Here is a 113,931-nt window from a genome sequence, read left to right as displayed (position 1 = left end):
ACCCATAAGTCTGTGCATTGCGGTCACGCTGAAATGAGTGGGATGCATTGTACAGGGCCAAGTCAACTGACAAACTTGTGTCCTGTTTTTTATGGACTGCATGGCTCAGACCCTGCGGGAAAAATGACAGCTGGAACAGGGAACAGCAAGGCTGGGAATTCCACTGGCATCATCTGAGATGAACAGATGTGCTGCATGGGCTTTGATTCTAATGAAAGTGTTGTTTTCTTCATCATCACTTGTTGTCAGTTTAAAATGATTTCTCTTCAAACTTATTACTATACATTCAATTCAGTCTTAGGTCAATCAATTCTTCAATCACTTTTAATTCATTCATTCCTCAATTACATAAAGGGTTAATGACAAACCATGCATGCAAGGTTTTTATATTGTATATCGTTTTCAAACATAAAATAGTTTTAAGGTTTAAATTTGGCAAAATTATTACTATTTTAGCTAAATATTTTTTTTTCCTCAAGAAATAATTCTAAAAAAAAATATGCTTTTCGATAATTCTTTAAATAATAATAATTAGTATTTTTAATTGCTCAAAAGGGACAAATTTAGACATTTATAATGTCAGCACTGTAAAAAAAATATTGTTGGTTTAACTTAAAAAATGAAGTAACCTGGTTGCCTTAAAATTTTAAGTTCATTGAAATGGAAATATTGAGTTAATACAATGAAGGTATTAACTCAATTGATTTAATCATCAGAAACTCAAATTGATTTAATCATCAGAAACTCAAAATATTATGTTATATGAACTACATAAATGATTTAAGTTGATTTGACAAAAGAAAAAATGTTGTGATAACAAATCATAAAAATATTGTTTTAGAGTTTTCTCTTCTTCTTTTTGACTTTATATTCATCTTTTTTAGCACCAAATCAGCATTTTAAAATGATTTATTTCTGAAGGATCATGTGACACTGAAGACTATAATAATACAAGTATATTAAAGTATAATCAAATAGAAAACATAAATATTTTAATCATATTTCACAATATTACTGTTTTTACTTTCCTTTTTGATTGAATAAATGCAGCCTGGGTGAGTATAAAGTATTGGATTGACATCTTTTGATCCTGGAAGAACATTCCTGTCCAAAAATATTCCTAACCCTACCCATAACTTATCCCTAAAATCAGCGGGAAATGATGAATAATAATGGTATTGAAGAACCCTTGTTGTAAGACTGACTAAGCATATACATTATAAACCTATCCCTCAAATATGATTGGTTGAATGGACTGTGGTTCCTGGATCAACAAGGATGTTGAACCAGGAACATGTTGTACTTTGAGAAATCCCATTCACCGAGCACAAGAGACTTTAAAAACATTTACAATTTTTCTGATTTTCTGATTACAAGTTTTCTGATTTCTTTTATCAGCTTTAATTCCCTCATCCTGTCTGTTATTGGACCCATGACCTTACCATTAGAAAACTGTGTGTTCTCTCTCATTTCGGAGAAGTTAATCTGCGTTGACATATTCAAATCAGCATGTTCATTATATTTTAATCTTTACAAAAGGGCATTTTCCCTAATCATTAAAAGCTTCATCTTTCACTTTAAATTCTTAAATTTGATCAATAAATTAGAATAATAAGACTCTATAGGGCTAACACAGCATGAAGCCAATAGTGTCCCTTACTGCAGAAACATCTGGAAGACGATGACTTGTTTTGTTCTGCTAACAAACGACAACACGGCCCAAAATCACACATAAGTGTATTGATTTTAGTCATGTAATATATGAAAACGTCTTGAGTTTTGCAAACCATTATAACGTCACTTCTGAATAAAATATATGTCTAATAGATCTATTGATTTACAGAAAAAAGTGCCACAGTATCTCATCAAAACACCCAAGTTGGAACCACTGTCCATGATTGAATTATGTTCAACCAAAGAGTTATTTTTTTTTGAGTACATGCTGCTAGTGTTTTAACACACACACACACACACTGACATATCTCTCTTGACATCTCAGTCAACTGCAGCAACAGAAACTGATCTCAGTCAAAATTCTGAGGCAATAGCGCCCTCTAGACGCATTACTTTGGCATCAAAACATTCTGTCTTTCAATTGCTTTTTGCTGTCTTTGTTTGTGAAGTAGGCCTACGTCAGGGATTTTTCCCAGTATACATATATTTTTTTAAATAATTAGTTGATAAAGGACAAAACAGCCGTGTTAATATTTAGTTCTACAGCTCTATTGAGAGTGTAATATTGATTTCCTAAAAGTTCTTGAAACAAGTAATTATTAATTGAGTAGCTTGACTTACGTTTCTTGGCCGCCAACTAAAATAGTTCCTTCCCAGAATCCGAAAGCATCACGCTTTTGTCATAACCAAAGACTGTAAAAACAAATAAATAAATAAAACCCGACCAAAAAAACATCAAGCCTGTCACACCATTTTTATTTATTTTATGGTCACCACCAATCAACGAATAGATGAAAACGCGGTCTGGAGTAACGACTAAAATTGGAGCGAAAGAGGTTCCCTTCCGCCTCTCAAAGCGCTCTACAGTTACTCCTCTCGAGATCCATTCCATGTTTTCTATTCAACACCAAGAGGTGTTTTTTCGTGGTGCCATCGAGTAACGCAAAATATTTTTGGGGGGTTAATTAATTTGATTAAAAAAAGGCTGTTCTTATCCTTTGAGATGGAATATATAAGACAAAAAATCCTTATCAGTCAAACACATGGTCTTAAGTAGCTTATTGTTTTTGACTGTACACAGTAGGCTACAATAAAATATTTCGACAACAAATCACCACAAAATGTTTATTCAATGAGCAGATACAATTCAAACACACACAAACATATATTGTTTTTCCAATGTTTCAACAAAAAAATCCATGTAATTTGACATCAAATAGATTATTTACCCAAGATGCTGCTAGCTATACAATATTCGTCTCTTTGTTATCTCGAATCAACATTTATTTGGATACACAGACACTCCATTTAATTAATTCAAATTTACTATTGATGCACCATTACATCAAACCATATCTTTATATATTTGTATGTATTAATACATTCAATAAATTAAAATTTATTATTGATGCACTGTTACATCAATATATATTTTTAGTGTGATACTGGCACTAAATACTCATAATACAACCAGTCATACTCCAGAAAATCTCATTCATATAGTCAAGATCTGTTTCAAAAGTAATTATCACAGCACTCTTTGGATATGGTTTGAGGCAACATTTCAATCGATCTAAACATGTTTTGATGGACAAAAGGAATTACAGACTCGGATTGCACTATATTTTGTGGACATTGATGGTTAACATTATGAATACAAATACTGAGATTTTTATCTTGTTCCCAAATTTGTTAATGTAACAAACAGCTTATGTTGTTTCTCACAAGCACTTACATTTTTCAGAAAAAAAAAAAATGCAGTTAAATTCACCGTTGGAAAGTCAGTATATTCTGCAAAATTACTCTGAATAAAATTGAAAGGTTTTAAAAATACTTGCTTGAGCAACTATCAGTGTTGATTTAAAATAATAATCAGTGTCTGATTTAAATATCAACGTTTATTTTTAAACTCGTAAAACATATAAAACATTAAGATAAAGATGCTCCATCATTAGAGGGAGTTGAACTAAATACAATTCTTTGACACGCAATGAGTGCTTTTCTTTGATTTGTACTGTATGTACACACACAAACAAGCAACATTTTTGTCATCCATCCCTCAAAATAACAGAGAGATTTCCTGTTAGATTTGACAAAATGAGAGCACAAATACATACCTGCAGATCCCATAGGTATGATTGACATATCTCACACATAAGAACCATAGTATTTAATTCAACATCCATCTGGAACACATATTTCCCACACCCCTTAAGTGCAAACAAAATCTCCCGGGCTCCGTGTATCTCATGCCATGTAAACTGATAATGGCTCTTTCAAAAAATAGAGTGACAAACCACATACTATATACAACCAGTAGATCTCTTACACTTCAACTGATTCCAGGTTTACAAGACAGAGCAGAACATGACCGGGAGTCTATCTGAAGGCAGGGTTGACCTTTAAATGGTAATCCCAGGCTTGGATCGGAGACCCAGGTGTAGTGAACGGTGAGAAGGCGAAGTGGTTGTAGGTCAGAGGTGCGGCGGGACCGTCTGTAGGGCGTCCTCGGCAGTACGGTGCACATTAACGTTCTAGGAAAAGAACAGAAAATGACAGACTATTATATGGTTGATTTTTCTAACGTAACTTAAGACTTTTTTTTTCTGAACTGGTACTGGTTATTTAAAAAAAAATAAAGCAATAAATGTAATCACAGGGGTCAAGGGACAAAAGCTTGTATCAGCTTAATGTCTCCCTTTGACTTCAGGTCAAAGTTCACTGACACAAACCACATTGCTGCCTTTTATCACTGTAATTTGGTATCTGCCATGTTCATGTTATCATTTTATGGTAGTTTCTTCAGAAGAATTTTTTGCAGTGTATTACAAATATGTGTCAGAAGCTGTTCTGTCTTTGTTTTTTAATGTTTGAGTGAATGTAAAGAGAGACAGGATATCACTATTCAAATACATTTTATTAGCATCGCAAATGGACATTACAGTAGATATTTTTCCTCCTCAGTAAACAGAAGAGGACAGTTTCACATTATGACATTCCTTAGTGTTTCAAATAATTGAAAAAATGACTATGAATTAGTACGTAAAATCTAAAATGTCTTTCTTCCAAGAGCACAATAAGGCTCAGCCAGCTACAAAACTTCACCATTCTTATAAACACAATACACATTCCTGAATTAGGAAGAGACGAATAATTAAAATGTAAAATTAACCAGCTAAAACCCAACCTAATTTACAAATGCATTCATTTACGTGCACGATAAATAAAATGCACGTGCTACTGGAGTGACTGGTGTTCCCTCATAGCAGCGGTTACATTCATGTGCAGCAGGAACTGAAAAACTTCAGTGTGCATTTGTGATAAAGTGCGGCTTAGTATTAACACATCAATGAACAGAGGAACACAAACTGAATAAATTCATTTAAAAACAAGTTCATTCTGTACATAATTATCTCAGAGTTCATCGCATCCGAGTTGTAATTCAAAAGGCATTTATTGAGCTGTAAAATCTGCCTATGTTTTTTAGGCAATGCATTTTAGAGTGTCTATGGGGATGGGGGATGGGGCAATGGTGTGTGAGGAACAAGGATCTGTCATTGATGATCTGGCACTGTTAACAAAGCCTCTTCCGCCTGCCGTGACACATCTACGTTCTGTTTGAAGCAAACACAGGGAATGACGTCACGTTAATAAATGAGGTGAGTGCGTGGCGACGATGTAACAGAACCGTAAAACAAATGCATCAGTGCACACACAAATCAAGAGCCGGATAAAATATGGAAGCTTGTCTCTGCCATGAAATACAAAGATAAAAAAGGTAATTGCAACTATTTAATCACACAATTTGGACTTTTTTCCTCGCAATTGAAAGTTTATATCTCACAGTTCTGAGAAAAAAGTCAGAATTAAGAGCTAATTGTGAAATGGGAGTTCTAAAGTATGAATTGCAAGATATGAACTCACAATTACGAGAAAGAAAAAAAAGTGAATTTTAATGCAACTTTTTTTCGTCTCAATTACAAGTTTATATTGCACAATTCCGACAAAAAAAAGTCCATTGCAGGATATAAACTAGAAAATTCTGAAAAAAAGTCATAATTGCAGGATATAAAATAGAAAATTGAGAAAAAAAGTCATAATTGCAGGATATAAACTAGAAAATTCTGAGAAAAAAGAGAAACTATGATAAAAAAAAGTCTGAATTGTGAGATAAATGCTGAAAAAAGTGAGAACTTTAAGTTATAAAGTCTGAATTGCAAGATATAAAAATCACAATTGGATGGGGGAAAAAAATCTAAATTTTGAACTGACTTTTTTTGGCGCAATTGCCAGTTTTTATCTGACAATTATGAGAAAGTCAGAATTGCAAGCAAGAAAAAAAATTTGAATTTTAATTTAACTTTTTTTCGTCGCAATTACAAGTTTATATTTCACAATTCTGACAAAAAAAAGTCATAATTGCAGGATATAAACTAGAAAATTCTGAGAAAAAAAGTCATAATTGCAGGATATAAACTAGAAAATTCTGAGAAAAAAGCTAAACTATGATAAAAAAAAAAGTCTGAATTGTGAGATAAATGCTGAAAAAAGTGAGAACTTTAAGTTATAAAGTCTGACTCTGAATTGCAAGATATAAAATCACAATAGGATGGGGGAAAAAAATCTAAATTTTGAACTGACTATTTTTTGGCGCAATTGCCAGTTTATATCTGACAATTATGAGAAAAAAGTCAGAATCCAGAGCTAATTGTGAAATAAGAGAAAACTTGGAGTTCTAAAGTTCGAATTGCAAGATATAAACTCACAATTGCAAGCAAGAAAAAAAAAGTGAATTTTAATTTAACTTTTTTTTTCGTCGCAATTACAAGTTTATATTTCACAATTCTGACAAAAAAAAGTCATAATCGCAGGATATAAACTAGAAAATTCTGAGAAAAAAAGTCATAATCGTGAGATGTAAATTTAAAACTATGATAAAAAAGTGAAAGCTGAAAAATGCTGAAAAAAGTGAGAGCTTTCAGTTATAAAGTTCAAATTGCAAGATATGAACTCACAATTGCATGGGGGAAAAAAAATCAAAATTTTGAACTGACTTTTTTTAGCGCAGTTGCCAGTTTATATCTGACAATTCTGAGAAAAAAGTCAGTGTTGCAAAATGTAAACTAGCAAATTCTGAGGTTAATAAGTCATAATTGCGAGATATAAACTTGCAACTATGAGAAAAAAGTCAGAATTGTGAGATATAAACTCAAAACTATGAGAGAGAAAGAAAGAAATAGTCACAATTGTGAGATATAAACTCAAAACTATGAGAGAGAGAAAATTGTGAGAGATAAAAACTCTGAATTAACTTTTTTATTTTTATTTTATTCTGTGGCAGAAACAAACTTCCATAATAGAAAGGTATGTAAACTCTTGAAAAAATGATATGTTTCATAAACTGGCATGCTGCAGTAAACCTAATAAAGTGTTTCACCCTGGGTAAATTCATAAATGAGCCCAAGACCACATTTATCATGCAACGGCTGAGGCCCAGGAGACCACAAGGCTTAATCACTTTATTACACAGAAGAGTTCTCAAGTATAACTACAGACTGACTGCACACTTTCCCTTAAGCCACAACAGATGGGGAGGCTTTTAACCACCTAAGTGACTGCATTTATGAGTCTTACCGTAGGTCTGTCTCTGTGTGTATTAACAGCCTCCACTTTCAAACAGACTGACTCCACCTTACAGCCTGGAGACACAGGACGATTCACAATCACAATCAACGCATTATTTAAAGAATAATGTCCATGTTAGCTGAGAAAGATTTCCTGTCTTACCATAGGCCACTGGTGTTAACTTCAATACTGTGTGTAGAGGGCATTTCAGATAAGGAAGTTCCTCTGCAAGAGACGAAAAGATTTTAGACTTTAGATGACTTTGTGCAACTCTGTACAAGTGAACTGGGATTTAAAAAGAGATACGTTGATCCGTCTCTGGTGTCATGGTGGTCATCACCTGCAGTCTTGTCCAGAAAGTAGGCCAGCAGGCATCTCATGACGGCTTGATGACAGATGACCAGAACGTTTTCCTGCCGCTCTAACTCCATGATCACGGGCTCCAGACGCTGGACCAAGTCTTCATAGGACTGTGAGGAGGAGAGAGATGTTCATTATTATACGATTCTTCAAATCCAAAGATTAATGTCTCTATTAATCTATGCATTTTTCAATGAATTGAGTCAGATGATTTTCACTAAACACTGATCGTTAAATCCATTAAAACTAGGGATGGGCAACGATTAATCGCGATTAATCGCATCCAAAATAAAAGTTTGTGTTTACATAATGTGTGTGTAGTGTGTATAATTAATTTCTATATATAAATACCCACACATGCATGTATATATTTTATATATATTTATTCACAATTAATATTATATATAAATATTTGATATATTAATAACACATTTTTTCTTACATATATACATGCATGTGTGGGTATTTATATATACAAATTAATTACACTACACACATATATTATGTAAACACAAAGTTTTATTTTGGATGCGATTAATCGTTGCCTATCCCTAATTAAAACTCATTATATTAAATAAGAGACCTATTATCAAACACGACAAACGTTACAGTTCAAATCATACGTTCACAGAAACTGCTCTCACAACTGAAATATTACAAACTCAATTGATATTAAATGATGTGCAGTCCTAATCCACACACCCTTAACCTTACACCACACACAAACTTAAACATGTGACGAAGACCTTGCACCCAGTCTTTATCTAATACAGTGAGAACAGTGTGCTGCTGTAACACTCTCCGAGTAAACAGCTTTGAGATATTGATCTAAATGAGAACTGCTTGCTCTGAAGAACAGAGGAGCAAATGGAAGCGTGGATGTGCGGGCGGAGGGTAATTGTGTCTGATGTGCTTAGTCAGAGTAATAACACCGAATGAAAATGTCAATAAGAGGCACTTTGGGAACAACTTCAATATACAGCCTAAAAAACAGACTTGTTTACTCCATTTGGGAGGATTTGGCCATGAGTAATAGAGAGCCTAGCAACCAACCAGCAACATTTATTTCATGAGTGTTTAATGCGAGGATGTCGCCAAAGGGACATAAAAGAGCAATACAAACACTGAATGATAAAATATGAAAGCTAAAATACATCTCGTTATGATGTATGTGGCAAATGCACTGATTCATGTAAACTGACCTCTCCTTTGGGATAGCGATAACGATATTTGTCCTGGTCTCGTAATGCAAACTCCAGAGGAAACTTCAGCTGGATCTCCTCATACATGAGCTCCTCGCAAACACCCTAAACACACGGAGTCCATTAACACAATATCTCGAAAATAAGGGCATTTCAGTCATAAACAAGATACTTACGGCATCTATCTCATTGAGAGCTTTCCACTGTTCATATGGTACATGCACAGCTTCTGCCGTCTGTATGGTCCTCTTCATCTGACTCGTCCACACCTTCAAATCACTGATATTCTGCGACTGGATAAACTGGCCCAAAGCGTCGGCAAACTGAGAGGGGATGAAAAACAAAACTGGTTTTAATTGCTAACTAACACAGAAGCACGGAAACTTCAGTTGGACTGATGATTACTTGCATGTTATGGCTAATAACTAGGGTTCAGTGTTGTGTCTGAACGCGTTCATATTTTGGGCGAACATTAACTGATCGTACTGTATTACTGCCTTAGTGCTGCCAACTCTCACGCACTGAGCGTGAGACTCACGCAATTGAGCCAATTCTCACGCTCTCACGCCACACCCCCGATTTCTCACGCTTAAGTGTCATGTCAGTCGGCAAAATACCTGAAAGATGAGTTTATCTATAGATCCATCAGTTGAGCGACTAGTTTTACCGCAAATTAGTTAAAATATCCTCTAATCTAGAGCGATCGTGCATGCGAGACAGATGTTGAGCTCCTAACGGCGCAGACGCAAAACCAGGACTGGAGTCAAAACACGTTCCTCTCTGCACTCTAAGCCTTCTGTTATCACTCCGATGTCATCCACTACGGGTTTTCCAGTCTTACTCACAGGAAAAACTCCTATATTTTAGTATTTTAAGTATATTTTTATTTTTTTAGACTAAAAAAGTCTACATTACACTATAATACAGTCCTTATTTCTACACTTGCAAGAAATAAACGCTTGAGCTTTTAGTTAGGAGAAAACACCAGATAACCATACTGATCGCATGAGCAAAGTGCACACTTTTCTTTAAATCACCCAGCACAAACAGAATGCCTATTCTTAAAGTCTTGTGCTGTTTTATGAAGGCAAAAAATCCATATCATGGTTTCGATTTTAGTTCATTGGCAAAATATAACGCTAGAGACCTTCATGTTAGTTTATACCGTACTTTTTACATCTCATATGTTCGGCAAAAGGCGGATTCGAACTCGGGTCCGCATCAAAAGCTCTTTTACGAACTACAAGCTCTACGATTTACACCCCTGTAGCTGTTCTGAGACTAGCGTGTTTTTGTTAAAAAGAGTTCAATCCAGCTGTAAAGCAGCTCTAAAAAGAAAATAATGTCACTGTTTTTGTTGAAATAAATAAAAAATAAAATCAATCATTTCACCTGATACTGAAGTGTTCAATTCACACTGTTGGATTCTGGATCCAGTGCAAAATTGAGTATTATATCCATTAATCTACACTACTGTTCAAAAAGTTTGGGGTCAGTAAAATTAGTTTATTTCATCATTATTATATTTAATCAATTTATTTAATCAAAAATGCAGTAAAAACTATTTTAAAAAGTAGTTTTCTATTTTAATATATCTTAAAACGTAATTTATTCCTTTAGTCTTCAGTGTCATGATCCTTCAAAAATTATTCTAATATGCTGATTTGGAGCTCAAGAAATATTTTGAAAACAATATCTTTGTGGAAACCGTGATTTTCTTCATTTTATATGAATGAAAAATTAATTTGATGATGGATGGCCTTGGTGTGATTTTATACACTTATCTGACATTAGATTCACATATTAAGAGTATAACAAAAATTTGCAATCACCAAACATTGCTATAATTAGGCCTTGCTCTTACTTTGCCTGATGCTGAAAGGCTAATTTGCACATTTTGCACACAGGCGTGCTTTATATTTTGCATTGGCTTCCTGTTCAGTCGTGTGTTGTTTTTAAAGGAGTTCGTGTGTCGTTTTTAAAGGACTTTTGCTGATAATTTACTCACCCCCATGTCATCCAAGATGTCCATGTCATTCTTTCGCTTATATGAGCGATTGTTACACTTGATAAGACCCTTATTCATCGTGACACGGGGGTGAGTAAATTAAAAAAAGTTTTTTTAAAGTGAACTACTCCTTTAAAACTCTCACACTAACATACAAGCTAGGCATGGAATAGCCACTCTTATATCTGTGACTTAGTCACCCTGAACACGCCTTGTCGTTCTCTTTGTTCTGCTGACTCTGCTCCTCTTCAGGAGCCTCCTTGTAGATTAAAATGAATGGGGGAGAGAGCTTTCTCAGTCGCTGCACACCCAGGTTATGGAATGCACTTCCTCTTACTGTTAGAAATGCATATTTCAAGACCGACAAGAGCTTAAAACAATGACTCGATGTAAATAGGCCTTTACAGCTTACCTGCTTTCCCCTTGCCGAAAGGCCCGAATCTCCTCCGATACGACCTTTGACGTTCAGATCACTCTCTCCATGCCGGCACAAGTAGATGGAGCGGGGTGTGATATGGATGTTCATGAGGTAGTAAACTATTCGGCTCTGTATGTGGTCCTGAACCCGGTTTACTAGGTACCGCCTTCCCACATCGATGATCTTTATGAACGAAAGGTCCCTGAACACACACACACACACACAAAAGATGTTAAATTCATGGATTCAAGATAGATTGGATTTAATTCAACAGCACCAAAATGGCATTTACCGGTCCAGTTCCTCATCCAGTGGCTCATAGGAGTTTTCATAACATTTTATCCTCTTCATAAAGTCTGCTACAGCCTCTTCTGTGTTACAGTGTGTGTAGTCTGGGCTGCCCAACTTCACTTGCTGAAAAAAACCAAACCCACAAATTTAGACCAAAAACAGTCAAAACAAGGTGAATAAAACACTCTGCTTTTCTGAGACTTACCACAATGTTCTCTGCAATAACGTCAGGGTCTTCACACACAGATTCTACAAAGAAAACCTGTGATGTGAAAAGACTGTTTTAAAACCACTGAAGTGAGAAACACATGAGATAAATATCGTAGATGAATTATCCCATTTCCAGCACCTTGAAACCATTCTGCTCTGCAAATCTGATGATTGTCTCTCTTCTTTCTCTTGTTGTGTTTGTGGCATCAAAAACCTGAGAAATGAAGATCAACATGGCCAGAGGTTAAATTGGAGCTAGAGACAATAGTTGTGGCCTAAATGACGCACTATACACTTATTCAGTATATGCTGTGTCCAACATTCCACACTTCATTTTTTAGGTTAATTAGGTGAATCATCCAGGTGTTTAAACTGCAGTGAATAAGGTCTGCACACACGCTACAAAACGCAAAAGAATAATGCATAAGTGCACATATTGGGGACACACCTAGTCAAGTCAAGTCATCTTCATTTATATATCGCTTTTAACAACATAGTTCCAAAGCTGCTTTACAGTGATAATAGGATATTTAAGTAGCAGAGATTGTTTTGGCTTTATGACAGCTCTAGTCTAGAATAAAGTGATTTTACAGCTTAAGTTAGTTTTAATTGATTCACGTCCGTCATCTTTTCTGTCATCATTGCAGGAATATTATATTAAAGGGATAGTTCACTTTGAAATTAATTTTTGGTATGTTTTAGTTTACCTCGAGGGCATCCAAGATGTAGGTGTCTTTGTTTCCACAGTAGTTTCAATTTTGATATTTTTAGGTCAAACCGTTCTTGTCTGTCAGTCATATAATGGAGGTCTATGGTCACCACCTCAAAGAGCATGCACAGAGAAGTCCAAATTAAACATGATTTAATGATTCGTAAATGTAAGTATAACATTGATGGCCTAAGACACGAAACGAGCGGTTTGTGTGAGAAAACGAACAGTATTTATATCGTTTTTACCTCTTGTAACCACAGCCACGTCCAAGTGATCTGAGGGACGCCGGCAAGCGCCGGAAGTGATGTCTCGCGCGTGTACGTCACTCATTGTTTACACAAAGATTTCGGAAGTGTTACCTAAACATATTTACATATAGAGGAAATCACAATGGAAGATGATTTCGATATATCAACTAACGACATTGTATTTTTCCGCAATAGTGTGAGAGATCACTTCCGGCGCATGTGCAGACCGAAGCGCCCGCGCCCTCAGATCACTTGGACGTGGCTGTGGTTACAAGAGGTAAAAACGATATAAATACTGTTTGTTTTCTCACACAAACCGCTCGTTTCGTGTCTTAGGACATCAATGTGTACTTACATTTACGAGTCATTAAATCATGTTTAATTTGGACTTCTCTGTGTATGCTCTTTGAGGTGGTGACCTCTATTATATGACTGATAGACATGAACGAAAATAATGTGGAAACACAGACACCTACATCTTGGATGCCCTTGAGGTAAGCTAAAACATATGAAAAATTAGCAGGCCCATTCCGGTACAGCCATAGATATCTATAGGTATAATATGCATTTCATGACTAGCTATCATCTAGTCATGACTAGACTAGTTTCATGATAGTTATCTTAGTGTGGATGAAGGCCTAAACTTACAGAAAAGATGCGTATATTAATGTTAACTTAGCCAAGATAACTTACTTGAGCACAGTATTTGTATAACAATTCTCTGTTCAATTCAATGTGTTCCTTACCGCCACTTGGCCGCCCTCATCTGTGAGGTACTGCCGAACGTCATTGAGAGCTGCCAGTGCACACTGCCTAAAAGAGACAAGAAATCACATGAGCTTTTTAAACCTGTGGTTTTATTTTATATTGTAATTGACCACCATTGATAAACTATATGTCTTACTTCCTTATTTTAAGCCCCTCTTCATTATCTGGCCTGAAGAACTCAAAGGATTTGTATATCTTCACACATTCACGTCTGTACTGCCCAACGTTAAACTCTGCGGAAGTGAAAAACCAAGACAAACCAATTTCGGGATCAGCAAAGCCACACATCTGGAACAAAAAACACTTGGCCAGCATTTAAACAGCCATCACAAATCATCATTTTATTTGAGAATCACACTGCATGTGCTTTGTACCTTTCGTCGGAACATCAATCCAGTTGAGGTAGCGTGTCAGTTTCTTGGAGATGTAGGTCTTTCCTCTGGCCGGGAGACCCACGGTTACTATAAGTGTGGGGCAGTTGGTCATGCATACTGGAAGAAAAAAGAAAAGCAGCTCATGAACATTATTTTTGACAATAATATTCTTCACATATACTACAGGTGAACTGTCATTCATCACACCAAATGGTGTTTACACAGAAATGTTTTAATCTCTGTGCAGTTTAGCTGACCTTTTTATTGCATTAATAGATTCTGAGTTGTCATTGTAGAGCAGAAGTCATTTTGGTATCTCCACATCAAATTGCATAATATCATACCAATGTCCACAGAGTCCTAGAAATTGCTGCAATCTAAAATGTGTGGGAATTATTGTTTTACATTTGAAATGATAAAGTATTTAAAGAAATACACCAATATTGATATTAGAATAGCTTTTGGGAGCTGAACCAGTTCTTTAACAGAACAAGAACAATAGTTTTACAAGAGCAATATTTAGCCGTAGAAATATTTTTAGAGCAGAGCATAACTGATCATTTGATTTACATGACTTTTAAGATGTTATTCATTTCCATGACTTTCCCTGGCATAGAAAACATTTTTTTTTCTAAATTCCCTAATTTTACAAGTTTTTACCGTGAGAATGCTGAACATATGTGATGTGAAATAATTTCATTTTTTAAATTATTATTATTATTATTCGGCTTTTATTTCTGTTATTACTATATATTTATAGTTTATTTGAAAACGCATTTACTAGTGAACTGCGTAATATTATGTATCAATTTACATTGTTATAATGACCATTATTTACAAATATACATAAATAACTCAATCATTCACTTCAATGTATGAAACGTTAATCTTCTTAAATCGCATTTAATGTTTAATTTTAAAAATGCAATCACACGAAAAGCCTCTAGATTTGTTTCAGACACTACTAAATTGTATCACCATTGAAGTGTTGCATCAGAAAGCCCCTGTAACCCTCATCCGACTCCAGCATCAGTGTCCGGGTCTCATCCTTTCATCCATACTTACCCTTTCTTTGACTAATGTGTCTCTCTGGAAGGCCGTTTTTGGAAGATGGCACCCATATTTTCTTTAAAGGATTCTGTGTGAGCTCTCGGGTTAGACTATTGCCGCATTGCTCCGTGTTGTTCTCTATTACACTCATTATATTCGTCGTCTCAACACACGAGCTTTCATTACCGTCAGTGCGCACTAAAGACAGCGCGGGGAAGAATGTCATGAGACTGGAAGAGAATGGCCCTACCGTAACGGCACGAAGAGATGCGTAGATAGGATACTTTACCGTAATGCCAAGTTAACATTATTAACATAGTGATTAAGCGTAGGAGAGATTCAATGCTTCCTAAAATATGTGTTTTACTGGATTTATATTATATTTTCACCTCAACAGTTATAATTGTTCGTCGGTCGGTGTAATAATCATTCTATATCCATTCTGTTGAATAGACGTCGTGGTCACGTGGTATGTGTTACTTTTCTCAGCGCTGTCGAGGATAGACCTATTGGATAGACTAGTCATCAGTCGTTTGTGGTTACTGGATATTGCACAACGTTGCGGGGGAAGGGTTAGGATTAGGGTGGGGTTAGGATTAGGCAATCTTCAACGAGGGGTCAGTCAGGGGTGTAATAATTTGGCAAGGGGTCGAAATTCGAGACAATACCTGCATATATCCACATCCCGGCATCAATTCAGGGACAATTTCCCGAGATCAACGCGATGTGTGAAAGGGGCTTTAATTATTTTGGATTCTCGATTTAAATTGTTATCGTTTTTTGTTAACAAATTTCTTCAGTAACTAAGCCAAACTGTTTAGTTCTAACAGCAACATTTGCATTATGTTTAACCCTGTAAAGCCGGACATTAAATAATAGTAAGAGGAAAATATATACTTTTAAATGGATCGTTTACTGAATATGAGTTGTTACTTTCCTAATAATGTGTCTTATAAGATAATATTTAAATGCTTAGTTTTATGAAAGTTCTGCAGTTTTAATTGTGGGGGGCAAAAACATAATGCAATCCAAAGATTTAGATATTTAAAGCCTGTTGTATCGTCTTTGATACATAGCCTACATTTTAACGTGATTTTCCAAAAGACAAATGAATGAATAATCATGTAAACGGCAGTAGCTTCTGTCTATTAAACATTCATCTTGTAAAAAATAGCTTTTATATTGTTATTAATATTTAATGTTTACTAATAATTAATGATTTCACACCAAAAAGGAATGCAAACCAAAACCTGAAGAGGGACGTTTTTAGGATTAAACTAAAAGGCCTTTTACTTGTTAAAAAAATAAAATAAAAAACATTAACTGCATCAATCTGATGATGACATAGTATATTGTAATTTTTACAGATTTTTAAGCTAATCTAAAGGCCTTATAAATTTGACTTTATGCACAGCTGCACTACTTCCTGAACTTAAGCCAGCTCCTTGTTTCCTGTCTGCCATTATTGGCCAAACTTGATTAATTCAGGTGTGACTGACCTCAGTAGTCACGGCAACAATAATCAGACACACCTGAATTAATCAAGTTTGGCCAATAATGGCATAGACACAATAACAATAATGGCACAATAAACAAGGAGCTGGCTGAAGTTCAGGAAGTAGTGCAGCTGTACATAGCACCATGTGGTACTGCTTATTTGAATTATTTGATTTTACTTTTTTATTATTTGAATGTTTTATAGAAATTTTGAAACTATTTACAAAATTAACATACATGTTTGAGACTTAAACCCTTAGATTAAATAAAATGCACACAAAAAAACATACTGTACTGTTTCACACTGATCATGGACATTTTCAATGGCCTTTGCAGTGTGTTGGCATGTTGTAACATGGATAGATCAGTAAGACAACTGGTATAATCTGACTATCTCGTAAAACCTGTTGTCCAGGGGACATTAGGATCTAAAGATGATGCTCGTATTAAACGCAATTCCAAAATAATGTAAAGTAGGTCAAAGGTCACCATCAAAATTCGCAGTGTGAAAGATCATAGACTCAGCTTAAACCTAAAACATCAAACCACTGCCCTTCAAAAACAGCAGCCAATTACAATAATATATATTTTAAGGCAAAAACAAATGTCAGAACCTTCTTTTTTTACATTTTGGAAGTTAAAGTAAAGCCAAAGTCATGATACTACACACAAATTATCCACTAGATGGCAAGAAAGAGACATGTTGGCTACGCACCCTATGGATTGTGGGTAGGGGATTTGACTTCAGCTGTGAGAATAGCTTCATAATAACAGTGATTTGTGAGAAACGTCATGTGTTTATATCAGTGCACAATGTCTTGGCACTGAAATGTGTTAACAGTTCATCTAAGGAAGAAAAACAATGAGGCTATGCAATGTTAGAATGCCTTTTCAGCTTAAGTTAAAGGACAGTTTCTTATTTAACAACACATGCATATTAGTAACAGATTTTTCTCCTGGTACCGTAGACATTTTCTTAAAAAAACAATGAAAAAAAAAAAACAATCATGACTTGCAACAGATCTTTCAACCGAAACTAAGCTGTTCTGGATAAGGAACTAGTAAACCACAAAACCTCTACAATCTTTCATTTCACTCCCAATTCTAGATTTTATTATACAATAGAGTCTATTGTCAAACTATGAATCATATTTTGCAGGTAGTAATCAAACGCATAAATCACCATTCAGATGATCTGGTAGTTCGAGGAAAAAGTGGGTGTGGAATATTGCAAACAACAAATCATAATCTCTCAAAACATATCACAATCACCAAAAACAGCTTATCTTGTCTCCGTATGATAGCTTGAAATATCTGACTTGTGAGTTCCATTGGCTTTAGTTAGTTTGGAATCTGTCTTTCCCATCACAATGGGTTTGGCAATACTTTAGGGATGGCTACAAACCTACACACCATTTAATTATCAGCCCAAATTGCTATGCATTACTGCAAGCCAAGCTCCTCATTTTCCTGTCATTTGAACAAATCTGGAAGAAATGCTTCAGTAGCTGTGTTCATTATAATATTTATCCTTTGCTGATAACCTTAATGATATAATTCTGCTGATTTTTGTCTTCTCTCTAGGCCATAGTATTCTATTTTTACAACTGGACAAGCTGCAGTTTACCTCCATTATCTAACAAATATGGCCAGGATTTGACCTCAACTCCTCCACAGCATGAATGACATGTCCAACACAAACACAAAACGCTTCACAGCCCAAATGAAATCGATCTTTGGTGCACATACCTCAATGCATGCAGCACATGACCTGAACACTACGTGCTTATCTTCATTCATTCAATGCATAACACAGAACACAGCTCCAGTTTATTTTTAGACCACGCGCATGGTTTACAGCAATGTATAACCATAGGTTATGTGAGTATATTATTAACAGACCATATATATATATATATATATATATATATATATATAATTATGCTCAAATAAACAGCTCGTGGACTGTTGAGTCCAACACACACGCGCCTACGTGACAGAGTCTTGTTTACTTCTTCCTCGTCGCGTACACAATACCAGCTGCTTCCGCCATAGAACAGCCATAACCTCATGTTCCTTACCCCTTTTATCCAGATTCTGCGTGTTTTTGGACCGGCTGGCACCCCTCATTGTCCGCGTTTTGTGTGTTAGTGCTTTATTTTGATGCTCGAGCCTTGAGGTATAAAGGAGAAGTATGCGAAAACACAAGCGCACACGCCCACTGATTGACAGGTGGCTCAGCCAATCGCTGCGAGGCAGAGGTGAGCGGACACACCCACCCTTCATTAGAAAGAATCAGGGGAAAGTTTGTGTTGATACTGTTGCGCAGTGTTATGCAATTTTTGTATGTTACTTTCGCGGGAATGTGATCATTTGTTTTCGTTTTGAACACGCCCAAAACAATTTAATTTTATATGACAGTTTTTTTATTTTATTTAACTACATAACTATAATATAGTAGGCTAAATATAGTTTACTATGTATAAATGATATAATCGTATATGGAAGTTCTAAAAATAACAACATTTTGTCACTATTATAATACTATAATATCTATCTATCTATCTATCTATCTATCTATCTATCTATCTATCTATCTATCTATCTATCTATCTATCTATCTATCTATCTATCTATCTATCTATCTATCTATCTATCTATCTATCTATCTATCTATCTATCTATCTATCTATCTATCTTTCTATCTATCTATCTATCTATCTATCTCTATCTATCTAATAGCAGCACATACCAAAACATCTTATACATAATCTTGAATTACAGGCTGGATGGATAGATGGATAGATCATAAGGAATTAAACCATTGTGGAGAATCAATTAAAATCTAATTCAACAAGGCCTACATATGCCTACTATTATAGGAGAGGTGTTTTAATCACTCGCTGTCTCTAAGGAAATGTCTCGGCTATATTAGGAACATCTTGACCTGCTGGACTATGCAGTGATTCTGCATTCAAAAACATTTTTAGCCTGTACGGCTGGAACATGTCAGTCACGACCCAACACATACCATGACGCCACAGTAAAAACAGATAAGAGCTGTGTGAACACAGGCCAAGTCAGGAGATAGGTCACAGCAGGTCTGTGCATGGTGATAATAACTATTCACATGGTGGGTGAATATCAATCAATAAACAAAGTTGAAATGGTTTGAGCTTGACTTGCTTTCGGTATGAGAAAAAAGTCAAAAGTGTGACATAGTTACAGCGAAGTTCAGTCTGGGACATGAAATTCTGATGACGGCATGAAATTAAGAAGGGTCCCAGGACAGGATGTAATTGTGATCTGATGGAAGCAAACACACACTTGTGATCTTTCCATCAGAAAGTGTACTATTTTTACAAAAGCACAAATTGTTAAAAACGTGGGAGGTCTGAAAATATATTTACAGTGTCAATGGAAAAAGTGGAGTATAACATATGTAAACAAGAAAGTAGGGAAGGCTGAAAATAAATACACAACTTGTGACAACAGATCGTGACCTTTACGCGTCTATCCGGAACATTCTTTATAAAGGCCATAGTGAGTGACCCTGGCTCAAGCCTTAGTTTTCCCCATTCCTGGCTCTCACGGCACAGGCAGGCACTTGCTTTCTGTATGTCAAATACAATCAGTTCATTCCATAATATATAAAAAATGAGATACAGTCAGGAAATTGAAAGAACATCCCTCTCATGTAAACACATTGATCTGAATATCATATTGTTAATGGGTGTTTTTTTAAAGAAAAAAAAAGAGATTGAATTTTGGGGTAATAAACAGTTTGATTATATGCGTACGCAAATGTAGATTTGTTAAAATTGATACAAGTTTTGTCATTCTATTTTTTTTTAATCCTTAAAACTAAGTGCCTTAAACATCTGTTTTAATTTGCTTCCAATATTTTGTTATTTGTTTTTTGTAAGTAATTATTGTGTGTGTGTGTTTTATTATATTTACTATTATAAACACATAATTTAAGTACAATAAAATAGTAGTAAAATGTATTTAAAAAAAATACTAAATAACTACCAAAAAGTACAAAAACGACCAAAAAATAATACATAAAAATAATAAAAACTAAACTACTAATAATGACTAAAACTTTCATTAAAATTAAAGTAAAAACAGAAAAATTAAATAAATAGACTAATATAACAGAACATCAATGACACTAAATTTACACTGTATAATAAGGTAAAAAATATAATAAGGGTCTTATCAAGTGAAACGATCGCTCATTTAAAAGTTTTATAAGCTCAAATGGTCGCCTTGCACTGTTCTGTGACGCACGTTTGTGACTCTCCTGCTCGATCTCGTTCATCAAAATGAACGAATCTTTTCCCGAGTCAATTCGTTCATTTTGTTCGTTGAATGAACCAAATGACACGAAAAAAGATTCGTTCATTTTGATAAACGAGTTCGAACAGGAGTCACGAACGCATTTGAGCTTATACATTTTTTAAATGAATTCATCGTCTGGAATCGTTTAAAGCCCTTTGAACAGTTTGCACTGAAACTGTCTTTCGGACCTTGAACCGTTTGGTTCCCATTGAAGTCCATTATATGGAGAAAAATCCTGAAATGTTTTCATCAAAAACCTTAATTTCTTTTCGACTGAAGAAAGAATGACATGGGCATCTTGGATGACATGGGGGTGAGTAAATTATCAGCTTTTTTTTAAAGTGAACTACTCCTTCAATTTAACAACCTAGTGTCCAAATACCTGTTTGTCTTCACTTTGAGCAGTGTCTCTATTATTTTATCATTTTTCAAATTCGTTTTGATGAATGTTGTGCTTGACTTATTTTATTTCTTTAAAATAAGTATAATTTGTTTTGATATTTTGTTATCTAATGCAATAAGATTCATAGATTTTGAGTGTGGACTGCATTTTGTAAATATTTCTTCAGATCATGTTGCACAACATTTTTGAAATAATTGTTCATGATTAATTGAGGTAGCTAGCTCATTCGAAAGGCACTTGTTCCTCAAAGATCAGGTGAGCATTTGTTTTAGCGGAGCGCTGGCAGAAACTAGGGCAAAGGTCAAAGTTAAGTGGTCATCTAAATATGTTCACTAGAAAGTGGCCCACTATCAGCCAGACTAATCCTGGCTTTGCACCAAAACGCTGTGTGATACGTGCTATTTATAAACCACAGTGCCTGACCACAAAGAAAGCAGGGGATTCAGTACAGGCTGCTTTCAAGTCATAAACATTTTTTTTTCAAAGTTAGAACGGGAAAACATACCTTCTCAGAATATACTCAGTTTTACAGTCAGAATCGACTCAAACAGCACACGTACCTGTGAGAAATCTCAGTATTTCATCATAATGAGCTGAATAGGTAATTATGGGAATTCTGGTAAGCGATTATTCGGATGTCACCTTCTCTAATGTTATGAACACTCTGACTGGTCCACTAAGGAATGGAGACTGCACAAAATGTTCTTTGGGACTGATCTGAGGTCAGGGTTTTAGTCACTTATGCAGACGTTGAGTAGTTTGGGTTGAGGAAGTGACTCACTGCACCAAAAAGTACCACATCTCGCAATATTTTCAGTACGGACATACGGTTCTTCGGGAAAACTTATTGAAAATGTTTATTTTGCAATAAAAAGGGCCGATAACAAAAGCCAAAAATCAACAACAAATGACGTCTCTGGAGTGAACTGCACGATCGGACTGATGACTAAAACACATCTTAAATACACATAACATACACAGTGCGAGAGGTGCGCATCAAGTAATAGATCAGTACACAAAAAAGACACATATAAAGTAAATGAACACTCACAAACGGTACACACACACACACACACACAGAGCTGAAGCAGCTTTTTCAGTCCTTCAGTGCTGGTGGTAGAAACAAGGACTTCCTTTGTGTACATGTGCATTCCCTCCAATTATTCCACTTTTTTTCCTGATTATCAATGAAATTGTCTGCTTTTCTTGCCTTTTTTCTATTAATCCAGCCATCTTCTGTTCTTCTTTGGAGAGCCCATCTCTCCCTCTGTTTCCGTTCCCTCTGTCTGATCTTGCACTTTCCTTCGTGTCATTGATCTGTCTATCGTCCATCTCCAGTCCCTCATTGGCTACTGCATCCGCTTCCTCCACTCTTCTCCCCTGTCGCCGCTTTCTTGCGTCTCTTGTTCAGCAAGGGGTTACTGGAGGCATCTAAGTCTTTAATCTTCACCTGCTCATAATCTACACGCATGGTGGCCAACGCACTGGTTAACTCTTCCTACAAACCAAGAGAAAGAAAGAAGAAAAATCATAAATCGTACAACATACTTAAAGGAGTAGTTCGCTTTTGAAAAAACTTTTGCTGATGATTCACTCACCCTCATGTCATCCAAGATGTCCATGTCATTCTTTCTTCACTCGAAAAGAAATTAAGGTTTTTGATGAAAACATTCCATTTTTCTCCATATAATGCACTTCAATGGGAACCAAACGGTTAAAGGTCCAAAAGACAGTTTCAGTGCAAACTGCAAACGGTTCAAAGGGCTTTAAATGATTCCAGACGATGAATAAGGGTCTTATCAAGCGAAACGATCGCTCATTTTAAAAATAAATAACAATGTTTAAGTTTTATAAGCTCAAATGCTCGCCTTGCTCTGTTCTGTGACGCACGTTTGTGACTCTCCTGTTTGAACTCGTTCATCAAAATGAACGAATCTTTTTTCGAGTCATTTGGTTCATTCAACGAACGAAACGAACAAATTGACTCGGAAAAAGATTTGTTCATTTTGATGAACGAGTTCGAACAGGAGAGTCACAAACGCGCATTTGAGCGTATAAAACTTAAACTTTGTTATTTATTATTTAAATGAGCGACTGTTTCGCATGATAAGAGCCTTATTCATCGTCGGGAATCGTTTAAAGCCCTTTGAACAGTTTGCAGTTTGCACTGAAACTGTCTTTTGTACCGTGAACCGTTTGGTTCCCATTGAAGTCCATTATATGGCGAAAAATGCTGGAATGTTTTAATCAGAAACATTAATTTCTTTTCGACTGAAGAAAGAAAGACATGGACATCTTGGATGACATGGGGGTGAGTAAATTATCAGCAAACTTGTAGCCAATCAGCAGGGGGTGTGTCCAGTGATGATGAGTGAGAAAGAGGTGAGTTTCTTCCAGTGCTGGAGGTTAAACCAACCTTTTATTTTGACGAGCTGCCGTGTAGACCTTTGAGTCTCTCAGTGTTTTTATGATATGACGATAGTTTTTCTCAAATCAAGCTAAAATGCTACTAAAGGGACTCTCAGAGCGGCTGTGTAGATGAATTCATCCATTAAGGTCCTCATATAGACTGAAAACATCGCAAGTGTCATGGGTGCTTCAGTGTGTGTGAGTGTGTGGTAAATGAATCCGCGCGTCTGCGCCATTCATTCACTCGAACATGCATGATTCCTTTTTAAATAGTCTTTTTGCGGTTTATTATTCACCGACACAAGTGAATATCGCAATTTTATTGAAGTTTACTGACCTACTTTTTATCCAAGATCTGACAAATTCGATGAAATTACACATTACACAGTAAATCCTGTTTTCATGCCTGGATTCCACGATTCAGTCCATGTTTTCCGCATAGCGGGAGTGAAATCGTATGGTTGCCGAAACCGTAAAAACACGAAGAACAAGTCACCGTCACTTTCTGATCCAGCATCAGTGATACTTAGCAGTTGTATTTCTGATTTGAGCCAGAGCTTTAGAAATGCTTGAGAAAATGTAGCTTGGGTGGATGAAATAAAAAAAATAGCTTTCAAAACAGCGACTTTATCACCATTATACTGAGGAACGTAGTTAAACTAGTACAGCCCAACACTGATATCCGCTTAATTTGGCTTTGCTTGAAATTTGATAAAAACACAATCCACCCTTGCTTTGTGTGTTCGTGCAGAATGGCGGAGCGTGTTTGTTTGGGTTAATTGGGAACAGGTTCAACAATGATTCTCAGAAATCCCTTACTGCACCTTTAACTGTTTACTCACAAAAAATGTTGATTGTATTGTATTACTTTCATTTTATTTATAACGTAACACTTCATCCACTACATCCCTTAATTCTAATCAATACCTAAACTTAACTACCTTACTAACTGTTAAAAAGCAGTAATGTGGAGTTTTTTGAAGCAAAAGTCGTAGTAGAGTGTTAAAGTGTGTATATACTTGAACTAGGTAAACTGGGTAGAGTTGCTTTTGTTGTGTATGTGGCTCCCATTTGAGGATAAGGATGCTATTACAGATAATAACGCCTTAACAGATTGTTTCCAATCTTCAGATTGTATGAGATCACATAAATAAAGAAGAAAATTGGGTTACACTTTATTTTAAGGTGATGTAGTTACACTGTACTTACTCAAATATGTACTGAGTAATATTAATGAACTACATCATTACTGTAATATTGGCCTGGTTTAGGTTTAATTACTTGCAATTATGCATAATTTATTGTTATTATTACTATAAAAAGTGCATGTGGTAAAATCAAATGTAACCATGTCACCTTAAAATAAAGTGTTAACATAAATAGAATTGAAAAGACACTGAAATGGTATTTGATATTATTCTCAACAGGTACTGTAATTCATCCTGCGCTCACCTTGACCTCGTCCCACATCTCGCTGTCCTCCGTGAGCACTCGTGTGGTGTGGAGTGGCGTTTGGGGAACCACCATGGATTGCTGAAAGAAACATCTCAGTGTTGGAATAGATGCAGTGAAATGATATCCAAGAAAACAGGACAGATCAGCTGAAATACTCACATTGATCCAGGGGTGGTTCATGAATTGTTCAATGGTCATTCTTTCATTGGGGTCAGTCTTCAAAAGTTGGTTAATCAACTGTTTGGCTGGAGGAGAATATTATATTATTATATATTAGTAAGAAGAACATGACTGGTCCCCATCATCTAGATTAGTGTTTTCAATATTTTATTATTTGTAATATTTTATTGTATATTGAGTAACATAACTGTTTTTTTTTTACCATATATATATATATATATATATATATATATATATATATATATATATATATAATGATTATTTTTTCCATAATTCAGTGCATATTTTTTTTCATTTGAATTAATTGTTTCTTTTTTTTTTTAATTTTTTATCCTAATTTTTATCCTTTTTCATATTATAATCTTTAAAGCATTAGAAATATCATATATCCATGCAATTTAAAAGAATATTAAATATGGATATATAATTATAATAACAATAGTTAATTTATTCGTAAATAAATATATTAAAATATTTAATTTAATTTACAATGTACAGACACACACATATACATATAAATATATATATATATATGCAGTACACACCAAAAAAACTATATATATATATATACATACACACACACACACACACACACACCAAAAAACAACATATATATATATATACACACACACACACCAAAAAACAACACATATATATATATATATATATATATATATATGTATGTGTGTGTCAGTACATTGTAAATTAAATGCTTTAATATATTTAAGAATAAATATAACTATTATTATTATAATTTTATATCCATATTTAATATTCTTTTAAATTGCATGAATATATGATATGATTTATAATGCTTTAAAAATAATAATAATAAAAAAGCACAAAAAGGAGACTAATTCAAATGAAAAAATATGCACTGAATTATGGAAAAGATAATCATAGATACATAAAACAGGTCCAAATGATAACACGTAGTTGCTGAAATGACAAACAAAACAAAATCGACACTGTCCTCTGGTGGTGAACAGCAAACATGAAGTTTGACAGGGTGCAAAATACACATAAAATGCACCGTACCATCCTCAGACACGTCAGTCCACTCTGGTTTGGGAAACTCGTACTGGCCCATGCGGATCCGCCGCTTCATACCCGGTGAAATGGCCTGTCCTGTGTTGGAGTAGAACGGTGGGAACCCACACAACCTTTGTGTAGCATGAAGAGGAACAAAGCAGTTTCAGCCAGTTTAATAGAAGCTAAAAAAAACGAACATCATAGCATTTATTTAACACTTAAGGTAACGCCCAAACAGAATCATTATACTCACAGGATGTACATGATCACACCAAGAGACCACATATCACATGATTTGTCGTATTTCTCAGGGCCTAAAACCTCCGGTGCTAGAGAAAAGATCATACGATTGCTTTAGCAGACTTCTTCAAATAACTCTCTCTCTTTCCCTGTGCCTTTCACTCATCTTAGTATACTGACCTACGTAATATGGCGTGTAGCAGGGCGTCTGTAACAGGTTATGCAGTGAAGTCTCTTTAGCGAAGCCAAAATCGGTTAGTTTGAGAACTCCAATGTCTTCTTTACTGTTGTAGAGCAGGTTCTCTGGCTGAGGAGGGCAGAACGACGCGTATTGTGAACACTCATTCTTTATCCACTATCCCAGTTTACTCAATATATAACTTGAATATGTTACTCTATTTCTTATAGTTGGTGAAAACAGTTGATTTGTTACCTTGATGTCTCTGTGTGCGATGTTCATGTTGTGAAGATACTGGATGGCTGTGCCGATGTCTCTCATGATCTCAGAGGCCTCTGCGGGGACAGTACAGACAGAGGTCAACTATATATGACCTTTTCATGATTAGAAGTGTAAGAGAATGGGGAACTTTAATTATCTCCACTGTTACTTGCCTGCCAACAAAAAAAAAACATAGCAAAAATTAATTTCAAAGTGAACTATCCCTTTAAATAAGAAACCTACTTACTAACAGAAAGTATTATACTTGTTATATATTTATTTATATATATTTATTCATTTTATTTGAAATATCTACGTTTATAATATATAGAATGCATTTAAATGACATGGAAAAATAACTTACTAACAACTATAAATAACTAAATAACTAAAAATAACTAACTAACAAATAACGGAAATTACATGGTAAATTAATCTCATCATAATCATAATTGTAACATTAATCATATTGAAACTAGATAACCAACTAATAAAATAAATAAAGGAAATTAACCTCATCATAATTATAACCATAATTAAGTTCATAGTAACTAACTAACCTATGGAAAGTGTATAGGAAATTATCCATATTTATTGTAACCCATAACTAACAAAATCAACTAAATGGAAAAATATCTGGGAAATGAACTAAAATGAAATGAAAATAAAGCCTACATTATTAGGACCAAATGTCCCCAAAAAGATAATAATATTAATAATAGACAATTATTTGTATAGCACTTTGGAACGCAACTCATGCTTCACAAGCATAAAAACAAATAATGAAATACAAATTCACACAATGTCACTATTAAAATATTCACGACTATAAAAGGTTCACAATGTAAAATAAAGGAATTGGCAATATAGTTTCACATCAAATATCAATATAAAATAATATAGATAAAATATTTTTTTAAACTATTAGAGAATCAGAAGGTAAATGCCAATAGTAATTTTTGTCCTTGTAGGGACAGTTTTTGGTCCCCATGAGGAAAACAGCTTATAAATCACACTAAATTATTCATATATAAAATATTTATATAATATAGATTATGTATTTATATATATATATATATATATATATATATATATATATATATACAGAATTTAAGCGCAAATAATTCTTAAATATATACATTATTTATATATACAAAATAATTATATACAGCACACACAAATATATTATGTAAACACAGACTTTTATTTTGGATGCGATTAATCGCAATTAATTTTTGCACAGCCCTAATATATTTACATTATAAATATGTCCACGTAAAATATAAAAATAAAATGTGTGTGTGGCATTGTGTGGCATATAAATTCTGCATATAAAGTGTGCGCTATAAAAACAAAGAGTCAGATAAACCCACCTCGCTCAGTGAAGGCCTGGTCTCCTCTGGCCTGAATTCTGCTGAAGAGCTCTCCCCCCTCCATACTGACACACACACACACACACACTTACTAATTATACAGCTTAATGCACAAATTCACAATCACAATAAGCTGAGTTCTTTCCCAGCTTAGCATGTGAAAAAAACAACAACAACTTGAATGACGTGAATCATTTTATTGCCAAAATGTCCAAAAGCAAGAGGGAGCGAGGAAATGAGCTCTAATTAAGGGATGTAACGTTTGTCTCTGAATCTCGGACCATGACAGTCTATCTCTCTCTGAGTGATGCACTTACACTCGCGCTCTCAGTCACCCCAGATAAAGCACATCACAGCCACTTAATATAGCACTCAAAGCCAGCGTTTGATTAAACACAGCATGGAATACAAATCAAACATTTGTGGCTTTGAGTCCATGTCTGTTAGCTTTAAAGTTGCCTATGGGGAAGGAATAAACTTTTATCATTTAGAATTTACAGTCTGTCTTTGTTTAACCAGAAGCTTACCCTATAATACCACACATGCAACAATCATGATTCATGACTATTTATTATTAAAGGAGTAGTTCACTTTTAAACAAAAACTTTTGCTGATAATTTACTCACCCCCATGTCATCCAAGATGTCAGGATTTTCTCCATATAATGGACTTCAATGGGAACCAAACGGTCCAAACGTGCGTTTCAGTGCAGCTTCAAAGGGCTTTAAATGACACTAGACGATGAATAAGGGTCTTATCAAGCTAAACAATCGCTCATTTAAAAAATAAATAAAAAAGTTTAAGTTTTATAAGCTCAAATGCTCACCTTGCTCTGTTCTATGATGAGTGTTCGTGACTCTCCTGTTCGAACTCGTTCATCAAAATGAATGAATCTTTTTTTGAGTCATGACTCGAAGGGTCCTTGATAAGACCCTTATTCATCGTCTGGTGTCGTTTAAAGCCCTTTGAAGCTGCACTGAAACTCTCATTTGGACCTTGAACCGTTTGGTTCCCATTGAAGTCCATTATATGGAGAAAATCCTGGAATGTTTTCATCAAAAACCTTAATTTCTTTTCGACTGAAGAAAGAATGACATGAAAATCTGAAAATCTTGGAGGACATGGGGGTGAGTAAGTTATCAGCAAAAGTTTTTTAAAAAGTGACTGGCTTTATTTTAAAGGGACGAGCCCTTTAAATGTTTTTATGGCTTGATTTATGTTGTGGTGTTTTTTAAGTGTCTTGCTCTTACTGAAACACTACAGTCCAAATGGGGGAGAATAAAATGGAAAAACCAGTGAGGTACGACTCGTGAAAGGGAGAACTGAAACCTTCATTCAGAGCAAGACGTGACTCAGGATCACAAGATTTCACTCTCGTCTTTATAAAAATGTAATGTCACTAGTCAAGGACATTGACTGACTGCTTACAAAGACCTGTACTATTTCATGATGGAAAATGACAGGACTCACCATTCCATAATTATGAGAAGACATTTTTTCCCACGATACATGTTTTCATAGATGGTGAGGATCCGAACTATGTGTGGCCCTCCGGATACTCGCCAGTGCAGTTCCACTTCTCTCTGGGCTTTGGGACACTCATATAGAATCTAAACAAACAAGACAAAATATGCACACTGTCACCTTTTTTTATATATATATATATATATATATATATATATATATATATATATATTTTTTTTTTTTTTTTTTTTTAAACGTATAACCCAGAACCATTCAAAAGTTTTGGGTCAGTATTTTTTTTTTATTCTGCAAAGATGAACTAAATTGATCAAAAGTGACAGTACAGACATTTATAATGTTTATAATGTTACAAACTTTCAAACTTTCCATTCACCAAAAAAAACAGTCTAACAATATATTAAGCAGCATAACTGTTTTCAGCATTTATAATAACAATAAAAAATGCTTCTTGAGCAGAAAATCAGCATATTAGAATGATTTCTGAAGGATCATGTGACACTGAAGACTGGAGTAATGATGCATCACAAAATAAATGACATTTTTATATATGTTAAATTAGAAAACAGTTATTTTAATTGCAATAATATTAATTTCAATAGGTTTATGAACACACTTTTGAATGTTTATATTTATTTATATAAATATATTAATACAATAATATAATATTTACCATATACATTCTGTTTAATGTAGTATTTAATTTTTAATATTTATACTATTATTTACAAATTATTTATTGCTTAGTTGACAGCATGGCCTTTTTTCGTCTGCATAATCGACGGCATGTCACATATGCTATCAAGAACCTTAAATTGTTTTCAACCTGGAACATCGCTTTATTAAAAGTGCACCGCTTTCCAGACACTTGCTGTCCATTAAAGAAGGTTATGCAAAAGCTTGTTTCATATAAAAGAAAAGAACATTTCTATTCATTTTATGCAATTTACCACACTGTTCGCAGTACAGAAAATCTTTCTGTGTGTCCGTCCTTTCTCTCTCCCTAATTGGGATGTCTCTCACACACACACACACACACACACACAGCGTGAACTGGAACAGAGCGAGACCTTGACATTGTACATGCATCCCATCAGAGTGTATTTTAGGGGCATTAAAGCTTCTGCTGCTGTAACTCCCAATGTTACCTCTTGGTTTAGAGTCTTTTTTTTACCATTTTGTGTTACTTTTATAACATGATGTCTTTGATACTGACTGTAGTAGTTTACTGTTGTCACAGCAGCTATTTACAACAACAAGCTTATATTCACATGGGACGTCTTAAAGGGACAGTTCCCCCAAAAATGGAAATTTTGACATCATTTCGAACCTGTGTGCCTTCCTTTCTTCTGTGGAACACAAAAGAAGAATAATAAAAAAAAATTAATCAAACTTTTTTTGTCCATTAACTGGAAGTCAGTCATTGACTATCATTGTGTGAACAAAATTTTTTAAAATATCTTAAAGTATCTGTTTATTACTCTCTAATTAAATTAAATATTTTTGACACAAATAAAACCAGTTTAAAAGGCAGATGTCACCATATGAAACAATTACTAGCAAAGAAATGTGCTATCCATTTACACATTTTAAATAGTTCAGCAATTGCTTACATGCAAGTACACAGAAATGGGAGTCTGGTATTCATTTCTATCAATTAAAGCCCAAAAGCTGTTTGAACCACTTGCGGAAGTGTGAACTGCACTCAATTTGATTTGACTCCCACCCACATGAGTCTCTGTCTCTGCAGTTGATAAACTAAAAGTTCAGTGTGTGTATAGATATGTGTGGGTGAAAAAGAGGTGCGCTGTGTTTGCTCTCAGACTAACAGCAGCCGAGTCATTTAACAGAGATGCCCGTGGGTAGGAGTTTCAAAGGCAGCGTTGTAAATGACTGACTGGGGTAACCTTTATAGTTTAGATTCACAGAGACACAGAAACCACCTACAAAAAAAAAAAAACCAAGAAAAAAAAACCTGTAGCTGTAGAATCAGAGGGAAAGAGAAGTCAGGAAACTCCTTTTACAACAATAACACAGAACAGAAGCTGTGGCTGGAAGAAAACCATGAGAGTATCAGATAACACACACACACGCACACACACACACACACACACACACACACACATTAAATCACATTTGCACTGGTTTTGCTGCATAAGCTTTTTTTTTGTAAAAGTATTTATTTCTAAAGGAAGAAGGCATCTGATGAGAGCACTGTAAGTGTATGCATTTGTTAGCGCTAGACAATGAACACTTAGTGGTGTTTTTATTATTCCTCACACCTATAATTCAACAGCCCAGAACACACTACACGTATAGCAATGCCTTAGTATCACCTAACACCCTATAGGACCTGCATAGCAATGCCCTGGCAACAGCCCAATACACCATATAGAACCTACATAGCAACACCCTGGTAACAGCCCAATACACCCAATAGAACCTGCATAGCAACACCCTGGTAACAGCCAAATACGCCCTAGGACCAGCATAGCAATGCCCTGGTAACAGCCCAATACACCCTATAGGACCTGCATAGCAACACCCTGGTAACAGCTCAATACACCCAATAGGACCTGCATAGCAATGCCCTGGTAACAGCCCAATACACCCTATAGAACCTGCATAGCAACACCCTGGTAACAGCCTAATAATACACCCTATAGGACCTGCATAGCAACGCCCTGGTAATAGCCCAATACACCCTATAGGACCTGTGTAGCAACACCCTGGTAACAGCCCAATACACCCTAGGACCTGCATAGCAACGCCCTGGTAATAGCCCAATACACCCTTTAGAACCTGCATAGCAACACCCTGGTAACAGCCCAATACACCCTAGGACCTGCATAGCAACGCCCTGGTAATAGCCCAATACACCCTATAGGACCTGCATAGCAACGCCCTGGTAACAGCCCAATACACCCTATAGAACCTGCATAGCAACACCCTGGTAACAGCCCAATACACCCTATAGAACCTGCATAGCAACACCCTGGTAACAGCCCAATACACCCTATAGGACCTGTGTAGCAACACCCTGGTAACAGCTCAATACACCCTATAGGACCTGCATAGCAACACCCTGGTAACAGCCCAATACACCCTATAGAACCTGCATAGCAACACCCTGGTAACAGCCCAATACACCCTATAGGACCTGCATAGCAACGCCCTGGTAATAGCCCAATACACCCTATAGAACCTGCATAGCAACACCCTGGTAACAGCCCAATACACCCTATAGGACCTGCATAGCAAGCAACACCCTGGTAATAGCCCAATACACCCTATAGAACCTGCATAGCAACACCCTGGTAACAGCCCAATACACCCTAGGACCTGCATAGCAACGCCCTGGTAATAGCCCAATACACCCTATAGGACCTGCATAGCAACGCCCTGGTAACAGCCCAATACACCCTATAGAACCTGCATAGCAACACCCTGGTAACAGCCCAATACACCCTATAGGACCTGCATAGCAACGCCCTGGTAATAGCCCAATACACCCTATAGGACCTGTGTAGCAACACCCTGGTAATAGCCCAATACACCCTATAGGACCTGTGTAGCAACACCCTGGTAACAGCCCAATACACCCTAGGACCTGCATAGCAACGCCCTGGTAACAGCCCAATACACCCTAGGACCTGCATAGCAACGCCCTGGTAACAGCCCAATAAACCTAGGACCTGCATAGCAACACCCTGGTAACAGCCCAATACACCCTATAGAACCTGCATAGCAATGCCTTACCTAAGAATAGGGGGAAATCTGGAACGGCGCGTTTGGAGAGATTTTATTTTAGGGGGTTATAAAAAAAGTATTGGTGGATTTTTACCATTATAGGCTGGTTGTTTACACACACATCTGTGTTCAAACACCTTATAAAAGTGAATTTTGTATAATAGGTCCCCTTTAAGGCCAGTAATATGTAAACTCTCTGGCGATGATAAAAAAAACTTTAAAAAAAACTTCAGACTGAAGCATTAAAAAACGTATAATCGTTTAAGGTGGAAATTTCCTTTTCAGGTTCATGCTCAAAAAGTGAATAAATGGATTATTACCACTGCATAAATATAATTTAGTACCATTAAATCCCTTAAAAATACAAAATATGAAATAAAAAATATTATCAAACTAAAAAAGTACAATCATTTTATTGAAATATTTTTTATTTTTTTTATTTTAAGGGATGTACTTTCATTTTTCACCGACACACAAACAGCACCAAACGGATAATAATGCAGAATTGTATTTACTGCGAAAATTTACAGTATATGCAATAGGCAGTTCATCCGCATGTCTGCAGAGATTGATAGCAGAATGCATGATGGATATATTGACCGTTTAAACTTTATGACTGCATTTAATTTCCTGAATCTACAGCCTCAGGATTTAACAGTCTCCGCAGTAAAATGAACTGCGAGACGAGTCTACTGTATATATATATATAGATATACACTTCCTCCTGGATTCTGTTTAGTAAAGAACATTCGTCTAAGTGAGTCATTTAATTGAATGCGATAGATGTTGTTTGCAGATAACATCTAATGACACATTCTGTTTATATTTAGTTGTTTTTATACGTCGAATTGACTTTAGCTGGTGTAGTCTAGATTGATGCAGTTATATTAAAAGTATTTTCATGTTACCTCACGAAGCTCATTTCATTTTTTACAGTTAGTGTAAATTATTTATAATAGTGAATATAACCAGAAGGTTTCTGTGACCACAGGTTCCTTAAAACAAAACCGTACACAACTGAAAACAGATTGGGGAATTACATCTTCTGGAAACCACATTTCAGACAGTTTCACCTCAGAAACATTTACAAGTGTTTTGGCATTCGGCTCTGTTTTATCATTTGAAACATCTTGATTTATTTGAGGTCGGCGTAATCGTAACCATGTTACACTCGGTTCTTGGTCAAACAGAGACACGCTTGAGTGTTTATATTACTTTCCATGTTTGTCCAAATCAAGTTTTATGATAGCACGTGAAACATGACACATTGATCTGCCTAAAATAAGACCCACGTGAAAGACACCACAGCATTACACAGCAGTGTATTCTTATCTTATACTGTTTATTGGGTCTGTAGTAAAAGTTACTGAATGGGACAGAGTTCAAGTTTAGTTTTGCTTATCTATACTCTTATGCTTGGTTTCTAATGAATATGAAAACGTGATGTCGCTTCCTGTTCCTTTCCTTTAAAGCGGTGTGCCGTCACCACACATGACATCCAAATAAGTCGAATCAAGTTACATCACGTGTAAAAGAGCATGCATTGAGCTGCGAAAGAGACGCCGTTCAATCCATGCTTAAAGGGACAAATACAAACGCATTCACTTATGTTTTCAGTGAATATAAACAGCTGGGAAAGTAATCGAATGCTTGTCACCGTATTAGATCTGCACATTCTGCCTTAAAGTGACAGCAGCCTAATAAACCCGCTGTCATTTAATGTTAATCAAATAGCAGAAGAAAATGAGATGCTCTTCACTGAATAACATTAGTTACTTTAATAAGAATCAATGTGTATTTAATTCATACAGTGAAGACTGCAATGTTTTATTGAACCTATTTATTTATTTTACATTTGATGACTTTATTCATTTTTGCTAAATTGTGAAAAAAAAGAAAAAATAAATTCTGTTGTATTTGTCCGACTGCTTTTATATTTTTTCTTGTATTACTGACCGTTTCAACTCGTTGGTTGACGTTGAAACTGCTCTGAAAGAATGGATTAAGGAGATTTTCTGAGCGCACTGACAGGGGCCCCTAGATAAAGTTTTGCTTAGGGCCCCCAGAACTCTAGGACCGGCACTACTGACCCTCCTAAATAATGCACTTCTACACTGTAAAAAATATTTTCAAGATTTGTTATTACAACATATTTTCTTTTGTCAAATCAACTTTATAATAATTTATTTAGTTGAGATAACTTATTATTTTGAGTTTCTGATGGTTAAATTAATCTCCTTCATTGTATTAACTCACTTTTTCCAGTTCAATCAACTTAAAAATTTAAGGCTACCCAGGTTACTTACTTTTTTAAAGTTAAACCAACAATGTTTTTTTTTACAGTGTAGTAATCACAACATTTTTTCTTTTGTCAAATCAACTTAAATAATTTATTTAGTTCAGATAATGTAATGTTGAGTTTCTGATGGTTAAATTAATCTCCTTCAGTGTATTAACTCACTTTTTCCAGTTCAATGAACTTAAAATGTTAAGGCAACCAGGTTACTTACTTTTTTAAGTTAAACCATCAATATTTTTTTACAGTGTACAAACACATTGGCAGCTCTTGCCAATTCATCATACAGCTCGGTCACACTGTTTCTACCTTAGTTGGAAACAAATTTCCACAACCTTGCATATAAAACACAAAGTGCCTTCCATATATACCTTGCGGCGCACTATGAAATATGCCAGGATTGAATAAAGGCAGCATCCTGAACAATGGCTGGACCCTGAATGTAGAATCTGTGTGGAAAGATGAACTCAAACACTGAACAGTGAGTTGGCAGTGCCACGGTTGTAATATGAACCAGTCGAGCGTACAGGAGCTGGCTGCACAATGGGAACGGTGAAAGGGCTCACACATCTTTCCTTGCCATTTTACCACAACAGTCCTTTATTAGATTATGTAAGAAATATTGCTTAACCATGAAACGAGGTCTTATTGACTGTGTGTGAATGTTCAGATATTATATATTAAACATGATTTAATGACTCGTAAGTACACAATGATGGCATAAGACACAAAACGAGCAGTTTGTGTGAGGAAACGAACAATATTTATATCGTTTTTACCTCTTGTAACCGCAGCCATGTCCAAGTGATCTGAGGGCGAGGGCGCTTCGGTCTGCACAAGCGTTGGAAAGCCCCGGAGTGGTCAATGTGGTCAAGAGGTAAAAATGATGTCTTAGGCCATCAATGTGTACTTACATTTACAAGTCATTAAATCGTGTTTAATTTGGACTTCTCTGTGCATGTTCTTTGAGGTGGTGACCATAGACCTCCATTATATGACTGACAGACAAGAACGGTTTGACCTAAAAATATCAAAATTGAAAATACTGTGGAAACAAAGACACCTACATCTTGGATGCCCTTGAGGTAAGCTAAAACATATCAAAAAATAATTTCAACTATCCCTTTAATAATTTTTTTTTTTACTAAATTATCTTATATATGTATAATAACAGAATTCTGTACTGTAATATATATATATATATATACATATAAGTCAGAAGTAAAACAAGTTATGCTATACGAATTATATATATATATATATATATATATATATAGAGAGAGAGAGAGAGAGAGAGAGAGAGAGAGAGAGAGAGAATATACTACAGATGTAGAATATATATGCAATTTATAGAGTAATAATAATAAAAAATTATTTATCTTGGTTAGTAGGACGAGTTAACCGGCGCATTGGCCACCATGTGGCAAATACAGTATATACGAGCAATACGTATGTACAGTATATTCATTTCAACAATTCAACGATCCATCAATTATTCCTTATTTGACTGTAATTACATCAAGAACAGAGGTGAATGTTTTTATTTGGCTGACCTGGGAAGAAGTTGACCTTTTAAGCAATGCTTCCTTAATGTTTTTAAATGAGCACACCAAAACCTCAGGGGCCGAGATCCACAACCAGGTTTGCAGGTTGCAATATAGAGATGGCAGTGTAATAAACAGTCTGATCAGGCTGTAAGATATATTTTCGTTGTTGGCAGGCGTTCAAGTCCAATATGGGAAATCAAGAGTAAATTAAATGAATTAGATTTAAAGGATGGCTTCCGTCCAGCTAAACAGAGTGGATTAAACAGCACCTATACACTCACATTCATTACACTTAGCAGTAAACATGCTATTAATTAAAAGCCAGCTGAGATGGACAGCTCTGCCCTATGTCTGTTTACCCTGTGATTAAAAAGCAAAGAGGATATTGGGCAATAAATTACACCTGAATGACTCAAGAGATCAGGTCAATTTGATTTTCATTGTGTCTCAGTACAATGAGATTCATTTAGGACAGCAAACATCTTACAACACAACCCTCAGGACATTAAGCATCAAAAACAGCTTATTTGCATTTGCCAGTGTCATTAGCATAATAATGAGCAATGGTTCTATCACTCCCAAGAGATATTTGGGATGGTATGTACATGAGAACCAGTGAGTCTCTGTGTCATATTCAAATCCTGACAAATCATTATGAGAGACTCTGAACATCCATTTCCGGCCAGTTTCTGTTTAAACCAAGTTAGATATCTTCCATGAAGATGGAAAGCACAACAAGAAATCAGACTCGCCAAACCAGATGGCAAGAAAAACCAACAGGGGGACAGGGAAATTTATACATTACTTCAACTAACTGCAAGACATATCATTCCCTAAAGTTTTGGTAAACTTCACATTTCTTTAAGTTCCTCACATAAATTTCCCCAAAATATTATCTATATTTCTTTAATTAGTAATACAGTGTTTCCGCTACATTCATTCTCCCGTGGCGGGCCGCCACACTTAAAATCCTCCCGCCACGCCTGCAGCTTTTCAGTGACGTCAGACATTCTGCATAGTATGTTATTTTGTTAAGCCCCACTAAAGGCATAAAAAACTTTGTAAAGCACAATCACGTTTTCACACTATATTCCAAGACTTCTAAAGTCATTCAATAGCATAATGTGTGGTAAAATTAATATTTTAGTCTCAAGTTAAAGTTAACGGAAAGTCATCTCGCCTCAGTCATTCTCCATTCAGCAATCACACAGCGCGTCGCGTTCGGTTGCGACAGTAACACGACGACACTCTCTTCAAGATCAATGTTCCCGATATTATACTTTATTTTGTAGATAAAGCATAAAGGTCTATGATTTGCATAAAATGACTATCTTGCTGGAGTGGAGTTTATTGCCCTTTAGAATATACTAAGCATTAGTGCTGCACATATCGCAGTCGTAATAGCGAACTCAAACCTATGCAATTATATAACGCAAAATGCCGCGATTTTATATGAAATAAACAAATTAGGGCTATTAACGCAGCATCTCTTCTTTTTTGTCATCCTTTGACAAGTGTTACAAGATCCCCCTCTTATTGGTGCAAATGCCTTTTCGCATTTTGCACGACAAGAAGTGAAAAGCTGCCTGTGAGTGCCCTAGATTAGAACAGATGAGACTCGCATAATGCGCATGCACTGACCGCGTGCCAGAATAAACATTTCTCTTTCGAGCTTGAACGAACAATAGCACACACAATTATGCCAAAATGTCGTTTTGTCTAGTATCTTCATAACATAAGAAAAGTCTATGGATGAAAAGAGTTGTGCTATGAGGCGCGTGTGAGATCCGGGTCTCGGCAACGGGTTCTCTTAAAGGGCCAGCAGCGAATAAAACGTTCTGTCAGTAAAGTTAAAAGAACAAAGGGAAATTAGAAAATTACTCACTGATCTTGACTAAAGAACTTTTGTAGCTTTAATAAGGATTATTCTATATATAATTTATGATTCATGCAGCGCAGACTGTTTGATAACTTTATTCAATTTCTGTACCTGTTAAGACAGAAAGGGCACAGGTAATTATGTTTTTTATTAGGCTATGGGTTTATGTGGGGATTATTTGAAGTTCACTTAATTTAAAAGCTGTTATATATATATTTTTTAAGCCTAATAATTTTTTTAAAAGTTGATAGCTTTTAATTGTAATGATGGAATAACTGTAATGTTGGTTTGATTGATGGTTTATTGATCATTATAGGTGTTATCAATCATTTATTGTTGTTGTTGTTTTTAGTTTGAGTTGAGAAATAAACATTAATCTGTGTGTGCATTTTACTTTAGAACCAAGCAAGTTGGACTCATGAAACCATTTTATTATATCGGCGTCGCAAATCGCAATTGCAATATTGGCTCAATAATGGCAATATGACATTTTCCCCAAATCGTGCAGCCTTTCTAAGCATAGATTATAGATATCATCCCTTCACTGTGTTTTTTTCAATGCGAAGCGTTGCGTGCTGTGACTTGGTGTTGCTTCAAGTGCATCATTCTCCACACGGGATGCGCATGATCGCTTATAATACTTTGGGGAGACAAGGGGGCGTGGCCTAAGGGAATAGACCCACCGACCCCCCCCCTCCCCCTCGGGGAAATGGGCCTGCCCCCACAGATTGAAAAAATCCTAGAGGAAACACTGCAATAATTAAAATAATATAATAAATATGAATTAAATATATTCAGGTTTAAAATTAATATATATTACATTTTTTTAAACTAGAACATAATTTAATCAATATAAATTACACTACCTCTCTATTTTCTTCTATGTACTCTATGCACATGAGCTCCTCGATCCAGCTGGATTACACTGGACAGTAAATCCATGTGCGTGATGCCACGTGGGTGACATGTTTCCATTGCACAGTCTGGATGCTGTGTGTCACACCTCATTTCCTTAAAGAGCCAAGTCAGATCCAGTAACCCTATAACTGGTGGCCCTCCAGTTTCTAAGAACCGGAGCACTGTTGGTAACCCCAACTCAGTGACCCTTTACATGAGGTATGGTGACCTATGCACTCGCATAAAGAGACACTTAATACAAGAACATTCATTGCATCTTTCTTGCTTTCTTGGCTATTAAAACAACTACAGCCACCCACAAAGTTTTAAACTTGTATTTGAAACTGTTTTTTTTTTTTTTTCAAACCACAGGTATAGGCTAAATAATGAATGTAAATACTTTACATTGAATATTTGGGTAACACTTTATTTTGATGGTCCCTTTTGAACATTCGGTTGACTACAAGTAACTTTGTCAACAAACTCTCTGTTTGCAGACTACTAATACGTATTACTACTAATTACTGTATTACTACTAGGCTAATACTGATACAGACTATAATATCTGCTAACTCTTTATAGTGAATTCTTCTGACTAGGCCCTATAAGTAAATTTGCAACTACGTCGACCTATTCTAACCCTACCAGTCTACTTGTTTTCGTTTGTTCTTTGTGTCAATGGTGTTATAATTTATAGTAGTGTCAAAGCACTTTGGTCAACTGCTCTTAAGTTGTTTTAAACTGTGCTATAGAAATAAACCTGACATTGACAGGGAGTGAATAGACACAGTAGGTGCAACGTTATAGTTAACAGAATGTGTTTAAGGTACTATTAAAATAAAAAGAAACCAATATTTCTACATCAAACCACTTTATTATAATAGTTTAACCCATAATCGTAATAGACTATAGAAAAGAATAGCCTAATGTCCGTGTTAACCATTATTGCAAACAGGGTTTATTATGCTAGCTGGCCGAAAACATATTATACGAGTTGAATCAACTCCCTCATAAATCCAGACATCTGGATCCCCATTACAAAATGTGTGTATTACTGTGTGTAATTTAAGTTACCTTCAGCGCGCACTTTTGTCCGGTTTTCTTATTGTAGCACTCCACTACTTTGCCGTTGACACCCAGACCCAACACTTGACTGGAGACTTTGTAGTCATCGGTCACGGCATGGCGCTTGATTTCCAGTTTGGGATAGACGGGCAGGGGGAACTGAGTAGAGTCGGTGTCTGCGGACTGGCTCTCTGGGTGAGACCCGGCGATCTCGCTCTCGCTCGCTTCGGTCTTCTCGCTTTGCACTTCGGGCTTCGGCTCGGGCTCGGACGCGTCGGACTTTCCATTCTGGAGCATCTTTCAGTGCAGATGAAATTAAAGTGCCTATTAGAGTTTCGACGTGGCTGAAGAGGGTCTTTTAAAATCCACAGATAAACTCTCCGCGCGGGTCCCGCTGTCAGCGAGTGACGCTGTTCCGAAAATACACTGCTGATGAATTCCTGTGATGACTTATGGTTACAGAATTACTGCACATTTACCAGAATTAGGTCGCTGGTATTCAGATACGTTACATTTACCTAAATAAAATGCCGGTTTCAACATTTCAAGTGGAAGATTAGCAAAAATAAAGTTTGACAAATAGTTTAAACTTCCTTATAAATATTTTTTGTCCAGAAATTAGAATAAATAACTAATAAAAACAGAGTTATCTATCTAATTATAAAAGTTAAATTCACGTTCAGTAGAAAAGGTCCCAGTCAAAACAATTGTATAGGGTAAATTAAAAAGAAAGTCTTTTGTCCTGCAGAGTTCCCGTCACTGACTGTAAAAACCGCTGTCTCTCTCTGTGTGTGTGTGTGTGTGTGTCGGTGTTGGCAATCGCATGGGGTCAGTGTCTGTAGCGGAAGCGCGAGCTCCTGAACCATGGTCTCTTAAAGGAGCCGCGCACATTTATTTTTGATTGAGACGACCAGAGAAAATGTTCCCATTCATAAAAATCAAATTGAGACACCTAGAATAATCCTGCAATAATCACAATGGGCTCTATGCATGGAGGAAGGTGTGAGGATCATGCTCGATAACTTCCGCCGATCGTAGAGTCCAATGCAATACCGAGAATTTATATTGAATTTTATACTCCATGGTTATAGTAAAGAAACGTTAGTCACAAAAACAGAAAAAACAGACACACCTCATTGTGTTTATGCTTCTTTTTAAAATTCCGTTAAATAAACATAACATCTAAACGTATGAAAGTTTCGTTACAAAGACGGGACGGGAGGACAGTAAATTTTAAAGACTCTGCCATAATCCCGTTTTCCTCGTTTTTCCACCGCTTTAATCTCCCCAACCGGAAACTGACGAGCATCCTTGCGTCAAATGCGGAACTTATGCGTGCATATAGCCCATTAGTTCATGCAAACACCTCATTCAAAATATACACCGTAACAGTATTAATTTATGACGCTGTCTAATGTTTAGTGTTGTTATGGTTAACTAAAATGATCGAAACTATTTTTCATTTATTCAAATAAAGCTGAAATTATAAATATTAGAGAAAAAAATCAAGAAAAAAATTATAAAGAAAATTGACTGAAACTGACACTAAAATAAAAAGAAAAAAATTAAGGAAAAACTAATGAAATTTAAAAAAAAAAAAGCACATCATAGAATTACTGAAACAAACTAAAATGTTAAAATAAAAGCTAATTAAAAATATTAACAAATACTATGATAGTATATAAATATACTAACTAATAACTAACTAATATACAATATACTGTATATGTCTAACTGATTTAAAATGTTAATTTCCAGAGATTTCTTGAATAGAAAATATTGCAGTGCAAAAAAATGATTGTGCATTTTATTTTTCCCATTCTGCATTTGTCCCATGTTTGTTCAAGCGGTTGTGCGTGTATAAATGAAAATGTGTGTGAGTGAGAGTCTAGTAGTCAAGCGCACATATCAACGCCACACCCTGTTTGATCCAGTGCCCCTGTGTACGATCTGTGGGCAGCTCAACTGATATCACATAGTTGGTTGAGTGCCCTGTGGTAGAGAGAGTTCCTGTGGAGGAAAAACAACACTTTTCAGATCTCTGTGGAAAAACGCAGCCCAAATTCTCATATAAATCACAATGACTCCACATGATGTACAGTAATAAAACATTAACAAAAGACTGTGGCAAGTTTCTTTAAAAAATGCAATTCAAATTGCTCACCAGCACGAGTAAGAGTTTTGTAGATAGGACACACGTAGATTCCAGAAAGAGAGGGTTTGCGGTTGGGAACGGGCACCATCCAGATAACAGCCATCTCTGTGTAGAGCTCTTTGGGACGGGATTCAGAAAGCTGGCTTGTCTCTCCATCCCAGCGTGCCCCTTCCAGAAACAGACCGTGGATGAAGCAGCCAATGTCTGGCCTCTCAGTCAGCTCTGCTACTGCTTCCTTCATGACCTAAAAGAGGGTTCGACGAAAGGTAATAAATCAAAAAGAATGATTAAGACTCATGGTTCTTATGAAATATAATCACCATGCTGTTCAGATACGCAAGAGAACGTTCTGTTTGTCCTTCTCAGGTGTATTGTACTTCTCTTAATGGTCTATCAAATATCAAGCTTGCTTTGAGAGCTTAATATGGAAACATAGTTGAGGCTTCAAATTGAATTACACCGAGTTTAATGCAAGAAAGCCATGCTGTTGAAAGCAGATTATGCACCTTAAAGTCAAATGCAATGGTGTCAATGGAGACCAGAGAGCCACGGGCAAAGTTCTGCAGGGTTCCTGTGAGGAAGGCCTGGGGGAAGAAGAACCCACTGATCCAGAATACAGCAGGAATGCCATCTGAGATCCACTTCTGCAAAAAGCTGATACGCTGGACCAGATCTGACACCCAGGAGGCCAAAGGCTTAAGAGATGGATATGCCTAGAAAAAAATATAACAAGAAACATTTTATGGTAGCTGTGTCCCATTTTAAATGTTTCAAATAAGTCTAAACCCTAATCCTAAATATTCATAAAGATAACATGCACAATAGTCATTCCACAATTTCTGTGTATGTCTTGCATGGTTAACATTCAGGAGATTCTTGCCTTGGCCTTCCATATTTCTGGAACAGCGTTGATGAACAGACTGTTAGACATCAGCTCCAGTTCAGAAGACATAACCACCAAACCCTTCAAAGCCTTCACCTGATCACTGAGACTCTGGGAAATCACTGATAACAACTTATTATATCTGTGAAAGTGATAGAGAGGTGCATTTTTAGCGTGCTTAGTGACTTGTTTTCTAAATACACACAAACGATTAAAAATGTTTTTGGAAAAAAAAAATCTCTTCTGCTCACCAATATTGCATTTATTTGATTAAAGATACAGGAAAAAAGTAATATAATTACAATTTAAATTCTATTTGAGTATATTTTAAAATGTAATTTATTCCTGTGGAGCAAAGCTGAATTTTCTCAAGTTCAGTCCCACATGATCCTTCAGAAATCATACTAATATGCCAATTTGGTGATAAAAAAAACATTTCTTTTTATTATCAATGTTGAAAACAGTTGCAGCCCGATCAATCGCTAGATAAGACCCTTATTCATCGTCTGGTGTCGTTTAAAGCCCTTTGAAGCTACACTGAAACTCTCATTTGGACCTTGAACCGTTTGGTTCCCAATGAAGTCCATTATATGGAGAAAATTCTGGAATGTTTTCATCAAAAACCTTAATTTCTTTTCGACTGAAGAAAGAAAGACGTGGACATCTTGAATGACATGGGGGTGAGTGAACTACTGCTTTAATGGTCTTATACATTAATTATGCACATTTTAAAAACATACCTTATAACCTCCTGAACTAGGACAGTGTTCATAGATTCTTCATACATCACTGGGTATTTCTTCATAACCTCCTGCACGTTAATGAGATTAGGAATCTTCTCCACAATCCCCTCCACTATTTCCTCTATGATCTTAATGTGTAGATGAGAAAAGAGCGTGCATTACATCTAAAAAGCATACGCATTTTACATTATCATTTTACATAACAGGTTGTAAAAAAAATCCATAATTGCAGAGTTAACACTGCAGTAGATATGTTAATCGCCACACTGCTTTGCATTTAAAAAAACATGGATACTACCAAAAAGAAAAAGCTTTGTTTTTTAAAATGCTTAGTAAGAACATCACTTTTTTCAAAACAATTGTCCTGACCTCAAACATTTGATTGGTAGTGTACATATTTTGCTTTAAGACACATACCTCATCTCTAGACTTGCCTCCGCTAGCTGCCACTCTGGGCTGGAGCTTCACTAAAGTTCCCAGCAGTGCAAATGTCTCATTTTGTGCAAAGCTGATGTTGGCGTTGTCATGGAGGCCAAAGATCTCTGGTGAGTCATTTATTGGTAGACCACGAAAGTATGTCAAATAACCCTGCACAAAAAAAATGAGATGTACTGCATAACCTTAAGCACAACAGAACACAAGACTGTGCTGAATTGTGAGCCTGTGGAGGGAGTTACTTTTACACTGATCTGAGATCAGCTTTATTTTTTCCTAATTCTTGAGGTTGGGATTACATTAGAGACATGAGTTCTGGACCTTGATATTATTCTCAGTGCTGATTTGTCTGTATTCTCCAGAAGGAGAGTAAATGTGTTCAGGGTCCAAGACAGCAGGGCAGTAGAAATCCTCCAGGATGTTTAGGATGCAACGGCGATCCCAGTTGTCCGTCACACGACCCCCATAGTTTATTTCCCCCGCGGTATACTTTAGAACCTAAACAGAGAGGGAGAAAAATGAAAACCAGATCAGAAAGATTTGTGAGAGTGTCTTCCTTTATAAATAATAAAAATATAACCACTACCTAATACAGATGTTTAGATGCTCTGTTACTGCTTAAAATGGCATGTTTTAGTTACATAATATATGCCTAATCAGCTATAGAAGCACTCAAAGGAAGGAACATACTCTGCAGAGAGGCATAAATATGTGTGTGTGTGTGTGTGTGTGGGTGGGTTGCAAGAGAACGTCTGGTTTTGCCTTGTATGGGATGTCCTGATACTCATCCAGGAACATTTTCAGCTGGCTAATGCAGATGTTCAGGTCCCCATCTGTAAACTCGTACGGTATGTTAAATCCTAGTGGGCCGAATTTCCTGCGCTCAATGGCATTTCCATGAAAAAGGCACAGAGACAGGAGGAGAGCCTTTATCTCGGCTTTCTGCCAAAATACAGAAAGACAGACAGAGACAGAGTAAGCAAGAAATGTATTTTTATTTATTTATATATATATATATATATATATATATATATATATACTAAATATATATATAATATATTTAGTAAACTACTGTACACAAGTTTTGGGTCAGTGTTATTTTTTTTTTTAAAGAAAAGTTTTTTTTATTCAGCAAGCATGCATTGGTCAAAAGTGTCTGTAAAATATTTGTGTAATGTTACAAAAGATTTCTATTTGAAATGAATGCTGTTCTTATGAATGTTCTTTGTGGGCATAAGAGACTTCTTTCAAAAGAACTGTACATTAGCTATAATACATTTACTATAATCACAATTAAATATGCTGTGTTTTTGTCAAGTTGGGTGTTTCTGAAAACATCTTTTCGACACGAACCTTAGTGCATGAAGTGATGAAATCATCAGTGAGGCTGGCGTAGGTCTTCAGAAGATTGGCTTTAATGCCCCGTGGTGGTTCTATGGTCATCTTGGAGCCATTCTGCAGAATGGACACTGGGAACTTGTTGCTGGGCAGACTAGTGAGCCAAAGGCGGAAATCCCGATGGAACTATGGAACAAGCAGGTTTTTAAATATATTTAATAATGCAATTTAAGGGAATAAATATGATAGAGTTCATAGAATTCCCCAAAAACAGCCTATAAAAACTGAAATAGCCAGTCAGGTGTGTCAAACTTTGTTTAAATCGATGTTCTCAATGAGTCTCTCCAGAGATGGCATCCAGCTGGGAGCAAGATGACAGTTCTGAAAGAAGACCCATTTTCCTTTCTCCATGGCATGGTGCATCAAGGTCTCAGCACTGGGGCCCTGACATACAATAAACACTTTCAGCCTAATATAGTCAATATACTCAAACATACACAGTCTTAAGGCATGATAACTATGAAGATAACTATATTAGCTTCCACACGAGATGGATTTCTGATTGGCTCTAAACGTTTTTATCATTCATCAGCTGGATAAAATCGTTCTAAAAAATGATCCCAACCATATCGCTTCTCTATGTCGCTATCGTTACAGTTATGGTGTGAACTCTGCTATTCTTTAATATTGAGAACGACTTTTAGAACTATCTTTATAGTTATCATCCTTTTGTGAATGGGCCTTTAGTACATGTTTAGCTAAACACACTTCACTATATTAAACCTAAAATACATTTAAAAGCCCTTAAAGGGTATATGTATGTTGTTTAGGCAAGTACTGTCTTTGCTCTAAAGACAGATATTAGTGTAATGGTGAATATATATATATATGTTAGCCAGTTGGTGTGAGCCTGTAGGTCAGGTATGTCACAGTTCTTAATAGATGACACAGAATATTGCAGCCTTTCAGAAACTTTAAATAGGAACATAATTAGCACTGGGGTGGGAAGTCATTTTTATTAGTGCTCGTCAGGCTCAAGGTCTCAAAGGTATGAAGTAGTGGACACTTTGAACTGACTGAAATGGCATGTAGGACATATTAGAGACAACCTAGTCAGAAGCTACAATTATGATATCAGTTTGTGCACTGTATGTCTACTGTATAATCTGACCTGGCCTTGCCCAAGGGAGATGGCGTTCATCTTCTTTGAAAACTTCATGACCTCTGCAAACTTATAGAGGTCAGCAGCAGGGTCGGTACCAGGAGAAAGCACAAAAATGAGAGCGGTGGAGGGAGACGACTCTTTAAACACCACAGACAGGTCTGATGTCTGAGAGGCAAGAGAAACATGGTGAAATGAGAGAAATTACAAACAATGACCAAAAACAATGAGTCATGGTGAATCACGTTATTAGTATGACTCAAAAATATGCAAATACCTGCTAAAGGGTGACTTAAAATTGTGTCTTTAGCCTCTGTTGTTTAACTTTCTAATGTGAAGTCCTTACATAAGCAGTGTGTTGTTTCGTTCCATCAATATCAAAATGCTATTACTAATGTCATCATATGATTACATGAATGTGGTGTAAATGGAGTATATGTTTGGGTACCTGGGGTTCAATGAATCTCTGACCCAGCTGTGAAGCCACAAAGTCCTGCAGGCCGTGAGTAAGCCGGTCAGCTCTCAAACAGCGAAGAACCAGCAGCTTCTGAAACGAGTCTAAGTCGCTGTCCCACTCACCTGGAAGAGTCTCCCTGTTCACATACAAACACATATGCAGAACCTAAACCTGTCATGCACGATAATCATACCATTTATAGCCTTTAATAGGGCTTGCATGCGCGTTTGTGGCTACCTGTGTGGCTGGCTGCTGTCAAATATATTCTTGAAGGCTGATTCACGTTTGGAGAAACTCTCTGGCAGGTTCCTAAAAGTTGGCAGAGCGCTCAGTGCCAATATGTCCTGCCAGGCTCTCATGGACAGCCAGTTTGGAGCAGGATTAGGAGCCTCCAGGTGGGGCCGGCCCCCAGATAACATGTATCGCCACTCAGCCTGTTCAGACAAGGACATTTATATACTATAAAGGGGTTACATCCAGATATAAGTTCCCAAGATTGCTTTTTACTATGTTATTATTTCTTTATCATTACAAACATTGGCAATGATATGACAACACAATGTTGACTGTTCATTTGTCTGTTCAAGGCTCCTGGATTTATAGTGGAATAAACATTAGCATTATTAACAGCAGCTTGATAAAATCAAAAGAAAATGCAAACAGAATTCACTTAACGTTTTTTTTTAAAAATGTCCTTGTGTGGTCACTGATAATCTCTGATAAACATTTTCCGTAAATATTTGCCGGATACAAAGTAAAAAGGTTAAGATAGAGACGAAAGATAGAGAGAGAGACTTTTAATCCTGTTTTTTTTTTTTTTTTTATCTCGCTAACCATATCAATCTTGCTGTCATTCATCAGGATTCTGGCACACAGGAGGAAGGCAAACATCAGCTTGTGTTTCTCAAAAAGGCTGCGACAGACGTTACTGTACAAGCTGAAGGTGAAGAACTCATTAATGTTGAAAATACGCTCCTTCACTGTCTCTGTGGGGAGAAAAGCCAAGAGAGTTTGTTAAACATTAAGAAAAAACAGGGTTGTCACAGTCATGGAAAACCTGGATGTATCAGATAACCTAATTTTAAAAGTGTGATTACTAGATCTGGAAATGTCATGTAAATTAATAAAATGAAAATGAATGTAAGCCAGTATCACTAATATTATAGCTGATTTACCCCCAAATTTTAAACATTAGGCTTTAAAAAATATAAAAAACTGAAAACTGAAAACTGAAAATACATTTTTTTTCCTCTGAAGAAAAAACTGAAGTCATGCCAAGCTCTAAAATATTTTATCGGATATAAATACTAAATTAAAAATCCTTATACTTGATCCTTATCCAGTAAATTACAAACAACTGGAAAAGTTATGGAATAACTTTGAATATTGTTGTGGACAATGAGGGTCCTTGAAGTCAAAAAGGTCAAGAACCAAAAAAATTAAGAAAATTTGTCAGGTTATTTAGTACATAGTTTTAAAAATAGGAGGGCATGTTCTCTACCTGCTCGCTTTGAGTTGGCAATGCCACCCAAGAAAATACCCAGGAACCACTCCAGAGAGTATTGGTACATGGGGTCCACGTTTGACAGATCTGACACACAGAAGAAGAGTATCTGGGCTCGGACAGCCACTGGGACATATTCCAGACGAGTGGCGTCAATGTCCCTCTCAGTCGCCTCCGCTGCAGTCACTTTAGCCTACAAAACATCGCTTGTTTGGTATTAGATACTTTTACAGTAGATGCTAAATTAAAGCACAGAAGGCACATTTAGCCTTTCAAGCAAGGAAGACACAAGCACTTCTATCAGACATACCTGAATTTCATCGGCTTTGACTTTGGAGGCCGCAAGCACTCTTATCAGTTCCTCGTCATCGACAGGGTTTCCCTCTGAAGAGCTCAGTCGGAACAGGATCTGATCTTCAATCTCCTTTAATTCCTGTTTCATTTGTGCGTTACTCACAATGAGTTGGTTCTTCGCCCCTTCCAAATCGGGTCTCTCTTCAGCCACGAGACACCCTAGTAGCTGATCCTCTAGCCCACTGCATTAACACACACAGAAACCCAGCACGTGTGAAATTCAGGATCTACCTCACAACCTAGAAGCCTTCATTATGTTTATGTCTGAAGAAATGTAACCTGGGTGAGAGGGTGAAGTTAATGAGAGTGACTTTAGTAGAGATCTCGGGTGAGTAATGTGGGTTGGGCAGCTTAGTGGTAATGTACATCTTGAAGTCGTCATGATAGTGAATGACAGCATCTCCGAGCTTTAGAACTACGTTGCCTTCATGGGTATATGTCTGAGGAGCATACACACAAGAAAATCAGCTTTACACTGAAGGCAGACAGAAATACTAAAACAAATGGTTGATTTAAATATTGACCATTAAAAACATATGCTAGCCTAGCTATAGCAGCTTTTGAGCTGTATTTTATGATTTATTTGCACAAAAGAGTGATGTGTACCTGTCGTAGGAGCACAGGGTCCAGTGCAGGGTCTAGATCCTCCCCAACATTCTCCAGCAAGCAAGGCTTACCAAAGCGGATAGCATTTTCTAAACTACGCAGGAAGTCTCGGTCACTCAACTTCATCACATCCAATCTGTTATCACGCTCCTGCGGAAACAGAACAAAACAAACACTATGAGAAAAGGCAGAAAAAAAGTTCAATTGTTGTAAATGACATACACTACCACTTTTTTTTTTGTAAGAAATTAAAAATTATAAGAAGTTAAAAATGAATACTTTTTCTCAGGCCTTAAATTACTTTTTTAATGCAATGCATTAAACTGATCAGAAAAGAGAGTGAAGACATTTATAATAAGATTTCTATAATCAAAAAAGGGATTTTTTTATTAGAATAAGAATAAGAATACTAAAATTTTCCTGACACTGAAGAATGGAGTAATGGCTGCTGACAATTCAGCTTTGCCAACACAGGAATAAATAATATTTTTAAAAACATTAAAATAGAGAAAATACATAAATTGTAATTATATTTCACAACAGTACTGTTTTTACTGATCTAAACCCTTTGGATGCTAGTGCACAATTCAGCTAGTTAGTTTTGTTATTTGAGGCAAAAAAATTATATATTCTAGTATAATTCTGTATAATTCTTACCATGTTCTTAATCCACTTGTTGGCCTGTCCCTGTGGATCGATGAACAGAGGCCAGCGCTGAGAGTACTGTGCAATTACTCCATTCTCGACAGAGAGACTATCCTTGGGCAGGCCTGCAATCTACACAAAATTACACACACACACACATATATATATATATATATATATACATACATATATATAACTTAATAAACATAATATCTTATGTCCATGAACATCACTTAAGTACATGTACAATGTTGTACAATGAGTATGATATGTGTTGGTCTCTAACCTGCCAGGAGCGGATCTTGACTTTGTCTCCAAGTGTGCTGATCAGGTTGGGCTGTTCTGTGTGAGGAACTGTCAGCTCTCTAAAACCTCTAAGCCACTCCTCAGCCATAGCTGAACGATATTCTCCCTGCAAAAATCATACATGCATGTATTTACATTCACTCTCTATGGCTGAATCTCACAATAAGATGTCAAAGAAGAGTTTTTTTTCTTCATTATGGTAATGAGAAAACTCTCAAGAATATAAAATATCGAAGAGAAAATAAAATTTCCAATTTATTTTGTTTGATTTTTGGGGTATGGAAGAGAGAGGCCGCACTTTGCATATACAGTTTTATTACACAATAATGTGTAATAAAACTGTATATGCAAAGTGCGGCCTCTCTCTTCCATACATGCATTGTCATTATTAGGCCAGCACTCTTAAAACAATTTGAGATATAAACTTTGAGTGAAGCCTGCTCCAACCTCCATTCATTCATTGATTTTTGGGGTGAAATCTGACCCGGACATGTTTTGTAATCAAAAACCCTCATAATTAACGAAAGACATTCAAACATCATTCTACCCAGCATGCATTTTCCCTCCCACACACTCACAGTGAAGGGTCCGAGGTAAGCTATGTATCCTGCAGCAAGCAGCACATCTCCAGCCACATTATTCACCATGTAATCCAGTTGCTGTACTGTCTCTCTCCAGCGCACCTTCTCATCAGCCAGACCACCAATCAGCTGCAACAAACACAACCTGAATGTGCTCAATATAAACTCAATGTATAATGAACATCGACAAAACTTATTCAATAGTCATATATCATATTCATAAAAAATGATACAGAGGTCAGTTTGACAGACCAGCCGCCAATATTACAGTAAGTTGCTTTTTCCACTCACCTTATCTGCACGGATCAATCTGTTCTCACACAGCTGGCATTTGGCGTCTAGCTCATCTCTCTTGCTCAGGCATTCATGATACTTAGCCTGCAGGGTGGCAATGCCCTCCTCTACAGCTGTTAGTTTCTCCTTTGCATCATCCAGAATGCGCTGTGTTACAGCCAGATCCTCCTGAGATTCCTTCAAGGCTTGCTGTTCCCACACACAAAGAAAGATTAAACATTAAAACATTAATATAATTATTGAAATAAGCCTTAGTTTTGGTCTGTTCACAACAACATGTTTGCAAGCATTAGATTGAAAATGAACAGCTTTAGGCAGAAAAGCCCTACAAATATTTTTACATACAAAAAAGACAGGCATATAAAATCAAATACACAAACCAAACATGTCCATTTGAGGAGATCTAAGCTAAATAACGGATTTAGCCGAAATGAATCAAGCTCCTACCCGTTTGGGCTCCACAGCTCTGGCCACAAAATGGTACAAATGCATCGCTCGCACCCACTGACAGATAGAAGTACAGGCTTTGGACACCTTGGCGATTGATTCAGTCTGGAACTCTGGGTTGTCAATGTAAGGCTGCACTTGCTTGATCACAGCGTCTGGGATGTTGTCCTGTGGGAAGAAGACAAGAACTTGGTAATGGATTTTAAACATTTTGAGCTAAAATGTTGTAATTAATTATTCTAATGGCATAAATATTTTAACTTCGTAGTAAAAAAAAAAAAAAAATTCACTACCATACAAATGTTTGGGGCCGGAAAGATTTTTAAATATTTTTGAAAGAAGTCTCTTAATTCTCACAAAAGCTGCTTTTGTTTGATTAAAAACAATAAAATAATAATATTAATAATATTGTGAAATATTATTACAATTAAAATTTTAATATTATTAAAATGTTCTTATTATTAATGAAGAAAACTGTGCTGCTTAAAATTTCTGTGGGATTCATTTTTCTTTTAAAAAAGTTCAAAAGAACAGCATTTATTTGAATTAGAAATCTTTTGTAACACATATAAATGCCTTTACTGTCATTTTTGATCAATTTCATGCATCCTTATTGAATACATTTTGACCCCAATTTTTGAACGGTATTGTGTGTACGTTAAAATACTACCAAAAACAACAACAAAAAATCAACATCTCTTAATAACAAAAGTTTGCTTACAGTATAGAACTCACATACAAAATCTTCACCCTACCTTGTCATACTTAAACAGACTATCCAGAAACTTTCCTGGATCTTGCATAAGGCCCTTTCCTGCATCCCAGTAGTCATCCACCTTCTCTCCGAGCTTCTCTCCGGCAACTTTCTTAGGTTTGATGCCCTTTAGGATGCAGACCGCTTCTATTACCAGCTTTACTCCTTGAGGAGGTCTCTGCATAGCCCTCACCTGTATATAAACAAACACACATTCCTCTCCTTGTGAGATGGCATGATCTAATCTTTGGCTGTACATGTACAAATGTTAACAGAAAATATGCCGTTTGCACCTCAGTAACATCATTCTTTTTCAGGGACTGCAGGCTAGCGAGGGCGGCATCCAAGGCAGGAAGTGCTTCATTCAGATCTTTCTGAGCATCATCAGCAATAGCCTGAGCCACACAAGCCTTTTCAGTGGCTTTAGCCTCCTCAGCCTGCACCGCTACACGGGTCTCCTCAGCTACCACCGTGTCTTCCTACACTCAAACACATTCCCCAGGCGACAAAATTCAAGATTGAGTTTTATTCCAACATGTTTGCGTTCATACATTTTTTTTTTTTGTTTTCAATCATTTTATTCACTTTTATTTTCTCCATAGTGACCACAGTGTCCTTGGCTGCCTCCTCCAGCTGAGGCCTCATCATCTCCAACTCTTCCTGCATCTTAGCCACATCCTCTGCAGTACTCAACAACTACACACACACACACACACACACACAATCATAAACACTTTTGTATATTGTACAGTATATTGAAAAGAATTGAAGATCCCAAATCACTTTGTCCAGGCCAGTTTTCATTCGCTGCCGAGCACTGTGCAGCTCCTGCTTCTTCTGGCCAATCAGCGATGAGAATATGCTGAGGAGCTCAAGGTAACTCTTAGGAGTGACGTAGTTGTAGCGGGAAAGTTCAGCCAGGTACTGCTCACACTTCCTGGACACCATTTGATGGATCTCAACACACATCAGTGCCTACAGAGAGAGAGATAGCACTCTGTAACACACTGTATACATTTACACACACACACACATCACACACTTTTCCTTACCAGGCTTTGGAGGGTCTTAGGGCTGGCCTCCAGTTCTGGAAGCTCATTTAGGAAAGATGTTGCTACAGACTGTAGTGCCTCCGGTGGCCAAGCACTGAACCAGTCAATGGTGCAGCAGTTGACCAGTGAGGGGAACTGCCTAAGGCGAGCCCGGAACACTTCCCCTACTGGACTGTAGATGGAGGCAAAGAACACACAGTCTCCAACTATATGTGTTTCAAGCTATATCTCAGTGCTGAAATAGTATGGGAAATCTTTCCAACAATAGTAAAAAAAATGCACACCAGATACACTAAATCTACACTTATTTTAGGCTGAATTTTGCATGCAACAGTTTGTACAGTGTATCTGTAGCACTTAAATATCAATAGAGGTATTGATATAAAGATAAACCTCATGCAGAGAACAGTGTGGATGTTGCTGCGGACTCTGTTGATGTAGGCAGCCATGAGGTTAGATTTGGTGGGCTGCTGTCCCATGTCCTGAACCACAGGTTTCATGGTAATCAGGATGCGCTCCTGCTCCTCCGAAGTGTAAAGATTGGGCACGTCGCCTGAGTTCAGGATGTTATTCACGTCCTCCAGGAAAGATTCGCTCTTAATCTGAAAACCAGAAGGGAAGACACAATGTATGTTTAAGAGTTGACAGCATGTTGTTATGTGTGTTTGCCAATGTTGACAAGGTGATTTACATGCAGACAAATATTTTAGAAGCATTTATTGATAGACTGGAAAGTCCATTAGCCTGCAATCAGAGAACTTCAATACACTTTTTAATCTAATGCTGAGTAGCAATACATTCCTTAATGTTTTACTATTAGTGATGTGCAAAATTACATATTTTCACAATTGACCAGTTAATAGGTTCAACTTATCTTAAGGAAGCCCTTTAAAACATATATAATATTCATTAGTCATTCATTACTCTAGCCTTCAGCATCGCATGATCCCTAAAGAAATTATTCTAATATGCTGATTTATATGCTGTTATACAGACTTTTCTTTAAAAAAACAATAATGAAATTGTACTTACACCAAATAGAACAGTATAATCTCAGTATAAAACAGTATAATCTTGAATATAATGTGAAAATGTTTATAATCTGAGATCCAGTGATCGGAAAGTTCACTTTCTACATGAACTAGTTCAAAGTTCAGTTCACACATTTTAAAATTAACTAGTTCACTTCATAGTTTGCACTTCAAAATATGAACTACAGTAGTTCATAGTTGTTTTTTTCCATATGTCTTTTTTTGATTTTTTAATTATTGCCACAGCCCATATAAAACCACAGACAACAATTATTTTATCGACGGGCAAAGTTTGCACAGAAATGTACGATTTTTTCCATCCTCACCGACCTTGTCATAAAATCCGTTTAAATGATCATACGACGCCTCCTCACTCGCTGCTTTGTTGTGACACCGGTGGCTGGTGTTGCCAGATTGGGTGTTTTTTCACTACATATTTTACGTGTGTTTTAGCCGGGTTTTCGCTTGGAAGGCTCTATAGAAATCTGGCACACTACTGAACGAAGTTAAACTGAGAGAGCCTGCGTTCACAGACACCAGAATGAACGCGTTCACAGTAACGTTCATCAGGCAGTAATACAGTACGTTCAGTTCACGACCGCCCAAAATATGAACGTGTTCAGGCACAACACTGCTGTGATCTCACCTGTGTATCTACAAACAGGAAGATGATTTGCACATTCTGCAGACCAGCCTTTAGCATGATGCTCTTGATGTCCTCTCTCCACTCCAGGAGGCCATAGTTCTTGGAGAGTTCAATCTGGAAGCACTCATACTCAGCCCTGACAATACAAGGACAGTCACAATGAGAAAATCTGTGTAGGTAAACAATGAAGCTATAGACGAGTTCTTTAATTTGGTGGATCACTTATGGCCCGTTTCCAAATGGACATATTAATGAATGAACGTTCAATATGTTTCTATGGATGTTTCTGTTTCTCTTGTCACTGATGGTGGGATATAATGGCTAGAGTGAGTCTCACTTTAATCATTATTTATTTGTGGGTGACATAAAGACATTTTTAAAGTCTTTATACCACCCACAATGTCAATGATCAAAAGTATGATCAAAGTCAGCGATCAAAAACATTAACTTAAGTTTAAGATCTGGGCTGGCAGTGGATAATATATTGTGACTACTTAAATATGTTGCCACTTTAAACAATCGAGCAATAACATGGTTTCTTTGTGTATTGAGTCTATTGTAAATTTAATGTATTTGTATTATATATGTCACAGTTTATTGATATTGAAAGTTGCTCGCATATGTGTTCCAGACATGAGATGACATAATTCTTCTCAGTTCTACATGGGTGGCAAAGCAAAAAGATTACAGGCAAGGGACACTTTGGAAAAAATATTGTTAACGTTTAAACAGTTTTAAATCAGTGGGCCAGTATGACTCCTGGTTTTGATCAAAATCAACTGACTCTCATTTGTAATGCTAATTATATTTTCAGGGTTCAGCACAATAAACGGTTCAGCTCTCACATATGTGTGGCAAGCCTGGTAAGGGACTGGCGTCCGCTGCCACCAACCCCTAGCAGCAAAGCGTTCCCCATAGGCTGGCGCAGGATACGGCTGATACGACACACATGCTGTATGGCGTCCATGAACAGCACCAGCTTCATCTTAGAGGTGCTGGTCTGGTTATAATCATCCATGTACTCCTCCATGACATGGACCAGCTGTATTAGGGGATAAGAAACAAAACTTCAAAGGACCATGTGGTTTTTAAATAAATTATTATTTGCAAAATGCTTGCCAAAATAATTATCAAAGCAAACAAAATGGCAAAATAATAAATAGGTTAAAAAAAAACTATTTTCACAAGAAAATGTGACTGGTGGTTGCACATGCACATGCAAAAGTTTAAAGTTACATTTTTCAAGTATCGTTAATTTCTGTAGCAAGCACCACTGAATAAATGCAAGGCAATATACGCCCATTTACCTTTTCTTTATCTTCAATAAGCTGGTAGACTTTAACAGACCCAGGGAGCATGAAGTCTCCATATAAGATTGGCTGATATGGGACCACCTCTTCAATCTTGCACCCGAACTCCTGTATGTGAGTTTGGAGGAGCTGGTCGAACCACTTCCTGTCCTCATCATTGACCAGTCGATCCTGGAACACCCTGCAGCTCTCATGATACCAAAGCTGCAATAGCTGTATTTTATTCTGTGTAAACAAAGATTGCACAATTTTATGAAGATCTAAATATATAAAACATGAAATATCTGAAAACTGAGGTTTATCAATGATGGTACCTCAATTTTCCCAGCCTCTGCCATTAGGATGCCCTGGAAGACTTTCGAGAGGTCCCTCAGATTGAACGTATAGTGAGATTTAGCAGGTGTAGGTAGGAGAGCAGAGGTAATAGTGGAGTATACCCTGATGGTAGCATCCACTAGTGACTCACTGAATGGTTTCATTTCTGGAATTTTCTCTAGAAATCATAGACACAAAATGTGATATATACACATCAATATAAGCTGTTTTGAACGTATAACATTGAACGTATATTTGTTCCTTTTTTGTAAGTCGCTTTGGATAAGAGCATCTGCATAAATGTAAATATTGGTAACTATCAGTACGAATTTTGACATTTAGTGGTGACATTCCTTTTCTCTGTCTATCTTTTTGTCTCTCTCCCTTTATCAAGCTTACTGCCTGGGTTCTTTTTACTTATATTTCCATCAGTTCCATCAAAAAAACAGAATCCATTTAGATCCATTTAAAATGCTACTAAAGCTTCTGACAGATGTTTCCTGTTGTAACCCACATACATATCTAGATGCCCGCATGATGACTGTCACTCACCCATCCAGTTCCCCAGAATGGTGGAGAAGATCTTCCTCTTGCTGGTGTCCTCCATCTCAGTGAATGACAGGAAGTTGAAGTGGCGTGTGAAGCGTTGAGTGATGGGGTTCCTGCCCCCGCCGGGGGGACCCATGGCACATGCAAAGTTTATGTCAACAATGTTTTTAAATGTGCCTGGTAAACACAGAAGACAAATCAGACTTAACAGTCATTGTAGAGTTATGTGTGCATATTGTAAACTACCGACTTTTTAATGTTATTGAAAGAAGACTCTTATGCTCATCAAGACTGCATTTATTTGATCAAAAATACAGTAAAAACAGTAATATGCAGTACTGTGAAATATTATTACAATTTAAAACAACTGTTTTGTTTTTTATTTTCAAATATAATTTAATCCTGTAATAGCAAAGCTGCATTTTCAACATCATTACTCCAGCCTTTAGTGTCACATGATCCTTCAGAAATCATTCTAATATGCTTTTATGCTAATATGATAATATTTGTGTGGAAACCATGCTACTTTTCAGGATTAGAAGAAAGTTTAAAATAACATTTATTTTAAATAGAAATCCTTTGTAATTGACATTTATGTATGTATGTGTATGTATGTATATATATATATGTATATATATATGTGTGTGTGTGTGTGTGTATATATGTATATATATATATGTATATTCTTCTGTTTGTAATAAAAAAATACAACAACAAAAAAAGAAATCCTTTGTAACATTATACATTTCTTTACTTTCACTTTTAATTAATTTAATGTATCCATGCTGAATAAAAAACTCTTCAAGGCTCCAAACTCTCAAATAGTAATGTATGTAAATGTGCAATGCATAGTTTTAAACACACCTATCTGTTTCCTGTCATACCAGCCTCCGTGATCCATCCACTGGCGCAGCAGTTCAATGGGAGGCTGGGCTCCATATGTTTCCAGCATGGGCATGTTCAAATCATCAATGAAGAAGATGAAATATTTTCCCAGAGGTGGCCCAAACACACCCTTACGCCTGTAAGATATATACATTCTAAATGATCAAAACAATCCACTGTTTGTACAGCGAATTAGTAGTTCAATTCAATAACAGACTGATTAGAGGAAGAGATAGAAGAAGAACCTCCTGTCGAGTTTGCTGTCAATATAGTCTTGAGTTTGGTTGGAGGAAGTGCGAGCAGAGAACATAAGGAAGTGAGTTATGAATTCAGCAGGCATGTTCTTGAGGAGCTTGTCTGATATGGTCAGGGTCTTTCCTGTGCCAGTGGGCCCAATGCACAAGACCTGACAAATAAGGGAAGGAAACAAGCTTAGCAGCACATATGTGTGGCATTACGTTGACTGTATGTCAAAATGAAACTCTAAATGACCTACAGGCTTCTTATTAGAAAGCAGCATGTCTATCAGGAAGGACATGCGAACAGTGTCGACTGTGGGCACAATGATGTCCGAGTATCTAGTTTCTGGAGTGATGACCACTTTCTGGGCATATTTCATCCAACTGACCCACTGAATCTGAAGTATTTGAATGCATGTTTATTCATTTAAAAATAATTTATTAACCTAAAGCAAAAAAAGAAAAAAATTAAAAATGTATTAAAACATTTTCTCACCTTCCTCTCTTTACCCTTCTCCTCCTCATCAAAACGACTTATTCCTGCACCATCTAAATTGAAATCGTACACTAGTCCCTCCTCAGGGAAACACAGTTGGACCTGAAAATTAAACAAATTAGGTTTGCGAAATGCTTTTCTCTCTGAATAAATAAACTTGCATAAGAAAAATAATGATTTGAACACCCTCTGGCACTTCTGTGTAATTATCTGCAGTATGTAAATCATTGCTGGTAGGACTGGGCTTCACAATAAATGCATGCCACTATTGACCTTTTCTTCAGTCATCTTGCCCCTGAGCCAGGCACTGAACCGTTGGCGGCTGTCAGCATCTCCTGTAGCGCCAACACTCCACACGAGTGCAAAGATAAACCAAGGCTCAATCAGCTCCTGCAGCCGAGACAGTTTCTCCTGGGAAAGAGGCTTCTTACCCTGAACAACCAAGCACAAAAAAATCAGTTTAACAATGAATAAATTAAAAAAGTCTAACCACTATAATTCTAAAACGTTCTCTGACCTCTCGTGGGATGAAGGGCTCAAAGAAACAGTCCAGTAGTTTGAGCAGAGAGCAGGTGAGATTGCTGTCCATGGATGTAATCACTTCCTTTACTGATTCTCTGACAAATTTGATGGAGTCCTGAGGATACACATTACAACACCTCAATCCTATTATAATATTTGATAAACAGACACAGTCTCTTACTGGCCCGAAGCCCTATACCAACCTGATTAACAAAATAAACCACATAACATACAGCAAATGAAATTACATTCCCAATCATACACTGTATACTGTTCATCCACATATGTTAATACAGAAATAAATAGTTATGAATAATACAGAAAGGGACAAATACAGGTAGAAACCTATTAGACTATGATTTTTTTAATCAATATTATTTTAAGCAGAAATGTATTCTTTTAGGCAGAGAAAAAATATTAATATAATTTCTATTTTAAAATATCTTTAAATATTTATTTACCTGACAACTAATGTTAAAGTTCAAATATAAAGTTCATCATTCTTTCCAATAAGTTTAATGAAGAATTTGGTAAAGGACAAGTTTCCAGTGGGAAAAAAACTGTGCTAAGAAAGTAAATACTGTTAATTCAATTTAAAGACCAATCACCTGTAAAAACCTTGCGAAGAGAGAGTTGAGTTGATCTGTGTAGGTCTGAAATATGCCAGGGATTTTACGGAGCCAACAATCAGTGAATGGAGTCAGACCCAGAATACTGGGCTCAAGATACACCATGCCACAGCGAGAAACCGTGGCAGGAGATGCCACTGCCAAATCCTGCACCTCAAACATCATTGTCATCACCTGAGGGCCAAAATTATGTCAGGAAAAAACCCCCCCAGAAAATTATTATAGTTACACAAAGGAGTCATATAGTGAAAGTGGCCAATAGCAGAAATTCTCATACATCAGAGAGTTTGATGATCTCTCCAGAACTCAGACACAGTTTCTTGTTGTCATCCAGAACCGTGTTCATGTTCTCGATCCACACAGCATCCACAGGCCCATCAAACATGTACCACTTCTTCTCTAGGTCCATGGAGGAAGCTCCATCCCGAATGAGACAAGACAGTATACCATCCGTCCTGTAATCGAATAGTGCGTGTTACTTTTAACAACCTGGTCCTGTACAGTATTGTTAATACAATTAATTCAGAGTGCACTCACCACTCATGAGTAAGCTGGTCGAATTCTCCGTAAAGCTGGCCCATAGTGATGGACTTTGGGTTGAGTATATAGGTCTGTACAGCCTCATATACTCCTCCGCTAACTGAGGGCTGGCCTTTCAGAGCTGTCATGGCTGCTCCCAGCACTTCATAACACTACAAGTATGTGAGAGTGCATATAAGAAAAACTATTTCCAAAATTAGAATTAGGATTTGTTTGTTGCAGCTTGTTCATTTATGCATTAGCAAAGCTTACCTTAGTTTTCCCAGAGCCTGGTGGTCCTACCAACATTAGACCGTGTCTGACTACAGTGGTCTCGTATAACTGAATACACTTGGTTATATAGCCTGTAGGAAAAGAAAAACATGAACCACGACAGAAGTAGCATTTTGTACTTGGATTAAGCTTTTATAAATTGTATAATTAGATTATATGCAAATTATATCAATTGTATCATTCGAGCAAGACCTCAAATGTTTAAAGCTAATGATAATACCAAATAAATTTAATCAAGTTATTTTGCTAAGGAAAGATGGTTTGTTCTTATTTTCTTCTTACCATTCACATCTTTAAGGCACTTTTTTGCACAGACGTTCCTTATGGACTCCTCCAGGGTACCATAGTCAATTGGCTCTTCACGGATCTTGGGGAAGAGGTCGGACACAATGCCATTGAACAGCTTGAGGTCATCCTGAAGAAACTTTGGCACATTGACATCCCTGATGGCACGCAGACATATCAGCTCCTGCATAAATCATGCAATCAGTTTAGCCACAGCAACTTTATAATTATGATGCTTCAACAGCTATTAAAGGAATACTGCAAACACACCTCATTCATGTCAGGATTTTCCCTCTTTAAGTTTCCAGCTGCAGAGATCACCGTTTTCACAGCTCTCATCCCAAAATCATAATGATCCTAATAAACAATATGCAAAAGAGTGGATTTCAAGCAAATATAAGATTTATTTAAATTAGTTATAGTACTAAAATAATTATTGTAAAACTGGAAACACCCGAGACGTAAAGGTCAGACCTGTGAGCTGAGCTGTTCTGAGGACAGTTTAAAGGTGCTGGTGATTTTTTTGGACAACAGTTTGGCATCGCTGAAGCCGAATGAGTAAAGAGAGATCTCTGCTATCATGGCATAATCAGGGATCATCATAGCCACAGGACGGAAGAGGGCCTGAGAAACACACACACAGTTCAGACTTCAGACTTGTTATATGCAAATCTTTTAATTTGAAGGTTTAGATTGCTGTTGGCGAGTTCTGTACCTTTAAATTATCAGGTAGTTCGGTACGACCAGCATAGCCAGGGTTCATAGTGATGAAGACAGCACAGGAGGGGACAAGGGGGATTTCCATCCCTTCAAATACAAATGTCTTCACCTGAACTCAAGAAGAACAATACCAGTTTACCTTTTGATCAATGGATCTCCATGACTTTTCTAGCCTTTCATGATTACTGGATACGGTTTTGTAAAAAAACGTGTTTTTTTACTGGAAATAAACTAAACTCTATGGCCCAGTTTCACAGACAGGGCTTAGATCAAGCCAGGATTAGGTCTTAGTTAAATTAGGGCATTTAAGTGGCTTTTGTAACTGTACCTTAGAAAAAAAAAATGGTGTACATAAGACACTGGCACTGATATATAACATGAATTTTAGTCTGAGACTATGCTTAAGCCTTGTCTGTGAAACCGGGACTATGTATGTGTTCCAACAAACACGACTTCTGTCCCTAACATGCATTTATGACAGTATTTTGATAGTAGACCTAAGCTATATGCTCAAGTGTGTGACTTTACTCACTCTTTGCTGCTGGGCTTTTTGAATGGTTGTGATCTGTTGAGCCACGACTGATAAAACCTCCACGTCTATTCGATTGAATTCATCAAAGCAGGCCCAGGCCCCTGAACTAGCCAAACCTTTGAGAAACTTGCCCATGGCTATAAAGTCCAGCTGATCAGAGCAGTTGAAAACTACAGTCTGGATGGCCAGAGCTTTGCCCAGGTCTTTAGTAGTCTCCGTCTTCCCAGTACCTGCGGGGCCCGCCGGGGCGCCTCCAAACTTTAAGTGAAGCGCACCAGTCAGGGTTAGATAGCACCTGTGTGGTGGACAGTGTATATAATTTATTTCTAACAAAGAAAGAATCCTTTAAAGTACTTTATTTTTTAAACTATATGCACGTATAAATCAAGTTCAATTTTCAAAATGTCACCTGTCTGTCAATGGCGTGATAACAAGTCGTCCCGAGTTACCAAGATACTCATAACCATACAAGAACTCAGCATTCACTGCTCTGATGTACAGGTCATCACGCCAGTAATATCTACAAACACACAAACACATGTCTGAACCCCGATGCCTATAAAAATGTATTCTTTTTTTCAGCTAGGATGCATTAAGTTAATCAAAAGTAACAGTAAAGGAGATTTATTGTTACAAAATGTGTCTATATAAAAATTCATGGGATTCTTCTGAATTTTATATTCATGAAAGTATCCTAAAATGTAGCACAGTTTTCATATATATGTTTTCATAGTTTTCACATATACATATACAGTATATATTTATATATATATATATATATATATATATATATATATATATATATATAAATGAGGGCTGTGCAAAAGTTAATTGCGATTAATCGCATCCAGAATAAAAGTCTGTGTTTACATAATATATTTGTGTGTGCTGTATATAATTATTTTTTATATATAAATACCTATGCATGCATGTACATATTTAAGAATTATTTGCGCTTAAATTCTGTATATATTTATAAATACATAATCTACTGTATATTATATAAATATAAATATTTTATAAATGAATAACACATTTTCTTAAATATATACATGCATGTGTGTGTATTTATATATACAAAATAATTATATACAACACACACAAATATATTATGTAAACACAGACTTTTATTTCAGATGCGATTAATCGCAATTAATTTTTGCACAGCCCTAATATATATATATATATATATATATATATATAATTTTATGGGTAACACTTTAAAACAAGGTCTCATTTGTTAACATTAGTTAATGTATTAACTAACATGAAGTAACAATGAGAAATACATTTGTTACAGTATTTATTAATGTTTAGTGTTATTCATATTAGTTTACAGTGTATTAACAAACGTTAGCAAATACAACTTTTTATTTTAATAATGCATTAGTAAATATTGAAATTAATATTTAGATTAATAAATGCTGTAGAAGTCTAGTTCTTAGTCGTTAAGTTGTTAACTAATGAAACCTAATTGTAAAGTGTTCCCATTTTCTGGATTATATATTGTATAACCTCAGTTGGCTGATCCACTCAAAATCATTGACACTGGATACTTCCTCCTCAACCAGCTTGGCTGCCACATCTTTAGCATGCACTTCAATCACAATAAGTGCCGAGAGTATCGATCGCTGCATCGTTGACAGGCGACCCCGCACCAGCTGGACCAAATCTCCCAACTGTTTGTGAATATACAAAACTTTTATTTGGATCTTTTCCATTTTAGAAACTACAAATATACAGTGTACAGAAAAACCTTCACCTGGAGTGTTTAAGTGTTCGCATTCATGGAAACAATCTATACCTGCGTCTGTAGCTGTGGATAAAGCCGATCTGCCAGGTCTCCCTTTTCCAGAGACTCTGACACCTCTTGGGTCCAAAATGTTTGACAACCAGCTATCACCACCTGACCGGGCCAGGACAACACCCACTCTGTGCGAGGATGCTGTGGAGACGAACGAAGAGATTTGACTCTTTATATCAGAACAATCAACCACCATTGACAACATAAAATACTAACGCAGGGGTGTTAGACTCAGTTCCTGGAAGGCCACTGTCCTCAGAGTTTAGCTCCAACCCCAATTAAACATACCTGAATCAACTAATCAATGTCTTTTGGATTAATAGAAACTTCTAGGCAGGTGTTTTGGAGCTGGTTGGACTCTGCAGTGGCCCTCCAGGAGTGGAGTTTGACACATGATAATACAAATAGTAATTAGATTGTGACCAAAAAAATCTAGTGCATTTGAAAGTTTATAATGATTTATACCTATTAAGGGTACCATCGATAAAAAACAAAGAAAACAGCATACACTAACCTCAACATAGGCTTGCAGTGAGCGACTGATGTTGTCTCTTACACTGGCCTTCATGGAGTTCTCCACTTCCCGCAACCAGTGCTCTACATTCCCAGAAGGAGACACAGGAACGGACAAACGGACTTCTTCTCCCTCACCAGAGTACATATGAGTGATCTGCAGATCTGACTGGAACTGGAGCTGCATATAGTACAAAAGATTTCAAATCATTATTACTATATAAACCAAAATTATGTTGATATTTTCTGCCAAGCTAATTATTAGGATTTTTAAAATGGTGATCTGATCAGTTTTCTGTAAAAGAGAACTCACCCGAGCGATGTTCTCAAAGCATTTTCGGAGATGTGGCTGCACTGCTGTTGGATCTTTAGTCTGAGATAGAATCTCCAGCAACTCATCATCTGATAAAAAATAAAATCTAAAACCAGAATAAGTAAAACTGTTTTAAAAAAAAATCCTTATACAATCATAGTGATCATGCATAGATACATTTAACATTTGAAATTAAATGCTATATTAAAATATGAAATGTTAAATGACAAATTATTGTTTAATAAATAGGGCATGCCCTCCTGTTCATGAATAAAACCATAAAAACGGATGATTTTAACCTAGGGAAGGCACTTCGTTTGGTCTCCAGATATTCACTAAGTCCTTTCTGCACAAGCTCCAGTAAATTGTTACAGTCCTTGAGACTGGCCAATAGACGTGGTTCAGGACACACCTCAATCACCTAGACCCATAAAGACAATCACATTTCAATTCCGTAACGAACCACAGCCAAATCTACTATAGTATTAATAAATGGTCTGACTCTGCTCACCAGACTGTTTTCATGGGCACCCTTCATGATCTTTCTCCAGGTGCGCTCCATGGTCTGATACCGCTTCCCTTCCAGAGGAAGTTGGCGGTTGATGTCATCAGAGCTGAAAATAGGTTCCATGTACAGCCACGACCGCTGACAGATAAGCCACTCTTCTAAAACCTCCTATCAGCAGAGGGCCACGGTAACACAAAGTCTTTAAGAACATCTTAAGGAATTGAATCTAGTTATTTTTTCAAAAATACCTACATGCAAACTAAACAAGCAACCCAACAATATTTCAAAATCATACCAACAACATGACATTGGCTTACCTGTGTCATTTTCAATTTACTTTCCCAATTGCTGATTCTCTCCTCAAAGGGCTTTTTAAACGGGGAGAAAGCCATGCTCTGGGTCATGACAATGTGGTCATCCAGGAGCTGAGAAGCTTCATCTGGGCTGGTCAAGATGTAAGTGCCCGTCTCCTTATATGCAATCAGCTCAAACCTCACTGTTGACCATTCCTCCTCCATCTTGTTCAGAGCCTAAAGCAGATGTGTAAAATAAAAGTAAAAATACTGTAATATGAAATAATATGCCCATGGAATTGTTGTTATACAACTCAGAAACAAGATGAAAGCCTCTGTGATATATTCCACTATTGTTAATAAGCTATTAGATCTGGAAAAGATATAGGTATCTCATAAAATATGAATTTAGTTCCAGTCATGTTATTATCACACTATAATTTTATTATGATTGTGTCTAAAGGTGATTTTAGACACCTGTCAGCCCTGAGGAGTTCCCTTTTGAATGGAAACAACTCACAAATATTACACTCACTTGCTCAATAGCATATTCTTTTCCAGCCTCCTGAGCTACACAGCTGATTTCCTCCACATGATTTTGCAGGCCCATCTCCAGACAAAGGGAAAAGGTTAGGTTCGCTTTAGGCCTCATATTAATGTTGATACGTTCAGAAAGACGTTCCCAGTGGCGGCTCCGCATGCCTGGATTCCTTAGGCCCCGTATTAGAGGAATAAATGGACGGAACTGTTCAATCTTAGTCCGGATTTCAGATGCCACTTCTTGACAGCCTGAATGGAGTCAAGAGTAAAAAGTTGATTTTAACGGAATGATAGATGTAAATAAAAAATGTCTACGAGAATTTAGTTTTCACTTGTATCACATTCTTGACCTCAGTTATGACAAAGTTATGCTAAAACATAAACATTTTTATTTGTATCGTCCCAAACTTACTTCCCACTTACCAGGAATGTCTTTAAACAGTTTGACACACTGGTGCATAGTCTTGTAAGCATCAGTGACATTGCGCTCCAGTTGTTCAGGGTTAATGGCTGACAGCGGGTCATTGAGCCAGCTTTCATGCCAACGCAGCCAATCAGATGTCGTCTTCCACAGGTCATGAAATGGCTGAAACTCTCGGCTCAGCTTCTGTAACTCTGTGTACTAGACAACAACCATAACATTTTTCTAGTCAAAAATGTAATTTATCACATAGGAAAAGTATGGTCTAATTAATGTTACAGAATAAAATAATAAAACAGTGAATCATTGGTTTTGTAGAGTTAACCTACATCAGAGACTGGTTTGTCAAAGAGTCGTTCACGGTTGTTGTAAAGCTGTGCCATTTCCTGACATTCTTTTATCTGCTTGTCCACTCTCCGCACCTCATTTGCCACCTCTTGTGCTCTCTCAAGGTTTGTGTATCCAGAAAATCCAGCCACCACCGTCTGACAATTAACAAAGGTGACTTAATTTCAATGTCCAGAGTTACCATTTATTCAACAAATTCTCATGACAAAACATCACATCCTTGGACCTTATGGTATTATTTAATTTAATAACTGATGAGCATATTTTGCTAAGGAAGTAAACAGGTAGTGAGTCCTAACTGATAATGCATTTAATAATGATCAGTGAGTCTAACCTGCAGGAAGCTCAAGCGTTCCCGGAAGTTGTTTTGGTCCACGTCCTGGATCTTATGGAAGCGCTCTTCATCCTCCAAATGTTGGGCTTTCACTGTTTCCATCTGGTTCATGATCTTACAGGGCCATGCCACTGCTGTCCACCTACACAACATTTAGTATTTAGGAGCCCGGCTACACAAAGGACTGGGTTAAAAACACTATTTCATTAAATGGCAAGTCAATGATACACTCACTTCTCATTGAAATCCTCATCAGAGAAACTGTAGAAGAATTCATCCAATAGATCACATTCAGACATAGCTTTAGATAAAATATCCTAAAGGAGGCCATTAGCAGGAGGAGACAGAGAAAAGTCATTCAATACTGGAATAACCACAACAATGCAATGAGATCTAAATAAGTCATACATGGGCACCAGGGAGTACATGACATGTGCTCTGATATGCCACATGGCAGAGACGTTTTCTGTCACTTCTCCAATGACCTTTCTAATTAAAGGCAAAAACATTAAAAAAAAAAAAAAACATTTTCTGGGTGCAACTGTGCAATTGCAAAGATGTTATTTTAGCACATCTCTATCATTGCTTAGATTGCCTGGGTGGTTGCTAAGGTGTTGCTAGGGTGTTATTGGTAGTTCACTGTTAGGTGGTTGATTCAATAGACAATAGACCCACCTCCAAGTCACTATTATATTCTGGTCTCTAGATAAGGCTTGAATCCTTTAATATAAAAGGTACAAGATTTTTTTTGGCTCATTTTATTGAGTTATCGTGCATAATATAATTTGGTTCAGACTTTGACAACCAGGACACATATTATGTTGTGTAATGATAAAACAGTGACTGTACCTCATGCACTTTGAGTTGCTCAGGGACTAGTTTCATCCATTCTCTCTGCTCTACGAGATCCTCAATGCAGCTGGGCTTATCAAACAGCTTTTTGCTGATGGCTTTACACTCCTTACATGCCTGAAACATGTGCACAATTTTATATAATAGTGTTTTATTCAAACTTTATTAAAAATGCTGATTAAACACTGACTCACATCCTGCATCTGTTGACGTAATCTCAGGGCAAGTCGGTCTAGCAATGCATTGGCGAGGGCTTTTTGTTTCTTCACCAGGTTTTGCCGAATCACCTCCACGTTGACCCTGAAGGGTCCGATAATGATTGCAGAGGGGATGGACTGATCTATAAGTTGAATTTCCCTCAGGTGCTCCAAAACTTCCTGTTTCACCTCCTGAGGGGTCTGGTTCTCCTTACTGTGCGATCTTGAAGACACAAAAATAAGCAGAACAACAATCCTTGGTGTGTAGGGTATATTGCACACTGTATGTACATTCTTTACAATCAACAGTTTATAGAAGGAAACAAGCAAAGGATTGCAAGCAAGAGACTTACTCTAGAAAAGTATTGATATCAGAGTTGTAGAGCTCAATGTGGCGTTCATATTCACGGGCGTAGGCTCTAAGAGGCATGATGGCCTGTTTCAGGGCGACACTGATGCTCTCCCTCAATTTTGAGACTTCAGGTTCCCACAAGCCCACTGACGATAACACATCTCCAACAATGAACATGTTCGTCATTACAAACTGAGAGAATAGGAAGAACAAAACAGAAAAAAAGCTTCAAATACATAATTTTAACAAGTATGTTTTACTGAATAATTTTGACTTTTTTTAATAATATAGTATTTTTTTTAAACAAGAAAAATAAAGTAATTTTGATAAATGGTCTAATTTATGGTCATTTATTTAGTGAAAGATCTTCATAAAAGTTATTTATGTGTCATAAATCAGATAGTGAACCTTGTCAACTTGAGGAATGTTGTGTGTGGACAGGATTCCTTTATTAAACAGGTTGATAATGGAGGTCTCAAAACTCTCAAGAGGAGTGCTGTAATGAACCCCAGTCTGGTCAAGCACCAAATCCACTGAGAAGAGGGGTTTCTTTTTTGGCCTGCATAAAATCATGATGGATTGTGGATATGTTATATACAATTACAAAACAGTGACACTCATATTATCTCATTTAGATCAGTGTTTCCCAAACTTTTTATAGTAAGATAGTATTCATAGTCCCTCCAATCTAAGATTACATGTACTGTACCTCTTGAATTTTACTGCTTTTTTGTATTTAAAAAAAAAAGATTATAATAATATAACTAACCATAACCACTGATATAGATCCATTTATACAAAAGTAATTCAATATAAAGCTATATCAAACATAAACATATAATCATATTTAACAAGTAACCAGGATAATGAGAAATCACATACTTGTATGGGCTGTTTATTAGATCAGGGCCCCATGTCAGATCTTTGGGGCAGTGTAGGGAACTGTGGCAAGCATCGAGCAGTAATTTGGCCAAGCTGGCCAGGGATTCCTGCACCAGAAACCTGAGTGAGTCCTGCTGAATGCTGCGAATCAAAGCCATCAGGCGACACAGTTTGGACATAAGATACACATCCCAACGGGACACGGAGAGATTGTACCAGCCACGTTTTTCATCTTGCAGACTAGACGAAATCACATTACATAAAGCCGCCAGCCATGACTCTCGTAGAAACAAGTGGACCTGTATGAAGACAGAAAGAGTATAATGACACAGAGGCAGATTTGTATGTGTATATAATATGTGTATAAGTGGTAGTTTGTTTACCTGTTCATGTTTCTGAGATTGTGCCGACTCAAACTCCTCCAAGCGAAGTGATTTTTTGAAGCTGAAATGGAACAGGCTCATTTCTGCCACCCTGTTGCACTCTTCTCTCACTTTGGACAGCAAAGCTATCACTTCAGGCTTAGTGAGTAGAGATTTAAAGACAAAATCTGCACGGTTCTTTTCAAAAGGATAGTCAGGGACTGACACAAAGCCTAGGAGGGGAGACGGCAAGTTGTTGGTTGGTATCAACAATAATAAATCAACATTAAATCTCGGACAAATCTCTTTTCTTTTGACATCTCTCTACCTCTCTCGGGAAAACTCTCAGGTTCTTTTTGAGGAAGTGTGATGTAGGAAAACTCTGGGTTGTCCTGCACCACCTTATCAAAGACCATCTGGTTCATAGTGCGACTGTACTCCAGATAAAGCTCTTTCTTCAGCTGCTCCTCACAATCCTGTAGACTGTATAGACAAATGTGTTTTTTGAAAAACAAACTAATAATATCGGTGACAATTGTGAGCAGCGGACATCAGTAACTGTTTATGTAATTATATGGTGTGTGTGTGTTCTGGAACTGTACATCTGGTGTTCATGGAAGGTGCAGATGTTTTTTTTATAGGAAAGTCTTAATGTTTTATTCTTAATGATCATACTTGGGTACAATGGAACTCATATGCCTATTTAGCATTTTTTTACATTACAGTACACCAGTGACTGAGATCCATATTTTATGCAAAACCCATAACTATTTTAGTTACCTTTATCTAAGAAAATACACTAACATTCAATTGTTAGATTTTTTTTAAGTCTCTAATGCTCACAAAGGCTGCCTTTATTTAATCACACATACAGTAAAATACTAATATCGATATATTTAAAAAAATAATTTATTTCTTAGTATTATCAAACATTTCTTAAGTATTATCAAGTTTGAAAACAGTGCTGCTATATATTTTCTGTAAAAATCATGAAATTTAAAAAAAGTGATTCTTTGATAAATAGAAAGTTAAAAAGGAACAGATTTTATTTAAAATAGATTTTGTTGAAAGAATGTCAATGTAAAAAGTCTTTACTTTCACCTTTGTTCAATTTAATATATCCTTGCTTCACTTGACTTGCTAGATAACAATTACTGACCCCAAACCTTTGTTCATATTTTCATTCTTCTCACCGTTTAAGATGGAGGCCTGGTGTGGAGAGTGCATATTTTCTGATGTGTTCTAAACTGGTGAGATTGAGAGTGGGGGTACCACTCCAGACAGGCATACAGTCAATGGAAAGATGGTAAAAGATTGAGGCCTCTGTCTTCTGCCTCAAGTTCTGTGCAAACTGGACTCTTTGGGCAAAGACACGTGGGTCCTCCGCACAAAACTGCAGCCTGATCCTAGGAACCCAATACTGCCCTTCTTGCAGTGTCAAAACCCCTGGGAAAGAAAGAAAGTTTGGAAAGTTTGGATTTAAACATGAAACCAAAACTTTTACTTGATGTCTGTAAGGTTTTATGCTATTTATATGATAAAAAAGTCCCTCTAGCCAGCATTTAAATGTTTATCAATACTTTCTTTCTCTTCTGGGATGAGCTGTGATAAGTCACCTCACAACTTTTCTATTTCAATAGGAAATATGTCAGCATAGGAAAAAAAGTGCTTGTTAAAATGTTTCATGACGTGTTTAAAATAAGCAAGCTTTATGAATAGCTTTTGCACATGCCTTTTTTCTGTCCCCCATTCAAAATGGGTTTTCCCTTGGAATCTCGAACCAATCCATTACGGTCCACTTTATGCACCAAGTACTGTTTCTCCTCCTGGCTGTATTGTAGTACGCCAACCAACTGCCAAGAATACTCCAAAGCCGGGCTCTTTGGATCCACTACACATTAAACACATGAGGAACAGACATTTAATTTTTCCCACATGTTCCCATATGGCTCCCACTGGATGGGCTGTAATGTGAATTTATTTTCAGGAGGAACTACAAGACAAATGATGGGATCCATTCGACTACAATATGTCAGGTATTATCAGAGGGTTTAGACGGCACCGTACCAGGTGGGATGCTGTTTTTTGTCGGCAGCAGGGCTTTGGCAGGAACAGGTTTGCGGTCGATGGAGCCTTGCTCATAACCTAAAGCCAGCCATTCCTCTGGAGTACGGCAGTCAAACTCCTCGTTATCGAATATCTGGTACATAAAACAATTTTATAAACACAAGTATGCAGCCGATTAAACTGAAATGGTACTGGAGTTTAAACTAAAGCATCTACTTGAAGACTAAAATAAAGGAAAAAGCAAACTGGGTCATTCAAATTCACTTCAAGAATACTTCATAAAATCAATATACAAGCAACATGCATGACCTCCAGAGACAGGTAGTTTGAAACATGCTGGTAAGGGTTTTTTGTCTCCGCACTCATCTGGTATCTGGGCATCAGCTGGTTGGAGTCAATGCCTTGCTCAGTCAAAAGCTTAGTGATATCTAACTTCTGATACTCCCTCCTACGTCTGAGGATTAAAACAGACACAAACATCCATGTATACTACATTTACAATCTAGAAATATGCCTTATTTAAATAAAAAAAAGATTTTGAAAAGAAAACACACAAAAAACAATAAATAACTAAATGTACATGAACCTTTTTCAAATGGATGAGCATCTACTGTAACTGTTTACTATCAGCCAAGCAAACAAATCCTTAATTAAACTATAACAAATACTGATTTTGATAAGAATGTAAATATGTACCTTGAAATGCAATGTAAGTCACTTTGGATAAAAGCGTCTGCCAAATGCATAAATGTCCATACTACTGTTTAAAATGTTTATTAAAAAAACACACCAAGGCAGCATTTATTTAATTAAAAATACAGTAAAAACAGTAATATTTTTTAAAGAATTGTTTTATATATTTTAAAATTCAGTTTAATCCTGATGCAAAGTTGAATTTTAAGCATCATTACTCCAGTCTTCAGTGTCACATGATCCTTCATTATTATCAACAATTCTTATTATCAGTGTTGCAACAGTTGTGCTGCTTAATATTTTTATGGAAACGATGATACCGTTTTCAGGATTCTTTGATAAATAGAACATTTAAAAAACACCATTTAATGGAAAAATTGAAATCTTTATTATAACATTAACATTATAAATGTCTTTAATTTTGATTAATTTAATACATGCTTGCTGAATAAAAGTATTAATTTCTTTTTAAAAAACAGGAATGATAACAAATCTCAACAAGCAATGATTTACAGCAGGTTACCATTTTTTAAAGTGACTATTTTGCTTAACCTTGCATAATTTTATTCATGTTTTTTAAGAGGATAAAGCATGTCAAGCATCCTGTCCATACTGGCATCTAATTTAGTTGTTCTGTCAAAAACAGACCTGCGGCTTATTTTGGGGTTCTGACCCATTAGTTGAGAACCACTGGTGATGTTTGTTTGCTCACCTCTCAATCTCGACCTTGCGGGGCACATGTCCTGGGAGGCAAGTATAAGCTAGCTGAACTTTAGGAGTGTAACTTCCAGAGGGAAAGTCCGTCTCGTGCCCGAGTTGTGTTGATGGTTCTTGCCAGTTGTTCTCCAGAGCATTGTGCAGGCTAGGAAGTGTTTTTAACATAGCTGCTACAGTCGAAAACAAAGAAAATACAATGAGTAAAGTTAGTTTTAGCATTTGTGTTTTGACTTGATTATGGGTTGATTTCTTACTTTTGCGGGAGTTGGACTCGTATCCCGCCCGGCACAGTAAACTCTGTTGGGTCACTGGACCTTGTGTGTAAGTCTGAAAAACAGCAGCATGAGTTTTGGTGATCATATTTAACAAAACAAGGTAGGTATATGTTTAGGCTTACATTTATGCAGGACCCCATGATTTTTGTGATGCGGAAAAATGCAGACAGTGCTGGTTCCGGAAGTATTATACTGATTAATTTTTATTTTTACGATTTAATTTTTTATTAATTTTTATGGTTTAAAAAAAGATTTTATTAAAGATTTCTAAGCCATGAAACAAGCCAACCAGCTACATTGACTCCTTCCATAATTTGCAGTGCTTCATGGGAGTAGGCGGAGCTAAAGAGCAATTTTGGCACTTGTTGTTTTTTTTTTACTCTGACGTCATTTTATGTACATCATAAAGGGTAATGTAGTTTTTTTTAAATGAATTCTACTGTAAAATACAATTATTTTAAAAAATCAGTTGAAATAATGCGGAATGACAGCTTCAGCAGAAGCAAATAGCTAAGAGTAGGTCTGTCTTTGAAGGTTTAAAAAGAGTTTTACTTACTTTTTTGACATTGTTATAAAGTTTTATGAATGCAATTGATTACCAAAGCTTTTGATGATACATTTGTAATAAATCTTAAAACACAGAACACTAACTAACTAAATAAATAAGTAAAACATAAACTGGGGGAAATGGAAATGAGGAAAAATAACAGATTTTTAATAATTGTTAACGTTTTATTCCACTGATTATGATATACATGCCTTTTGATTATTAAAAAATAAATAATTCAAAATGAATACAGAAAAAGAAGCAGTAAAAGAGTAGAAAGAACGTTTTACCTGTTGCAGACTTTTGCCTGATGAAGTTATGAGATCAGAATAGATGCCCCTCAGAGGGGACCGTTTGCCCTCTCTAGACTTGTTTGGAGGGTGAGGATAAAACTTGCCAGATCCGTAAGGATGGTTTTCACTTTGCGTCTGTTTTTTGTCCATACTATCTTATCCAAACCGTAGGAAAATAAAGAAAAGTTGCTAACTTACTTAGGAAAAAGAATTGCTTCAAAGTATCTAACTTTAGCGCTGTATCGCATAAAATACGACAATAGAGATGTGTATATAATATATATAATATATATATATTATATTAGGCTATTATATATGTTACAGTAATATATTACTGTAACATGTAACTTTATGTTACATAACGGTCGAGTTAAATACATGATAGTTCAAACAAAAATCCGTTAAAAGCACCATTAATTTACCTCACTTCAAATCACAGCAGATAATCGCGTAAAAATATGAATACAAAGTTATATATATATATAAACTGCAAACCTTAGGTAACATAAATAAGTTTCAGTGATTACTTCGTGTATTTTTCCGCCGTCCTCGGTGGTTAAAGCAATATTTTGACTGTCATTTAGAGACTCTGTAACAGTTGCTAGGCCAACGTCGTCCACGCGGAGCTTGCTGTAGATTCCGGTGCACGAGACAAAATGGCTAAGCGCTTTACAATCACTGTTACCGTTACTGTGGAGAGCAAAACAAACATTGGGTGCTATGCAAATTGTTCTCTAGTCTACAGTTTTAAAAAGATATTATATTTTCTCGTTTACTCAACTTAAGCTTTAGTCTAAGGTCTAATAACTGTGCAAAAAATTAATAATAGTGAAAAAAGTGCTTCCAAGGTCTGAGGCCATAAGAAAAAGCATAATTGTTTCATGCATTACAGTATGTTTAACCAAACATTGTTACAAAGTATCTAGCACTGAATTCCATAAAACATGACAATAGCGAGAGGTATTTATACTGGATATATTTCTATACTAGCCTACACACTAAGGGCTTACCAATCACTGTTAATGTGGAAATTAAGAACTGAATACTAGCATGCTACTCCATTTCTGCCATAGAGAGATACAGTAATCAGGAATAGTAATTTTCTGACTAATTTATGTGTAATTTCTTTTACATTGTTTAATATTTGTGTGAAAGATTTTATAGAGAAAAGATTTAATGAGATAATGTTTTGATCAACTGAAAATTATATGTGTAAACAATATGTATTAAAATGCAGGTCAATTAAAAAAAAAAGGAAAATAAAAAATTAACACTTTTTACTAACACAAACATTTTTTTAAACTTCTGCCCCTCAGGTAAAAATGCTTTTTTATGTTTTAAAAGTTTTTATTATTTAATTTCTGATATTGCTCAGAGTAGCCCTCCGTATTTTCTTATTTAACACGATAGGCCTGAAATTGCATACTGCGCAAGTATAAATACATGACTGCAATGGTCTCAGCCAATGACAGTCTCTCATGAGAGTTTTAGCAATTATGTTGAAACTCCGACATTTAAGGCATTTATAGTTCTGTACTGCATCAGTCCATGGCAGTAATTATGATCTAATACACTGGAATGAGCATCCCATAGTGATCCCAACCCATCCGTTTTCTTTTCATCTCATCCTGTGTAATTGTGCATCCCGAATGACCCACAGGGATCCTCACACTCCTGGGTCAAAAGTCCACCGAATCCTGCCCCGTTTCCCAGCAGAGATCATAAGCAACACACACCTCCATCTCCGCTGGTCCTGCATATCATCCTGAGCATGTTCACTGTAGTGTGCATGAATGACTTCATGTGCCTCAACTCATGTGTCATTCCCAGAAGGTGTCTTGCAAAGCCAAAGACAGGGTTGGGCAAGGTCAGAGGTCAAGTGCATGTGTGAAATTCAAAATGAGGCGCCACAGATGCCTTTTGACTTTGCAGGGGATCTAACTGCCATCACTGTAAAAAGGACTAAAAAGGACATGACAGACTGACAGATCATTAAGGAGATTAATCAGATCATTAAGTCAACAGGTCAAAAAGTTAATGGCAGCGGAAGAAAACACTTGCACAAGTGATACTTTGTCACAATCTACCAATGCCTACTCATGTTAGTGTAAGGGTTGCCAATTTCAGAGGAAAATAAGGGACAGTCCCTTGAACTCTTTATATATGCCATAACAGTTTTAAGTGAACAATTTATTTTCTTTGTATTTCACAATTCACACACACACACATTCACAAAATTGTGTCATTCCCTCCAGCTTCTTACAACTGCACAGTTGCGTCATCATGAGACCCTCACTGTATCCCAAGGGCAGATGCAGCAGAAACATCTTGTCAGTGGATCCAAGCACCTGCCAGCAATTAATGACTAATAGCTTTGGCTTACAACATTACAGGGTTGTTTGAACTAGACAGATGAGATCTCACTCAGATGAGATCAAAACAGAAAAGTTCTCATTTTGTGATCCAGAATCAGTGCCGATTTGTCCCCCAAGTGATTGAGGTCATTGTTAAACTTCAGATGAAAGACATTTCTGATAAAATGATGCACATCTGGGACTTTAAAATGTCAACAGCAGAAACTATCAAGACTTTCAAAGTAGGGCGAGAATTGCAAAGTAATGCTTTACATTCAATTCACACCTGTTAACCATGCTGAATAGGCCTAATATAAAATTGTACAATATTTAAGAGTGTATTAAATCCATATGGGACACAGTTTACAGTTATCTGCTGACTTTTTGATTGTGCTGCTCATTGAATTAGTCCGCCCAATTGATCTGTGGAGATTTTGCATGTAAACGTTCTCCTCTTCTAGTCATTCCAGTCTTTTACACCCCTCATCTCTTGCCTTTATTCGGCAGGCGGTTGTGGGTGTCACGCCTGCTTGAGTGTGACTCCTATTTTGCAGTAATGAAAGCAACATGTGCTTCTAACTTTAGCTGCTCATGATACCCAGATGTTGGTTTTGGAGAGCAGAGGTAGGCCCACAGCTTCTCAGTGTCACATTGCTAAAGTTTTAGACTGTTTTATATCAGTTAGCAAGCACATCAAAGATTACAAAAAGCATCTTTAGCCTACTGTACTTGGTATAGAAGGTATTTTGTTCCACAGTAGAATATGTGGAACAGCTGATGTAATGTAAAACACATACGTGTCTACCATAACAACACAGTGTAGTGTTAGCAGCTAATGTTAACATTTTGCCTTTAGATTTAAAATGTAAGTTCAACAGCCCTGCAGTGGTGCATGACCGTCATCTGTTCTATTTAATGGGTAAAATGTATACAGCATCAGGTCAGTGAGTGTCACGTTGTAGTACTCCAAGTCTGTGTGTTTTACGAGAGAATAAAAAAGAACTGTGGCCTAAAATGACGATGCTTTTCTGGCTTTAGAGGCTTAGTGGCTTTAATGGTGACCTGCATGACCTTTAAACGGCCAGTAGGGGTCAGGTGAGATCACGGGTGGATACCAGGAGCATATCGGTCATAAAAAAGAAAGGTTTTAATTGGTGGTGGTGGTGGAGATTAGACTTGCTTTTGGTTCTTAATGCACACCTGGTCACAATTCACGGATCAGTTACTATTTAAGTATTCTACTTCTAATAAAAAAAAAATATTTAAACCAGAATATCATAAAGATTTGGAGGTGGGAACTTTTTAAAATAAAAAATTTAAATGCTGAATTCTAGAAAAATATAAAATATTTATTATAATATTTATTGTAATAAAAATGTATAGTAAAATTATAATATTATATAGTTTAACATTTCAAATTAAATAAATCAAATAAAAATATTAAATAACTTGCTGGTTCATCGATGTAATAATATTTATTATAATAACAATTATAATATTAGGTTATAATAGATTATAATATTATATATTCTATAATAAAACAATTAAGAAATATGTAGGCTATAATAAAATATCTACTATAATATTTATTTTAATTTAAAAAAATTACTAAAAGTATATTAAATTATACTAAAATGATCATATTAAATATTCTATAATGGAAAGATTATAATTTAATAAATCAAATAAAAATATAAAATAACTGGCTGATTCTTTGATGGATGATATATATATATATATATAACAGAATTAAAAAATAACTTGCTTATTATTTTAAACCTTTTACAGGTTTTACTATAATAATAAAAAATAATTGACATTTTTGTATAGTTTAACATTATAATGGAATAAAAAAATGCACTAACTTGCTGCAAAACACACGTATGCCTATAAAGCATAAAGGGCTCATATTATTTATTAGCTATCACTCCAGTCCACCATGACCCTTTTCTTTTTAAAGCGCCCCATGGGGTGCTATGCTATACTTCATTGTTGCACATTTTCCCCACACAGCTCACGTTATTTACAGTCTAGACCTTTCATATAGCCTACATTAATATTATCTTGCAGAGACAATCCATTTAAGTAATAGCTTGCTGTAGCATCTCAGCTTGAAAATTGCTAAATCTCTCGGTAAGCACTTGTCTTATTTAGGCTACTTACCGAACCCCTATGAAGGATGTGGGGTGTGTGTCTGTGCGTGTTTATACAGACCTCCATATGTGTGGGAAGCTTTACTCCGCTCGAATAAAATGTGGTTTCAGCTGCGTCAGTGCAGCGGGGCACTACCAATCAGACACAAACCTCTTCAATCAAAACCACCCCTCTTAAAATTCCACTCATTCCTGCTTCTTAAGACCTAATAATGTTGAAATTAAATGGATTTGGAGAACTGGCACATCTGCTAGTGTTTATGTGCGACAAATCTCGTCATACACAAATATACACTTGCGTGCGCTGTCATTCCGGTGACATGAGCTACTGCATGGAAAGGTTGTCTATATGCACGATAGACTCAAACATTTATAGCTACCTTCGAGACATGCACGCATGCATGTAATCACACAATTGCTTTGGCAATCTTACATGTTCAGGGGCTCCGGACTGTCATGGCCGTTCATCTGGCCTCCATCAGAGCCCGGCCTGACAACTTAATCTCAGTCATTCATTCTCACAGATCAAAGCAACACGCTGCAATTTAAACCTATTACCTGTGTATGAAGACATTCACATGTTGTGACCCTCTCTCACACACATCGCAAACACACGCACATGTATGTGACATGCATGCAAAGACCACCACGAGCCTACAACCACAGCGAGATGCATTTGACTTCACACAAAAAATATTTGGCTACGTTTTGACATAGTTATGACTTTTTATGTAATAATTTTAACATATCATCATTTATTTATTTTTTTTATCTGGTGGAAATGGACTTTTGCAACAAGTGTCAATGTAAAAATGTTGGTGTACAAATCATTTTCACTAAAAAATTGCTTAAGTTTCACAAATAATTACTCCTCAACACGTTGAATTAAAGTAGAAAGACTTAAACAGTGCTTTCATGTGCTTGTAATTGACTCAATCTTTTTTCTTTTTTTTTTTAGAACTTTGACAAATAATTTATCATGGGCTCAATTTGACATCACAACTTTAAATAGGCTAACCACACTCAACCAATATGACACAAAGCAGATTCTGTCTATTAAAATTCCACATTCCACATTCTGTCTATTAAAATTCAACCTCAATGAATACAAATGTGGGATAGACACAGATGTTCAGATGTGCCTAATTTCAAACATCCCTCATTACAAAAAAAAAAAAAGTGTTTTTCATTATCCACTATAGTGCTGGAGAAACAATCATCTAGCTAATTGTTTGAACATGCCAAGCCATCTTGGATCTGATGGTCGTTGGTCGGATGATTGAAATTGCTGTAATGAATATGGTTTGTTTGTTAATATCTGTCATTTATGGCAGGGCTGCCATGATTACATTAATATACGGTGGGAAACAACAATCTATGATTCACCTTTGACCTTTATAATGACATGTGCATTACGCAAATAGCCATCCACAAATAGGATGTCAATGGAGGAGAGGCTTCGCAATCGAAAATGTTCTTTCTTTCATAACATCTGAATAGGAACGCCAATGTGTCATCTGTTTTATAGGTGGGAATGGTTGTTTCTAATTCCAGGCATAGACCATCTCTTCCTGTTTTTGGCATGCACAGTGGATATAAGGTGTGCTACATTGATAGCCTGAGGGTCATCCAGTAGACCAGACATCCTCGACACGCTTCCAAAATGCAAGCTAGACACTGAAGTTGCTGTTTTATCCCCAATTTGTAATGGCCACAAAAAAGACCATGGGAACAGCCAGAGGAACCCCACACAGTTAACTTTTGAATTATGCAATGACATCTGGTTAGATTTGACCATGTATAAAGTCAGCAAAATCAGCAAGAGGGATATTAGAATGAGGTTTCTCTGTCTGCACAATATAAATTATGTGTCAGAACGCTGCTGACAAACATAATAAGGGGAAAAAAGTTATTCGAATGTTTTCAGCTGCAATTTTCTCCATAAGACTTAATACACACGTTTAAAGGCAGACACACAATTACTATGATGTCAAATCATGCTTTGATTCTGTCAGAAAAGTTGACAGCCCTTAAATCAGACCTTCTTAAAAGAACAGATTAGTCAATTTTTCACATCTGCAAGTAATAAATATTAATAGCTCACAGCTAATTCACCATCAATAGGATTATCGTGATCCCCAATAAAGATAGTTATTGCTCATGCAGTCTGCAGGGCGGCAGAAAGGCCCACAGCCGGAATAATGTGAGGTTTGGAGATGAAGGTCTGCTTTCTGAGCTTTTTTATGACCTGGAGTGCAGCCAGCCGCTGTAGTGACTGTCAGAAAGGGGAATGAAAGCATGAAGAGATATATAGGATATGAGAATGGGGGAGGAAAATTAATAAAGAGCAGATAGGCTATATAGAAATGAAAGATGTAAAATTGCATGGCAAAGATGAGAGGATTCAAAAAGCAAGAATTAATGTGTGCAGTGAGTGTTCATGTAGGCAGATACTGTTTAAATTACACAGTCTAGGCACAACTAATTATTCTATATTATTTAAAACACATAATGTTTTAAAACATTTTTTTTTTAAAAAATGAAAGGGATAGTTCACCCAAACATGAAAATATTAATAACTCTTTCCAAAGTATTATGTTCATGTCGTTCCAAAACTAGACTTTAGTTCATCTTCGGAACACAAATGAAGATATTTTTGAAGAAATCTGAAATCTCTCAATGAACTTTTTGAAGCGTTAAAGTGATGGTTGCGTACGTCCCAGATAGCAACAAAGTCTGGGCCGAGTCTGGCTTATATTCGGCACTTCTGGCTTAATTCTGGCACTGTTTTTTTCACACTCTTGTGTCAAACAGTACTAGGCTAAGCTCTGGCTGGAGTCTGGCTAACCAAAAGAAACAAATCAAATTGTATCTGTTTGGCTAAGCTTTGGCTTGAGTTCGGTCTGCCAGAATAAGGACATTTTTGGCTGAGATCTGGTTGGGTTTTGGTTGGCTGAGCAAATAACAGACCTCATGAAAGTGCTGTACTGTAAAATAGCCGTGTAAGATGTGGTGTTAAATTGGTTCATATTTTAGACATAATTATAATGCAACCTCATAAATAGGGTTAATTTTGTTAAAAATAATAAAATGAAATAAGTTTGTTATAGACCTAGTTAAAAATACATATAGATATGTATGCAAATAGTTCTCTTTTACACAGGCAGGTTTTAAGGAAAGAAGCCTTGATTATTCTATTGGCAAGATTATTTTAATGGGTGGGGTTAAGGAGGTGATAATGTGCAGATTGCAGAATGGGAAAAAAAAGATGTTTGCAAAATGACTGAAGACAAATGGTTCAGTCTGCAGCATAGACAAAAGATTGAATGGAACTGAAAGAGTAGGCTACTTTGTGGTTATCCAAATGGTAATCAATATGCCACACACACACACACACACACACAAAAATTCACTTTTTGGGGAATTTATTAGGTAGCCTACAGATGTACTACAAAAACCCATGGTTAAACTATGATTTTTTGAAGCAAAAACCACCCATGCTTTGAGTTTTCACAATTCCTCAATAAAAAAATTATATAATCTCCATAAAATAGCCTATACATAGCCTATTGTAAGTATTTGGAGAATAAACATTTATGTTCTCCACGTAAACCATTGAAATCGGTTAAATAAAACGTGGTTCTGTTTTTAAAAATCTCCGGGAAACTTGCGTGTTTTTAGAGCAGTGTGAGCAAACCACGCGGCAGTCGATGCGACGTCTGTGGCTGCTGATACAATCTGGTTTGCAATGCATCATGGAAATTGTAGTTGATTTACATGTACAGTGTTAAATCCGCTTTGCAAAAAAGACTACTTTTCCCAGAATGCACCCAGTGACACCATCCCGCCTACCAGAGGATCCGGAAGTTGCGTAGCAGCTATTCAGCAACTCAACGCAGTCGCGGTGAAATTCAAATAACTAAGTTAGTTGTTCTAACTTCGACATTCACGCTGTGTTGGTTTTATCTTTTGAAGTTTTAATAGCTACATGATCAAGGTAAGTTTATAGTTTTTCACTATCTTAACACGTGGATTTTAATCTATAGCGCATTACTAGATACGATTTTTGGGGGGTTTGTGTGGTTGGATTTTATTTGTTTTTATGTTGGAGAGGAAATAGAATTGATGTTTGAATTCTGTTTTTCATTGAAAATTAACATAGTGAAGAACATCGGAAGCTGCTTCTTGCTGAACAACAGCTGATCTTTCTGAGGCCACCAAAACGGAAAATAAAGTAAGATTGATTATTTTTTAACGTTAATTCATTAACATAGACCTTTCTTACAGGTCCTTATATATTTGTGCAGTTTAACACATTATAATGCACATTTCTTTTTGAATTGCAAAAAGGGAATTTGTCACTGAATAGTCTTTACATGACCATACCACACTTTCTTAATCAAATTTAGTAATCATTAAAAAAATGTACCTTTCCTAAAGATGAAACAGGCGACTAATGGATGAAAATGACCCCGATGAGGAGGCTACTGCAGCCATGGCAAGTAGAGAAGTTCACAAGACCTCACAGAACATCGCAGGCAACAGGATTTAACTTTACAGTCTCACAGACAGGCAATACAGTCACCATGGCATCATGAAACACCCAGACCACAGAGAAAAAGCCTCTCAAGTGATGACCGATTAATAAGATGTAAGATTTCATTTAGTACTTTTAATAAGATGTAAGATTTCATTTAGTATTTTTCATCATATATTCACTGTTAGTGTAAGGATACTATAGCATGTGTCATAGCAGTGGTGGTGTGGCATGCATGACACATTTACACTTTTGCTTTACTGTTTGTATGAATTTAATGTATTGCTTGGTTTCTGTTGCTTTTTAGTACGGTGGCTGAGAGGTCTCAACATTCTGCAACAGAAGAAAATGGATGCAAACAGAAAAAAAACCCTGTAAAATAAGAACATCTTTATCACATGTGCTAAAACACAACCAAATACATAAATGCTCTCCAAATGTCCGGCCAACAAATATCTACTCGACAATGGTGTTCATTGTTTTATTTTTATTATTATTTATTGTTTGCATTGTATTTGCAGCATGTGTGTTGTGAAACTGATGTCTTGACTTGCTGGTGTTTTTCTTGTTTGCATGTTTTCTTCTGTTGCAGGACTTTGAGATCTCTCGGCCAACATATTTTTGTTAATTTTTGTATCTCATTATTTAAGAATGCCACATACACATTTTTGTTACATTTTAATTTATTGCTGTCTTTTTATTATTCTTGTAATGTGAATTATAGTTATATTTTGTTTTGTCTTACTCTAGTATTGGCTTGTATTTTGTTGTTTATCCTTTTATCTGGCTGAGATTGTCTTCCCTTCTCAATAAAATATTGTTCTTTGCATTTCTGTAGTGTCATTTTTTTTATTATACCTTGTTTTACACAGGAATAATTTCTGGTTCAGTTTTGGGGACTCTGGTATAATATTGGCCCAGTTATGGCTGTTTTCTGCAGCTTCTGGATAAGATGTGGCTGAGTTCTGGCCTAAAGGTGGTGGCAGTTTGGCTTTTGTCTGGCTGACATATGGGGAGTACGGCGTTGTTTTGGCCCAGTTCTGGGTAATATCTGGGTACACTGCAAAGCTCTGGGCGAGTTTTGGTTTGCTCACGGCTTTGAACTGGTTGACTTACGGCAAACAGCACTTGGGCCAACCTTGGCCCGTAATTCCATGCGGTATGTGGGCCAAAATCTCAGCCGAAATTAAGCCAGATCCGGCCCAAGGCCAATTTGCTATCTGGGGTGTTGCGTACCTCTCAAAATGGGGAAATACTCTCAGATTTCATCATAAAGATTAATCCGCAGTTATGCAGAGCTGAAGGGCAAACAAAATAATGTTTTTCCGCAAAATGCGTGCAGTTTTGTTTTTTTTTTAACTGCTAGAGGACTAAAAGTAAGTGCAGGCTACCTTTAAATTTGCATATTTTTTCTTTGTCTTTCTCATTTTTATTCAATAGTAAAGTAGCGCTACTGGCTATAACGTTAGATACCTATTGCTTCCAATTCCAATTGGTCCCGTCTGCAACAACTGAACATGGTGTGTATAGGAAAATAATTATATTTGAACAGATTTGGTGTTTATGTGTTAGGTGGATTGTTTTTTCATTTGTTTATTCGTAGACAGCTGAAGGTATGCTTTAAGTTCAAAAGAACCTAGCATAGATGCTAGTTGCTGTAATTTGCACATATTGTAAACCGCTTTTACGTAACTAGCCTACAATTAAACTTTAAAATGCTCTACCATAAAACCAAAGACTTAATTTGAACGTATTTTGTGTAAATAGCCTACATGGCTTTGAAATACATTTTCCCCATTAACACAAACATTCCCTTTCAGCTAGACTGGCATTTATATATCTTATGAGTAAATATGCCCATTAAAATCAGATGGGTTCATTGTATTATTTTTTTTTTTAAATAATTTGAAAACAACAGTTTTATTGGTTTTCACAACAAAGATGTAGAACATTTAATTGAGGCTTAATGATTTTTTTTTTTTTTTTGTCTTTGAGAATTTTTATTTGTAGCCTACAGTAGTATAAAGTGAACCCAACATCTGTTTTAATGTAATAGGGGCAGGACAAGTTGGCAAAGTGACACATTCAGCCATGATGACACCACTAGGGGGATTTTCGTCCTTTGTTCATGGTGAAACTCTTTAAAGGAAAGGTTAACTGATATTTTACATTTTGACTATAACCCCATAAATATTTAAAGGGAGAATATATAATCTGTTACTAGACTGTGCCATCTGATTATGCCAAAGGCTGAAGGTTATCCTTTGGTTATCCAAATTCATTTCCATTACAGTATGTTTGTGTCTTCACACTCAAAGCTCAAACTCTGAAATGGTTCCTTTAACCTCCTTCTTTTAAATGCATAAATGTCAGTTGTTTTATGTGCATGAGTTATGATTTCATTTACCACAACAGACATAAACATTTGTATTGCTGTATCTCTTCATGTCACATCCTTCTATAGTAGTCCACATATTATTGTATGTATTTAATTTTTCCCTTGAATGAAACATCAGAGTGCCCAAAAGGCACATAAAGTAACATCTCTCACCCCATTAAGGAGAGCAGGTTTTGGTGCTGGCATATATATACAGTTTCTGGAATTCTCCATGTGGCTGGATCACATTAACTTTGCTCTCCAGCCTCAGGAATCTTTCATACTCTATCCTTCAGATTCACCAAGCAAAAGACCCAGAAAAAGAAATATATCAAAAGTTTCAGCGAATACATTTTCGCTGTATGGAAAAGATAGGTGTGTACTGACAAGGGTGAGTAAATAATATCATAATTTTCATTTCCTGTTAAACTAATTCCCTTTAATTTTCTGTTCTCATCACATAAAGATGCCTATTTCCGGTATAGGAAGTTCAATGGCATGAATCACAAAGGTAGCTACTGAAAACACATGTCAGGTACAGTGAACAAATGTCATCAAGGTCACTTGTTTGAAGTAGGCAGGGAACTGCACTCGTTTAGCGTTCCACAGTGAGGCAGTAGAGTGCTCCTTTTCAACCCGTTCAATGCTTCAGATTCAGGCCAGTGGATCACAGTCATTCATCTGTGCTCCTGGGAAGCTGGAACAACGCTGGCCATTACGCAGAGACGCGACACACTGCTATTACCAAAGTGACCTGCGTGTTTTTCCACTCGGTTTGAAAGGACTGTCATGTCCAAGACAACAGTTCACTCGTCATCTGAGGGCGCAAAAACAACATCATTAAAGGGATGAACCGCGTGCCGTTTGAACAGGTGCATCCCAGATCACCATCAGAAAAGTTATTTTACTGACTCGCTGTGGAAATGGATTACCGGCTGCTGGATTTCATGCAACTTTTCATGCAAACTCTGTTTCCAAACGGACAGTGAAGGAGATCTCTCCAAACTCAACTGACCATGCACTGGGACAAGCATCTTCTAACTATGGATAACTAACCTGGTTTTACACACACTACTAAAGATGAAACCCCTTGGGAATCCTCAGTTTGTGATGGTGATATTGAAGTGCGCAATGGTCTTGTTTCTTAGATTTCTGCAGGGCTTCACAGGTGAGTGAAATAAATCTGGTAGAACATATCTATCTATCTATCTATCTATCTATCTATCTATCTATCTATCTATCTATCTATCTATCTATCTATCTATCTATCTATCTATCTATCTATCTATCTATCTATCTATCTATCATAAACTTGAAATTATAAAAATTGCTTATTCATTTTGTGGGAAGAAGGGTTCATTAGACTTCTCCTTGTATAATAATAATCAAATGGTCAGATGTATAAACGTAGTGTGAGATCTGGTTTACATTTTTGATGCATTTAGTGTTTATTTAAAGCTTAAGCTGTGTAATATTTCATATTTTCATAACATGATAACATCCATTCGTAAACTGACACTTTTAATGTATTCTTATTTATAACTTTCTTAAATGATTATTAAACTTTTCTTTCGCTTTTCTTGTCACACCTAACTATTGTTACTGGAGAAATGGCACAGCTTTTGTGAAAGCCCAACTGTGAGGTTCATTAAAGGCTCAGGTTGTCAAACATTGGTTTGTGACATGCCAGAACCTGACTGTAGTGTTTACACAAGTGCAATGTTCAAAAATGGTGCATTTCAGCTCATCAACATGAAAGTTTGCCATGCATGATTCATTCTTGAATGTATGTGCAATGCATATGTTGTCTCTTTTACAGAGTCCAGATGTGTTGGTCGTGCTTGCAGCCCTCCTATGGGTAACTTGGCCAGTGGCAGGACCCTTTTCACACTGACTAACTGCTGCACTAATAGCTCTTCCTGCCTGCCAACCCAGCCACGCTGTCTAGCAGAGCCTCATCCTTCTGCCCTCATGGCCGATGACCCGTTTATTCATCCAGATACCTGGTGGGGCTCAGCGGCGGCCACTGGAGAAAAGGAAGAAATCCGTCTTGACTTGGAGACACGGTTCTGCATGAGTCACGTTGTGATGTTGTTCCGTTCTCCACGTCCTGCTGCTATGAGGTTGGAAAGCTCACAGGACTTCGGCCAGACCTGGGAGACACTAAAGCTGTTTGCCAGGAACTGCACTGAGATGTTCGGGCTTCCTGATGATGTAAGTCAACCAGGAGCTGTCTGCACTTCCAGATATTCCAACGCGGTCCCGTGCAGCCGAGGAGAGGTAAGGAAGGAAATAAGGTCTCCAAAGCACCACAAAACATCATTTTTAAATGCTTCAGCAGGATTAAATAAAGGATTTTAGTCACTTTTTCAAAACTCTTTACACAGTGAGTGAGCACAACAGCTGTTTACATGGGCAGAACTGTGGGAAATTTTCTATTGCTTTGGCACAAAATGCATTCAGTGACTACTTTTTCAAATGACAAGTAACACCCCCAAAACTGTACAAGGCAATTTGTACATGGTTCAACTTACTGTAAGTTCAAATACAAAACTGAATATGATTGCAATTTGCTATATTTCTGCAGTCATACCATATTTAAATATGAAGAGTTCAGATGCAAAAGCCTCTAAATGCCATTTGAAATTTTCTTCTTTAATGATGATTTTTTTTTTATCAAACTTGTATATTTAAGTTCAGTAATTTCACTTAAATAACAATTAATAGGTAATTACTTAGAGGCTTTTGCATCTGAACTCTTCATATATTCTAAATCTAAAAAAGGAAATACTGTGAAAAATATTAGATGTAGACGAACATCTACACAGGTGTTAGTCTTTTAATTTCATTGCCATCTATTCAAAAGGGGACAATTTGGGAATAATTTTGGACTATAATGTAAACTTGGACAATGTAACATAATACTGCAGGGAATTTAGTAGAAGAGAGTAGAGAGGTGTCATTTTTGTTTTGTAAAGATACTTTACAAAAGAAATCATTGTGTAATGCTACCTGTTGTTAGTGTTTTTAGGTCATTTTTTTATGTGACAAAGTGTGTTTGTTGGGTGAAAACCTTTGCTAGTTGATTCGAGACTTGTGATATGTTTTGGAAGTTTTAGTGCATTTTGAATGTAAAATGAATTGCTGAAAGAAGAGTTTAGAAAAAGTGACCTAAGTACTCAGAAATGCTTGCTGTAACTGTAACAATATAAAAGTTATTCTTACGTTTACTTTAAACAAAATCATTAAACATTTCACTGCAAAAAAAAACATATGTACCATGACCTGAAGACAGAAACTTTTAAAAATTATAAACCTTCATTCAGTCGTAAGAAGGCATGTAGTAGATTGTTTTGATTATTTATAGGCCTTAAAATTTTACATATCAAATATGATCGGCTTTGTAAGATTAACCAGCGTTTAAACCAAATATTCCCCCGTTCGTGAACAACCATGGTGAATTTAAATCTCAGTTCTGTCTGATGCTTTTTGATATATGACATCATCATTTGTTTTCTAATTCTCTTATAGATCATATTCCGTTCCATAGGATTGGGAAGTGGGATTGTCGATCCATACAGTCCCGAGGCGCTATCCCGTCTGACAGTCACTAACTTACGAATACAGCTTTTAAAATCTCAACAGTGTCCCGTCTCGAAGGGGCAGCGGAGCGTCCCGCACTTTTTACCCACAATTCACAGCAGGATGCTGACTTCTCCCACACCCAGTTCTGATCCCCTGGATTCAACCCCATTTGCTGTGTACTCTCTATTGGCTAAAGGGACGTGTTTGTGTCATGGCCATGCTGAACATTGCCTTCTTGAAAATGGAGGGCAAGACGGCTTGCAACCCAGTAATGTGGTAAGTGTGTCTGTTTTGTTAGTGATTTTTGGGACAAAGAACATCGCAGCCACTTTTCATGGTGGGGTCGATGTTAGCATGACATGGGCTTGAGGTATGGGCCCTAAATGGGTTTGTCGATTAGTTCCCTGTCACACCTACAGTACCTGAATTAGCCTTTGTAGGGCCCATATCTCAAGCTAATATCGTTCCTACATTCGCCTCACCATGAAATATCATACTTGAGGGTGTAGCCTATACTGTGCACTCACTCACCCGGTAGTTAGGAGAATAGGAAGTGGCCTGTTTAATGTATTTTTACAAGGCTTTGTGGGGCTTGAATGGGCAGCAATTGAGAGTGATTCATTCCTCTGGAGCGCAGGTGCCTGGCAAGTGTGTGTGTACCCACCACACAGCGGGCGATCACTGCGAGAGGTGTACCCCGCTCTACAACGACTTACCCTGGAGAGCAGCCAATGGAAGCAGCGGGGAGAGCAACCCATGCCAGAGTGAGTGCGTTTACTGTACGGGCTGATTTAATCCTTGAAAATGGAAAGGAATTTGTGCCATGAAAGGTTTTTTATATATATTTTTACTTTCTAATGCAGGAAGGATCCGATACATATCTTAGAACCACAATACCTCGGGGGGTTGTTATGTTACTGTAAGCAATGATCCAGATCACAGAAACAAGAGTCTGAACATCTAGCAACCACATAAACGATGCATTGGCAACTACCGGCAGTATAATGTTTTTTTTTTTTTTTTTTTTTACAAAGTTAAAAAAAATGTACATCATCGTTTTATGATTTTAAGAATCTCCAGGTTCGATTGTACCTTATAATAAACATAAACAAAACATATTTTGAGAAAGAAAATAAAGCCTGTTTTAGAGCCATTATGGTTAAAGTTTAAAGTCCCATTGTCATGACTGTAATGCAATTTAAATATATTAAAAGTATTTTTACATCATGATAGTATTGTATCGTTTTTAAATAAAACGTGTTAAGGTATTCTAAGTGAAAAGTAACAATTCATAATTAGTTAATATATAAATAAATAAAAAATGACTATTGCAATAGTGAGAATCACCATTAATGTAAATAATTAAATAGTGAAATGCTGGGAGAAAATCGGTTTTGTTATGATTAAAATCTGAGTTTTGAAATAGACATATAAGATATAATATAATAAAGTAAATATAAATAAGAAAATGACTGTCCAAAATTCTGAACCACCCCTTTAATCTAGTGAGCATCTGTATTACGAATAATGGAAGTTACAAAAGAGTGAAATGGATTATTTTTTATGATTATAAAAATGTTTAATGAAAAAAAAAAAACGTAGAACAGAATTTTAAATAAAAGGCTAAATAAATAAGAAAATGTCTGTATTATAATATTGAGAATCAAGTGAGAATCGCTATTAAGAATAATGTAAAATACAAAAGAGAGAAAATGGCTGGATGCATATCTTCATTTTAAAACTGGATGTGTGAACAGGACTGTGGACAATATTATTTGCTTAAATAAGAGTTTAAAATTTGATAATTGAAATGTCAAGGATTGTTTCTCAGGTCTTGGATGATTCTTTCTTCCATAATGTCTCTTTCTCTCCCTCTCTCTGTGTTCTCATTCTCTGTGTCTCAAGAGTGCGAATGTCACGGCCACGCAGAGAGCTGCCACTTCTCCCAGCGAGTGTGGCTGTCCACAGGGGGCAGTAGTGGGGGTGTCTGCGACAACTGCCAGCATAACACTGTGGGCCGCCGGTGCCAGCGCTGTCGCCCTGGATACCACCGCCACCCTGCCAGACCCCTCAACTCCCCGCATGCTTGCACACGTAAGACCTCTAGAAAGAAGAGAAGGAACAGACAGACAGAACAAAGGGTTCTGCACTCAAATAGTTGTTTTTAATTGAAACCAAATTTGACTAATTGTATCTTATTAATGCAAATTCCTAGTCTTATTGTGCATATTATTATTTAGTTGTTTTTTAAAGAAAACTTTGTAATCGTTAAAACTTTATAATAAGGTGTCATTTGTTAAAGGTACAATTTTGACCCTCAAGCGAAAACATAAGTGGTTAGCGACCCCTGGTGGCGAAAAATCTTGCATATTGTACCTTTTAAGAGATGTATGGAAGAGAGAGGCCGCACTTTGCATATATTTGTATATGCAAAGTGCGGCCTCTCTCTTCCATACATGCATTGTCATTATTAGGCCAGCACTCTTACAACAATTTGAGATATAAACTTTGAGTGAAGCCTGCTCCAACCTCCATTTACCTTTTAAGAGATATAATCAGCTTAGATAGAAATAAAGACATCAGGTCATTACTGAACTGAGCCTTCACAATAGATCATGCTTTACAGTGAAAAGTTAATAGAAGTGGCGTTAATAAAATACCTTACTCGCCTGCCGAGTAATAAAAACGGCATCTCCGCATTAACAACATTTAAAATCCCTCTCGCCATCTCCAAAAAGCCAAGCCAATGTTGATTCTTGTTTTATTACGAGTTCTGTTGCGTTGCAAACAGAAGCTCCTCTGTTCAGCGTTTTTTTTTAAATGGGTGGATTCCTAGAGATTCGAGATTTAGTCATGCTTTCTCAGCTTACCTATGCCACTTCCACACCATACATGCGTCAACATAGCTCAGTGCAATAGGAATACAATAGGAAAAATGAAAAAAAGTCCTTTAAAATAAAATAAACAACCATTACAAATTGACTAAAAAAACTCCTTGGCAAAAGAACACCTTAGCAGTCACATAGCTACGCCTTAGCAACTATTAAACCTTAGCATAGTGATGACATGTTTTGCATGGTCAAGTACTCCTCATTTCCTTCATAAAAATCATTTACACTACAGTATTTCATTGCCTCCTAGTGGCGGCAGTATTACACAGACCACTAAAGTGACTCAAAAGCACAAGGAAGAACTAATGAACCAAACTTCTTTTCTGTGGCAGGATGCTGGTGTGACCCATTTGGTTCGGTGCCAATATATTTTGGCGATGAGACGCCATGGTGCCATCCTAGAAGTGGACAGTGCCACTGTAAACCTGGTGTGGGGGGCACCACCTGCAGCCACTGTCTACCAGGGTACTGGGGCTTTGGAGAGGAGGGCTGCAAACCTTGTGGGTGCCCCTTGACCTGTGACCCCATCACTGGTCATTGCCTAGACAGGTCAGGCTTATGCGTACACAAGCTAAATTTTCAGTTCTCTCCGTTCTAAAATATAAGAAGTCTTTGAGCATTAAAAACATTGAGCATTAGGAATCTCAAAAACAAAAATACAATTAAAATTTTAATTGCATATCTGCTGGGGATTTTCATTATATATTTTCCCTTTTACAGCAAAGGCAGTGTGAAGCTTTACAATGTACCAATTGGTGGGAAAATTCCTGAACTGTCCCAGATTAAACCTCAAGAGGACGAGAGGGCGTGGCCTAAAGAACTTGCCGTCTCTGCACTGTACTATACAGGTGAGCTGACTACAGGAACACTGTTGTGAAACATGGTAAACCACAGCAGGAAATGTGACTTTAAGATGTGGATTTTTTAAAAATGTGGTTTTATATGTGGTTCCTTCAAATGGAAGGCTAAAATGATTATGTATTGCAATGTAAATGGGTGAATGACTGATGAAACATAAACGTTGGTAAATACAAATCTTGCTCCATGCATATTCTTTCCTCAAAGTAGTGAGAACGACTGACAATCTGCATTAATAGACACAGTTTTAGGTAATAGTGGCCCACAACTGATTAGCATAAGCATTTCAGTAAGACGGTAATGACATGAGTTAGCCAGTTAGCAGGAGACCTACACAATATAAAACTCAAAACTAAAGTATTCTGAACACCATCTTTCAAGAGCAAGCGGATCCTACAGTGAACTCCGAGATTTGAGAAGCAGTCGTCAGTAAAATAAAGGGAACACAGCAAAAGTTTAGGATTATACTGCTGTGATATCATGGTAAAGATGAATTTTAACCACTGATTCTTCACATGCACATCCTTGGGCAGTGAAAAAAAATCTGATATCCATGTCATTCTTTCTTCAGTCGAAAAGAAATTAAGGTTTTTGATGAAAACATTCCAGGATTTTTCTCCATATAATGGATTTCAATGGGAACCAAACGGTTCAAGGTCCAAAAGACAGTTTCAGTGCAAACTGCAAACTGTTCAAAGGGCTTTAAACTAATCTTTTTTTGTGTCATTTGGTTCATTCAACGAACGAAATTGTTGAGTTGACTCGGGAAAAGATTCGTTCGAACAGGAGAGTCACAAGCGCGCATCACAGAACAGAGCAAGGTGAGCATTTGAGCTTATAAAACTTAAACTTTGTTATTTTTTCTTAAATGAGCGATCGTTTCGCTTGATAAGACCCTTATTCATCGTCTGAAATCGTTTAAAGCCCTTTGAACCGTTTGCAGTTTGCACTGAAACTGTCTTTTGGACCTTGAACCATTTGGTTTTGGAAGTCCATTATATGGAGAAAAATCCTGGAATGTTTTCATCAAAAACCTTAATTTCTTTTCGACTGAAGAAAGAATGACATGGACATCTTGGATGAGTAAATTATCAGCAAAAGTTTTTTTTAAAAGCGAACTACTCCTTTTAATATTTTTGTGAAAACTGTGGTACATTTTTACCGAACTCCTTGATAAATAGAACATTCAAAATAACAGCATTTATTTGAAATCATCAATAAATGTGACTGCATTAAATCTTATAGGCTTCCTTTTATTTGTGGAAAAATATTTTTTTATTATATTCTAATTTCTTTGAGATTAAATAAGTTGATATGTACAGAACTTGTGACGTTAAATGTGAATTCTCTCCAGGGAAGTGCAGCTGTAGAGAAAAGAAGCTGAAAAGTGTGGCTGATCTTTGCAAGATAAAATATGCATATGGTGAGGCTTTGTCATGATATTAAATAATTCGATTAATCAATTCTGATGGCATTTGCTCTCTAAACGGATAGTTGAATCTAATGAGTGAACTGACTGTTTGTGTTGGCCGTAGTAATCAAAGCCAGTGTGCTGTCAGCTCATGATAAAGGCACACACGCTGTTGTCTTGGTGAAGGTGAGGAAGGTCTTCCGTTCTGGAAAACTGCCCCTCTCCCAGGGCACACACAGTCTGTACCCACTCTCTTGGACCAGCCGTGGCTGCACCTGTCCCATCCTCAACCCAGGTACACCGCATGGTAAATGGTCGAGTTATCTGGGCCACAGCTTGGGTTCAGTCAAGTTTGCCATTTGAGGAGTCACTGTTTTGTCTCCATCTTTAGGTGGGAACTATCTGCTGGCAGGTCCTGAGGAAGTGGACTCAGGGAGGCTACTGGTCACCATGCAGAGTCTGGTAGTCCCTTGGACCCCCATCCTGGGCTTTCAAGTCACAGAAGCACTGCATCAGGGCTGCCTATGAGCACAACTTTACCCAAATGTACAGTTGCACAACACCATGGAAGTTTGTTTCCAACACAGAATAAAAAAGGTAATCATGCCTTTATCATATCTTACAATTCTGACTTTTTTCCCATCAGAATTCCAACTTTATAATTTGCAATTGTGAGTTTATGATCCTTAATTTTAAGGAAAAATGAAATAAACTTGCAATTGCAAGTTTATACAGTATCTCACAAATCTGATCTCAAAAGATCACAAATCTGAGTTTATCTTCCACAATTCAGAGAAAAAGTCAGAATTGTGAGATTTTAAGTTGCACATTAAAGTCAGAATTGGGGAATAAAAAGTCACAATTACTTTTTTTTTTCTTCTGATGGTAACAAGCTTCCATACATCACTGCCCAAACTTGAAAGCCCTCACTTGAAATGATGCCATTATACCAAAGCAGGCAGCTGGATACTTAATGTACCATGACCACCGGATGCAACTGAAATAGAATGTGTGGGTAATTACCAGAAGCAAGATTCATGAACCAGTCGCATGGAAAAGTGCACTTAATAGTCAGTTAAATAAATATTGGGCAAGGCTCTTTAAAAAAACTGTTCATTTAGGTGTCTGTCTTGTGGACATGAATATCATAAGTGCATAAATTTAGAACATGGATATGGCATTCATGAGCCTGATTGAACTGTTTTTGTACTTATTTCTCTGTGATTATTAGATTATACTCATTAAAGGATACTCTAAACTCAAATGATAAGTATAAGCCAATGAATCCATAGGCTCACGAGGACTGCAGGGCTTTTTTAGTGATTCATTCATTAATTATTTTGTATTTTATTAGCTTCTTTGCTTACATTTCAGTTTTAAAAATACATGTGAACATGTCACAATTGAAAAACAAAAGATATGAAGGACTGATTCAAATTCTTCCAGGGCTTATGCATGATTTGGTTCTGTATCTTATTTAATTAAATAATTTTACAGATACATCACAGATGAAAATGTGAGATTTGTTTAATCAAAACAAGAATGGTCACATTAAGGCTTCGAATGACAAATTTCAATCCAAGCACAGTTGCTCTTGGTACAAAACAGATTCGTAAATGTCACTGGTGACACTTTACAATAAGGTCTTATTTCTTAGCATTCGGTAATTACTCAAATTAACAAGTATTGTGCATTTAGTACTGATGTAGTTAGCTAATGTTCACAAATCAAACCTTATTGTAAAGTTATCATGACTGAATTTATCAATAAACCACATGAGCTTAAACCTATTTTAAGGTTACAAATGTTAGCAATAGCATGTGTTGAGAACGGATCTAGAATTATCCCTCGATGTTAGATACTTCTTTTAAACAAAACCTACTAGTCTTTGAAACAACAGATATTTTAATGTTCTTATTGAACAGAAGATCTTATTTTCGACGTGTTGTTTCCCCATTATAATCGTTTTAACGCCAAAATACTGTATCATCAGTTGACAGATGAGTTTACTCACTCACGCCCTCTACCGTTTGTACTGGCAACTTCAGGCAACTCGCTTCAAACCTCAACAACAGAACATTTCTTCATCATAAAATTGTTTAATCGTGTTTTACAACAAAAATCAACACAGGAAATGTATATAGACAAGTTATTTTTTCATCCCAAAACTGCACAGTCGTCAAAGTACAACCGCCAAACGACCTTTGATCTGTGGTAGTACAAAAGTCAAACTAGCTGAGCTTTGGTTGTGGAGGAAATAATAACCAGAAAATACAAAGCTGGATGATTCAGAGGGGCCATACTCACCATTTCGATCCCCAAAACTCATTATTTATAGGTCCCTCAAGTGCATGTTAATGTCATTTGAATATTTTAATCAAAAACCCTGAAGTTTAAGGGCTTCCCCCCTCTCTGTGCATCATGCAGCCAGGTGGAGAGAGCATTGTAGTTATCCAGCGTGTTTAGATATGATCTCTGCATACACAAAAGTGGAGCTGTCTCTGCTGTGAGGTGAGGTGGGAATGTAGCCTGGGTAATATTAGCTAGCTGCTGGGTTTTCTGTGGCTGCTGGTGCGGAATCAGGAGAGGATGTAGGGAGAGAGTCAGTGGAAGTGGATTCGGTGGGTATAGTATCGGTCCCACCAGAGGGGGCGCTGTCATTGTCGTCTTCCTGGGGGTAGAGCTCGGGGTATTTCTGCATACATTCCTGCATACTCCGGAAGTTTTCCACACAATCGGACCCCTTCACCTCCTCTTTGCTATAGTGGAAACAAGAAAACGCTTCCTTGAACTGCTGTCCACAAGGGCCACTGGCCATACCGCCCAGACATGGGCAGTTCCAGTTTATGTCACCATTAGGTAGAATAAGGCCTGTTGGGTCAAAAGAAATGAGTGTCAAATTGGTATTCTGGAGATAAGACATTGTCATATTTAGGCTAAACTATGCAAAATGATCATTATTATTTTGTACATTTAATTTTTGTATTTTGTAAGTAAATCAAACTTACCGTGATCTTCATACGGATCATTAGGGTCGTCTTCGATTAGCTCAGCGTTACTTGGTGCTTCATGGTCCTCTTTGGTGACAAATATGACGCGATCTTTACCTATTTTGAGAAAAGAATGAAGTTACACACAATGATAAAATAGGAATATTCTCTATTTAAAAACATAATGATAACTAAAACTCTTAAACATGTTCTGAGATTACATTACATAGACATCTACTGAATTTCCTGAAAGGGATGAATAAAGTATTCATCATCGTACACACACATTTAAAATTAAAAAAAGCAAATGACAACTAACATGAAAAAATGAAATAAGTCAATTCTAAATATGAATAAATACTATAATAGAACATATACATGTTATAATACACGTGTGTGTGTGTGTATATATATATATATATATATACACACACTTTAAATTACTCAATTTTGAGGGCAAACATGAATTGAGTGAAGAACTTTACATCCACCCTTGTCAATAAATCTATGTGCCAATGTGTAATAGTGTGTGTTGACGTTCATATTGTTAAAATATTTATATCACTCTGTTCATAATGAAAAAAATAACCATTATGTGCAACCATAAAAATACCCATAATCAAATAAAAAATAACCATTTGGTGCACTTAAAATTACGATGACCTTGCAGGCGGCTGCTGTGTGTAGGGTGACACAACATACAACGTTGGTCATTCAGTCATCATAGCCTTAAGTTCATCTGTAGTAATACTTCACCAAACGTGTACACACATAATATAGGATAGTTTAGCACGACACATTTGAACACTTCTGAAAAGATTATTTGCAGCCGATAAATATTTAAATAACTCATTGATATTATGAAGCATGGCTGAGGAGAGTGACTTTTGCTGGCATGAGGAGCACTAGCCGCACAGCTAAACGAAAGTAAAACATAGGTATAAAATGGGTTTAAACAGTCCGATTTAGTTGAATCATACCTTCCTGTTTGCAGTACGACATATCTGCTGACAGATCCGTCTGATTGCCGTTTAACCGATCAATGAAACTCAAACACCGGTACAATGATCAATCCACACGCCTGTTACATCAAACCCAGCATGGAGGCAGGCAGCTACAGTAACCACGTGACGTCACGGCCAGATTATATAAAAATAAAAGTCATCGTGATATTTCAAAATAAAGGTGTAGGAAATAACGCTTCCCTTGACGAGGGAGTAATAGTTAGTTGTTACTTTTCAAATGCGAGCGTGCCTTATATCATATGTACAGTACAGATAATATTATTTTATCGTTGTCCAAGACAGACTTAAGTCTTAAACTATGAAAATCCATAAAATAATTAGGCTATTTGATAATCCATCAAATAAACACAAACTACAAAATTAATAATGTAGCCTATTATTTTGGACATTGTAGTACAACGTAACTACCCATGTGAGAGTGTGAAAAGTGTGTGGGAGTGTATTTGGTCCCTGAGTTTAAGAAAGAACCAAATCTGTCAAATAAGTGTTTAGTTTTAAGACAGTGATAATAATTCTAAAAATAATAATGCTCTTTTCTGCCGTTTTTGTGTGCCGGCTGCCCAGTTTCTTCTCTATTACCTTGGGAATCCCAGTCTCAGGAGACTGAAGAGTTGCAGCCAGCTACTGTCATGCCCTCAGACTCCACTGACAGCTTGTCAGGAAACAGCGTGCAGCCTGTGTTTTACTAATTAACTGAGGTACCTGAGGTGAACTAGATCCCTGTGTTTTTCAGATGGCATGCCTCATTACAGAGGACAGGGATGAGTGCTAACATACTGAGGAAAACAACAATTTTATTGGTGTGTGTGTGTGTGTGTGTGTGTGTGTGTGTGTGTGAAACAAACAAAAAACAAACAAACAAACAAACAAACAAAAACAGTAATACCACTGACCCCAAACTTTTGAACGGTAGCCTGTGAACTTTCTATTCATCAAATAAAATTAAAAAAACTGTTTTCAACATTGATAATAATATATTGATATAAACACACACACACACACACACACACACACACACACACACACACACACACACACACACACACACACACACACACACACACACACACACACACACACACAGTTTATAATAAATACGTAAATATTCCATGCAAAAATAAGAACTGTCCATTTTGATTTCATGGTGTATTGCCGAACATACAAGGAACATACCACAAGGTGGCAGCGTCTCTTTTAAGCGTAGCAGCTTGGTGACTGTTCTTTAGAAGAGAAACATCCAGATTCTTAAACAAAAAAAAAGAAAGAAAGAAAGAAAGAAACCAGTTAAAACATACTGAAAACACCTTCCATCCACTTTATGCATCTCTTTCCCTTCTCCCTTGCCTCTACATCCTGTTTGCTCTGGCGGCTTGTCTTTTAGGCTATACATTGTCTTTTGGAGTTTGCCCTCTGGTGGCAGCTGTCAATATTCTTGGGGTTGTGAATGTGTGGGTGACCTTCAGTTCGGTCACTTTTTTATCTAGAGAAGATGTAGAGCTGCAACATATGTCACACCAACCATCATTACAGGCTCTCTTATCAATGTGCTGCTGGTGGGTGTGCTGTGACCTGTGACGCAGCTTCTGCTAACCTTGAAAAATGCTCACGTCAGGGAACTGTATCGATCTACATATGAGATAGATAGCAGTTTAGGATTAGTTCACAACAAAAATGTAAATATCATTTGAAATGATCAGTGAAATATAATTTACTACAGTATGTATGTGTGTATAATGTATATAATGCACACACACACACACACACACACACACACACACACACACACACATAGGCTATGTGACATGTCAATGTGGTCACTGTATGCCACTATTGTGGAAAATAGCAACATAAAAAGTTCTTCAGAACATCTAATTTTGTGCTAGACGGAAATTTAAAATAACACAGGGGTTTGGAACGAAATCAGAAGTTTTCATTTTCATTTTTGGCTGAACTAGGCTATTCCTTTAAAACTTTTTCTGAAAGTCTGTGTGGCCAGCTTAGATGTAATTGTTCTCCGTCTGATCAAATAAAGGAGCTTTTAGGATATGATGAATATGAGAGATAATTATAGACTTCTAATGCTAGAAATCCCTTGCTTCGTTTACAAAACAGCTATATTGTGATTGTAAAATAAATAGAGCATTCTTGAATTTATTGAAGCCGTGTAGGCGGTCTGATGCTCGTTGACTGGCCATCCGAAAGCTTATATAATTGCTTCGGTCTGGGCATAGCATGCATGTTGGTTTTACTTGCGTTCGAATCGCTGAACAAACAATCTCTCTTTGTTATTTGCTATGTGTGGGTGCAGGCTACATGTATAGCTGTTAATTCATAAAAACCTTCAGATCATGTATAGTTAAATTCAATCTAAGGCTAGATTTTCACAGATTGGTGGGTGGCTGCCTGGCAATCTCACACTTTGCTTCTACAGCCTGAATCAGACGTTGCCTCATGCACTGTTTGTTCTATTCTTCATGATCTGTGTCCACAGTGTCATCCAGACCCAACGGATAGAGAACCAGTCTAAACCAGGTCGTTGTGGATGGACAATTTTTTGTCGCAAGAGAAAAAAAAAATACTGTTATTGGATTGAGAAATATCATTTTAGTGCATGTTGGCTCTGTTTCGCGGAAATGCGTTAAAATACAGTCCTGAAAATAAAGGCCCGTTCACAAGGATAGTTCTTTGAAATTAATTTTTGATATGTTTTAGCTTACCTCAAGGGCATCCAAGATGTATAGGTGTCTGATTCCGCAGTATAGTTTCAATTTTGATATTTTTAGGTCGTGTCTGTCAGTCATATAGCCTAACGGAGGTCTATGGTCACCACCTCAAAGAGCATGCACAGAGAAGTCCAAATTAAACATGATTTAATGACTCGTAAAGGTAAGTATGGCTAAGACACAAAACGAGCGGTTTGTGTGATAAAACAAACAGAGTATTTATATTGTTTTTACCAGTACATCGCTTAAGTTGAATCAGTATGTTTTGGCCGGAAGCTAAGCTATTTTACATTGTAATGTGTTTTATATGGACCAGGTCTGAAAACTCTGCGGTTGATTTGAGCGGGGCTTTTATTTTCATTATCTTGACCAATTAAATTTTATCACAGTTACGAATATAGCCTAATTATGCATTCTCCTTTTCCTTAACCTTCACAATGAAAATAAAATTGCTGGGTCTTGCCATCAGATTAGTCTGGACTTAAAAGCCTATCAATTTTCTTTCTATTTTAACCCAGGCTTTCATTCGATGACCTATTCTCAAAGTAGTAGCAGTTTTTATGCTTTCAGAGGCTGTTGAGGAATTTATTAAAAATGAACCTGAAACAAATAACTCAGGCACTCAATGCTCCCCATGATCTGTATTGAATTCTCTCTCGTCTTGAAGCAGCATGGGGTAAGCTAATATTTTATAGATTACACCCGAGTAGTGCCCGTGGCATTCCATGTTCTTTCCTTCAGTCTGCACCAATAGTCTGATGGAAGTCTGAAAGAAAATATGTTCTGTTTATTCATAAAAGCAGGACATGCTGTGACAAATCCAAAAGATATCCAGGTGGCCGACATTAATATAAGCAGAGACCTCTAGCCATTATCCAGAGTTATTGATTGTGGTTTTGTGGCTTTACAACAACTGCCTGTTCTCAGTGTGTTTATAACAGCCTATTTGAGAGTAAAATGTGATCGTAGTGAATAACACTTTTAGGCTGTACTTTTGACATGATAAATGCAAGAACACTTGATTAATAGCCTGTTTTGTGACATTTTATCTATAGCACACCGTTTACTCTCACATAACAATTATCGAATCCTTTGAGTCCTCTTTCTGTCCTCAAGCATCATCATTTTCTCTGTGCTAAAGCTGCATCTGGCAACTGATGACATCTTTGTCAGGAAGACGTATCTGTTAAATCATTCACATCCTCCCAGACTTCAGAACTTCAGATAACCTCTTTTTTGGTTAGACCTGTTTCCTTCTCTCATCGTTTGGTAACAATTGAGAGTTCTGGTCCACTTTTTCCCTATTTCTTAAATGTGCCATTATATTTCGGCCAGTGCCATTATATTTCAATAGAGTTTGAATAACAGTTAACATTTAAGTTTAATGACACGGAAGAATCTGAGCTGGATTCTGAGTTTTATTTCCCACTCCCAACTAGACAGCCATCAGTCCAAGACAAAGAGGAACGCTGAGCTCATCAATCTTGTGTTAGAGCTGTTCACCTCTAATCTGAGAACCAGCTGATTGGTTCCCATGGAATGGAAAGGTTAAAGTCTTTTTAAGGGGAACAGTTCTTAAATGAATGTATGCCAAGGTCCCTCTGAGGCCACCAAATCCCTTGACAAAGTGGGACACTGTTGTAGAACAAAGATAGTCGCATGAAGGCATTTGATCCTCACCGCTTCCAAAGAGATTGATTTACCGGAAAGCGATCATTAGTTACAATGGGTTGCAAGCTTCACTACTGGACACCTGTATCTCTTTCAGGGATCCCTGAATATTTGACAACGGATGAAAAAATCATCACATTAGTTTAGTCTTTTCATTTTTATAATCTTAATGAAATTTAAATCAAATGTTTGTGACTTTTACTTCATGTCTGTTAGCTTTAAGGCTGTTGGTAAAAAAAAAAACCCAGTTTCTGTTTCAGCCAAGCATCTTTAACACTCGCACTTGTACCTTTGACCTAATTGAAATCACTTGGACATGTTTAATTCATTGTGCAAGACAAATCTACACACTACACAGGCATAATTCTCACTTCCCCTCCCCGCTGACCCTTTGGAACAGCCTGTCCCCGGGTGACTCGGTTCTGTAGTTTTAGTGCCCTGGCTTCAGTTCAGTGGGAACTTGAAGAGGATTTGGTTTCTCAGCAGAGGGTGTTAATCCATCGGGGTTCACTGTAATTTTCTCTGTCTGTGTTGTGTTCTGACCCGTTTTGTGCGTCATCATTAAACATCGAAGAGTGTAAATTTTGATTATAGACTGACCTTCCACCATTGCTTTAAAATAGGGTATTTTTGGGTAATAACATGGTTAATTGGGGTGCACTTACAGTGTTTTTACATACAGCAAAAATGTAAATGTATACACTAATATTCAAAAGTTTGGGGTCGGTTGAAGATTTTTTTAATGCATTTGAAGGAAATCTCTGAAAGCTGAATTTTTGATCAGTCGTCAGTGTCACATGATCCTTCAGAAATCCCTCAACAAACACTTACAGTGTGTCGAAATGGGATATTTGAGCACCACATGCTACACTTTTTGGCCCTTTTTAAGCTTAGTTTGACTGAAACAGCTCTTTTGTGGTTATATGTGTGGGTTTTTGTATTTGTTAGCATACACTCTAGGAAATGCTGGGTTGTTTTAACCCAATTTTGGGTCAAATATGGACAAACCCAGCTGTTGGGTTAAATTTATTATTTGCTTTTTTTAATCCAACATTTGGGTTTGTCCATATTTGACCCAAAATTGGGTTAAAACAACCCAGCATTTTTTCAGAGTGTACAGTATGTGTTATCTGTTTGAAATCAGTAAGTTGCAAAACTAAAAGTCTGGAAGTTCAGATTTCTTATTAGTGTATAGGAATAGTTCACCCCAAAATATAAATTCTGTCATTAATTACTCACCCTCATGTCTTTCCAAACCCGTCAGACTTTCGTTGATCTTCTGAACACAAGTGAAGTTCTGAGAGCTTTCTGTCCATTCTTCTCTATTTAATAGCTGCGCAAATATCACTTTGACCCAACAAAAAGTTCATAACGAGATCGTAAAACTAACCCATTTGAATTGAATGGTTTAATGGAAATGTTCTGATGCAACTCAATCACTTTATTTATCAATTAGATTTAGTCTTTTATTCATCAGCAGACATAAACAATAGCTCACCGAACCTGCTTGGCGCGTGAGAACAAACCTCATTGGTTCCTTCTGAAGCTCAAACGTGCTGTGTAACACAAGAATGAACCTCATTGGTTCTTGCCAGCGTAGTCTCATCCCAAGACGTCATACAACTGACGTCTTGGGATGTTTTTTGACCATACGTCAACATCCGCCTTTTTAGGGTACCCTTAAACGTCGGTTAGATGACGTTATTGGATCCTAACCCTACCCCAGACCTAAACCTACCCCGTCACCTAACCGACCATTAAAGGTAAAGCGTCAGTTGTATGACGGCCCGGGATCGTCATGTAACCGACGTTTAAGGGTACCCTAAAAAGGCAGATGTTGATGTATGGTCAAAAGACGTCAGGTATATGACTTGGATGAGACTGTGTTATTCTTGCAGAAGCTCAAACGTACTGCATCAAACAAGAATGAACCTCAGCTTCCGTTTACCACAACTGATGTGTGCGTTGATGAATGCTTACATGTAATAAAACGGCTAAATTCAATCGGTTCATCATATAAAGCCATCGAGTCTGTTCAGAAAATTTGGCTTAAACCGTTCATATGGATTAGCTTTTTGAAGCGTCAAAGTGGTTGCGTATATACTGTAGCTGTATGTGGAGGGACAGAAAGCTCTCAAATTTCATCCAAAAGATCTTCATTTGTTTTCAGAAGATGAACCAAAGTCTTAAAGGTTTGGAACAATATTAGGGTTAGTAGCCTAATTAACGACAGAATTTCCATTTTATGGTGAATTACCCCTTTAAACTGTTTGATTTCATAAGATGTATTTGCCATTTTATGATCCATTTAAACATTCCATTTCTTTGCATGAGTTCATTGCTGTTAAATTTGTTTTGGCTTCATTTGCATGTCCCCAATAACCCTGAAACAGATGAGACGCAAAGAAAAAATGTAATACTGTATGTAAAATGCCATGTAGGAGTGATTCAAGCCGATAGTTCGTCTCATACGGCTCTTGCAGCTGTCTAAATGGACAACATCTGAACCCAATAAACTCTATAAAGGCCAGACATAGACTTCATTTGTGGAAGATAACTTTTTTTATTGTTTTTTTTTAAATCAGGTTTTACCTGTGGGACTCTGTGGGGTTGCATTTTATCCACTTTAGCTAAATAAACCAACTGTGAATTTACTTTTTCCTTAGATCTTGCATCTCACTAGACAGCTACGTTTTGGAGACTTGAGGCTTTTTGCCCTAAAACCACTTGACCTGATTTCTCCCCAGTGACCAAATCCACTGGATAAACTCCAGGCTTAGCATTCATTTTGTGCAAATGGATTTTTTTTTTTATATAAAATGTATTAGATCACCATAACAGGATGTTCATTTGTGTACAATTGGAGTATTATAGTTCAGAGACCAATTGTTATCACCCGCATTTGTTGCTACAATCACAGTGTTTGAACAAAACAAAAAAGTCTGAATTGAAAGGAAAACAAATGTTTTTACATGAGCACACGGGGTAATTACAAAGCTTTTATATAACCTCTCATTTCAGAAATACTATTTTGGGTATATAAAAACAAAAAGTACTTTGAGCTTTGGAAAAAAAAACTGATGAGACGGGCAATTTGTCATGCCAATACTTGTTTTCAAAACACTGAGGTTACTATTGCTCACTGTGTTTCCCACAGTTTCTCCTGCAGCTTCTTAAATCTCCCACTAAACTTTCCCCTTTCCCCATGATGCTACAATGACTCTGGCTGGAAAAGCCTCTTTTGTATAGCTTTATCAGTGGGATAACTCTGGGTCTCATCTGTGTGCGTGATGATTGGCTGAAATGGTTCTTGTACGTTTTTAGACTAACTTATTTTTTTATTGCATCCGATTATAATGCATCAAGCCAAGTGGCATATTTTTCTGAGCTTTTTTGAATATATATATATATATATATACATTATCCCACATTGTTTCGGCCCAGATCCAGAATTAAATGTTTTGGGTGAGTAAATACATTTTGCAGACATGCTATTTAGTTTTGAAGTTCCTGCAAACATTTCTGACATTTGCACTCACAGTTTAGAAAATGTTAAGACTGTTTCGAAAAATGTGCCAAAGCAATTGAAAAAAAAATTGTAAGGTTGAGATGACGCATGTTTAATAGCTGTTAAAAGCTGTTTATAGAATTATTTCTAAGGACATCACCCATGAACGTGATCCTCTCATGTTTTACAACCAGAATCTGCTTGTCCAAATACTTTTGAATGGTATTTTTGAATATTTTATTGGAATGGTAATCTGAATGGGCTATTTTTTTTTTTTTATAAAAAACTTATTTTCTGTGAACTATTTAGTTTGAAATGTGTCATTCTTCCCACATAGCAACATTGTTTCAGCCCAGATCCGGCCCACATCTGGCACTTGAGGGATGCGGATCTGGCCCACATGCAGCAATGACTGACGGCACTTTCCTGTTTGCCAGATCTGGGCCACAAGCAGGCCATAGCAATTCCACATGTCAGCCAAGAGCAAAGAAATAAACCAGAACTGGACTTTATCTGAGCCACAAAATCTGTGTATATTAAACATGGAGTCATCTCAACCTTACAATTTTTCTCAATTGCTTTGGCACATTTTTCGAAACAGTCTTAACATTCTCTAAACTGTGAGTGCAAATGTCAGAAATGTTTGCAGGAACTTCAAAACTGAATAGCATGTCTGAATAGCATGCAAAATGTATTTACTCACCCAAAACATTTAATTCTGGATCTGGGCCGAAACAATGTGGGATAATGTATATATATATATATATATATATATATATATATATATATATATATATATATATTCAAAAAACGTTCCCCTTTGCAAAGTTTGCACACTCATTTATAAATATTTTTAGTTTATTGCTTTCCAGAATTTGTTCTAGACATCTAATAGCTTTGATTGTTGTAAATTATTTCTGAATGGCTTTGAACAAATTAGTGGGTGGTGGATTTCTCTGCAAGGTCATATTCAACCCGATCTCACGGGAATTCGTACGAATTTTACGAGGTGGCTAATTCGTAACAATTTGTACGACCTCACTCGTACGAATTAGTACGATTTAGCTAAATCGTACATATTTTACGAATTAGCCAATTCGTATGAATTCGTACGAATGACCTACCCCTGACCCCGCCCCTAAACATAACCGTCACGTGGGTTTAGACAAATCGTACAAATTTGTACGAGTGAGGTCGTATGAATTAGTACGAATTAGCCACTTTTGAATCACTCGTACGAATTCGTACGAATTGGTCGTGAGATAGGGTAGTCATATTTACCATAGAATGAACTACGTCACCTCACCTCACTGACCTCCTACAGTTTCAACATCACCAAGGTTCATTTCACAAGCACCTTCACTTTTGTTGTTTTGTACAATTCCATTCCGTCCCTGGTTTAAATATAGTATGTGTTTATGTCTCTGTTTATGTTGTTAGACTGCCGTAATCTTTCAAATCTGGACTTGTTCAGGTTTTCATTTGTGCTTCACTTTCAATCGAATTCCATGTGCACTCGCTGGTCCCCCCCGCGGGATCTCCTCATCATGTCCGAGGCGTAATGGAGGTGCACCTGCTTGCGGAATTCCGCACACGGGGTGGAACAATGCTCAGCGGTTCTTTGTTCCCAGTGGAGCATCCGAGCACCGCGGCGCGGGCCGTGTGAAGACCTGAGGGGGGAGCGAGGGGGTTTGAGTGGGTGGGCGGGGGGGTCTGCTCTCTGAACTTACTCTGTGAAAGTGATCTCTGACCTTTGATATCCAGAGAAGAACAACAAACATGACGTTCGTGGTATGACAGATGTCTAATGTTGATAAACCGTTCAAAGACTGATTGTGCTGCTGTACATGGAATTATGCAATGTTTTGAAATGCTGCACCTTCTTTTGTCTCATTTCTTCACATAGATCTGAGAGCTTTTATATAATCTCTCATGTTTTGTTGTGTATTATAGTAACCTAAAATAACGTATAAACTGTTATGAAAATTAACGATATTTAGTTTTATTATTTAAGCTATTGAGCTTGAATCACACTGTATACTGTATACATACACACTGTAGGCTATACTTTTTCCCCTCATTAACATTAATTTAAGGGGTCCCTTAAAATTCTATCCACTGTAAAAATGAATATGCTATATCTAAGCAATAAAATTGTGGCAACAGATTACAAGCAATATTATTAATTACATTTAACAAATTAGAATTGAGTAATAATTGATCAAATTACGTAATTGGTAACACTTTACAATAAGGTTCATTTATTAAACATTAGTTAATATATTAACTAACATGAACTAACCATGAGCAATGTACATTTGTTACTGTTTTTGTTAACCTTTGTTAACGTTAGTTAATACAAATCCAGCTGTTCATTGTTTGTTCATGTTAGTTCACAGTGCATTAACTAATGTTAACAAGATTTTAATAAAGTATTAGTAAATGTTGAAATTAACATTAACAAAGATTAACAAATGCTATAGAAGTATTGTTCATTCTTAGTTAACGTTAACTAATGTAGTTAACTAATGAACATATTGTAAAGTGTTACCAATTAATTCCTTAAAAGTTAACCAGTCAAATGATTGTGAAAAAAAAAATATTTTGTTAAAACACAACAAACACCATCAGATAACCTTTTCTATTTGTTCATCTAACTGTTATAACTCAGGTATATCAGCCAAACAAACTTAAAGTGAATGACATCAGGGTCAAGAGCCCAACTAAAACAAACATTGATCACCATAATGGTGACTTACGGTTACGATTATGGTTTTCTCCTTCAGCGATTCGGCTTGTTAACATCAGGTGTCTTCAATATTGGCAATATAAAATATAGAGTTCTTCATTATCTTTGACATCTACTGTATCTTTTATTCAGATATTTTTTTGTTTATTTGTTGTGTAAATTTGACTAATTTTAAATGTTAACTTTTAAGGAATTAATTAGATTAATTATTACTCAGTTCTAATTTGTTAAATTTAATTAATAATATTGCTTGTTATTGTCACAATTTTATTGATTAGATATAGCGTATTCATTAACCCTCATGTCATTCCAAACCTATATAACTTTTTTTTTTCCTGTGAAATACAAAATATGGTATTTTGAAAAACATCTCTCTTATTTTTGAAATAATGGAATGAAAGTCAATGTTGTGCAGTCGTGCAGGTTTGGAATGACATGAAGTTGTTGAGTAAATAAATTTCAACTTAATTAATAATTATTTGGGGGAACCTCCCTTGACTATAATTTCTGCATTTACATAATATGATACTAAAAATACAAAATGCTAATTGAGCCAATTTAGATTTGCTGTATAATATGCATTGCATTCATGTCTCTCTTTTAAGACATAATGCCAGAGATCCAAATAAACAATACCGAAGTTGTCACTGTCAGATATGATTATTTTCTGTAGTGTTTAGTAAAGCCAGCTTCTGCAACAAGTCACATGGCATGTGTATTTCCACAACAGAATGAAAGAATAGTCTATAGTTTAATATCTACACATAAAACAGCCATATGGCAACATAATCCTGAGGTTTATGATCGTTTATGATTAAAAATAACAATCAGTGCAAAATAGACATTCGATTTCATTTCATTGTTCAACAAACTGATGTTTATGCAATCATTCCTAAGATGTGATTAAAAGTATTATACTGTACATTGTGGTTTCCCAGAAATGTTTCTCTCTCCAGAACAGTGTAAAAAAGGCCCTCCCCCATCAGAACTAGGGGTGGGCTGTAAAAAAAACTGACCTTGATTGAGTTTGATCATTAGTTTCAACAACAAGAGTAGCACAACATGTTCAATGGAATTAATTATCTGTGCTGGAATTTTCTCCTCCCTCGTTCTCCTCATTAGGGGTGCTGGGCCAGAGCAATGACGTTACTGTAAGTCCCCATTTTTGACTGTTGGTTGCATCATACAAAAAGAGTCACGCCACTGGTTAACGGAAATGTCAAACAGATCGGAATTTACATGAGTAGTGCCTTTTGTGGGTGGGATATGTAGCCTACTTGTGTCTAAATGAATTATCTCACTCTGTCAGTGGCCTGGTCCTGTTGAAAACATGAATCAAAGCAGGAGTCAGAGAGAGAGAGGGGGTGATTTAGTATGCATGCTTTCACTTCTGAACAAGTGAAAAAACTTCATTTAAAAAAAATCATTTTAATCTAATTTACTGTAAAAAAAAATACTGTTAGTTTAATTTCAACAAATAATTTATTTTAATACTGGATTTTACTATAGGATTGTAAGGCATTTGTATTTAATGGGATAGAAGATTTTTTTTTTTTTAAAGAAAACTGAATCAAATTATTCAAATTCCTTGGAATCTTCCATCTCTGGCTGAATTTAAAATATAACCAGTAGCACACACACACAAAAAAAAAAGGTTCAGTGGGGTTCTATGTAGAACTCTATAGGTTCTTGACTCAATTTTACAAAAATACAATAATAGCTTATATAAGGAAATTTTTTTTTAAATTTTGCATAATACTTTCGTGGTTATTTCAAATTTTCTACTGATAAAGTTTATGACATGTTTGATTCATAAAATGTAATAAAAATACTTTTTTTACAGTAAACAAACAAAGAAATTAAAACTAAATCCATAAGATTATCCCATGATTGATGGTAACCCCTATTTAGTAAATAGTGCCTGACACAGGCTTTTCTACAACTCATATGAGCAGCATGCTATATGATATTTTTTTCTGAAAATGAATTAGTAATGTAGAGAAAAAAAACTTCACTTTTTCAATCAAGTTAAGTTCAATAAGTTAATCAAATATGTATAAGTATACTGGTAACACTTTACAATAAGGTTCATCAGTTAACATTAGTAAATGCATTAACTAACATGAACTAACGATGAGCAATGCATTAGTTACAGTGTTTATTAATCTTTGTTAATGTTAGTTAATACAAATAGCTGTTCATTGTGCGTTCATGTTAGTTCACAGTCCATTACCTAATGTTAACTAATACAACCTTTGATTTTAATAACGTATTAGTAAATGTTGAAATTAATATTAACTAAGATTAATAAATGCTGAAGAAGTATTGTTCACATATTGTACATGTTAACTAATGTAGTTTACTAATGTTAACTAATGAACCTTATTGTAAAGTGTTACCAGTATACTTTAATCAAATAATAAATGTATATATTAAAATGTTAAATGTCCCCTCATAAAAGGGTGAATATGGATTCCCATAATTCCTAGTAGTGAGGTTGTTTAGGATATCAGTATTTCGGCCTCTGGCTGTGCAGAGATACACAGTGGCCCCATAAACTTTCCCCCAAAGGCTGTCCGGAGATCCTCACTGCTGTGCTACATGCTTGATATGCATGCAGCTGTACTGACGCACCTGGGACCAGCAGGGCACAGTGGTCGGGATATGCCTTTGCCTTTAAGATCTAGCTCCCCATAGCCACAGCACTGTGTGACATCCACACTCAATATTAAACTGGTCTTTGAAGTCACTGAATTGTTGGGGATTTGTCGTTATTGTATATCCTTGCTATGCGGCCACATGCCGGATGTATGGCTTGAGTCTATATTTCCTTTATTGGGCCATACATTGCACGCATGCTGTTGCCCCTTCT

The 113,931-nt window shown here is 36.5% G+C and overlaps 6 protein-coding genes and 2 long non-coding RNA genes across 12 annotated transcripts in view; 4 read left to right on the top strand and 4 right to left on the bottom strand.

The window, feature by feature from the left end:
* Positions 1–2,785: 2,785 nt before the first annotated feature.
* pfkfb4a (6-phosphofructo-2-kinase/fructose-2,6-biphosphatase 4a) lies at positions 2,786–18,675 on the bottom strand. Of its 4 annotated transcripts, none has more exons than XM_039673534.2 (14): positions 18,519–18,675; positions 13,891–14,007; positions 13,653–13,749; positions 13,495–13,561; positions 11,928–12,002; positions 11,784–11,840; positions 11,580–11,701; positions 11,282–11,489; positions 9,038–9,184; positions 8,862–8,966; positions 7,640–7,769; positions 7,462–7,524; positions 7,309–7,373; positions 2,786–4,208 (listed from the first exon to the last, which is right to left on the bottom strand). In XM_039673534.2, exons 1-14 carry the CDS (start codon positions 18,565–18,567, stop codon positions 4,149–4,151), a joined length of 1,362 nt encoding a protein of 453 aa, XP_039529468.1. In that variant the 5' UTR covers positions 18,568–18,675; the 3' UTR covers positions 2,786–4,148. The 4 variants fall into 4 exon arrangements, with proteins under 4 accessions (XP_039529468.1, XP_039529466.1, XP_039529469.1 ...); XM_039673532.2 differs by lacking the exon at positions 18,519–18,675 and adding an exon at positions 14,956–15,177; XM_039673535.2 differs by lacking the exon at positions 2,786–4,208 and adding an exon at positions 4,573–5,288.
* Positions 18,676–22,023: 3,348 nt separating this feature from the next.
* mapkapk3 (MAPK activated protein kinase 3) lies at positions 22,024–42,023 on the bottom strand. The gene is made up of 10 exons (XM_039673536.2): positions 41,238–42,023; positions 29,783–29,922; positions 28,313–28,377; positions 26,934–27,013; positions 26,681–26,807; positions 26,514–26,589; positions 26,267–26,391; positions 25,208–25,293; positions 25,046–25,126; positions 22,024–22,682 (listed from the first exon to the last, which is right to left on the bottom strand). Exons 1-10 carry the CDS (start codon positions 41,523–41,525, stop codon positions 22,527–22,529), a joined length of 1,224 nt encoding a protein of 407 aa, XP_039529470.2. The 5' UTR covers positions 41,526–42,023; the 3' UTR covers positions 22,024–22,526.
* LOC148970481 (uncharacterized) lies at positions 40,284–43,887 on the top strand. The gene is made up of 3 exons (XR_016148353.1): positions 40,284–40,382; positions 43,497–43,649; positions 43,750–43,887. It is a non-coding gene; the product is annotated as an uncharacterized LOC148970481 (long non-coding RNA).
* Positions 43,022–76,377, bottom strand: dnah1 (dynein, axonemal, heavy chain 1). The gene is made up of 76 exons (XM_039674151.2): positions 76,225–76,377; positions 75,367–75,439; positions 75,108–75,282; positions 74,012–74,156; positions 73,703–73,835; positions 73,368–73,526; positions 72,829–73,081; positions 71,964–72,118; positions 71,657–71,868; positions 71,274–71,572; positions 70,800–70,950; positions 70,393–70,583; positions 70,037–70,262; positions 69,840–69,959; positions 69,225–69,307; positions 68,991–69,132; positions 68,638–68,793; positions 68,311–68,509; positions 67,883–68,136; positions 67,372–67,584; positions 67,058–67,222; positions 66,846–66,967; positions 66,547–66,652; positions 66,235–66,414; positions 65,721–65,861; positions 65,432–65,595; positions 64,326–64,436; positions 63,917–64,211; positions 63,380–63,493; positions 63,139–63,288; positions 62,935–63,021; positions 62,662–62,848; positions 62,359–62,450; positions 62,104–62,258; positions 61,844–62,021; positions 61,546–61,740; positions 60,933–61,052; positions 60,689–60,847; positions 60,416–60,517; positions 60,177–60,317; positions 59,926–60,086; positions 59,660–59,817; positions 58,799–58,972; positions 58,246–58,424; positions 57,929–58,156; positions 57,467–57,663; positions 56,622–56,757; positions 55,338–55,546; positions 54,945–55,116; positions 54,676–54,867; positions 54,478–54,588; positions 54,186–54,371; positions 53,894–54,085; positions 53,139–53,306; positions 52,689–52,880; positions 52,395–52,526; positions 51,797–51,922; positions 51,523–51,642; positions 50,866–51,015; positions 50,539–50,699; positions 50,216–50,441; positions 49,903–50,098; positions 49,236–49,387; positions 48,639–48,835; positions 48,393–48,537; positions 47,954–48,112; positions 47,095–47,226; positions 46,798–46,968; positions 46,207–46,386; positions 45,766–45,942; positions 45,427–45,597; positions 45,007–45,137; positions 44,264–44,408; positions 43,890–44,096; positions 43,393–43,627; positions 43,022–43,238 (listed from the first exon to the last, which is right to left on the bottom strand). Exons 1-76 carry the CDS (start codon positions 76,375–76,377, stop codon positions 43,117–43,119), a joined length of 12,546 nt encoding a protein of 4,181 aa, XP_039530085.2. The 3' UTR covers positions 43,022–43,116.
* Positions 76,378–84,594: 8,217 nt separating this feature from the next.
* LOC120480256 (uncharacterized) lies at positions 84,595–85,620 on the top strand. The gene is made up of 4 exons (XR_005623060.2): positions 84,595–84,731; positions 84,897–84,968; positions 85,175–85,385; positions 85,579–85,620. It is a non-coding gene; the product is annotated as an uncharacterized LOC120480256 (long non-coding RNA).
* Positions 85,621–88,099: 2,479 nt separating this feature from the next.
* Positions 88,100–98,500, top strand: LOC120480768 (netrin-4). The gene is made up of 10 exons (XM_039674152.2): positions 88,100–88,816; positions 89,468–89,928; positions 91,180–91,509; positions 91,871–91,997; positions 93,139–93,327; positions 94,457–94,673; positions 94,845–94,972; positions 96,337–96,405; positions 96,518–96,688; positions 96,785–98,500. Exons 1-10 carry the CDS (start codon positions 88,729–88,731, stop codon positions 96,919–96,921), a joined length of 1,917 nt encoding a protein of 638 aa, XP_039530086.2. The 5' UTR covers positions 88,100–88,728; the 3' UTR covers positions 96,922–98,500.
* chchd4a (coiled-coil-helix-coiled-coil-helix domain containing 4a) lies at positions 97,903–100,521 on the bottom strand. The gene is made up of 3 exons (XM_039674153.2): positions 100,364–100,521; positions 99,402–99,500; positions 97,903–99,264 (listed from the first exon to the last, which is right to left on the bottom strand). Exons 1-3 carry the CDS (start codon positions 100,383–100,385, stop codon positions 98,933–98,935), a joined length of 453 nt encoding a protein of 150 aa, XP_039530087.1. The 5' UTR covers positions 100,386–100,521; the 3' UTR covers positions 97,903–98,932.
* An 11,615-nt stretch (positions 100,522–112,136) lies between these two features.
* The window catches only part of slc38a3a (solute carrier family 38 member 3a), a 51,995-nt gene continuing 50,200 nt past the window's right edge, over positions 112,137–113,931 (top strand). Inside the window, exon 1 of one of the 2 annotated variants that reach the window (XM_089124827.1) lies at positions 112,137–112,210. In XM_089124827.1, the coding sequence (XP_088980953.1) occupies positions 112,200–112,210 (11 nt within the window). In that variant the 5' untranslated portion in view covers positions 112,137–112,199. The remainder of the gene's footprint in view (positions 112,211–113,931) is intronic. The other variant, XM_089124828.1, reaches the window with a different exon arrangement.

This window comes from Pimephales promelas, chromosome 21 (assembly GCF_988280905.1).
Source record: "Pimephales promelas chromosome 21, fPimPro1.hap1.1, whole genome shotgun sequence".
Lineage (NCBI taxonomy): Eukaryota > Metazoa > Chordata > Actinopteri > Cypriniformes > Leuciscidae > Pimephales > Pimephales promelas.
This window is presented reverse-complemented; position numbering and strand designations above follow the sequence as displayed.

Coding starts and splice junctions, on each gene's coding strand:
- pfkfb4a (XM_039673533.2), bottom strand. CDS start 15,166: ATGACATTCTTCCCCGCGCTGTCTTTAGTGCGCACTGACGGTAATGAA. Junction 12,003..13,494: donor ATGAGGGCGGCCAAGTGGCG/GTAAGGAACACA, acceptor TTCATTTCTCAG/GTTTTTGATGCCACAAACAC. Junction 7,525..7,639: donor CTTTCTGGACAAGACTGCAG/GTGATGACCACC, acceptor CGTCTCTTGCAG/AGGAACTTCCTTATCTGAAA.
- mapkapk3 (XM_039673536.2), bottom strand. CDS start 41,525: ATGCTCCAGAATGGAAAGTCCGACGCGTCCGAGCCCGAGCCGAAGCCC. Junction 27,014..28,312: donor CCAGGCCTTCACTGAGCGAG/GTGGGTTTATCT, acceptor CTGTCCCCGCAG/AGGCCTCTGAGATCATGAGA. Junction 22,683..25,045: donor AGATGTGGGACGAGGTCAAG/GTGAGCGCAGGA, acceptor CTTGGTTTGTAG/GAAGAGTTAACCAGTGCGTT.
- dnah1 (XM_039674151.2), bottom strand. CDS start 76,377: ATGGACAAAAAACAGACGCAAAGTGAAAACCATCCTTACGGATCTGGC. Junction 70,584..70,799: donor ACATTCCTCAAGTTGACAAG/GTTCACTATCTG, acceptor CTATTCTCTCAG/TTTGTAATGACGAACATGTT. Junction 43,239..43,392: donor CAAAACTCTTACTCGTGCTG/GTGAGCAATTTG, acceptor TTTCCTCCACAG/GAACTCTCTCTACCACAGGG.
- LOC120480768 (XM_039674152.2), top strand. CDS start 88,729: ATGAAACCCCTTGGGAATCCTCAGTTTGTGATGGTGATATTGAAGTGC. Junction 88,817..89,467: donor ATTTCTGCAGGGCTTCACAG/GTGAGTGAAATA, acceptor TCTCTTTTACAG/AGTCCAGATGTGTTGGTCGT. Junction 91,510..91,870: donor GCTTGCAACCCAGTAATGTG/GTAAGTGTGTCT, acceptor TCTGGAGCGCAG/GTGCCTGGCAAGTGTGTGTG.
- chchd4a (XM_039674153.2), bottom strand. CDS start 100,385: ATGTCGTACTGCAAACAGGAAG. Junction 99,501..100,363: donor GTCGTACTGCAAACAGGAAG/GTATGATTCAAC, acceptor TTCTCAAAATAG/GTAAAGATCGCGTCATATTT. Junction 99,265..99,401: donor TGATCCGTATGAAGATCACG/GTAAGTTTGATT, acceptor TTGACCCAACAG/GCCTTATTCTACCTAATGGT.